The sequence below is a fragment of the Cyprinodon tularosa genome, unplaced genomic scaffold (assembly GCF_016077235.1).
Source record: "Cyprinodon tularosa strain WSP-4 unplaced genomic scaffold, ASM1607723v1 ctg747, whole genome shotgun sequence".
In the NCBI taxonomy this organism is placed as follows: domain Eukaryota; kingdom Metazoa; phylum Chordata; class Actinopteri; order Cyprinodontiformes; family Cyprinodontidae; genus Cyprinodon; species Cyprinodon tularosa.
This window is the reverse complement of record NW_024039504.1, coordinates 105,143-249,321: the sequence shown is the minus strand read 5'-3', so window position 1 is coordinate 249,321 and position 144,179 is coordinate 105,143. Positions and strand designations below refer to the sequence as shown.

Here is a 144,179-nt window from a genome sequence, read left to right as displayed (position 1 = left end):
CCCCTGGCCCCCCATCTAGCTCCGCCCCTGGTAATCCAAGCCGTGGTGAGAAGACAGGTCAAAGGTCAGCAGCAGGCAGAATCCAGGTACACTGAAAAAATGTAAGATGTAGCTGTTCATTCAAACTAATGACTGTCACTCTAAACTGGATAAAAGTATTGATTTGATTGTGGAACTCATTCTGTTTGGATTTTGATTTAACCTAAACTAAATACACATACAAAGGACCCAAAACAAAGTTTTTGATTTCTCTCCATATGTATGTAATTATTCATGACCTGCAGGTAATTTTTTTGTCTGAGTCACATGTGAATTTCTCTTTGCACGTAGTCAGATTAAGTCCAAGTCCCAGACCCTGAGAGAGCGCCATTTTCCTCGTCTCTACATCCTGGGTGGATTTCATCCATAATTAACCCAAGTAGTCAAGCAGTTGCATATAATCAATGTTATAGCTGCTTGTTAACTAATTATTATTAGCTAGCTGATGTCTAAGAGGGTTTATGCATTTACCAATCACGTTATGACAATGAATCACTAACATTAGCTAGCCAAAAGCCCTCGCTCGTTCAACCGGGCTATATCCAGAGCTGAACAAACATTGCAAGGTTTCACTTTTTCCAGTGTAGTCCAAAGTCTGTAGTGATGGTGCTAGTGCTAATATTTTAATTTTATTTGTAAAATGTATTTACACAAATGCCATTTTTTTTTCAAATACAAGCATTTATATCCCATTGGAAAAATAAAACATCTTTAGAATTTGTATGAACCAAAAGTGCTGGTAATTTTCTCACTTTTGTGAGTAAATTTAATCTGCTGGTTTAATGCCCTGTTCTTGATTCTACAGGTGCTGGTCATAAAATTAGAATATCATGAAAAAGTAGATTGATTTCAGTAATTCCATTTAAAAAGTGAAACTTGTATATTATATTCATACATTACATACAAACTCATATATTTCAGATGTTTATTTTGTTTAATTTTGATGATTACAAATGACAACAAATGAAAATCTCAAATTCATCATATCAGAAAATTAGAATATTACTGAAGACCAATAAAAACAAAGGATTTATAGAAATGTTGGCCAACTGAAAAGTATGAACATGAAAAGTGTGAGCATGTACAGCACTCAGTATTTAGTTGGGCCTCCTTTGGCCTGTATTACTGCAGCAATGCGGCGTGGCATGGAGTCGATCAGTCTGTGGCACTGCTCAGGTGTTATGATAGCCCAGGTTGCTCTAATAGTGGCTTTTAGCTCTTCTGAATTGTTGGGTCTGGTGTATTGCATCTTCTTCTTCACAATACCCCATAGATTTTCTATGGGGTTAAGGTCAGGAGAGTTTGCTGGCCAATTAAGAACAGGGATACCATGGAGGAAAAATTTTATGACCAGCACCTGTATGTATAAAATAATGTCACTTTAATATTATTTTTATAATTGTTCCCTCTCTTTTTATCTTTGGTTTTCTTCTATATTAAGATAAACACTTTCTGTGAATGCTGTTTATGCAGTTCTGTTCTGATACCGATTTTTTATACAGTTGTTAAATAAAGTTTTTTGTGGAGAAAATAAAAAGACAAACAAAAAACAGTGATAAAACAGAAACGATTTTAATGCATTTCTTTCCTCATAAAATATATTACTGACCGTTAAAACATTATAGTTTGGTGCGCTTACTGTTTTTAAGGAAGGAAAAACGTAATTTAGTAAATTTTTTTACAAAATAAAATCGAGGGTGACCCGGATGTAGATGATGGTGCGCATGCGCAATGAGCTGCTGGTAGGGATCGGGTAGCATTAGCAGCATTAGCTTAGCTTGTGTGTGGAGTCATTGTAGAGAGGCTGATAATACGGGAGTGTTTGCAGTGAGAATGTCTTCAGTCCAGCTTCAAGGAGAGTTTATCACCGAGCAGTTAACTCCTGCTGAAGAAACATTCACAGAGTTCAAAGGGAGTTTGGTCAATTCGGAGGAAAAGATGGACGAACTACATCTACTGCTGGATTTCACCAGGATCCCCCAGATCATCTCACACCGGATAGGTAGGAAACACCTGATAGAAACGCTTCCCTGATGATGCACACTGTGGATTTTAGCCTCATGATCTGATTGGAAAGCTGATTAGAGGAGATCGATATGCTAAGCTAAAGCTGACTTCCGCGGCGGCGATCTTACTGCGGTCAGTTCGCTCACTTACAGCATTGGGTTTTAATGACTGTGGTCAAGTTAAGTTTAAGTTGGATATTCGACAGTTATTTGCTCCGGTTAAACCTCTTCTTCGCTCAGAGTTTACTGCAATTGGAGAAAGCCGGCCCAACATTTTAAGTGCACCCGTATTACAGACTTTACAGTAACAAACAGCGAGAGAAAACTTTATTTTTTTTTTAAATTTATTTATGAATGTAAATATAAACATACAAGGCATACAATGAATTCACACCTGTGATTTTTTTTTTTTTATCATGGATTCAGCATGTTCAACATAAAAAAAAAAGTATGAAACTAATACAACAGGATTGTAAACTAAAATGAGATGAAAATAAAAACATACATTTCAGGGGCCATTTCAAATTAAATTAAATGCTTCGAGTAAAGAAAATGATTTAAGGGCTTTCTTTTCTTCAACAAGTCTAAGAGATTTACTGAAAAGATTCAGCTCATTTCTCCAATGAGTCATACCAGGTTTGGTCTTAAAATATCTGCACTTGTGAATGAAGAACTTTCCAAATAACAAAAGAGTGTTGAGTATGAAGTCTACATTCTTATTTTCAACAAAAACACCAAAAAAATAGACTTCACAGACAAAGGCAATATAATTTCTTTGGATAGTAGCCAACTTTGCATCTCTTTCCAAAAAAGCTGCACAGCATTACAATAAAAAAAGAGATGTTCTAAAGTTTCCACATTCTCTTCACAAAAAACGCAGTTATGCCGATCAATATTAAATCTTAATCTCAGATATTTGTTCACTGGGAAGATTTCATTCAAAATTTTGAAGTTGACCTTTCACTTTAGGTGGGAGAGGAAATGTAACATAGTTTTTTCTTATTTTCTTAATTTTTTCTATTTCAAACTCCTTCAGTATGTACATTCTTTTAACTGGGTTAGGATAATATTCTTTTATTAAAGCATTCCTAATAACCTTGTTGGTGCATTTGAAATCACAGAAGTTTGATCCATCAATGTAAAGCTGTCTCAGTTCAGGGGAGACTGCAGAGTATCGAGTATCTTCTCTAACCATTGATATCACAGAAATTGGTATCACTTTTAAAACTCTCTTATAATATTTAACATTACAGTGAAGTTGGAATTTTTCACAGAAATCCTCATGTTGTAACAAGTTTCCAGAGTCATCCATAAAATGTGCAACAGCCCATACACCTTTGGATCTCTATTCCTCTAAATAAACAGATTTTCTATTGAGCAATATGTACCTGTTATTCCAAACTGGTGTATTGTGTGGTGTGAAGTTATGACAAAAAAGTAACTTCCAATAGAGGAGGACTTGCTGATGGAAGGCAGACAGTTTGACAGGTAATGAGCTACATTCAAAGTCACATCGCAAAAGAAAGTCTACACCACCCATTTTTAAAAAAATCATATTGGGGACAATGAACCAAAAAGAATTTCTATCTGCAAGGTAAGATTTTAACCACTTCAGTTTCAAAACGCCGTTCATAATATCAAAATCAATCGCATTCAACCCACCATCTTCATAACTTTTTATCATATCTATCTTTCTTATATATTGACATCTGTTCCTCCATATGAACTTGTAATTAACAGTATTTATTTTTTTAATTGTCCTAGCTGAAATGGGTAGGGAAAAGGCAGGGTAAATTAGTCTAGACAGACTATCCATTTTTGATAACAGAACTCTTCCAAATATTGAGATATCTCTCTGGAGCCATCTATTTAAGATTGATATACACTTGTCCACATTGTTACAAACATTCCTATTTTCAATTGCATTTTTATCTTTAGAGATAATAATCCCCAAATATTTTACTTCTTTTTTTACCTTTGTTATATAGGGAATGTAGATAATAATCATGTAATGTCAAGATTTCACATTTATTCAAATTTATCTGCAGACCAGAAGCTTTTGAGAATTGATTAATATAATGTAATGCTAAGGGAATTTGATCTTCATTTTTTTAGGAATAAAGTTGTGTCATCTGCTAGCTGACTTATTATAATTTGTCTGTCCATAACTTTCAACTCTTCAATGTTGCTGGTTTTGATTAGGATAGATAAAATTTTAGCAACCATTATAGGATAGATAAAATTTTAGCAACCATTATAGGATAGATAAAATTTCAGCAACCATTATAAACAATAATGGTGATGTGCTGCAGCCCTGACGAATTCCCCTCCTAATCTCAAATCTAGAGCAGGTGCCATGACCTAAAGCTACTGAGCTATTAATCCCATTATATAACATTCCAATTATATCTATAAATTTTCTTCCAAAACCAAAATGATCTAAAGTTTTTAAAATGAAAGGGTGTTCAACAGAATCAAATGCTTTATAAAAATCAAGAAATAAAATAAACCCATATTCTTGAACCATGTCACTATAATCAAGCAGATCTAATACAAGTCTAATATTATTATGAATTGACCTTCCTTTCAGAAAGCCAGATTGTGTCTAACTAATTATAGAAGAGATGCCTTCTTTAATCTGTTGCTCTGGTGTCATCCCCCACAACATAACATCTGATGAACTCCCCATAAGTGACCATTTTCTCCTCTCATTTGCAGTTAATCTTACTCTCTCAGTCTCTAAAATATCCCGCTTCATATCCTTCCGGAACATAAAGAAAATTGATCCCTCCACCCTTATTTCAAGTATCCACTCATCCTGCCTCCTTGACTTCAATAATCTGCTAACCCCTGATGATCTGGTTTTTCACTACAACACTGGTCTCCATAATATTCTTGACTCACTTGCTCCTCTAAAAAATAGATTTGTTTCTTTCTCCGTCTCCTCCCCCTGGTACACCCCAAATCTCAGAAGCATGAAAACCAAAGGACGGCAACTTGAAAGACTTTACAGAAAAACTGGTCTTACTATACACAAAGAAATGTACAATAATCACATTATGCACTATAAGGACTCCATTGCCAGCACCAAATCACAGTACTACTCCAACTTAATCACTGCCAATCAACAGAGCTCTAAGTCACTTTTCTCTATACTTAACAATACTATCAAACCCCAGGACCCTTTCCCCCTGCACCTTTACACAACCTCCTTCTGCAATGACATCCTGTCATACTTCACAGAAAAAATCAAGAACATTCACCAGAACCTTGGATCAACGGCTCATCTCAACAACTCAGCAGATCTCCCCCCGCCTACACATTTATTCTCCTCCTTCCATCCTCCTACTGTCTCAGAAATCACAGAGCTCATCCGGAAATCCAAATCATCCACCTGTCAACTGGACCCCCTCCCAACACAACTTGTCAAAACCTGCCTTCCCTCTCTGGCTCCCCTCATCTCCGCTATCATCCACTCCTCCCTCACCACTGGAACTGTCCCTACACCTCTCAAAACTGCTGCCATCACCCCGATTGTAAAAAACCTGGTGCCGACCCCACCAACTTCAACAAGCTCCGTCCTATCTCCAATTTACCCTTCATCTCCAAAATTCTTGAAAAAACAGTTGCCTCCCAGCTCCATTCTCGCCTATCTGCCAACAGCCTGTATGAAGAATTTCAGTCTGGTTTCCGGCCACTCCATAGCACTGAAACAGCACTCATCAAAATCACCAATGACCTCCTCATGGCATCTGATTCTGGACTACTCACCATCTTCATCCTCCTCGACCTGAGTGCAGCCTTCGACACCATCTGTCACACCACCCTCCTCAGTAGGCTTTCTTCCATTGGCATCACGAGCACTCCGTTGGAGTGGTTTATTTCTTATTTTTCTGACCGCACTCAGTTCATTCAACTGAAGACCCTCAAATCCACCCCCTCCCCCGTCACCTCAGATGTGCCCCAGGGCTCTGTTCTGGGGCCCCTGCTCTTCATCATCTACCTCCTTCCACTTGGCAATATCTTCCGTAAATTCAACATCCACTTCCATTGCTATGCCGATGACACCCAGCTCTACCTCACCACGCAACCATCGTCCTCTCTTCCGCCCGCCTCCCTCACAAATTGCATCTGTGAATTAAAGGCCTGGTTCACCAACAACTTCCTTCAATTAAACAGTAGTAAACCCGAGGTTCTCCTCATTGGTACCAAATCAACTCTTTCCAAAACCGACAGTTTCCAAGTCACTATTGATAGCTCCCCCTCCCCCCAGGTTAAGAGTCTGGGTGTCATCCTCGATGGCACACTATCTTTCCAATCCCATATAAATAACATTACCCGGTCTGCCTACTTCCACTTAAGAAACATCAACCGCCTCCGTCCCTCCCTTACCCCACACACTACTGCCATACTTGTGCACAGCCTTGTCACCTCCCGACTAGATTACTGCAACTCCCTCCTCTTTGGACTTCCTCAGAAATCACTCCACAAACTACAACTGGTCCAGAACTCAGCTGCTCGAATCATAACAAGAACTCCCTCTATCCACCACATCACTCCGGTCCTCCGACAGCTCCACTGGCTCCCCATACAGTTCCGCATTCAATATAAAATTATCATGATGACCTTCAAGGCACTTCACCACCTTGCCCCCCCATATCTGTCAGACCTCCTGCATGTTCCCACCCCCTCCCGTGCTCTTAGATCCTCATCTGCTTTGCACCTGTCTGTCCCCTCCGCCCGTCTCACCACCATGGGGAGGAGGGCATTCAGCCGCTCTGCCCCCCGCCTCTGGAACTCTCTACCACCCCAACTTCGAAATACGGACTCAATTCTCCATTTTAAAATACAACTCAAAACCCATCTGTTCAAGATTGCTTATTCTCTTTAAAAATATCAATTTCACTGTCACAGCCTCTGTATTTTTTAAATGTTTTTAAATGTTTTTAAAATTATAATTTTTATTTTTTTCGGACACTTTTTATGTTTTTGTACGGTGACCGTGAGTGTCCAGAAAGGCGCCTTTTAAAATAAAATGTATTATTATTATTATTATTATTATTATTATTCTTTCAGTCTAGCAGCGATCGCTCCTGAAAGAATCTTATAATCTGTATTAAGTAGAGTGATTGGTCTAAGGTTATCCAGTATCCTTTTGTCTTTCTCAGGTTTAGGAATCAATGTAATTAATCCCTGTTTCATGGTTGACATTAATTCCTTTTCTTCTATACATTCCATTAAACTTTTAAATAGCAAACCTCTTATTCTTTCCAGAAAAATTGATAAAAATTTGTAGTAAGCCCATCTGGGCCTGGGGATTTGTTTAGGGCCATTTTAGAGATAACCAAGTCAAATTCTTCAATTGTAAAATCAGACTCGCATAAATGTTTAAAGGAGTCTTCAATACAAGGTATATAATTTTCAATCTTATCAATCAAGATGTCGGCATCAACAGCAGAATAATTAGAAGAATACAATTTAGAATAGAATGAAAAGACCTCTTTTTCTAAGCTTCTAACATATTTGTTTTCCATTCCATCAATTATTAAACTTGTGATTGAGTTTTTCTGTTGTCTGTTTTTTTCCAAAATGCTAAAATATGAGGAATTTTTTTCACCCGCTTCCATCCATTTAGCTCTTGATTTTACGAAGGCTCCCTGAGCCTTCCCAAGATAAAGATCGTCTAGTTTAGTCTGTAACTCCATTATTTCATTCTTCTCTTGAGAGTTTGGTTCTGCTTTACTACAGAACATATTAATTTCTCGAAGTAGGTTACTTTCATATTCCTTACTTTTTCTGCCAAGTTCTTTACTAAATTTAATTGTGAACTGTCTTATCTTGTATTTAGTAAATTTCCATCTGCTCATATTGTTCCTGGATGTTTCATTATTTTCATTTTCTTTAATCAAATCTCTAATCTTCTTACAAAAATCTTCATTTTGTAGCAGACTGGCATTAAATTTCCAATATCCTTTATTTCTAATTTCCCTGTTTGTGGGTCCTAAAACTAAATCTATGAAACAATGGTCCGATAGGGGTGCTTTAGAGATTCTAGTATGCAAGGTAATATTTAAGATGTCATCACTCACCACCCAATAATTAATTCTGGATTTGTTGCTCCCGTTGGGCTTAAACCATGAATAGTTTTCAGCATCTGGGTTGAGACATCTCCATACATCCATTAAATTATTATTTGTCAAAAAACTTTCAACAATGTAATTATATTGTGGTTTACTTAATCTTGGAGGCATTCTATCCACCCATTCATTCGGGGCCATGTTCCAATCTCCTCCAACTAAAACATGGTTTGTGGGGTACAACATTTTAAATTCTGATATCACATTTGCTATTTTTTCCAACAGTTTTTTATTTTGTCCCTCATTATTATACCCATAAATATTGGTTATAATAAGAAACAAACTTTCAAATTTCAGTACCACAGTCAGCCAGTGACCTTCACCATCAGCTCTATGAGTTATGATTTCACCAGGGCATTTGTTAAAACATATCGCTACGCCTCCCGATCAGTTAGAGCCATGACTAAATAAAATTTTATCTCCCCATTGATTAGACCAAAAAGCTTCATCCACCTCAACAGAATGAGTCTCTTGCAGAAATAGACACTGAGATCTTTGCCCTTTACAAAATAAAAAAAGTTCTTTCCTTTTCACAATATTTTTCAGGCCCCGAACATTCAATGAACCAAAAGAAATGTCAACATTTTCCATGAACACTTAACAAAAACACACAACAAATGCAATCCGAACGGTAAATGTTAACGTTAACTCTGCTCACTTAGAAAGTGATTGAAAGCTAAGCCTTAATAGGGTTATAATGTCCCTTTACAAAGGTTTCCACTGCATCACAGTCATGTTTAACTCCATCACCTTTCATTTCCAATCCGACGCCCTTCAATGTATCCATGTGGACCTCGAAAGAAAGCCAGTTTTCCAGCACGCCTCGCTTGTTCAATTTGTGGCCACATGCGTCTTCTCTCCTCCCAGTCCTCCCGTGGCAGCATCTCAGCAAACCGAATACCTTTATCCTTGCAGACTTGTGAGCTCTTGGTACGGCGCCAGATTTCTTCTTTCATCCATCTCTTAGCAAACAAAATAATGACATGCCTGGTCTTGTTATACATCTTTCTCCCCATCCTATGAACAATGTCGACTGCATCCTCCACCTTCGACTCCACATCAGGTGCGATTTCCAGTAGGATTGCAATGACTTGCTCTCTGATATTTTCATCTTTTTTTTCTTCTAAACCTTTAATCCGCAAACACCATCTCATCCTGTCTCTCTCATGATCCCTCACTCTGACTTTGAGCTCACTTATATCTTTACAGAGCTGTTCATTTTGTTTCTCTAAATCTTCAACTTTCTTTTTGCAGTCTTTTACCTCCTCCGCGTTGAACTGGACGGCTTTAGCTAGGCTGGCAATCATGATGCTACTTTGTTTGGTCTGCTCCTTCAACTCGGCTAGCTGACTATCCACACGTTTTTCAAGGCACAGTATTGCCTGTAATATAGCGTTGTTGGAGACTTCTTCACTCTCACCTCCATCCGCAGACTTGGGCTTTTTCCCAGCAGGGTTTTTAACTGGCGTGGTTGGTACGGAGTCGACCGCGCGGTCCCTCTTAGTTAGATTAGCGGTGTCCCCAGCATAGTCGTGCTCCATAACATGGACTTCGTATTTCTTTCCAACTTCCCGCGGAGTATCCTTCTGTTTAGGGCCCTTTATGAGTTTGGCTGGTTTAATTAGCTTTTGTGCATCCATAACGTCGTTTCACAGTGGACTTTCAGCAACTTCAAACTAAAATTTGGGACTAAATTAAATGAGCTCCGAAGCAAGCGACTGCTCAATCCACCATCTTGCCGAAAACCCCAGCGAGAGAAAACTGCTACATTGTGTAGCGACTTCCTGTTTTCAAGTTTAAAGCGCAGGCCTAGCTTGTGAATCCGAGAAGCTGTCAGGCTAGAATGTTATTATTTAACCTCTATAGCAGTGATGGTTAATGAGGCATCTTGAAGTCAAACTGGATTGATGCTGCATTGATACTGTCTCACAGAATACTGACACCTGCTGGACATTCAAAGACACTAAAGGCAGCTTATTGGACAGACTAAACTGACTTAATTTGATTAACTAGTACAATGATATCATTTAAGTTATTGTAGGTTATATTCTATTATTTCACATCTATGTTTAAAGTGAAAATATCTTTGATATTTTTAGATGCAGCCAATAAATAATGTAAACATATTAGCGTATATAAGGAAAAATGTGAATGAGGATACTTGTAGACTATCATAATTTTAAAACAATAAGTACAGTAAAAACAGTAAATAAACTACAATTCAATTTGAAATTAACTTTAATTCAGATAAGTTGAGTGATAACTGAGAGGAAAAGAATGACACCATGAGAAAATTAAAATAAAAACACAACAGCTGAAACATTCCTAATCCTTTTAGGCTCCAAAATTCTTGATCATTTTAATGATAAACCGCAAAATATGAGACATTTGTTTAGCAGATGCATCATGTTGACAGATCCGTTTTTAAACCCAGTTTAGTGAGTCAGTCAGTTAGAAGCAACTCCTGTATTGGTCTTATGACTTTCTGGAAACGACACGCGCACCGATAGTGTTTTGCTCTATGGGCTCCACGCATGCACCGACGCATCGCTGTTGCTGGACCCATCACTACTATATACTAACATTTAGAACAGATATTTAGAGGTTTAAAGTTAAGCAAAACTAAGGTGCATCTCATGAAACCAACTGAAATGAGATTTGAATCTAAACAAATCCATCCATCTCCTCTGGCTCATCAGTCGATTGCTCTGTTCGAAAACCTAGGACGCGTCCTTAGAAGGCCAGATTCGAAGGACGATTACGTCATATCGTGGCCTCGAGGTCTAGTCGGATTCCAAGAGTCCTTGTTATGCTGCCTTAAAATGCGTCCTTCTTTTTTCCTGATTTGAAGGATAGGTCCGATGTATCCTCGGTATCCTTGGTTTACCCAGGATTCATTGCGAGACGAAGCAAGCCAGCTGTTCCGTGATCAGAGGAAAGGTTACTTGGCGCCAAACAGTGGTGAAAATTGGAAGTTCAGTTTAAAGCTACAGTGTGTAATTTTCAACGACATCTAACGTCCAGACTGCAGACCGCAGCAACATGAACATCTCCCCCCCACCGCTTCTCCCCCCCAACAGTACGGCGAGCGTTGCGGGACAAAATTTCTTCCACGACGTCAGCATCACCTACCTTCTCAAGTGATGAGGTTTGTTTACATAGATAATTTTACAGATAGTATTTCATTAGTCTGTGTGTTCAGTACCATCTCAGTTCATCTCTCTCAACTTGCCATAGTTACTTTCGAGCGTAATGGGCGATCTCGGCTCTGCGCTGCCGTAGCGCAAAGATGTCTGCCTCCATGGCTGCGAGACCCGCTCCTATGTAATTATGAAAATAGCAGCAAATAGCAGACGTCGAGAATCAAGAATCCAAATTCATCAAGAATTCGTATTCCATTTTCAGAGTTTTTTAAAGTGTTTAACAGAGACGTTAGCACCTCGACGTCGGAGTACACAGAGTGAAGCGAAAAGACTACAACTGTGTAAACAGGCCCCATTTCCGTTTCCGGTGGCAGGGGAATATTGACTATTCCAACAGAACTCAATGGGATTTACAAAATGCTAAATAAAACACTACAGGAACGTTCTTTCTTTACGAAACTTTTTTGGGAACGTCATTGAACAGCGCTGACGACCCGGTGAGTAGCATATTTTAAAAAAAGAACGTTTAAGGTTGTTTTAAGGACATTATCGGACATGCACAATGGAAGCCATTCTGAAGCAGCCAGAGGGGGATTCTGCATGAGCCAAAAAGCAGAGACAGGACCAATTGTCAAAATTTTGGTGTTGATCATTCGATTTCATCCTGGACACTACAGAAAATGGGCTAAAAGTGTTAAAAACCGGAATTCTCCTTTAACTGACTAAGGTTTCTATCATTACATTTGATTTTATTTGTTCCTGCTCCCAGTGGTTGGACCCTATATTCCATGGATTCTTGTGAGTGTAGTCTTTGTTCACTTTACAATAAAAAATAAATAAATAAACAGTTTTGAAAACTTCGGTATGCATTTTTTTCCTGCTTTGTGCATCAAATTTCACGGTTGCTAAGCAACAGAGCTTACGGCGGTAAAACCCACCGAAGGGTAGACCTGGTCGAATTCACAGCCAGAACTCTTCTGGTCTCCTTATTTTCAAGGACTTCTAAGGATCCAGTCTAGGTAGACCGAGTCCTTGGAGGATGCAGCCCAGGTTTTCAAACAGAGCCAGTGTCTCTGTGGAGCTGGTGCCTACCTCCAGCTCTCTGTCTCTGCCTTCAGATATGGAAAGTCGCTCTCAAGCTTCCTTCTTTGGTTGCTGAAATTAGTTTTTCATTAATGACAATGGGGAAAAAAAATCCTGAACCAACTCTCCACAGAGAAATATTTAATGACATTGATTGATTGACTTTAATGATCTCAGAGTGGAGAAATGTAGTCGTTACATCAGCTCAAATAGTATAGTAAATACAGTGCGTCCACATATGACAGCTTTTTTTAATAGTAGGATCATTATACAGAGTTATTGCACAGGGTGTTTATAGGGGTATTTATATAGATGGATATTTATATTTACATATATAGTTTTTGCACTTGGTGTCAAATATAGAGAAACAGGTTACGTGCTCCGGTCTGGGTTCTGAAACAATCCCTTGGTTTCTCACTGGCCTCATCTGACCAAACTTCTTCTTCACTGTTGTCCTTCTGACCACTGGTCACCACTGCATGTTTGAAGAACAAGAAAGAGACATACATGACAATGAAGAAAACATCTCCCACTATCTTCCATTCTCTGTAAACCAGTCTACCGTCAGTCTGCAAAGATCCTGGTCTGTCAGCAGATCCCAGATCTCTGTCATTCACAGTATTATCATAGTGTTTTCTGCAGAAATTGAGCTTTAGTTATGAGACCATAACAGGCTGTTTCTGAACTGATTTTAGCTGCACTATGTGTACAAGGGAGTGAAATGTATTTATTTATGAGAGAATTTACCCAAATAAAATCTGGATCACGTACCTGTTGATGTTGAAATGCTACCTTTTTAAAAATTTGAATTTAATTCCAAGAGATAGTGGGTATCACACATCATGGTGCTTCTATATATCCAAGCAGAAAGGACAAGAAACATTTCTAACCTAAAACCAACAGTGTAAAGGTTGGAAATCAGCTTCTCCACTGGAACAGACTGTTTATGCAGCCTGTAGACAAAAGGCAGATATAGGGAAGCAATCAGGTTAAATTCTGACAAACGGGGTCTATAACACAGATAATAGGAGAGATTAGGTGGCTGCATGGTTGCCCGATTAAAATGAACAAACAAAACTAATAGGTCAGAATATCTTTCCTCATCTCTGGCCTCGGATCTATCAAAAACGTGTATGATGTAGGTGAATAATGTGAAATATAGTCTGAAACTGAAGTTTTGTGATCAAAGACATCATTGTGAGCAGGCAGCATCTAAAAGCATCTAAATCTGCAGAGTCCTGAAGGTTGTGATCCAGGTGGATCTGGAAGAATATGGACTGTAAAACACCTGTTTAAGTCTTCAGACATGCCTGTAATCTGTGTAATAGATTAGCTTCATCTGGATTTATAGACAGATATAGCTGGGTATCATCAGCATCACGGTGGAAATTAATCCCATGCTGTCTAATAACTCTACCGATTGGGAGCATGTACAGGTGCTGGTCATAAAATTAGAATATCATGAAAAAGTAGATAGATTTCAGTAATTCCATTTAAAAAGTGAAACTTGTATATTATATGCATACATTACATACAAACTCATATATTTCAGATGTTTATTTTGTTTAATTTTGATGATTACAAATGACAACAAATGAAAATCCCAAATTCATCATATCAGAAAATTAGAATATTACTGAAGACCAATAAAAACAAAGGATTTATAGAAATGTTGGCCAACTGAAAAGTATGAACATGAAAAGTATGAGCATGTACAGCACTCAGTATTTAGTTGGGCCTCCTTTGGCCTGTATTACTGCAGCAATGCGGCGTGGCATGGAGTCGATCAGTCTGTGGCACTGCTCAGGTGTTATGATAGCCCAGGTTGCTCTAATAGTGGCTTTTAGCTCTTCTGAATTGTTGGGTCTGGTGTATTGCATCTTCTTCTTCACAATACCCCATAGATTTTCTATGGGGTTAAGGTCAGGAGAGTTTGCTGGCCAATTAAGAACAGGGATACCATGGTCCTTCAACCAGGTACTGGTAGCTTTGGCACTGTGTGCAGGTGCCAAGTCCTGTTGGAAAATGAAATCTGCATCTCCAAAAAGTTGGTCAGCTGCAGGAAGCATGAAGTGCTCTAAAACTTCCTGGTATGTGGCTGCGTTGACCCTGGACCTCAGAAAACACAATGGACCAACACCAGCAGATGACATGGCACCCCAAACCATCACTGACTGTGGAAACTTTACACTGGACTTCAAGCAACGTGGATGAAGTGCCTCTCTTCTTTTCCTCCAGACTCTGGGACCTTGATTTCCAAAGGAAATGCAAAATTTACTTTCATCAGAGAACATGACTTTGGACCACTCACCAGCAGTCCAGTCCTGTTTCTCTTTAGCCCAGGCAAGACGCTTCTGACGCTGTCTGTGGTTCAAGAGTGGCTTGACAAGAGGAATGCGACAGCAGAAACCCATGTCTTTCATACGTCTGTGTGTGGTGGTTCTTGAAGCACTCACTCCAGCTGCAGTCCACTCTTTGTGAATCTCCCCCACATTTTTGAATGGGTTTTGTTTCACAATCCTCTCCAGGGTGCGGTTATCTCTCTTGCTTGTACACTTCTTTCGACCACATCTTTTCCTTCCCTTCGCCTCTCTATTAATGTGCTTGGACACTGAGCTCTGTGAACAGCCAGCCTCTTTAGCGATGACCTTTTGTGTCTTGCCCTCCTTGTGCAAGGTGTCGATGGTCGTCTTTTGGACAACTGTCAAGTCAGCAGTCTTCCCCATGATTGTGTAGCCTATAGAACTAGACTGAAAGACCATTTAAAGGCTTTTGCAGGTGGTTTGAGTTAATTAGCTGATTAGAGTGTGGCACCAGGGGCCATCAATTTTGAACCTTTTCACAATATTCTAATTTTCTGATATGATGAATTTGAGATTTTCATTTGTTGTCATTTGTAATCATCAAAATTAAACAAAATAAACATCTGAAATATATGAGTTTGTATGTAATGTATGAATATAATATACAAGTTTCACTTTTTAAATGGAATTACTGAAATCAATCTACTTTTTCATGATATTCTAATTTTATGACCAGCACCTGTATAGTAAGTAAAGAGAAGTGGTCCTAGCACTGATCCCTGTGGTACTCCACAGGTAACCTTTGAGCATGGTGAAGATTTATCATTAAGGTAAACAAACTGAAATCGATCAGATAGATAAGATTCAAACCATTCTAGCGCTGTTCCTTTAATTCCTTTAAAATATTCAAGTCTTTCTAAAATAATATTATGACCAACTATATCAAATGCAGCACTAAGATCTAACAGGACAAGTACAGATATAAGTCCATTATCGGAGGCCATGAGAATATCAGTTCTGGTAATTCACGGTAGATCTTACCCTCATCTTAATGGCTCTTGGAATACTGGTCCTCAGTATAAATATTAATATGGTTTAACAAACTTTATCTGATGCCTCCTTCATTGGAGTTTCTTCAATTGGTCTGGTCAAATTTCTTTTTCTTCGTGTCTTTAGAGCATTTTAATTTGGTTTGGTCAAATATCTTTTTCTTCATCAGTGAAAATAAGTATCCTCCTCTTGAGTGATATGGCTGAGTTTATGGATGCACGATATTGGGATTTTGGCCGATATCCGATGTGCCGATATTTTAAAACTCATGTAGCTGATAACCGATATCGATACCGATGTTAAAGCTGGACAAAAATAAGTAGTCATTGAAAATAGCAGTTTTGTTATCCATTTCTGATAATATACTCAAATATATTTTCATATGCTGATATCAAATCGATTTTTAAAAACGCGGTATCAATCTATTTTACTTTCATAATCTTGTGAAATTTCATCGTTCTGTTACAAACTCTCGTGATATTTTGCAAATTCTTGTGAGATTTTGTTAGTAAAATAGATCGTTGCCGCGTCAATATATCAACATATAAAAATATGGCAAAATTTCGTGAATTTTCGGGGGATTTCGTAGCATAGCGATGACATATAGCAATATTTCATTAGTAAGAGATTGATATGGTGTTTTTAAAATGGCAATTAATCGGCATATGAAGATATTGGGATATTTTAATGTATCAATATTTTTTCCGTCATCTTTAGAAGTTTTTAAGTCGTTAAAAAAGAAGTTTTTGAGGAAGAAGAAGAAGTAGTATATTTTTTTATTTTTTAGACTTTAAAAACTCAGAAGCTGATCAAATATCGGGTTAAATATCTATGGGGTGGCCGATGTCCGATATTCAGTTTTAAGGCCGATACAGGCCTATACCGATAGGGGGCCGATTATATCGTGCATCCCTAGCTGAGTTACTTTGCTAAAATCAGCTCAACCTCTGACACATTGAGCTGTGGTATGTCTCTTCCAGGCAGAGGTGTACAGGAAGCACTGCTGAGTTTAGGGTGTCTCATTACTTCCTCATTTGCCAGACAGTCACTGTGGTGCTGGATGTAAATGCTTTACTTTCCTTAATAATTGCTTGTGGTGAAATAAATTTAGGCCAGAATGAACTTCAGGTTGCTTGATAGGATCCACTCGCTCCTGAACCTCAAGGAGAGAGTTTGGTGCTTTTATGTGAGGTGTCCTTTATTTAACCACCAATAGAACGCCTTTTTGCTGTGTTTATCTTTCCAGACCGCCTGCAGGATTATGTTGGAAAAGAGGAGGATTTCTCTGACCAGCAGCTCTGTGGACAGGAGAGGAAATCCAGTTTGGACCAAGAGGAGTCGGAACATCCGCAGATAAAAGAAGAGCAGCAAGAACCAGAACATCCCTGGACAAAAGAGGAAACCATGGAGCTCCCCATAAGTGAGCAGGAAGAGCAGCTTGTTCTCAAGCAGGAGACTGAAGACAAACCTTTCCCATGTTTGACATGTGGAGAAAACTTTTTAAAAACAGAACTTTTAATGGATCACATGAGAACTTACACAGGTAAAAATATTTATGAATGTCAATCCTGTGGCAAAATGTTCACAAAGAAATCAGTATTGATGGGAACATCAGAATTCAAAGCCAACTAAAAACCTCTTAAAGGGGAACGCTATTTGTTTTATATTGGGCCCTTGATTTTATGTTATTACATCATGTTCTACTCACCCATAGGAGTTCTGTGTCATTTGGAGCTGTTCTGAAGATATTCCGTTAGGTTATATCCAAGTAACGTCTTCCTATGGGCAACGACGTGAAGGCACAAACTAAACTGTTCATGATTTATCATTTATGATACGGCGGCATAACATGTAGGCGAATCACTGTCCCCCAGACATCCGCGGTTAGATTTTTTATATTTATATAAACCACCGGTTTTGCCAGCATCATTTTCCATCTGTTTCCTTTTGATTAAAAAAAGATTGTCTACACGTCCTCCTTCACTAAAACAGTGGCCATTTTATGACACTTGATCATCAATGTGCAAGAGCTTAGAGAGCAGCAGGTGAGGCAATTCTCAGCAGGCATGCTGCTCTTCTTCTCGTAACACCGGTTCAGTGAAAAGCTAAAGGGCTATTCCACCTGTTTTATTACAGCCTTAAGTGTTGTTAATCTGCTCTTCAATTGAAATCTATAGCAATCAGACACTTTAAACCTGGTTTATATTATTCCAAGATAGAAAAAGAATTTTTAAAACTCTCTTTGGTTTTGACAAAGTTTTTCTGCCTTGTGAAACTTTAGAAAGAGCGCTGAAAGGGCTTTTTGTTTTGCTTCAGGGTCACATATTAACAAGGTATAATCCAGATTAAAACACGTAGTTCAATTTAGTTCTTGCACCGTATCAATCTGGGTATCTTTCTGTAGAACATGTTAACAAAAGGGAGGATCATTCAGTACAAGTCCTGGAGCTTATTGGGTATCCACCTCCCAAGTCAAGCTTTTAGCCAATCACAGGTGAGACGTATCAGGTTCTTGATTTGTTTTATGGTGTTAACTGATAAATCAAATTCTTACCAAATCTGGTTGAGAGGAAAACAAAAACATATTTTCCATGCACAAAGGCAAAAATCGTGTCCTTTCACGAATTTTTCTAAAAGAAATGGAAGGTATTCTAGCTAAAAAAGGAGCAGACATATTTGTTTTCTTTAGCCTTCTGCCTCTGGTGAACATGTCGTCATACAGGTCTCTGCATTTCAGATTGTTCAAAAGAAACAATTGGCTTTGTCATATTTCTATTGTCATCCTCTGATATCTAAATGCTTTAGACTTCAGGTGTATCACAGTGATACACAGTTGCTTCACGTTAGAATGAGTCATTAAATAGGAGGAGCTTGAGCAGCATGAATCTTTCTCACAAGAATAACAAATGGTTTAACAGGAATCTAGTGTGGATTAGTTTTTACTCTAGGTTTCAGAGTGAAGTAGAAATAAACTGGGGAGGGAAAAGATTGAACTTGTTTTGTGATTGAAGTTAACATTTCTTCTGTAGAATAATGTCCATAAAAATGTCATCTATGTCAATATCACCCTGCTTTTCTTAAAATGTTCTGCATTACCCACATTGTGTCTTAAGAGGTGCATTCTGTCCTTTTACAATCCTTTTAAATCGTTTTCTACTTATTTTGTCTAAAAAGTCAGAAAGTTTACACTCTAGCTCTGCACAGAGGTCAGCAAAGACAGAATGCTAGATAAAGAGCTGGATCAGACCAGAATGGGATGCAGCTCTGGCTTTCTGGAGAGCACCTCCCTTTTATTTTGGCCCTCTGTGATGCACAAATGTAGTTCCAGTCTGTTTGCATGTAGTTAGATCAACAAAAGGATGATTCAAGTCAGGTGTCCTTTCTTTAACCCATGATAGAAATTCTTTCTGCTGTGTTTGTCTTTCCAGACTGCTTTCAAGGTTATGTTGGGAAAGAGGAGGATTTATCTGACCAGCAGCTCTATGAACAGGAGAGGAATTTCAGTTTGGACCAAGAGGAACCAGAAGCTCTGCAGATAAAAGAAGAGCAGAAAGAACCAGAACATCCCTGGACAAAAGAGGAAACCATGGAGCTCCCCATAAGTGAGCATGAAGAGCAGCTTGTTCTGAAGCAAGAGACTGAAGATACAGTAGAGAAATGTTTACCATGTTTGACATGTGGAGAAAACCTTCTGAAAAAAGAACATTTATTGGATCACATGAAAAGTCACGCAGGTCAGATTTATCAATGTCAATCCTGTGGCAAAATGTTCATGAAGAATTCTAGACTTGAGGGATGCACACAAATTCAAACAGGTGAGAAACTCTTTTGCGGTACCATTTGTTACAAGAATTTTACTGTAAAAAGTCATTTGACTTCAGTGATGAGAATTCCCACTGGAGAGAAGCCTTTTGAATGTCCATCCTGTGGAAAAAGCTTCATCTCTAAGTTAGATCTTAATAATCATATCAGAATTCACACAGGTGAGAAACCTTTTTCCTGTGCCATTTGTAACAAGGATTTTACTAAAAAAGGTAGTTTGACTGCTCACATCAGAATTCACACTGGTGAGAAACCTTTTTGCTGTACCCTTTGTAACAAAAACTTTACCGTAAAAAGTCATTTGACTTCTCACATGAGAATTCACACTGGTGAGAAACCTTTTGAATGTCTGTTCTGTGGAAAAAGCTTTACTCAGAAGTCTAATTTTGATACACACATCAGATTACACTCAGGTGAGAAACCTTTTTCCTGCACCATTTGTAACAAGAATTTTAATGTAAAAAGTAGCTTGACTAATCACATGATAATTCACACAGGTGAGAAGCCTTTTGAATGTCTGTTCTGTGGAAAAGGCTTCACTCAGAAATCTAATCTTGATAGACACATCAGATTACACTCAGATGAGAAACCTTTTTCCTGCACCATTTGTAACAAGAATTTTAATGTAAAAAGTAATTTAACCAATCACATGAGAATTCATACTGGTGAGAAGCCTTTTGAATGTCTGTCCTGTGGAAAAAGCTTCACTCAGAAATCTAGTCTTGTTAAACACATGAGAGTTCACACAGGTGAGAAGCTTCTCCTGAATGATCTGTGACCAAGCTTTTAAAGGAAAAGTTCATTTGAGTATTGAGATGATATTTATTCATGCATGATCTGGAATGATTTCTATTTTAAAAAAACATTTTTTTCACGTTAGTCACAGCCATTAGACACCACAGGAATGAACAGTAGAGGCGTTTTCCATGTTTGACTGGTGATAAAATGTCCATCTATTAAATCCTTCACCTCATTACATGAGAAACTCACAAGTTTCTCTTCTAGCGGGTCAAACTTCACGAGTTGTTTTCCGCAATTTCGGTCATAAAAACAAAACAAACCGGCCTCCTGTCTGCTGCACTGTTTGCGGTCAGCTACAATCTGGGAGAGGAGCAGCGGAGCGTCTCTCAGGTGGGCGGTGACGTCGACACTCTGAAGCCTTCTTCTTCTTTTTTTTAATAGCGGTTGGCAAACAACTTATAGGTGCATTACCGCCACCTTCCAGAATGGAGTATGGACCAGACAAACTATTATATTCTCCCTAAAATACCCGTTCTTCTTAGAAAATTAAAAATACTACCAAAAACTTTTATTCCTGTCTAACTCTCTAAGCAACATCTCTCTTTCCTGAGTATATTTATTACATTCTAAAAAAATATGTTGGACAGTTTCTCTGGAGCCAAGGTATTGCATTGAACTCATTACACTGATATTGTGCAGTATTTTTGCAGTATTTTTTGATGCAGCTTTTCTACTTCTGTTATTTGCTGTTGTTTCTAAAGAAAATGCATAATGATATTACAGCTTTCATTGATTTATTTCAAACCTGAAACTTTGTTTAGCCTGTAAGGTGTTAAAAAATAATAATAATAAAAAAAAAATAACCGATTAATCGAATCGAATCGTGGTGTATTCTTGAGTATCGAAAATAATTGAATCGTTGGGTCAGGAAATCGATACTGAATCGAATCGCCATGATGGATGTGATTTACACCCCTAGTTTGCTGTCCATACAACATACAATTAAGAAGTTATAGATGTTTAAATAAAAAATAAAAAAATTCAGACGAACCCCTGCTGTGCCATTTTGGCATGGTGTGGCACACCTTTTTCTGAATGAATCTATTCAGAAAAGAAAACTCATGTTTTATTTTTGGGACTAAGAACCTTTTAGTTGAATGATAAGTTATCGGTTGGAAATATTCCAGAAACAGACTTTTATTCAGATGAAAATATCCTCAGATAAATATAAAGGCAAAGCTAGGACAGATTTAATGAGCTTTGCTCAGTGTTGCTGATGTTTTTGGAGGATTTTCTAAGAGATCAGCTGCAAATGATCAGAGTTTAGCTAATTCAGTGTCTTGTTGGCTTTCATTAGCAATGCATCAATCAGCCCTGCTACGTGTGTTGTTGAAACCAGGCCCACCAACACTCCAACTGCTTTTGGCCCAGTGTTAGAGCTATGGTCAATGGATATTAGAATGAAGTAGATCATCTATAGAGGAGTCTCACATGAAGATTTGGGACATATATAAGTGTGTGTCAGTCTCAGAGTTAGTCAGCTACAAGCTAATTAATGTTGCAAAGTAGCTCCAGCCACCTTGAAAGGGGGTGCTGGGATTATGGGGTTAAACTACGGGACATCAAAGAACTCAGTTTAGAGGCTGGAGTCTGTAGTTCAGGTAAATTGAAGTCCTAAAATGATGAAACATGTTTGTTTAAAAAGATAAACAGGATTGATGATGTTGATGTTATTTTTACTGATCAGTTTGAACCTGCTTTAACTTGGTAAAAAACTTTGTCCTTATAAGTATTAATATAATAATTGAAGGTATAATTTTCCTTTGAACTAATTCTAATAGTTTTGATCTTGATTCTGTAGATGTTTTACTTTTTATGATTGAAAGTAATTATAGCCTATTTTATACAGATTTTCTGTATTATATTCTGCTGTGGATGTTTTTGATTATTGTAATCATTTCTAGATTGATGAAAAAGCTGATATAAAAACCTCATGAATTGTAAAAATTTCTGTCTTTATTTGGTTTCATATATTCAAGTTTTTCCACATTTTCTCTGATATTTTTAAGACAAACTAAACTTCTAATATCAGTTGTTTATTGGAATTTACCTTCTGTCTGGATGACCGGGGAAGTTAGATCAGGAAATATTGTAGGAATGTAGTCTGGACTGAGAGGGTTTTTGCTATTTGCACCTGATTAACAAATGTTTCAGTTGATATAACTAGGTGTGTCCAGTGCCGCTACAACCAAGCAGCCAGTAGAGTGAATGGTCAATGTGCTAGTACTATACCTCCATTTGTTCATGCTTCATATCTCTTTGGTAACAGAGTTATTTATCCCTTTGACTGTCTGATAACAGCCTTTCACCCTGGAATCTGTTGCGTATCTCATGTTGTATCATAAATCATGATGATTTAGGACATAGGTAATCAATGTCCAGGCTTTATAGTGAATATATTCAATGGGTTAGGAAGATTGCTTCCTGATTAAGCAAATCATTTAATAAAACATCTTTTATTCATCTCTTGGATTAGCATTGTGAATTGATTTGAAAACTTTCCAATTGCTCTAAATCACTTAATGCTAATTTGATCGAATTCCAAATTTTCAGGACAAACCTTTGTTCTCAAACACAAAATCTATGCTAAGCTGTGAAAACATCGCATCAACTCATTGATTATGTTTTATACCCACGTGTTTCCTTTGTGTACATAGTAGCTTAAATTAGTTGAGTTTGACTAGCACTATCAACAGTTTTAATTGAAATATGTTGTATACTTGGAGCTGAATTATTTTTATTAATACACTCTTATATTTTGAATGGAAGTTGTGGTGAATTTATTCCATAAATGTGCAGATTTATCCATGATTTGAGCTCTATTCACACTTTCATTGGTTGTTCTAACACAAAGCCAGTAGGGTGTGTGTTCATAAACAATATATGGCAGCCTGATTATTCTCTGAGTATATAACTAGTTTACCCCCCGCACTCAGGTGGGCAATAAAGATATTAAAGTTGCATAACACTTGCCACATTCTGCTGTTGCTTGTAGCGGATGTGCAATACCCCCAAATGGTCCATAGATTCTTAAATGTTTGTGGCAGCCTGCATGGAGCTTGTGGAAAGGAGTGATCTGATCCCAGTCAGTTAAAGGCATTTCCCTCCAGCCAAGCAGCCAGGATGCATTATCAATCAGAGGCATAGTGAATTACCCAATACTCATAGGCGGATCTACTGGGGTGGCATAGGGTGGCAAATGCCACCCTATGCCACCCCAGTTGGCGGTAGGGGTGGCGAGGCTTATAAATTATGCATCATTTGAGAATTACGACTGCTAATTTCCAATGTCAGACTGCAGTGAATGCAGCACGAGATGACGCGAGAGCGACTGAGACTGATTGTTTTGAAAACCGAATGGGGCAAAGCGAGGGAGCCAGGGGTCATGGGGAGAGGAGACACGGGATGAAACAGGTAAAAACTGATTAACTATCGAAAAATGAAATCATAATGAAAGCACAATGTTGCTAGCATAGCTGCAATGCTGATTTTGAGATGATAAAAATCAGGTTGCAGAACGTTATTTCTCTAACTATGATGTTAGTTAGGCCTGACGTCTCAGGCTCATAACGACATATTTGCGGTCAAATATGACAGAAAAGAGACGATCAAGTTTGGTTTTACTCAAACCAAAATGCACAAAGGCATTGGATCTAAATAAAGTTGTGAAGCATTTTGCTGAGCAACATGGAAATCGCTGCATTCAGCTGTTATAGTCATGTTAACTTTATGTTATGCTCTCTGGTGAGCCTTTACAGAGCTGTTACATTTTGTTTTGGCACCTGAGAAAATCTGATATTTCCTTTAATAAAACCAAAAGTGTTAAAAGTTAAAAATGTGATACTGGTGTGAATCCTGCTTAATATGAAGCAGCGTTGTTTCTTTTTTTGTATATATAATATGAAACTATCCAGAAATGACCCGTATGAACCTACTCACAAGGAAAATGTATTTTTTATGTTGCTTCTTTTCAGATTTGTGGAGATTTTGATGTAACATACAGAACCCGCCTTTTTGTTTATACAACAGTATGGAGGACCAACTCTGCCATATTTAAAAATAAATACAGAAATAAATAAATGCTTAATAAATAAATAAGCATACAATTAATTGCCACCAAAAATACAAACAACAAATAAATGTAAGTAGAAATTAAATTATACAGCTAGTCATAAAGGTATATAACTCTTTTAATTGGCTTCTTTATTTCTTTGCCTTTTTAATATTTACCTTATTTATTTTTTTGTCATTTATTATCTTCAACTTCATTTTTTCATTACTTATATTTTTAATTATTTATTTATGTGCATGTTATCATATTTTTGTCTGTTTTATTCTTCCTTTGTATTTTTTTACCCTAGTTATTTCTTCGCCGTTATTTATTTCTGCCTGCCCTTATAATATAATTTCTAATTACATTTATTTATTGATTGTATTTTTGGTGGCAATTAATTGTATGCTTATTTATTTATTGAGCATTTATGTATTTCTGTATTTATTTTTAAATATGGCGGAGTTGGTCCTCCATATACAGCTCTATCTACAGCATATTTACATGCATGAAATGTCCCTTTCATGTTGCCTTAACTGCTGTATGTCAAGTTACTAAGGAACAAATGGGGTAAATGTGTGTTCAGAGTAAACATTACATAGATGTCCAGTACCTTGTTCGGGTGCCTTGACCCATTTATTTCTACTGTGTAGTTCTGCTCACTTTAGTCCAGCTCAGTCCATAGATCTCTGATGGGAAACTTTTTCTTTCTATAGTTTCTTCTTGTGCAAATGCTGCAAAGCTGCCTCTCTGACAGTCAATCTCACACATCTGTTACTAAGCACCTGTGTCTTACCTTAATACCTTTCCTGTCATAAGGCCCCTCTAGAAGTAGTGTTATCATTCTTCTATCTCCTATTAAGTGAGATCTCATTGTACGATGTATTATTAATATGAACTGTTTCACATGAAACACTAGTACTGTACATACTACTCTCACCAAACTGTGATAACTGTGATTAAATTCAGTGTAAACAAATGCCATATGTTGCCACCCCTAAAAAATTCCTGCCCCCCTCTTGCCACCCCATAAATATTTTTCTAGATCTGCCCCTGCCTATACTGTCACAAGTACAAATACCATAGCTGCTGTAAAATCATACTACAATTAGGGGGCAGATTAAATATCTTATGCTAGGATTAATTTGACGTACAATAATGGAAATTTCCTCAACTAAAACAATTCGGAAACAGAGATCTACAACATAATCTATCGAGTTACAGAAAGAACTTTCAAAATCTGTACACGACACAATTAAGTCAAAACAGCAGAAGGAATGAAATTGTGGAAATAAATCCTCAAGAGATACAAAAGAAACTGCTTTTTACAAACCAGAAGTATTATGATACAGCGGGAAAAGCTTCGAAACTTTTCTCATACAGGTTAGGAAAACGGCAAGCAGAAAGGACAATACACAAAATTAGAAATCCATTGGAAGAATAAAAATAAAAATTGTATTTTCAGCTACAGTTAAGTGATAATAACTAAAACTAGAAAAAGCTGTTTCGGAGAAACAGCAAAGTGGGAATGCTTTTTTTGCTGAATGAAAAAAGAAAAATTAGCTAAAGAAACTGCAAGAAGGAAAAGAAGCACAAATTAGCTGAGGAACATATGAAAATGTGATAGGAAGTATCCAGAAACTTCAAACAGAAAAAAGTAGAATCATCTGAAGATTTTGTAGGGTAGAATCATTTGGTAGAATAATGGCAGAAACACTCTCATCTTAAAAGCGAAACATTTAAAGTTTTTTAACCCGAAGAAAAAGTCTAAAAGTATCTGTTTACCTGGAAGTTGACTGAAGCAAAGCATCTGCTTACGAGGTTAGCAGATGCATTATTAAAGTAGAAATGTTAGAGCTTCATTAAGAAATGTGCACTCAGGTGTGATGTCAACAGACCTTGGTTTTGTAATCTGAAGAAATTGGTTTAGTTCGGGTTAAACCTATGACCCATATGGCACAAAGAAAGAGTGTGCATATAAAAGAGTTGGAAGTCTACCATGGATGTGTGTCAAGGGAAGGGTCATGCCCAGGAGTGATATAGAACGAAATCACTGGTTTACCATGTTATTGGGTGAATAGATGCTGTATTAGAGCGTAAATGGGAGACTTTTATTGTGAAATTCGCTCCGGGGTATGTTTTGAAAAGGTCGCTAGAGTCGAATAGAAACAAGCTGGTGGACTTTGGGTCATAATGTTGAGTCGTTTGGATCAATTAAAACACAAGTATAATATGGAGGCTTTTATTTTGTAGGGTTCCCAGAGTCTTATTTTGAAAGTCTGGTAGGGTTGTGTGTTGAGAAAAGGGTCACACCACGCAGTGATACTTGATGAATTTCCAATTGTAAATCACTCTTTTTACCTGTATTAGGTCAATATATGACGTGGCACTGGGGGGCTTTTATTTTGAAATTTGCCATTGGGTGCGTTATGAAAAGCCCCCTAGAGTCAATTTTTTATAAGTGGTTGAGTTTGGGTCATAATGTTGAGCCACATATTGCAAAAAATATATAAGTATAATGAAAAGGCTTTTATTTTGTAGGGTCCCCGGAGTCTTATTTTGAAAGTCTATCAGGGCTGCGTGTGAAGGGAAGGGTCATGGCTAGTAGTCATATTGTATCAATTTCCAAATGTTAAATCAGTGTTGTCTCCCTCCATTAGATTAAAATGTGCTGTTTAAAGTGTCGGAGGTAAAATCCCTTTGAAGCTCTGTTACCTTGACAACGCTTAACGAGCCTGTCAGTGACAGAGAGAAAAGCGCAACAGTATTGTTCCTTTCCTCTCAGGCTTTTTTGAATGGGAAAATCAGCTCAGAACAAACGAGTGCTGAAGACAAACCGTAAATGGTATCTAAAAAATTCTTTCAGTCTAAGCGACAGCTATTCTTTGTCTCCGATTTGGGTAACTTTCATGGCTGTAGCTGATTCACAACCTTAATGGAATGGAGAAATAAAAAGGTTTGTCACTCCTGCTGGTCTCGTTAAATAACATGCAGCTCCATGGTAGAGCAGAGCTCTCTAAAGCAAAACTTCCCCTCCGAACAAACGAGTGGTGAGCCAAAATCGTAAAAGGTATTCAAAAAATTCTTTCACTGTTGGCGTCAGCCATCCTTCGGCTTCGACTTTGCCAACTTTCATGTTTCTACTAAAAAGTATTTGGCCACGGTGATGATGTAAAAATGTGTTTTTTCTGAGTATGAGGATTTTTCTCAGAATCAACGTTTTCCTATGCCCGAACAAGTGAGCTAAACAGCTAAACCATAAATGATATCGGTCTTTGACAGTGTACGTCACTTCCGCAAAAGCGCAATGCATTTACGGTAGTTAGCGCCATTTCTGTGGCGAAGAGACAGCAGCAACAAACAAAAGAAAACTAACAGAGAGTAGAAGTGTTCTAGTTGCTTCCTTTGGAAATAATGGGACACTGGTGCTGCGTCAAAGTATGCAATAGTAATTCTAAACAGAAAACAGCAGATGGTGCCTCACGGTTTTTCGTATTCCCCACTTGGAAAAAAAAAATACGGACCGCAGACAGAGGACATAACAAAGAGGTGTCGGGCTGCATGGGTCGCTGCTGTAAGAAGGAAAGACATCACGTTTCATAAAATATCTCCTCAAGCTCGTGTTTGCTCTCGGCATTTTCACAAAGGTAAGCCCTTATAAATATACACTAATAGAAATCAACACGCTGCAATGGTTTGCTTATGAAGTTGCAGGAGTTCATGTAGACCTACTGAAACATGCTGTGGAACAGAAGCGGAAAGTGATGTTTGTTTTGTTTATTTCTTTTTTAGACCGCTAAAATTTAATAAATAATGCATTCTCTGTATATAATCATTTACAAAATCTGCAATACAAATATTTTTTTAAAAAATGAAACAATATATATAAACACACTGTACATATAAAAACACTGTACATACCCACTCGTCAGCCAACTCACTGTATTTGTTCATCCTGTGCAATCTACTGAAGTTTATTTATTATAATCCTTTGTTCGTCTGTAAGCTTTTCAGTTTATTTACCGTATTTTCACGACCATAAGGCGCACCGTACTAAAAGGTGCACTCTCAGTTATGTATCCCATTTCTGTATTTAACACACACATAAGGCGCACCGGACTATAGGAGACGTTTTTTATATACAGGTACATGTCCTCTACTACCTTTAAATACCTCTACTGCGTATTTAAAAATACAGCGGGGGCAAAACTGAGTATGATTGTGCTTTATTCATGTATTTATTACAAAGTATTAATCAAACCTGGGAGCTGGCCGTGAGTCAGACACATCGCAGATGACAGAGCGCTGTGATCACTCCTAAATTAACTTAAAATCCTAAAACCTGCCGACGGAATATGTTCGCTTTTATTACCGGTATCCTGGTGCCTGCAGTTTAAATTATTTAGATGAAAAACACCTGCCAGCCACCAAGGTGAACCCGGAGGCTACCCAGCCTAGAGGCTGCTGATGAAGGGATTTCTACTGTCGGTGCACCGCTGGTATATGGGGGTCTGAGTGGCTCCGACAGAAATAGATAATCTGGATGAACTGACTGCAATTATTAAGTTTTCAGGTGGCCTTTCTCACTTAAAAACATATTAAAACTACTTTATTCCCACTGATTACAGCAAATATAGCTGCAAGATTTAGATTATTTAGATGAAAAAACACCTGCCAGCCACCGCGGTGAAGAGGAGGAGACCCGGCCCAGAGGCTGCTGATGAAGGGATTTCTCCTGTCGGCGCACCGCTGGTATGTGGGGGTCTGAGCGCCTCCGACAGAAATAGATAATCTGGATGAACTGACTGCAATTATTAAGTTTTCAGGTGGCCTTTCTCACTTAAAAACATATTAAAACTACTTTATTCCCACTGATCACAGCAAATATAGCTGCAAGATTTAGATTATTTAGATGAAAAAACACCTGCCAGCCACCGCGGTATACGCGGAGGAGACCCGGCCCAGAGGCTGCTGTTGAATTAAGTTTTCAGGTAGAAAAATAGAGCGGGAGCAAAACTGAGTATGATTGTGCTTTATTCATGTATTTATTACAAAGTATTAATCAAACCCATCAAAGTCATCATCCTCTGTTTCTGAATTAAACAGCTGCGCTAATCAGACATGCCAGTTCTTCGCTATCAGAGTCACTTTCCATGCAGCGCGGCTCCTCAGAAATAATGCCGGCTTTTGCGAAAGCTTGAACAACAGAGCCAGCAGACACGTTAGTCCGAGCATCTACAATCCATCCGCAAACGGTGGCGTAACTTGCCCGGCGCTGCCTTCCAGTTATCCTGAAACTGTGGTCTCCGTCTGTCATCCATCGCTCCCACGCCGCTCGCAGCCTTACTTTGAACGGCCGCTTCACACCGATGTCGAGCGGTTGAAGTTCCTCTGTCAGACCCCCGGGATAACGGCGAGCACAGCGTTCATTTGATTCACCTTTTTTTTCACATCGGCTGTGAGATGGGCACGCAGCGATGGTGATGCGTGGAAAAAACCACCTGGTCTCCTCACATACACCTGCCTCAGCCACGCTTTCATCAACTCCTCATCCATCCAGCCTTTTTCATTTGCTTTAATATCATATGTCATCAGAGCGCTGTGCCTGTCTCGCTGTCAGCTCCCAGATCAGCTTCTCTGATTGGTTGATGCGGCGCATCCAGCAGCAAAACTTAAATTTTTCCGTAGCAGCAGCACGCGTTGGCGGTGCGTCAGATGCTTAAACGCTTCCTGACGCGCTGCGCCTGCTGCTCAAAACGCGCTGCGGGACCTTTTGCTGCACCTATACGCGCGTCAACCATTGACTTTGCATGTAAACTCGCTGCTTCTGCTGCACTTGCTGGGTCCGGTTCACACCGATGTCGAGCGGTTGAACAGCGAGCACAGCGTTAATTTGTTTCCCCATGTTTTTCACATCAGCTGTGAGATGGGCACGCATGGAGTTACATATTAACAGCGATGGTGATGAGTGGAAAAAAAACACCTGGTCTCCTTACATTCAGCCACTCTTTCATCATCTCCTCAATGAGGTGGTCTCAGAAGTCGCAGTTACAACACACATAGGGCGCACCGCACCATAGGGCGCACCGCACATTTTGAGGGAAAAAAAATATGTTTAAGTGCGCCTTATAGTCCTGAAAATACGGTATTTACCTCTGGCCTTACTAGTCCGATGTACTTGTGCTGTTTCGGTATAGCAAATTTCCCCACTGTGGGACACATAAGGTTATCTTATTCTATTACACATCTAATCTAATGGGCTCTGTTATTAAGGTGCTTTATATAGTGTTTTGAATAAAACACTCAACCTTTCATCTACTTTGCAGGTCAACCCACATATGAGATGATGGAGACTGACCCAGACTGGGCTCCATCCCTTCATCTGGGCCACACTGACATCAAACCAACAGACACAGACCGCTCTTTAAGATGTGGTTATCGGGAACAGCTAAAAAATAATGCCCTGCAAGCAACTGAAACGGGGCTCCATCAGGCTGATGAAATCCTTGAGCGCCAGGATGAAGTTACACATGAGGCGACAGAGAACCCCAACCAGCAACAGACTGACACGCAGAAGGCTGCTGAAAACGTTGGCCGGCCAAACACCAAGGATGACACAGAAGGTGGTCGTCAGGAAGGACAGACAGAATGTAACCTGTGTGTGCTCAGGTGTGCAGAGATGAACCGTCTTTTGGAAGAAAACAGAGAGCTGTGGCATGAACTTGATGAGCTGCAGATCTCTGATGGCTTCTTTGGAGACAGTAATGAAAAAGTCAAGTACTATACGGGTCTACCAAACTTGGCAACCTTTATGGCTTTGTTTAATTTTCTGCTGCCTCTCATGTCTGCTCAAAACAAAATTCTTAGTCCATTTCAAATGCCTCTGCTAACCTTCATGGTTCTGAGATTGGATCTGCCCTCAAAACACCTTGCTTAGCTCTTCCGTGTTTCACCAAAGACAGTGTACAGAACATTCAATGAAATGGTGACATTTTTATATGCAAATCTAAAGCGTGCAATTGTGTGGCCAGATAGACACCTTGCACAAAATTATGCCTCATCAGTTTGTGGAGGCCTTTGGACATAGAGTCACAGTGATTATTGACTGTTTTGAAATTTTCACAGAGAAACCAGCTAATTTGAAGGCACGTGCCCAGATGTTTTCCTCCTACAAGCACAATCATAGTAATGTAGTGTAAAAATGAATGTTAGATCAAGTACTGTTTCAACTTTATTATTTTTTTCACACAAATAGAATTTTGCTTTTTTTAAAGTTACTTTTGAAAAAATAACAGCAAAACAAATATAAGTTTCACCATCACTTCAAATATTAACAATGTTTCTGAAGTTGTAAAAATGTGTGTACAATAAAGAGTGGAGTTTGAAATTTGAAACAAGCGTTGTTATTATCTTCTCAATCAAGCAGAGAATTTATGAAAATGCAATACAAAATCTCAAATACATAAATAATGCAGAGCAGTGCAAAGCTTCAAATGTTTTACTTTGTCTTTCTCCCTTGTATATAGCAGATTGCTCTTTAGATTAAATTAGAAGATTTTCATTTTCCCTGGACTTGTTTTCACTGTGGTCTGTGGTCTTCCGTAGAGATATGACCTAACAGGTGATATCTGTGAAGAAGACTGCAGATCCCAGTGAAAACAGGCCTTGGTAAAGTGAACAGCAAATACAGTGTGCAACTTATCAATGTGCAAAAATTATGACAAGTGTTTTCGTTCAGTCTGATGAGCAGCACAAACTACTCTAATAACTGCAGCTATCTGTGCAACTGCCCACAACATCTGCCTTGTCACTGACTTATGACATTCTTAGACTTTTTTTCTACTGTTTGTTGTTGTATCTGTGGTTTGACATGTTTTCACCTGAGTTCCTCCAGGTGCAGCAATCTCTTGAAGAATCTCCTGTCTTCTAACCAGAGTGAAATAATTACTCACAAGTTCTGGAAGGCACACGCAGTTAAAAAATTGCTGCGCCTTTTTAAGGAGAGCACTCCAGAGCTGTGCATCTGGCAAAATACGCACCACAGCACATTCCTTTTGTGTCCACAAAACAAAGTCACAGTATTTTGAGTGTGTAACAAATATTTATTTATTTCCCTAGCAGCTTTTTAAAGTTTGTCTGGGTAGGGTATCCGTTCAGTTTTCTTGTTCTTTTCCATTTAACTGATAATCCTCGCTGCTGGCTTGCAGCGCTCTCCTCCCGTTTTCTGCTGTTTTGTTTTTCTTCCGCTCACCACAAAAATGGCGCTAGGGGGCGTGTCAGTCATATGACTGACAAAGACCGATAGAAAAAATTCCTTCAATGTGAGTGCTAGAAGGGTCTGAAGATGTTCTATAAAAAGTGTCATGTTTGTACATCAAACAGTTTAGAAATGGGAGCGATACGAAAATTTGTATCGTTTTGGATTTGGTCTATGATTTTTGGAAAGTCTCATTGGATGTCTATTGGGGAATCGTGGACTTCTTCGCGGTCTGGGCCAAACTGTCGGAAAACTGTAGATGCCACACAAATAAGGGTTACATTTCCTGAATCCTGACAAAAATACCTACATTTTGATGTGAAATTGCATAAGCATTCCCACTTGATAATGCTTCGCTGTCCTCATTAAAACTGCCAAGGGTTGCTGATATAAAAAATAAAGACTGATATCAAACATCACAACAAAGGGGTTTTATCAGCTGTTAAACGACTGAAAACAGGGAAATCTTTTGGAATAGATGGCTTCATTTCAGAGTGATGGACATTTATGCAGGAGGAACTGAGTAATGGAGAAACAGGTAATTCCTTCTTCATGGAATGAAGCCGTCATTTCTATAATTCCAAAGGATAACGGGGAGAAATTAGAATGTAGTAATTATCATCCAATCAGTGCATTGAATATTGATTATAAATTGTTCACTTCTAATTTGTCTTAAAGATTCTAAACTATTTAACCAGACCTCATAAAGGTCAGACAAGTTTTATTAGACAAGGACAAACTCAAGATAATATTCAAAATCCCCTGCACATTATGAACCATGTTAATCAGCGGAAATTGAAAACCAGGATTCTAAGTTTAGATCCTAAAAAGCATTTGCTTGGGTATGTTGGGTATTTCGATTTAAATGTATATGCATTTTATTTTCACCCAAAACGTGGCTGATGATGCTGCATTGTTCATAGGGTTGAGCTGTATACTCGTTTCAGATGAGTATCCGTTACAGATAAAGGATTTTTGATGAGAACGACCATGAAACGAGTAAAACTCATCAATGCTTCTGCTGCAAAATCCTTTATAAATAACTGAATGTTTAGAAACTCATGGTTTGTAATTGGCCAATCACACAGAAACTGTGTGACTGGCTGAAGCTGTCAGTTCAGACAGATGATCACTGCTTTTCGTTCACCTTTCATCAAGTGACTCTGGCTCCTCACATGGTGCCTGCGCCATTTTTGTTCTTTCTCACCCCCCAAAGCAAACCCCATGATGCTTTGCGAGGAGAGTTCTTGGGAAGCTTTTTGGGATGTATCTGCTCGTCTAGTGACCAACGATGCACTCCTATATAGTGCTCTATGTAGGGGTTAGGGCAGATGTTTAAACACAGCCACAGTGTTAGCAGGGTGAGGATCCTGAGGAGACACGGACTTCCAGTTGGTCACATGACCAGCTGACTAACAGCTGCTTCACCAGATTTCAAACCTCCTGTTGTCCTTATAAGGAGTTCTGTTTAGGATGTTGTTGTTGAAGAGTATAGAAAGAGCAAAGCAGAGAGAAGATGTGACTCATTCAGACCAGAAAACGTGGCTTCATCTGCTGTGAGATCAGCCCAGACCGTCATACTGACAGTCAAACACATTGGTTGTGGTGTGTTGGTCTAGGGCTGCTTTGATACTTCAACTGAAGGAACCATGAAGTCAGAGCTTTAGCAGAAAATCTGGAAGTACAAGATCTGGCCATCAGTTTCTGATCTTCAGCTCCAGATCACTGAGGACAGTTCTCCAAAGTCCATGACAAAGCCCTCCTCTCAGAACCAGAACAGACACACTGAAGCTGATGGAGTGTCCTAGTCAAAGTCTAGATTTAAAGCTGACCTTGTGCCGTTACCTTAAACTGGTCCTTCATGCTGGAAAACCCTCCAAGGTTTCTGACTTCAAATGATCCAATCAGAGTGGGCCAGCATCCCTCCACAGTGAAGCTAAAGACCCATTAGCAGTTTTCACAAACATTTCATGTCAGGAGCCACACAAGCAGTTAGCAGGTTCAGGATGGACTGACTATTCCACATAATGGCAGTGTAGGGAGCTGAGTTTCTGTCCCAGAGGGTGGAACTTTCAGAGTTCAGGTACTTCTGCATATTTCTGGATATTTGCATCATTCATTGTCTGGTTTTAATCCCTGTTTTATCCACCATATTATTCATGTGTGAATGGAGACAGCTGCGTTTACGGTGAGAGTCCAACCAGATGCTGTCATGTTTTTAGACCTCACCTTGTTGAACATGATTAATGGTTGGAAATCTGTAGATATCCTCAGATTTTTCTATGAATAATAGACTTTGCTGTATATCTGTGGCTGGAATGGGGCCCTGATGGATGGAGCTCAGCCTGTTTAATGAGTCCTTCCTGCCTCTGGTCCATCTTTACAGAGACTAACGGGACCAAAGCTCTACTCTCAGCTTGGCTTCAATCGCTTTTCTCTCTTCATCAATTCAACCATCATTTGAAAACTTAATTTTATATTTACTCTGGTTATCTTTAATTTTAACATTTGTCTGAACATCTGAAACATTTAATGAGGCAAAAAAAGCAGAAATCTGAAGGAGGAGGGTGCTGAGATGATGTGCAGCTGAGATCTCGCAAGAGCTGTGTGTGTGTGCGTAAGTAAAATGGCGACATACAGGTAATTCAAAAACAAACAATTCCAGTCCTGGTAAGTAAGCCAATAAATGTAAATAAAACAAAGTAGACATAAACTTCCACAATTGTACCGTATTTCCGAGGGAACAAACTGGAAGATGAGACCTTGACGAGCCTGGAGAGCTACATGGACGAGTGTTTTGACAACATCATAATGGGGAAGCCGAGGAATCCCACATCCACAAACACACCATCTACCAAACGAGGTCTAGTTCAACCAGTGCTGCTTCTACCTCTACTTTGTCTCCAGACAGGAGCTACGGCGACGTCGTGGAGTCCATCGACAAAAAGCTAACCAGCCTGGACACCCGCCTCGCCCTGGTAGAAGTCCTGCATTTTAAACACTTCCATCTACATCATTTTCACAACACACATCTATGTAGGGTATTTTCTGGGGGGTGGGGGTCAAGGTCACCGGGGGGGGGTTATTTTATGGGCCTCACCACGGTCGGCCTCCTCCTTCCCCTCTCGCATCTAGACCTCGAGGGCTCAGGGTTGTCGAAGGGGGGGGGTGCGCTGGCTCCGTCTATCTCCCAGAGGGGGGGTGGACTGTGCCGTACACCCCCTCTTGGTACTCCCAGTTTTAATTACATTTGAGAGCAACACGCAACAACACCACATTTGAGCAGGCGCAGGGAGGATCGGGTTCTTCTCACACCCCTGTTCTCCGGCTGCCGCCCAGAGTCTGGGGCCTGGAGGAAGAGTGAGCCACCTGGTCTGTGGTTTTGGCTGGGGCCGGCTGCGGGGCCTAGGTGGCCTGCCGGGGGCTGGGCTGTCGCCTCTGCTCTCCCCAAAGAAGGTTGGAAGGAGGGGCATGAAGTGCCTGGTTGAAGTAGTTTTTTTTTGGGGGGTGCGGTTCTTGTTAGGTGGCCTGCACGGGATGGGTGGGCCCCGTCCCGGGGGGGGCTCTTACTGGGGGTGTCCGGTCCGTGTGCAGGGTTGGGGGCCGGGCTCGAAGCAGGAATGAGATGGGTTGGTGTGGCGGTGTTGCCGCTCCCCTCCATCCGGATTTTAGGTTCACTTATTGGGTCATCCGATTGGGTCATCCTGCCGGGACCAACCACCGGTGCCGCCGGGTCTTTGGTCCTGGTATTATTTGATGTGTGTTATGTGTGAATGTATGTCCGTGTTTTTATTTTATTTTATTATTATTAATATTATTTTTTTTTTCTTTTTATTTATTTATATTTTCTTCTGTGGTGCGAGTGGGGGCACTAGGGAGGGAAGGCATGATTGAGACAGTGTTTTTTTTTCTCTTCCAGGTTGGGATCTCAACTGCACCCTTTCCCAAATACATCTCAGGTCTCCGCTAAGTGCGGAGCCCATTCCCCCCGTCCTGCTCTCCCTCCTCTGGCTGGCGTCGGGCTCGGCGGTGCACTGGTGGAGCTCGGGGTCTGGGGGTGGATGCCCGGAGGCTGCTGGCTCATTCCTGGCGGCCCCTCCGTGGCCCCCAGTTGGCAGGGACCTTGCTGGGGCTCCTGTCTGGGGGTCGGGCGCCCCTGGGGCCTCGGATCCCTGGGGCCCGGGACTGGATTCATTTCGGGGTGGGGCCCTGGTGTTGTTTCGGGGTTTTTCGGTGCCGGTGCCTTCGCTTCAATGCCGGTTCCTGGGCGATGCTTTTTCTGATGCCGGTTTTGTGGTATCGGTTCGGGGAGGAGGGGAGCTGCACGGTATAGTGAGGTACAGGTCTTGGGTTTCGTTTTGGGCTCTCGTTTTTCCATTTGCATTTCTCCTCTTGCATAGGGGAATTTTTATTTATTTTATTTTTATGTAAGTATTTATTTATTTATGTATTAATTTTTTCGGTGGGGAGGAGTGATTGCGGGCGGGTCGGTGTCTGGTGTCCCCTGTCGCATTGTGGGGACCTTTCTGCTTGGCTTTTTTTTGGGGGGGGGGTTGGCATGTCTGTTCTCTCGGGGGGTGGGCGGGCCCAATGGGTGGGGGTCCTGCTGGCGGTGTGTGGGGGTTTTGGCAGCTCCAGCGGGGGTGGTGTTGGGGGGCAGGTGTGGATGGGCTGGCTGCGCTGATTGAGTTTTCGGGTGGGTTTTCCCACTTGGAGGCATTGTGGAGCTGCTTTCACTGCATGAAAAGTGAGATTTTCATCCCCGTAAACCCCCGTAAACTCCCGCAGATCTGCCTGATTTTCGTCAGTTTCCGACAATTTGCAACCCGTGCTTGTCCGCGTTTGTCGTGCCACAAATTGTCGGAAACGTACCATGACGTATGTGGAGAGCGATCAGCTGTACTAATGGCCCTAATTAGCATATGAATGCAGCAAACCCGCGCGGCTGGCCAGGTCTGGCTTGAATAACCTACTCAGTATTGGCTGAAACCACTATTCTCAAACAAATGAAATCGCTCGTGATTGGCAGCAAAACCACACGTGGCCACGCCAGGCTTTAATTTTCTTACTGAGTATTGGACAGAACCACTTCTTTTTAAACAAGTAAAGTCGCTCGTGATTGGTTGGCATATATATATATTTACATATAAATTTACATATATATATTTATTCATATATATATATTTATTCATTCATATATTTATTCATTCATATGATGTGTATTTATGTTATCCTACACTACTACACAATTACATCCATGTTCCTCTGAAATCTAGATCAGTTTCCTTCACTCAATCAGCTCCCTGGTTCATTCCTGCTCTCCGTCACCTCAAATCTCGCGGTCGTCAGCTGGAACGCCTTGCCAATAAAACTGGACTCACCATTCACAAAAATATGTACAAGGATCATATTTCACTGTACAAGATTTCCCTCTCCTCTGCCAAATCTTCATATTACTCTAACTTAATCCACTCCAACCGTCACAACTCCAAAACTCTCTTTTCCCTTCAAACCTCCTGACTCCCTTCCCCATCATATGCAATCCTATGACTTCTGCAATAAACTCATGTCCTTTTTCGTCTTCAAAATCACAGATATCCATAAACACCTGACCTCATCTGGAGCTGCAGTTTCTGGAGGCGACCTTGCTACCCCCCTGCCCATCTTTTGCAACCACCCTCTCCAGTTTTGACCTTCCATCTGTTCAAGCCATCTGTTCCGACTTCATTCATAAATCCAAACCTTCCACATGTCAGCTCGATCCTCTCCCGTCCACTCTGGTTAAATCCTGCTGTTCTTCACTTGCTCCTCTTATCACCAAAATCATCCACTCTTCCTTAAGCTCTGGTTCAGTCCCCTCTGGACTCAAAACCGCTAGTCACCCCAATTCTGAAAAAACCTGGCCTAGACCCCACCGACTTCAATAACTTGCGTCCCATATCCAATCTACCCTTCATATCCCAAATTTTCCCAACTCCACAACCACCAACAATATTTACGAACAGTTTCAATCTGGCTTCCGTCCTCTGCACATTATTGAAACTACCCTCATCAAGATCTCTGACGACCTCCTTATGGCTTCTGACTCTGGACTACTTTCCATCCTCAATCTCCTGGACCTTACAGCAGCCTTCGACACCATCTCCCATGCCACTTTCCTTAGTCGACTATCATCCATCGGTATCAGCCGCACCCCTCTAACCTGGTTCACTTCATACCTCTCAGATAGGACACTGTTCATACAACTCAAATCTCATAAATCCATCACAGTCTCCGTCCCTCCCTTACTCCCCAAACTACCGCCATTCTTGTTCACATTCTCATCACTTCACGTATCGATTACTGTAATTCACTTTTTGGCCTTCCAAACAAGTCCCTCCAGAAACTACAGCTCCTCCAAAACTCTGCTGCACGCCTGATCACTCGGACCCCCATTTCTCATCATATCACTCCCATCCTGCAACAACTCCACTGGCTCCCCATCAAACAAAGAATCATCTTCAAACTCCTCCTAACTACATTCAAGGCCCTCCACAGCTTGGCTCCATCTTCAATCTCAGATCTCCTTCACATTAACACCCCCACCCACTCCCTACGATCCTCCCACACCTTCCTGCTCTCCGTTCCCTCGGCCAGTCTTCACAATGGGGAACCAGGCATTTAGTCGCTATGATCCCCACCTCCGGAACTCCCTCCCTCCTGATCTCCGTACTCTGGACTCCTTCCCTCTTTTCAAATCCAGACTCAAAACTCTCTTGTTCAGACAGTCTTATCCCATCTAGTCCATATGCATCACTCCAATGTTGTTTTCTTCCTTTGGCTTTATTTTACTTCCTGCTGTTTTGTTTTCTGTGGCACCTTTATGCTTGTACTTTATGCTTGTATTTTTTTTACTTTTTCAGCTTCCTGTTTTTAATGTTTTATCTGCCTGTACAGTGTCCATAGTCTCCCCTGCTTTTAACTTCATTTCCTCAATTCACACTGAAGACTTTACTGCTCCTGAACACATTAAACAATCCAAACAATCAAACAAATGAATTCATCTCGAACTGAAGAATCTAGATGATAAATGATGTCTAATGATTGTTTACAGGCTGTTAAGCCCGGTTGTTGTATTGAAAACAGTCTGCCTGTAGATCTTTTGAGGTCCTTTCTGACGGTGCAGTCGATCACTAAAACTTTAGATCATGAGAAAAGCTTTGTGTCTCACCTTAAAGCAACCAAACCTTCAAAGCAACTATCTCTTCCAGTGATCAGGCTCCAGTTAACCTGATGCTGTCATGATCTGGCCTGTTTGCTCTCCCTTAATTAGTAATTCCACTCACCTGCTGCTTTCCCTCCCTGCCTCAATCATAATTTATTCATCTCACCTGTTTCCTCTAGTTTATATTCAGTTCAGCCTGAGCATTCAGTGCCAGATCATTGCTTGGCTTTCTGTCAGTCTTTCTGTTCAGTTTTTATTTGGTTCATGTCCTGGATCCTAGCTGCCAGTGGAAAGAGGGTTTTAGTGTTTGTCTCGTCTCCTGATTGTCCACTGTTCCTCCCCCGCGGAGTCCTCTGGGTTTTTTTTGATCATTATGGGGGGAGGTTGAGTTTTTATCAAAGTAAGCCTGGCTCCAGGGAGGAGACCAGTTTAAAGTCCTGCTTCAAGTTCCGGTTCCTACGTCCTGTCTCGGCTACCCTCTTCCACTGAGCCTGCCTGTCTGCACCTGATCCTGTCTGCTCCTGTGCGTTACCACCTGGTCATGCTTCTGGTCCCAGTCAGACTCTGAACCCTCCTGGGAGCCTGTGGATGCCTGGAAGTCTGGATCCTGCCACCTGTTTCTGCTCCTGCCTGATCTGGATCCTGCCTGTTCTTGTCTGTTCTGGATCCCTCACCAGGATCAGCTTCCAGCATAACCTCTGGGATTGCAGCACTGGGGACACTCATGGTCTGGACTGTTAAACCAGGTAAGTGACCAACTCAGATAATCATATATCAGTTTATCATGGTCACTTACCCGTGTTTCCTCCCTAGAGTGTCTGAGATTGGGCGGGCCCCGCCCCCCCGCCTGCAGTGTCCGCGAGCCACAGCTCCGGTTTTGTTTTGTTTTTTATTTTAATAAACCTCTTGAACTTTCTTACTGACTGTCTCTCCTGAATACTGGGTCCATCTGTCCTCGTTTCATGACAGATGCTGCTGAAGGCTGTGAGAACATGGAGGAACTATGAACTATTCAACACCTCGGTTCACCTGAATGTGGTTTATGGACTTTTTTTTGCCTCTCTCAAGTAATTAGATTACTAGAATCTTTCTCAAAAGTCTCAGAATACCCTATAAATTGGTCTATATCTATAATACTACCAATTAATTGCTCTTTAAAGAATCCCTCAGGTCTACAATTGCAAGCAGGAAATATAAAATATTTGGGAATTACTGTGTCATCTAAATTAGCTGATTTATCAAAACTCAACCACATCCCTCTTTTAAATAAGATGGAAGAGGACATAGAAAGATGGAAATCGCTTCCGATCTCCCTTATAGGTAGGATAGCCTCAATTAAAATGATGGTCTTACCTAGAATTAACTACCTATTTTCAATAATCCCAAATAAACCATCACCCGACTGGGTTAAATCTCTAGATTCTTCCATCTCCAAATTTCTTTGGAAGGATAAACCCCCTTGTATCAGCTTAAAGACACTTCAGAAAACTAAAGACAGAGGGGGACTAGATTTACCTAACTTCCAAAACTACTACTTAGCAAAGAGACTACCATATATCTCTAAATGGATTAAACATAATCCATTACATGAACCCTGGATAGACACAGAACAGGAAATATGCAGTAATATCATAATTTCAGATTTGCCGTTTATTAGCTCTAATATCAAGTGGCACTCATTTTTGGGAATTTCTTAAAATGACTAAGTCATCACTTAACCCCGTGCATTCGTACACCCATCTGGAATAACCCTGACATTCTACAAAACAATAGTGTTATAAACATTTCGTACTGGAAGAATAAAGGTATTAACTATCTGGATAATTTATTTGAAGGTACGGAATTTATCACATTTGCTAGATTGAATTTGCAATATGGCATTAACAAAAATAAATTACTAGAATATGAGCTAAATTAAAGCTATAATTAGAAACAAATGTAGGCATATTAATGGAGCTTTACAAAATCCAACTAATATATCAGAGTTCCTAGAGTTAAACCCCCCCAAACTACTGTCTAAATTATACAGGACACTGACTAAACTGGATGATATACAATATCTATTCCTATTACTAAATGGGAGGAGGATTTATCAGTCAGCTTTGAACAACACATCTGGGCTCAGATATGTCTAAGAACTTTTAACATAGAACTAGAAACCCAAATTTACAATTAATACAATACAAAATCCTCCACAGAGTGCACTATACAGGTCAAAGATTATTCAAGATGGGTTTTGCACAATCAAATATCTGTCCACAGTGCATAGGCAATCATCTTGATAAATATATTCACGCGTTATAGTTATGCACGCCGGTTCAGAGGTTCTGGGTACAGGTATGTAAGGACTTATCACTGTGCCTGGGTTGTAAAATCTCACATTCCTCTTCAGTTTGCTTGCTGGGTGACTTTGAGGGAAGCTCTCTGGAAAAAAAATCAGTTTGCATGGCCTTCACTGCATTATGTATCGCAAAGAAAACTATCCTCATGAACTGGAAGAGTCAGGATAAACTCAACATCTGTTGCTGGATCATATTAATCTTGAGACAGCATCTGCATCCCCATCAGACCGATCTCTCTTGGCTCCCTTGATCGAATCCATCACTTAGTGTAGTGGCGGGCTGTGTGGCGACTCCTATGGGGCGCGGGGGCTGGTTCGGGGGTCCTTGGTTCCTGTGCGGCTCGGGGGGTGCTGGCCCCGGGGTCTGTTACCCCCATCGGGGCAGAGCTTGGGACTTCGAGTCTGGGCTTCAAGTCTGTCTCCCTGTCCCAGTCCTGGTCCGTGCCATCCTCTGGTGGGGGCCTCATCCAGGGTGGGGGTTCTTGGGGAGGGGGGTCGTTGCTGGAGGGCCCCACCTTCTGATGACTTCCCCCACCCTAATTTTAGTTTACATTTCAGACACTTCTCTCAACAACATTTTCACAACACACATCTATGTAGGGCATTATCTGAGGGGGTGGGGTCAAGGGCACCCGGGGGGTCTTATTTCATGGGCCTCACCACGGTTGGCTTCCCTCATCCCCTCTCGTATTTAGACATTGAGGGTTCTAGGTGGTTGATTTTGGTACTCCCAGTTTTAATTAAACCTGAGAGCAACACCCAACAACACCACATTCGAGCAGGCGCAGTGAGGATTGGGGTCTTCTCACCTGGTCCTGGTCTGTGGTGTTGGCGAGGGGGCTGTTTCGGGGCCTGGAGCTTTTGCATGGGTTGGTCTGACCCGGGTGCAGAGTGGGGGGCCGGGCTCGAAGCTCCCCTCCCCCCATCCGGATTTTAGGTTCATTTATTGGGTCATCTGATAATCCTGGGACTAACCACCGATTCCGACGGGTCTTTGGTCCTGGTATTATTGGATGTGAGTGTTATGTGTTAATGTGCGTACGCATTTTTTTGTGGTGTGAGTGAGGGCACTAGGGTGGGAAGGCGTGATTGAGAATGAGTTTTTTTTTTCTCTCCCAGGTTGGGGTCTGTACTGCTCCCTCTCCCAAGCACATTTCAACTCTCCCATTCCCCCTGTCCTGCTCTCCCTCTGACGGCTGGGGCCTGGGTTCGCCTGTGCACTGGTGGAGCTCAGGGTTTGGGGGTGGATGCCCGGTCGGCTCCTGGCTCATTCCTGGTGGCTTCTCGGCCTGGCTGGGGTTCCTGCTGGTTGGTGGGGCAACCCTGGGGCCTCAGATTCCTGGGGCCCAGAGTCGGATTAACTTCGGGGTGGCTGGCTGCCGGCGGGGCTGGCGGACTTGTCCCAGCGGCTCCCGCGAACTCTGGCATTGCGGTGGCTGGGGGACTTCCTCTGGGCTGCCTCCTCCCTAGGTGGGGGTAGGATTTCCTGGGCTGGCGCCTTTGCTCTTGGGGTCACTTTGGGCGTCTGGGGCTTTGGGTCTCCCGGCGCTAGACTCAGTGCTCTGGGGGGCGCCTGTTTGGCTCTCCACAACCACTATTGAGCATTTTTCCTTTGAATAAACTTTATATGCACAAGTGCACTCTCAGAAACAACTACAGGTGCTTGGTTCCAGGTACTCAGAGATTCACTTCCATACAGAAAGCCCATATTCTTATCTTCAGGTAACACAGAGTACATGTCCGATTAAATAATACTACTTCAGCTGTTCTTTTTACATTTTACATCTAGTCTCTTGAGTGGGCCAATTCAAAGGCACTTTAGTCAAATCCTCTGTGGGTCTTACCTGTCCACCCTCATGGATGAAGCCCAGGAATGAGATGGAGTGTCTGTGAAATTCACAGTCCTCTGCTTGCACGAATAACGTGTGTTGAAGAACTTGGTGAATATGGCTCTTTTGTTCAGGGAGGTCCCTCGAAAAAATGTAAATCTCATCAAAGCATAGGCGGTTTTAGACAGGGGCCAACAGGGGCCGGTGCCCCTGTAGAACCGGCCCTGGCCCCCGTTATGGCCCCTGCACCGAACCGAATGCGATGACACGGAAACTGGAACTAATATGCCGCAACGTTTCACGCGGAATCTTTAGTGCGGTGCGCGCTAATATTTCTCAACGAGAAAAAGAAAAAAGAAGAATAGCATTTACAGACGAGTCGGACGACTAACGGAAAATGGTGTAAAGAGACGGAGGTAAGCAAGAAATATGATTGTTTGTTGATGCGCTGTTTGGCTCATCTTTGAGTGCTGCTGTCGTTTTTACTGCAATGAAACCTGGCGTCATTGTTTTGCCTAATGCAGTCCATACGGGTTAGGAACTAATAATATTTTCTTTCTTACCAGTGAATTAAATATAAAGTTGCTAGTTTTAAACTTAAGGATTTTTAAGATTCTGTCACAGTTATGCCAATTAGATATTATCCATTACTTTCTTGCAGCACAGGAAACGTCAGTAATCATGAAAAGAAAAAGAGACATTGCCTCATTTTTCACCACTGTTGGCAAGGAAAAATGTAGAGAGAGGGAGGATGAAGATAACAGAGCCGAGGAGCAGGATGAAAGAGAGAAGGAGGAGATGGTTAGTGAGGAAGCTGACAAATCAGAAACAGAAGCATTCAATCCTGAGAGTGAGGAAGACGATGTAGGCTGTGAGGGAGAGAGTGAGGAGAAGAAAGGACAACCAGTGGATCCTCCATCACATTTATCAAGTTCACAGCCATCAGGTATGTGATGTTGAATAAACCTGTGTGACTATGTGTAAAGTGTCTGTAAATTGTATCTGAAACTTTAGAGAGAGAGAGAGATTATTTTTTACTATTCTAAGAGCAAAAATCTTTCTCATTGGCAGATAATATTATTTACCTGTTCAAATCAAGGACAAATACAATAATTTCAAACAATTACTTAATTTTAGTCATCTTTTTTCAGTATGATCTTAATGTATTATAATGAATAAATATATACAATTACAAGCGAATAAATCCACTAATGCTCTCGGTTACACCCTCATGTTTTCATTCATTTCTTTTCAGATATCAGTAAGTGCAAGGATGATCAACCAGTGCAGCCTAATTTAAAGATGTTTCCAACCACAGTTATGGCGGACAGAAGACGCAGCTTCCAGGCAAGCTGGTATGAAAGTCATCCTTGGGTGGAATATTCTGCAATTATGGATTCTGCATATTGCTATGCCTGCAGACATTTCAGCCCACCAAATATTTCTGGCAGTGTGTTTGACTCACCATCAGGCTTTAGGAATTGGAAAAAAGCAACTGCAAGAGAGGGAGGGTTTTCAGTACATGCAAAATCTGACAGACATAAGCAAGCAATGATAGCATGGAAGGACTACCAAAGGGCTGTGAAAGCTAATACAACATTGGAAAATATCCTTAACCAGGAACACAGTAAACAAGTAAAAGAAAACCGTGAGTATATTAAAACAATCGGGGAAGTAATATTGCTCACAGCTAGACAAAACATAGCACAGAGAGGACATGATGAGTCTGAGGAATCAACTAACAGAGGAAATTTCAGGGAAATTCTTGAAACAGTTGCAAATCACGATGCAGCTGTTAAACACAGACTAACATCCATTCACAACGCAAAGTACACAAGCAAGACGATTCAGAATGAGGTTCTGAATTGTTTAGCAGAAATGGTCCGTTCTGAAATAATTGAAGAAGTAAAAAGCAGTCAGTTCTTCAGCATCATGGCAGATGAGACTAAGGATGTCTCAAAACAGGAGCAGATTTCATTTGTACTCAGGTACTATTATAATGGAACAGTCAAGGAGAGTTTTCTTCATTTTGAATCTGCTGAAAGACTAGATGCAGTGGGGCTCACTGAAAAGATAGTCCGCTTATTGGAACACCATGGCCTAGACTACAAAAACAACCTTATAGGCCAGGCATATGATGGAGCTGCTGTGATGAGTGGTAAGCATTCAGGGGTCCAGGCGAGAATCAGAGAGCAAGCCAAATTTGCATTTTACATCCACTGCAGTGCTCACTGCCTTAATTTAGTGCTAGTTGATTCTGTCAAAGCAGTACCAGAAGCAGAGGAATTCTTTGCGTTGTTGCAGAGTATTTATGTTTTCACTTCTGGCTCATATGTGCATGCCAAATGGCTGGCTGTACAAACTGAAATGTATGGCAGCACAAGAGAGCTCCAAAAATTAAGTGACACACGATGGGCTTGTCGGTTCATCGCCCTACGTAACATAATGGACAGATTACCTGCCCTAAAACGTGTCCTACAAGAGATGGCACTAGAGCACAGGGGAGAAAAGTCTTCTGAGGCCCGTGGTCTTCTGGCCCAGATTGACCTAGAGTTTGTTGTGCATCTAGTTACGCTTCGTAAGTTGTTTGGGGAAACCAAGCTTCTTTCAGATATGCTGCAGTCATCAACTGTTGACCTCTCAAGAGCAGCAGATTTAGTGGAAGGTTTGGTTCAGACTTTGACAGATTTCAGGCAACAGTCCTTCTTTGACAACCTGTGGGGTGAAGTATTAACCATCTGTGAGCAGTGTGATGCTGCCACCCAGTCGTTGGCAAAACGACAAAGAACAAAAAGTTCCAAACTCCGTGAGTACTACGTACTAAGTTCTGTTGGTCAGAGGGAGCAAGTCTGTGATAAAGAAACTTATCGGTCCTCTTTCTTTTATCCTGTCATTGACTGCATGCTTAGTGAACTAAGCAGACGTTTTTCAAAGACCAACCGTGAGCTGATGAGTTGTATCCAATCTCTTAACCCCAAGAGTGATGCATTTTTAAAAGACACAACTCTGTTTGAATTTGGCCGTCTTTATGATGCCAATATTGAGGATCTGGGACCAGAACTCCATCAGTTCAGGAGACTTTTAGAGAGAAAACTAAAGAGTCATGAGATTGGAAACCCTTCTAATACAGTGGAGTTGATCCGTTTCATTGAGCCATACAAAGACGTATTCTGCTAGCTTTTTAGACTGTGCAAAATTGCTGTTGCACTCCCAGTGAGTTCTGCCACCTGTGAGAGAAGTTTTTCCAAACTAAAATTAGTGAAAACCTACCTCAGGTCCACTATTACTGATGAACGTCTCAGCAGTTTAGGGATGCTAAGCATTGAATCCAGAAGGGCAAAGGCTTTGGATCTTGATGCATTTGTGGACTATTTTGCACGAAACCACAAACGCAGAATACTATTATTGTAATGTTTCAGGATTTGGTATTGCCAGTGCACGTGCATGCAAGATTACTGAAATTAAAATTTGACTGTTAGTCTCCTAAATGTTAGTGTACAGGTTTGTGAAGGTTTATTGTTCTCATGTGTTGTATTTGAAATATTTTGAATAGAAATTTTTGTTTCATTGGTGCTCTAAATAAACAATAAAGTTGTTTAAAAAAAGATCGTCATTTTTTTTCCCCATTCTTCTTTCTGTGCCCCTGTGAAAAAACAATGGCCCCACCTTGGCCCCCCTGGAAATGTTTTCCTAGAACCGCCCCTGCATCAAAGTGAACAAAAACATTAAGGAATTCTCTTAAAGCGACTTTGACGAAAGCCTGGAAAACAGCTGAGGAGTTAGATAGGTCCAACGGCATCTCCAAACAATCAAAAAAATCTAAGCAAGGACCCAAAGGCTGTTTTCCACTCATCTCCCTCCCCTTTACAGAGATGGTGATAGGTGTCTCCTAACCTTAACTTGGTGAAAACAGTTGCTCCTTTGGACTCAAAGGCAGAAACATAGGGTCCATGGGGAGGCTTTGACAAAGCCTTAGTTCAGCTGAATACCTGAGCCAAATCTCGATAATCTTAGCGGGGACTGAGGAATGATCAGGAGGGTCAGCCTCATGAGTCTCTGCCGGTTGGCCACCTGGCGGCACAGCAGAGAAGTGGCAGTTATCAGACCATGAAGAGATGCGTTTACTGGACCAACAGATAACAGGACTGTGTAACTGTAACCACTCATACCCTAGGATTATAGCGGGGCCAGCAGTGGAACAGACGTAAAAAGAAACAAACTCAGAGTGATTGCCTGAAACGGTTAGCTGTATGGGTAGGGTCTGATGTTTGATCTGTGGCAGACTCCTGCCATCAAGGGCAGAAACACGCAGAGGGACATGAAGAGGAACGATCCCAAACCCCATCTGCTGCACAAAAGAATGATCCATAAGATTTTGCTCACAGCGGGAGTCCAGCAAGGCTAAAAGGGAAAGGGACTGACCATTCACTAGCATCGAAGCAGGCAACAAAAATCAAGGAGAATTAATGATAAACCCTGGGTCCGTCCGCACCCTCGTTTTTACTGGTGCGCCCCAACAGCACAGGACAGGCAGAAGCGAAATGCCCAGCCTCACCACAGTAGAGACAAAGCTTAGATTTCATTCTTTGCCTCTTCTGCTCGGGAGTACACCTAGTGTAGCCAACCAGCATGGGTTCTGGGCTGGAAAGGCTTGGAGAGGACTGTGGGACAAGAGAGTGGGTGTGATCTGGGTTGAGGATCTCTATCCTTCATTTCTTTTGCTCGATTTCGAATACGGTTATCTAGTCGGATAGTTTAATTAAATCCTCCAAGGTTTTGGGTTCATCTAAAGTGGCCAGCTTGTCCTTGACGGAATCATTTAAAGCATTAGAACATACAAACTTAAGAGCTACACTGTTCCATCCAGAAGCCGCAGCTAAAATGCGGAAGTCTATGGAGAAATCTGCTACGGATCTAGGTCCTTGTCTAAGGTTCAATAATTCTCTAGAGCAAAGAGTCTTATCAGTATCCTGGTTGAATACCTGCTTAAACTCAAATAAAAATTGTAGTCAGGGGATGAAGAGAACCTAGCCTCTGCCCAGTCCAAAGCATGATCTGACAAATGAGCTATAACGTAGGAGATCTTAGTGGAGTCCAAAACAAACTTAGGGGGCAGGTGATTAAACTGGATAGTGCATTGCAAAAGAACCCCCCCCCCCCCCCACCCCCCCCCCCCCCCCCCCCCGCCATATCCTAGGGTCCCCATCAAACCTGGGTGGATTGGGCAGCAGGAAATCATGGAATTAACAGGAAGCGCTGCAGCCTCGCCGACCAGACCGGAGCCTGTAGAGAGTGGAATTTGTCAGATAAGTTTGTTCTGGGTCTGTAAAGCTCCGCTTGTTTACTCAGTTCGAAGAGGTGGTTGTGATGTTTCTGGATGACAGATTGTTGGAGTTGGAGTGCTCTCTGACTGGCTTCTGCAGTGGATTCGGTTTGGCCAGAGTGTTCTGTCATGATGGGATCCTAAAAGGTTGTCCACATGCAGAACACCACTCAGAGGCAGGGTTTCAGTCAACCAGTTTATTGAGAGAATGCAAATCAGTGAGACAAAATATGAAAATTTAGAGAGGCTAAACTAAAGGGGATTCTCAGCAGGGATATGTCATGATTTTACAAAGTTCAGACCCAAATGCAGAAAACTGAAATGAGAGACCAGGGAAAAGGTTTAACAGGTTTTATTGAAGAGGTTAAACAGAGGGAGTAGTGTTGCTCTGAACACTGCTCAACCGGAACTGAAAAGTGAGGGAAAGACCCAGTGGTTAGTTCAGGCTCAGTGGGGAATTTGACTCGTGAACTTGGAGAAGAGGATTTGGTTGCTGACTCACATTTCCAGAGAAGTTGTTGAATCCTTGACTCCTGTCTGTGTGCCATGGTTCCAGTGTTTGTCTGATTCGGTGGAGGGCGGAACAGAGTTTACCCAGAATGCGGTTGTTAATTGGTGAACGGAGAAACTGACTGCCACTCAGATTTCCTGCGGTACTTGAACGGGTCGTAGTGGAGAATAATCCCTTTCTCAGTGCGAAGCTCAAACGATCTCTTGGGGAAAGTGGATCCAAATCTCCTGTTTGAACCCCAGCTCAGTTTGAAGCTCAGTTGATCCTTCCAGGGAGAGAAGGTCAGAGAAATCCAGTTTGCAGGATGACTTCCTGCCGAGAGGCAAAGACAAAAAACAAAGTTAAACTCAGGTTGACAAAAAAACTCAGTTTGACTCAGCAAAACTCAGCTTGGCTAGAGTACCCAAAACTGGCAAACACTCTGGCGTCGAGGTAGTAGCAGTCAGCAGCTTAAGAACACTTGAATTAATGAGGAAACCATCAGCAGGTGTGTGAGGAGGCGGACAAGAACCAGACGCCTCCTGGTGGATGACGGGAGACAAACACAGAAACACAAACACAAAGACAGGAGTCCTGACAGGATAAGACTTACAAATGAGGTCTTTAGAGCCACCTCACTGGGTGATCTCAACTAGAGGGGAAAGACAACTAAGGGGGTTCTCGAAGTGACTAAACATATGGGGATTCTCAGCAGGGGAAAGATCCAGTGGTCTGGTGAACTGGAACCAGAAAAAACTAGAGGGGAGATCACAATGATGATTTCATGGATTGTAGGGAAAATTATTCTTGGCTGATGAGTTGTTTTGAGTTGACTAACGTAAAGGGGTTCTTGGTTGATCCTGGGGTCCATTTTGTGGGGGTTGTTAGAGTTATTGAATGACAATTATAAAATTAATATGGGTGCATATGAAACATTAGAAGAAATTAAAACCGCGAGCGGTATTGACGGCCCTCGCAGCTCGCACCGCCTGGTATGTCGCGACCGCGGGAACCAAGCGACCGCTGGCTCCACGCTCCTTCCCAGCCTATTCTCCTGCTCTTCAGCCTATGCCTGCTGCTGCTTCCCCTCATCCTCTTCATCACCCTGTGCTGCTCCTCTTCATCCTCCTCTTTCTCCGCTCGGCCTATCGCGACCGCGGGAGGTGAGTGACCGCTGCCCCCTTGCTCCTTCCCAGCCAGCGGAAAAAGTGCCACGCTTCACTTCTGGACCAGCCGGAGACAACCACAGCTTTGGTCAGGAAGGGTTAAACTAGGGATAAAAGATAATATCTGGGGATGAATCTCATCTGTCAGATATTTGCTGTAGCAATCTCAGTTGGTGGGTCAAAAGTATATATTCAAAAGATGGAGAAACAGCACTGCCAAAACCCACGGTTAGCGGTATTACACCCTACTCAAAACAAAAAAAATCATTAAAAAATCCATAGTTTGCAATAAAATCCCCAAAAAAATCACAAATGTCAAGGAACACATCTTGCATGTCCTAGATTCTTTTTTAGGTGATTTATTAAATAATTCAAAGAAAGAAAAATCTTTAAACGTGAATGCCTTATACTGCGGCAGTTGAAAAATATATCCTGGCATTATCTGTCCACTTGACCAACTATTAGGCAAGAACGCAAACGTTTGAAAAATCAGAGTGACAGACTTTAAAGAAGCGCTTTGCTATTGTAACCAGCTTACAGCAGGCTTTGTAAAGAACGTATTTTTGAAAGTTTTAGCTCATTTGGATAAAAGGCTAACTTTATACACTTTTTTGAAAAGAGGTCCGTGATTTCACAACAGGGTGAAATGTAATTCAAAATGGCCGACTCTACTCAAAACAAAAAAATTCATTAAAAATCTATAGTTTGCAATAAAATCCCGAAAAAACTCACAAATGTCAAGGAACACATCTTGCATGTCCTAGATTTTTTTTAGATGATTTATTAAATAATTTAAAGAAAGAAAAATCTTTAAACTTGAATGCCATATACTGTGGCGGATGAAAACCCCATAAGATGCTCAAACATGCATAGATTCACGCCAAACTCGGCAGTCTTTTTTATAATCAAAGGATAAATAACTGTTCCAAATTTGGTTAGGATTGCTATAAAACTTTTTGAGATACAACAATTTCCTGTTAACACAAACTTTTGAAAAATCAGAGTGACGGACTTTTAAGAAGAGCTATGCTGTGTTTACCATCAAACAATTAGCGATTAGAGGAATATATTCCAAAAGTCGTAGCTCATTTGGGAAAACAACTGATTTTTTAGGAATATTTTAACATAGTGATTCTATTTTCATAAGGGTACTGTTTGATTCAAAATGGCCGACTTCATGAGAGGTTTAGACCATGGCTTCAATGAAACTTTTTGTAGGTGGAGAGCTCATACAGATGTGTGCCAAGTTTCATTATCCTAAGAATGAGCATGGCTAGGGGCTGAATTATTTCCTGGCATTATCTGTCCACTTGACCAACTATTAGGCGAGAACGCAAACTTTTGAAAAATCAGAGTGACGGACTTTAAAGAAGCGCTTTGCTATTGTAACCAGCTTACAGCAGGCCTTGTAAAGAACGTATTTTGAAAGTTTTAGCTCATTTGGATAAAAGGCTGATTTTATACAATTTTTTGAAAAAAGGTCAGTGCTTTCACAACAGAGTAAAATGAAATTCAAAATGGCCGACTTCCGGTGGGGTTTAGACCATGGGTCCAAGAGGCTTTTAGTTAGGGCCTGATGAGGTGCAAATGTGTTCAAAGTTTCAATATTCTAGGACTAAAAACGGCTTGGGGCTGGTGGTTTGAAGTTTGTTATTTCTAGGGGGCGCTGTAGGAAAATTAAGCCCCGCCCACAAAATATTGCTCTGGATTCCTGTTTGGAGTTGGACTAGGATCATCTCTTGTGATTTTGGTGCAGATCTGATTATAAATGAGGAAATGAGAGCCAATCGTATTTTCATGGCGAAACGCCTCACTTCGCCATGGCACCACGGCAACACCATTTGACTAAAGCTCTCTGTGCCTTAAACGAAGTTAGGACAACATGTTGTCTGTCTGCTGACACAGTTTTAGGTTGATGAGGTCAAGTAGGACAGAGAGGGACCATTCCAAGTAAAAAAGGTGACTTCTGGTTCTCAGGGGGCGTGGCTTCAATTATGTAACAGTTTTAACATACAGTTTTGTTGGGAACCGAGAGAGGATTAATACTACCAGGTTTCGTGTCATTTCAGTTTCATATGTAAAAGTTATTGCATTTTGAAAATGTTGGCGAGTACGCCAACTTCGAGGCCTGGCCACACCCCTTTAAAATGCTGGAAAACTCAAAAAGTTTGATAAGTTTGGATCTCACATGCCTTATCTGCATACATGCCAAGTGTGAAGCCGATGGCTCACCGTCCCTAGGAGGAGTTCGCGAAAGTTCGACGTCAACAAAATTGAAAAAGTGCCAAAAATCGGCCTTTGAGCCAAAATGGCTGACTTCCTGTAGGTTTTAGAGCATACCCATAATGTAACTTTTTTCATGATTTGGTGAGATCTATGCACCTGCCAAATCTCAAATCTCTGTGACTTACGGTTTTCCCCAACTCACGTTAGGCGGCGCTGTAGAGCCATTTGGCCACGCCCATTTTGGATTCCATTATCATACGTAAATTTCACTAGGGGGACAATTTACTGCCAAGTTTGGTGAGTTTTTGAACATGCTAAAGCCTCCAAAATGCTGTTTCTTTTACGCGGAGAAAAATAATAAATAATAATAATAATTAAAACCGCGAGCGGTATTGACGGCCCTCGCAGCTCGCACCGCCTGGTATGTCGCGACCGCGGGAACCAAGCGACCGCCGGCTCCACTCTCCTTCCCAGCCTATGCTCCCGCTCTTCAGCCTATGCCTGCTGCTGCTTCCCCTCATCCTCTTCATCACCCTGTGCTGCTCCTCTTCATCCTCCTCTTTCTCCACTCGGCCTATCGCGACCGCAGGAGCCAAGCAGCCACCGCCCCCTTGCACCTTCCCAGCCAGTGGAAAAAGCTCCACGCTTCACCTCTGGACCAGCAGAAGACAACCACAGCGTTGGTCAGGAAGGGTTAAACTAGGGATTAAATATAATATCTGGGATGAATCTCATCTGTGAGATAGATGCTGCGGCCATCTCAGGTGGTGGGTCAAAAGTATATGTTCAAAAGATGGAGAAACAGCACTGCCAAACTCCACGGTTAGCGGTAATACACCCTACTCAAAACAAAAAAAATCATTAAAAATCCATAGTTTGCAATAAAATCCCGAAAAAAATCACAAATGTCAAGGAACACATCTTGCATGTCCTAGATTTTTTTTAGATGATTTATTAAATAATTTAAAGAAAGAAAAATCTTTAAACTTGAATGCCATATACTGCGGCAGTTGAAAACCCCATAAGATGCTCAAACATGCATAGATTCACGCCAACCTTGGCAGTCTTTTGTATAATCAAAGGATAAATAACTGTTCCACATTTGGCTAGGATTGCTATAAAACTTTTTGAGATACAACAATTTTCTGTTAACACAAACTTTTGAAAAATCAGACTGACAGACTTTAAAAAAGCGCTTTACTATTATAACCAGCTTACAGCAGGCTTTGTAAAGAACGTATTTTGAAAGTGTTAGCTCATTTGGATAAAAGGCTGATTTTATACAATTTTTTGAAAAGAGGTCCGTGATTTCTCAACAGGTTAAAATGTAATTCAAAATGGCCGACTCTACTCAAAACAAAAAAAAAATCATTAAAAATCCATAGTTTGCAATAAAATCCAGAAAAAAATCACAAATGTTAAGGAACACATTTTGCATGTCCTAGATTTTTTTTAGATGATTTACTAAATAATTAAAAGAAAGAAAAATCTTTAAACGTGAATGCCTTATACTGCGGCAGTTGAAAACCCCATAAGATGCTCAAACATGCATAGATTCACGCCAAACTTGGTAGTATTTTCTATAATCAAAGGATAAATAAATGTTCCAGATTTGGCTACGATTGCTGTAAAACTTTTTGAGATATAACAATTTCTTGTTAACACAAACTTTTGAAAAATCAGAGTGACAGACTTTTAAGAAGAGCTATGCTGTGTTTACCATCAAACAAGTAGCGATTAGAGGAATATATTCCAAAAGTCCTAGCTCTTTTGGGAAAATGACTGATTTTTTAGAAATATTTTAACATAGTGATTCTATTTTCATAAGGGTGCCGTTTGATTCAAAATGGCCGACTTCATGAGAGGTTTAGACCATGGCTCCAATGAAACTTTTTGTAGGTGGAGAGCTCATACAGATGTGTGCCAAATTTCATTATCCTAGGAATGAGCATGGCTAGGGGCTGAATTATTTCCTGGCATTATCTGTCCACTTGGCCAACTACTAGGCGAGAACGCAAACTTTTGAAAAATCAGAGTGACGGACTTTAAAGAAGCGCTTTGCTATTGTAACCAACTTACAGCAGGCTTTGTAAAGAACGTATTTTGAAAGTTTTAGCTCATTTGGATAAAATACTGATTTTATACAATTTTTTGAAAAGAGGTCAGTGCTTTCGCAACAGAGTAAAATGTAATTCAAAATGGCCGACTTCCGGTGGGGTTTAGACCATGGGTCCAAGAGGCTTTTAGTTAGGGCCTGATGAGATGCAAATGTGTTCAAAGTTTCAATATTCTAGGACTAAAAACGGCTTGGGGCTGGTGGTTTGAAGTTTGTTATTTCTAGGGGGCGCTGTAGTGAAATTAAGCCCCGCCCACAAAATATTGCTCTGGATTTCTGTTTGGAGTTGGACTATGATCATCTCTTGTGATTTTGGTGCAGATCTGATTATTAATAAGGAAATGAGAGCCAATCGTATTTTCATGGCGAAACGCCTCACTTCGCCATGGCGCCAAGGCAACACCATTTGACTAAAGCTCTCTGTGCCTTAAACGAAGTTAGGACAACATGTTGTCTGTCTGCTGACACAGTTTTAGGTTGATGAGGTCAAGTAGGACAGAGAGGGACCATTCCAAGTAAAAAACGTGACTTCCGGTTCTCAGGGGGCGTGGCTTCAATTATGTAAAAGTTTTAATATACAGTTTTGTTGGGAACTCAGAGAGGAATGATACTACCAGGTTTCGTGTCATTTCAGTTTCATATGTAAAAGTTATTTCATTTTGAAAATGTTGGCGAGTACGCCAACTTCGAGGCCTGGCCACACCCCTTTAAAATGCTGGAAAACTCAAAAAGTTTGATAAGTTTAGATCTCACATGCCTTATCTGCATACATGCCAAGTTTGAAGCCGATGGCTCACCGTCCCTAGGAGGAGTTCGCGAAAGTTCGACGTCAACAAAATTGAAAAAGTGCCAAAAATCAGCCTTTGAGCCAAAATGGCTGACTTCCTGTAGGTTTTAGAGCAGACCCACAATGTAACTTTTTTCATGATTTAGTAAGATCTATGCACCTGCCAAATCTCAAATCTCTGCGACTTACGGTTTTCCCCAACTCACGTTAGGGGGCGCTGTAGAGGCATTTGGCCACGCCCATTTTGGATTCCATTATCATACGTAAATTTCACTAGGGGGACAATTTACTGCCAAGTTTGGTGAGTTTTTGAACATGCTAAAGCCCCCAAAAAGCCGTTTCATTTAAGCGGAGAAAAATAAGAAAAAGAAAAAGAATAAACAGTACAGGAACAATAGGCTCTCGCAGCGGTGAGCTGCTCGGGCCTAATAACAAACGATACAGGAACAATAGGCTCTCGCAGCGGTGAGCTGCTCGGGCCTAATAAGATGCAACATTCTGTCCTGTGATTCAATTAGGAGGGTCATTCTAGACTTGCCTTCAGCCAGAAGGCATTTACAGGGTCATAAACTTTTATGACCTGCCTCTTAGCCAGTTGGTCATTCTAATGTCATAAAACCCACCCATCTGTTTCTGCTCTGTGAATAAAAGACTCTGCTATTCTGTTGGGGGTCAGAAAGGTGCTTGGATGTGAGCAGCAGCCTTTCTCATTCTTGCAGGAAAAGCTCTGTTTGAAAATCCGTTTGTGCTTCAGATTCATTTTTGTCCTATATGAAATCTGAAAAATGAACTCACAATATTTTGATTCTAACATTTTTTGTGCTGAAAACCTTGGAGTCAAGATCCAATTGTCCAGGACCGTGCGGGACCAAGGCCAAGAAACTGTCGACAGCCGTCCGCCCTTCGCCGGACGGGGCCAATAGGTTGGTCCAGCCCTGCCTGGGCATCCTGGTGATGACTCTTGCTGAGGACTGAATCTGCGCAGCCAAAGGGTAGGCCTAAAGCTTTTGATCAAAAGTTGGTCTGGGACCATGTGAAAGCTATAACTGGTTGTAGTCGCAAGAATATTTGACAAACAGGGTTTTGTTGTGATAGATCTGGGATCGGTATTCTGTGTGTATGGGTCTGGGACCCTCTGTGTTCTTTTAAGATAAGAACACAGCTAAGTAAGGTTTGCAGCTGCCGCAGCAGGGATAGCATATATGGCATCTGGGTATCCGGTGCGTGCGAGGGCCTGGAGTTGGAGACTCCAAAGTGTACACGTAACGATAGGTGCTTTTTGTCTATGTTGGTTAAAATAAAAAATATATATATTAGGCCTTTGAATAGGTGTGTGTGACTGTGTGAGAGTGTGTGAGGAAACAATTGAACCGTTGGGTTCTGTTGTTTCATACTAAAACAGCAGGAGTTAATACAGTACAACTCTTGTGGATGCAGAGGCAAGAATTTCTCACCTGAAAAGGTAGAAGCAGAAATTACCACAACAGTGTTTGGGTGCTGTCCTGCTGAATAAACATCCAGTGCGTAGAATACCCTAGGTGTTTGTACTTGACTAAACTCTTTAAAATGGGAAAAGATCAAAATAAATTAGAGATATTTTAGAATCTACAATTAGAAGTTTGTAGAAGTGCAGGATCCATCCAAAAATAAACACTTAAATATATGGTTTAAAAAAATATGTATATATATATGGGTTTGAGGGACGCCTCTATTCCAAAATAATAAATAATAGACCTTAAGAATAAAAAAAACTAAAGAGTGCAAGGGAGATTAAATAATTAAAAGGGATGAAAAGTTTGTGTCAGATTGATCCAAGAAATTTAAAATACTTGTAGGAGTGGAAGTAAAAGTATGAAATAGATGGTGTGTGGAAGTAGCAAAAAAAGATAAATAAATAAATAAATAAATAGATAGCTAGATAAATAAATAGATAAGCTCCAACTGGCGAGGTGTAGGTATGATACATGCACAAAGTAGATACGATGAATAAATATATAAATAAATAGATGTAATGTTGTGTTTGTCCGTCTTTAAATGTTATGTGTTTCCGTCTTTAAAGTTATGTTTGTGGGTTTTTTTAAGTTTTTTGTGCGTCCAAAAGCTAATGAAACACAGTTTAGAGGGAGACCGCTTGAATTTGCAGCAGCGTGGAGGCATGTCTGTACATCAATGACTGCAGCATTGATCTACAGACACCCTTTCTAATGCGCCTGCATGGTCTCCAAAACTATTAGATTCGTAACCGGAAAATTAAAAAGAAAAAAATAATAATAATAACCCACCGGAAAATTATTTTAGTTATGCAAGCTACCTACAGGGAATAAAAAAATAGAAGGATTAAATAGGTGGATTGTGCAAGCTAAAACATAGAAACAGCTATGAAGCATAGTTTGGACCATAATTGGGCTCAAGGGAGGGGCCGGTGGTCACAGGGGGAAAACAAGGGGTCACGTAAAAAGCACAATAGGTGCTACAATTTTGATGAGGAGGGCCACTTTGCTCGAGAATGTCCATACCCCCGCAGAGTGACCCTCCCCGTCACCAATGTTATGACCAGCACTGATGCCAGGAGTCATGTGCACCAGCAAAAATTGCAGTTAATTGTGGACCCAGTGGAGGTCCTGGACCTAGAGCAAATTTTCCTTTCTTTTTTAAACACATCAGAAAAAAAACATACTGGCATTTAAACATTCAAGGGGTAGTAGTAAAAAGATGTAGATGCTGCAGTGGGATGTTACTCCAGAGATGCAGCTGACACACATGTGATACATTCAGGCTCATCCCCGAAAATATTTTACTACCTGGATCTAACCACCCAGGGGAAAAGATGAACCATAGGAGGGGTTATAAAATTTGTATTTGGATGTGTCAGTTTCAAGAAAGAAATAAGTTATTTTTACAATTGTAGATGAGTTAAAAAAAAAAAAAAAACCTTTACAGTGCTGCCTTAAAATCATCATATTCTGTATAAACTGCAGAGATTGTTGCACTAACAAAACGTGAAATTTCAAAAGGCATCAAGGATGCAGGGGCGGTTCTAGAACTTCAAAAGGGGCTTTCAGCCCAGACCAGTAAAAGCAGACCAGGAAGGAAGAGTCCACAGGGGAAGTTCTTCATTTGAGTGTGAATAGGTGTTTGAGCAAATGGGGGAGCCATTAAAATAGTAGATGTGTATGAAGCATGGGGGATATTAAATGCATTAAAGGAAAAAACATGAATAGTTCTAACAATTATTAGACAAGCAGTTAGACTTATATGCAATTCAGGAGCCTGTAAAATTTGCATTAAAGATAATGTAGGACTTAAACCGTCTAAAATGCAAATTTTTGTAAAATCAGCAAATGGTCAAACATCCTAGGAGTGGATGTCAAAGGAAAAAGATTGCAAGGTTGCATGTTTTTGTAGTAATATCACCAACTCACCACATTAATTTGTTAGGATGGGAATTGGTTGGAAAATTTAAGCAATTTTTCCCAAACAGGGGGGCATGAAGGCCGAATGTGTGGAACATATAAATAGCGTTTCAACAAAATCTTTTTGTGTCTATGCACAATGCTAGAAGCACATTGTCAGATCCACAGGATGAAACTCTGTTAGTTGAACAGTAGAACACTATGAATTTGTGCTTAACCCCAGATGAAAAGTGTGCCAAACAGTTTCTCAAACAAGACATTACTATAATGGCTACACAAATTATGTACACAGATGGGGGTTCGTTAGCGGGAGTTACTGTTATGCTTTCTACACAGATGTAAGGAATGTACCGCTTATCATGGGTAAATCATTTGTCATTGGTTAAGACCAGTGAAGCACAGTGGAGAAACACAGGCCTGCATTTAGAAGCTGCAGAAGGTGCATCTGATTTCTATGTCCGCACCACACAAACCAGGCTGGCTTTATAACCCAAACACAGAACTATGGAAACAGCCTTATAAAATTCTGTTCAATGCAGAAGCTTGGGTCCAAGATTTAGCATGAGATAAATAACTCAGCATTCTTTGCTATCACAAGCTGATGAAAATGATTTAAAAGATATTTTAAATGCTTTGTGATCTACAGGAAAAGTTGATGTAGGACTGTTGACAACTGTAGATCCAGTTAAAATAATTCCTAAGTTGCAATAAAGACTGCGGATAAAGCAATATCTGCTAAACCGTGATGCAAACAAAAGTATAAAACCAGGTGCAGAAAGAAGTCTGTTATGTAGGCCATGCTATTTCAAAAGAAGGTAGCTACATTAACAGTGGAAAATTGTAATACCTAGAAAGTGTAGGCCAATAACTAAAGAACAAATGTCTTTAGAATTGTGCAATTGCTATAGAGCTAAGATTCCACATTATGAAAAAAAAACTCAGCTTTTCTTAATTTTTTTTTTTTTTTTTAATAGCTATGTCAGAGAAGCAGACAGCAATTCGCAGAGCTGAATTTATAATTGGCATTCAATAACTCTAACAGGGGTATATTCTAGAGATCATTGTACTCGTTGGAGGGCGGACGGGCAGACTAGTGATGGGTCCAGAGGAGCAACGGAGCGGATTGTCACCGGGTTTTCCTGAAGTAGGCTTGAACGGATCTGGTGAAGGTTTCCCCTTGCTCAGTGTGAAACAAATAACTCCTTCTAAGGGGGGGGGAGAAGAACCAGGCTTATCCAGCGGATCAGGAGGGCACCCCAATACTGGCAAACACTCTGGCGTCGAGGTGGTGACAGTGCGCTGCCCAAATACTCCTCAGGTGATGACCCAACGAGCCACAGGTGTAAGAGGAGGCCCAAACGGGTAAGGGGCACCATCTAGTGGTGGAAGGGAAACAAAAAGAAAAACACAAAACAACTCCCACAAACAGGAACCCTAACATCCATATTCCTGGGATGAGAATTAGGCATTATACTTATTTAAATTATCCAGTGACAATAACTCTCCATCACTTCTCACTGCTGTCCACAGTCGTTATCCATGATGATGCTTGTCCACCATTTTAGATCATCTATGTGGCGTTGACTTGTTTACTTTAGTAAACAGATTACTTTACTTTTCTAAAAACACCTCTTCATGAAATAAAACACCGCCCCACACGTCCCCATAAAGAGTAAACAAGGCATTTTTTAGTCATTTAGTTTCACGCTGTCTTGACATCACTAAGGTGAAAAATCCTGGATCGGCCCCTGTTGTCCCCCTGATTATTCTTTCCATCTGACTTGTTTAGAATGAATTGCTGATTTTCCTCCTTTTATTCAGTCAGACTGAAAGTGTCCCTTTGAGAAGATGCAGAGATTTGATGCTCCTCAGCAAACAGACAGACCATCATCTCCAGACCTAAACAGAGGAACATTTCCAGTTTCCATCCACCTGAGGCTGTTTCTATCATTTCTAGGTGTGTTACTGTGTGAATGAGGATCAATGGGATTCAGTTCCATCGTTCAGGTTTAAACAATTAAAGCTGAAACTCTGAAGCAAACGCCAACAGCAGCTGTGGTTCAGGGTAGAATCTGCACGGTTCCAGGAGGTTCTTCATCAAACAGGAAGCTCCAGGTTTTAGAACTAGAACCACCAGAACATCCTGACCCAACCTGTGGCCTGCCTCCTCTGAGCCCAGACTGCCCCCTGCTGGTGTTCTGATGGATGAGGAAGATGAAGAAGATGTTCTGATGAAAAATTATTTGATAAACAGCAAACCTTTAGATGTGATCTATCCTGGTTCTGATCGTTACTGATGGGAGGAGATGCCGTCTCAGTCAGCATTTCATGATCCTCAGGATGTTGTCCAAACTGTTCCTCACCTGTCCAGGTATCTTTGCTCCGCCCACTCACTGCTGTCTGCACGTTGTTCTGGTTCTTTCTGATGAGATCCATTGGACCCTCTTCTAGATAGCTCTGCTGATTCAATTTGGCTTTTTTATTACTTTCAGCATTAAAGTACTTTAAACTACAAAAACTGTACTATTTATCAGTAACCTTTGAAATGGTAAATGAGATTTTTGATTATAATAGATTTCAGAAGAACAAAGAAAAGGGGACATGGCAGTTAAACCCAAGTTTCACTTAAACAAGATTTAATTATTTTTAAATCTAATCATTTTATGTAAATATGGTTGTGTTTTATGGCAGAGGAGGTCCAACATAGAATGTACTTGATTATTTGTATGTAGATAAAGAGTCTTTATCTCCAAATCGTAGTGTCTTGTGCCTAAAAACACATCAGGAGGCTCAGTGAATCTCCTTAATATAGTTCAAAAACATGAAGTAATATGATCCATAAAACTGCTGCTGTAGTCTAGTTCATAACAGCTCCTGCAAACATCAGGTTTTTTTGTTTTGTTTTTTAAATGGGAACTATAGAACAAATTCTTTTAGAATAGGTATATATATTAGGGTGAGCATATTTTGATTTCCATAAAGAGGCTTCTCAAAGGTTAATGAACAGCTTTATTATGCCTAAATGGCACCAAAATAACCTTTGTAGTAAAACGAAATCTGTAACAACCAGTAACAAAATTATAGCTCTCTTTTAAAAATAAATAAAATCAGGTTCTAGATATGACCTCTTCTGTATTAGAAAACACAGTTTCAACAAATATTCACAGGTCTAACAAAGTACTCAGTCAGCTTTGCAGAATAACTCTCACCTCTCAGAGCCTTTTCAGGTTTTTCAGTGTCCATGTGAGCTTTGAGATCTCCAGCACCTTTATTAGACACTGAAACTAATGATTCAGCTTTGCACACGGTGCACTCAGCCTCCCACTGGACTCCAAATGTTTACTGGAGTTCGTCTGTGAAGCTGCACTTGTTTCAGCATTTTGTAATGATTTTTAATCATTAAAAACATTGCATTTGGGTCCCTTCAGGCTGCATTGTGAACACAGCCATAGTTAGATCCTTCATTCCTCTAGTTGCTTGGTTGTAGCGGCTCTGGACACACAGTTATAGCAACTGAAACACTTGTTTTATCAGGTGCCAAACCAACTGGGCCAGAATACGTACCTACATTATTTCCTAATCTAAGTTCTCCAACAAGCAAAGGAGGATTTATCCAATGGCCAGATTTGAACACACTCAGGATCTAAAAAGCAAACAAGATTAATGCTGACTGAGGAGCAACAGGAAAGACTGGAGAAGACAGAAGGTGAATGCCATTAAACTATTTATTTTAGAGCTTTAGTTCGCATGAAAATATCAGAGACAACATGGAAAAAGATTGTAATTTATATGAAACCATATAAAGAAGTAAATTGGTAAAATCCATGAGGTTTTTATTGCTGCTCGTTCATCAATTTAGAAGTTATTACAATAATTTAACACATCCACAGCAGAAGATAATACAAAAAATCAGTTGTATAAGGCAATAGTTATTTTCTATCATAGCAGGTAAATAAAACATCTACAGAATCAAGAACAAAACTATTAGAATTAGTTCAAAGGAAAATTATACTTTGAAAAATCTTTAAAAGCAGAAACAGAAATATTAATTCCAACTCTGAGACTGACACACACTTATATATGTCCTAAATCTTCATCTGAGACTCCTCTATAGATGATCTACTTCACTCTAATATCCAGTGACCATAGCTCTAACACTGTTCCCGAAGAAAACTTGAGTTTTGGTTGGCCTGGTTTCAACAACACACATGGGCGTAGGTTTACATTGGGACCATAGGGACATGTCCCTACCAAAATTTTGGACCGACCTACTTGTTCCTACCAACAATTGGATGTGAACAACATGTTTATAATTTAAAATCCAGGGTGGTTGCAGCAGTGGCTTCTTTTCCTCTTGCAGCTCCTCTGCCTGGTAGCTGCAGCTGCCTGCTCTTTCCTGTATATTTCATGTAGCAGCGCATGGAACTGTGCTGCGCTGTTTAACTCCACTCTGATTTTTCTGCCTTAAATTCCTCCTCCTCTATTTCTAATTGCCTGTTTTCTAGTCCGTATGTGTACGTGCACGTGCTTGGAGCGCGAAAAATATAAATAAATAAAACATGACGCTAGAATACTGTATGCCGTTTACCAATATTAATATTAGGCTACAAAACTAGTCCCAATGAAAAACTAAATATTATCTACGCTAAAACAGGCGAAAGCTTCTGATTGCAGTTCTGTAAAGAAAAAGGAGAGAGTTTTGATTTGTGGAACTTGAGAAATGTAAGTAACCAACATTAGGATTTCTTTTCTAAAACTAAGTATTCTGAGTCAGACAGGAGTTCAGGAAACTGCTGTTAAAATGAAGAAAGAGTGTAAACTATCAACATTTCTGATTCCCTTTCACCAATAGTTTTTTGCTATTACTGTTTTCATTTATGACGCCAGTTCAGGTATAAATAACAGCTGTTATTTCTTTTGTAGAACATAACACGAGAAGGATGCTAAAGATCTGCTATTTTCTGTTTTCCAGATAAAAATAGTTCTATTTAATTGACTTCTACCTCTAGAAATAGGATAAAGACAAACAGAGGAACTCTATTTACAATGATTATATTTTTCTTCACGGTCCATAAGTAAATTAGTACAAACATTAATGTCTGATAAATAATGCTTGAATCTGGCTGTTTATTTTGGATATGATTACATTACAGATAAGATAGTGTTATATTGACTTTTATAATTGTTAAAAGTGATTTTATATTTGATTAAACTTAGGCTCATTCTTAGTGTTGTGTTTGTAGATGATGCCACTAAAAAAGAAAATAGACATAAGGAGCTATTTAAACAGTCAGACAGTAAGCAATATAGGATGATGATAAAAGGTTGTGCTACATTTAATCCTTTACAATTAAAAACAGACGTGTATAATAGAAACAGCCTCAGGGTGAAGCAGCTGCCCTTCAGTGCTGTATTATGGAAGAAATGTGTTTGGGAAAGTTACCATAAAATAAGGGCTGCAACTAATGATTATTTTTCAAATTGATTAATCTGCCGATTATTTTTTCGATGAATTGATTAATGATCGGAAAGCCAAAGGCTCCTTAAAGAAGATCTTTTACAAAATGAAACCAGGTGAAACAGAAACGTTTCCTCTTGAGGACTTCTTGATGGAGAATATTGACAGAAAAAACTTTTTTTTTAATTCTAAATGCAAAATGTTTACATATTTTTTACAATCTTGGTATCATTCTTGCTCTAAGTGGGTTGCTCTGTCAGCTAAAGGCACATTTTAGTGGCCCTATACTCCAGTTAAAGATTAATCAATTACTAAATTAGTTGACGGTTATTTAAATAATCGATTAATATGATTAAATGTTTTAAGTTCTAAATAAAATGCATGAAATGCACTACACAGAGTAACTACAGCCCAGATGTATAACTTGTATAGTGAAGTTAATATTTTAAAAGCTCAGTGTCAGTTCCTCTTATAGTTCCAGTGCTCATGTAAATACTATACATTTATTTACCATCACTTTAATGTATTATTTCATATGATACAGGGAGAGCATATTAGATCAAAAAAGTGGGATTTACCTCTGCACAATTCTATATCTTCAATCTTCATCTGTTCTAAGAGCCCTAATGCAAGCCTGACTAAAAGCCCCAAAATGAAACCAAAGGTTTTTCATCATTTTATGGTATGATCATCAATATTTAGATGAGCTGTGCGCTGATTGGTTGGTTTACAACGAGCGAGGCTACTGAGCAAAGACGTATCATAGCAACAAGCACTCACTCACTGAAACATCAAATTGTTGATATGCAGCAATTTTCATGTCCTACTTTTCATACCTAGAAAAAAAAATGTCCAGAGGGAATTTCAAAAACGTCCAGGATTTTGGTAGACTGCAGTGCAGAAGAACCGAGCTGTGAGCTACGGGGCTGGTCTGGTGCAAGAAGCCAGTGGTGGATGAAGCGAGCAAAACCCGACCTGGTGACGGTAACCTGTACAACGGTGGTCCCATCAGGCAGGGGGGAAGCATACCATCACCAGATTGGGTTCGGACTAGCCCCGGAGCTGATGGCTCAGTTTGAATGCCCAGTCGGGTCCAGCTGAATGAACACTGAATTTTCTAACATAGAATTCCCTACACTGAATTTTTTTTCCTGGTAAAAATTATCCTGCAAATAAATTCAGCTGCAAAAAATTCAGTTGTGAAAAAATTAGCCTGTAAAAAATGAAACTGCAAATGTGTTGACCTTTTGGTGAACTCAGGCCAAAGCAATCTACACTCGATGCAGTCGAGGAGCTTTTAGCTAATGAAATTAGGTAATTTGGTCAGAAAAAAAAAAACTTTGCTGCCTGCCGTTTCTTCCGGATCAAACCAAGAGCAGACAGGGGTGCTGCACTAGCTGTGATCGGCTCAGTTATCTCACCCAGTCCGATTAGATGAAAAACTGTAATGCTGTCTCATTAGTAGCTACCTGACGTTTTGTAATTATATCTATTTACCAAGAAAATCTCCTCATTCAGCTTCATTCAGCCAGGAACAAAGCTATGCCCAACTGTTGGGTCACGTGACCAAATGAGCTAATTTCAATGGCTAGAAGCAGCTCGACTGCATCGAGTGTTGATTGCTTTGATTTGAGTTCACCAAAAGGTCAACACATTTCCAGTCCAATTTTTAGCAGCTGAATTTTTTGCAGACAAATTTTTTGCAGGCAAATTTTTTCTAGATAAAAATTAATTGTAAGGAATTTAATGTGTAAAAAAAATTTAGTGTTTAAAATTCAGTGTTTAAAATTCGATGTTATAAAAAAATAAAAATTCAGCATCTATAACTTCTCAATTGCTTTATCTGTAACCAAGATGTTGTCTTTGCACTTTGTTTGTTCCCTTCATTGAAGAAAATAATAAGAAATTTTGAATATAAAATATATTTTTTAGGGCAATGTTTTTTGCCATCTAAATGAAATTTACTCAGGCCCTAAATAATAAATTTACAAATGTTCACATCCACATATTCACCCAGGAGCTGAATATTTACCAGGTTTACAATATAACACGTTATCTTTTCTAGTTTCTATGTGACAGAGCTATTAATTAATGGCTTTCTCAAAACTTTGCTCACAAAAACCATTAACCCTTGAGTTTCTGATGTGATGAGGTGAAGGAGTTTTATCACCAGTCAAACATGGAAAACGCCTCTACTGTTCATTCCCGTGGCTTCTAATTGCTGCAACCTCTGTGAAACAAATGGTTTTAATTCAAATTGCCTTCTCTTTTAAAACCTTTGTCAAAAATCATTCAGGAGAACAGCTTCTCACCTGTGTGAATTCTGATGTGTCTAGTCAAAAGACATTTTAGAGTAAAGGTTTTGCCACAAACCGTGCAGGAAAAAGGCTTCTCACCAGTGTGAATTCTTATGTGAGAAGTCAAAGTACCCTTCTGAGTAAAATTCCTGTTACAAATGGCGCAGGAAAAAGGCTTCTCACCCGTGTGAATTCTCATGTGTTTAGTCAAATTAGTCTTTCGATTAAAATTCTTGTTACACATTGAACAGGAAAAAGGTTTCTCACCTGTGTGAATTCTGACATGTGTATTCAGCTCAGACTTGTATGTGAAGCTTTTTCCACAGGATACACATTCAAAAGGCTTTTCACCTGCGTGAATTCTCATGTGAGAAGTCAATGTACTATTTTGAGTAAAATTCTTGTTGCAAATGTTACAGGAAAAAGGCTTCTCACCAGTGTGAATTCTAATGTGTTTAGTCAAACTACTTTTTAAGGTAAAATTCTTGTGACAAATTTTACACGGAAAAGGCTTCTCACCTGTGTGAATTCGTATGTGAGAAGCCAAACTACTCTTTTTGGTAAAACTTATGAAACAAATGGTGCAGTAAAAAGGCTTCTCACCAGTGTGAATTCTCATGTGAGAAGTCAAACAACTCTTTTGAGTAAAATTCTTGTTACAATTGGTACAGGAAAAAAGGCTTCTCACCAGTGTGAATTCTCATGTGAGAAGTCAGACTACTCTTTCGAGTAAAATTCTTGCAACAAATGGTGCAGGAAAGAGACTTCTCACTGGTGTGAATTCTGATGTGATTATTAAGATTATATTTAGAGGTGAATCTTTTTCCACAGTATAGACATTCAAAAGGCTTCTCACCTGTGTCACTTCTAATTTGAGTAGTCAAACTAGTTTTTTCAGTGAAATTCTTGTCACAAATTGCACAGGAAAAAGGTTTCTCACCTGTGTGAATTCTAATGTTCCCATCAATTCTAGATTTCTTTGGGGATTTTTTTCCACAGGAGAGACATTCATATATCTTCTGACCTGTGTGAGTTCTTATGTGAACCATGAACTGTTCTGCAGATGTCAAACATGGTAAAAGTTTATCTTCTGTAACTTCAGTCTCTTGCTTCAGAACAAGCTGCCCTTCATGCTCACTAATGGGGAGCTGCATGGTTTCCTCTTTTGTCCAGGGATGTTTTGGTTCTTTCTGCTCTTCTTTTATCTGCAGAGCTTCTGGTTCCTCTTGGTCCAAACTGGATTTCCTCTCCTGTCCACAGAGCTGCTGGTCAGAGAAAACCTCCTCTTTACCAACATAATCCTGCAGGCGATCTGGAAAGACAAACACAGCAGAAAGACTTTCTATTGTAGGTTAAATAAAGGACACTTCACTTTAATCATCCTTTTGTTAATCTAACTACATACAAACACACTGGAACTACATCTCCCAGTATACACTGCAGCTCTGACGTTACAGTCACAGGTTACGACAGACTGGTTTATGCTCCACCATCTGGTAAGGTTAGGACCTCTACTTTTATCATCAAAGCTTTACAATCTGATTACCTGCAGATTCTTAACTGTAGAGGCAAGGATGCATTTTTGTCATGTCTCTAAGGGTAGGGTGCATGTGTTAAAGGTATGTATGGGCATGTGTGTTGGGAGCTATAAGTGGGTGTTAGCATGTGTCTGGAGCTGAGTGATTGTCTAAGTAATATCACGTGGATCTGCTCTGGGGCTGTTTGTTTGTTTGATTCAGAGAGAGGCTAAGGCAGGGTGCCAATATTTCTGTTGACTGCAAGTGTAAAGCTAAATAAGTCTGCAAATCTATCTGTAATACAATGCTTCACAGAAAAATGGTACAATAAACATCCCTAACTGCCTTAAAGCTTTATGTTTCCTCCTTGGATTCAGCGCATTGAACAGATCCCCGCTCTCCTCTCAGTGACTAATTTTTGGATAATAGTTGCCTACATTGTCAACAGAAAGGCAAAAGATCCAACACTTTGATTGAACTGTGCACGTAAGACAATGGACCACTCGGCCATTTTGGACGCAAACTGTGAGTAAATGTGAATGGGAAGACGGAGCACAGCACAACCTGTGGTATGTTGGATTCAGTTTATTCATACTCTGAAGATCATATCTGTTTTAGACACAGTTGATGCTGCTTACCATTGCACATTTGGATGCATAGATGCTGTGGCTCTTGGTTATATCATTCAGCCATATTACTCAAGACTGAATTAACTTGTCGAAACTGTGGATCACTCATTTGTGCATATCAAAGAGAAGTTGGATTTGGATGTTTGATGCTGTTACTGCTGATGCTTAAGCCTGAATCAAAGTGTGGACATGCAATATTGGATTGTTCATGTATGGATGAAGATTTATGCCAAAAAAACGCAACCCTGTTTGACTTGTGGACTGTGAAACCTGCTTTCTGAAATTCTGTGTTGCATTATTTGTTGGGCATCAATATGAGTGGATCAAAGGCTGGTTCACAAGTAAATGACACTCATTGCAATGAAGTTGTTAAAAGGAAAACCTTTCCTACTGAAAAGGCCTTGATATGGCAAATTGAAACACTGCAGAAAGAACACCAAGCAAAAGGGAATAAAACAAAAGGCCTCATCACTGCTTTAAAGGAGCTCATAGAGAGGAATGATGATGTTTCTCAGGTGGAAACTCAGTTGGACAAGTTGGTGCACTTGCATGAGGAGACAATTCCTCTGCATGAGTCACTGATGGAAATAATTCTTTAGGAGGAAAAGGACAAGCACAAGGTGTGGTTTGAAAGTATCAATAAATATAACAAGGGATTTATTGAGGATGTAAAACAATGGATCTCTGAAACAAATGCACCATCCTTAAGCCATTCAACAAATGATTCTGTGGTTGGTAAAAAAACAAAGAATGTGAAGATCCACCATGTTTTTCACTACACTAGCTCAGCTTGATGCTAAAATGTCCCGAGACACAGGACAGGAAGGTTTTCCTGAAAGAATGGACATCATGCAACAGGATGAAAGTCAACCAAATGACAGCATCTCAAATGTTGAAAGCAGAAAACAATGATCAAAAAGTGGAACCTCAAGAACTTCAACCTCTTCTGTTTCATCTTCTCACATCAAAGCAGAAGCTGAAATAGCTGTTCTTCTTACTAGACAGAAATTACTCAAACAAAAGCAAGAGCTGGATCACCAAGAAGAGGAAATCAAGAAAAAGAAAGAAAGATTTGCGCTTGAGATGAAAAAAGCTGCTGCTCAAGCTAAGATGGAGGTTCTAAGAGTCTCAGGACGCAGTGTGAAAGGCGGCAAAAGTATAACATTAAGTGGCATAGAATCCTATGTGGGCAAAGGGGCTTGTGCTGCTCCTAATGTTGAAGCTAATTCATTTGTGTCTTGTGGCCAAGGAGGGTATGACGTTCATACCACACTCAAGCCTCATCTGACAAAGTCAAGTAGAAGAAAACTTAATCCTGATGTCGGACCTCAAATACCCCAGCAGAGTGAATCTGGGCACCTGATGGGACCTAATGTGTCAAATAACATTTTAAATTCTCAGTTAAGTGTCACTTCACACACCCAGCTGCTAGTCAATGTTGATGGTAACAATTTGCTATCTATAACGGCAAGGCAAAATTAAATCTCTGCTTTACTCACACAACAACATAATATTTCTCACTTGCCAAAACGAGATATCCAGGTGTTTGATGGAGATCCAATTCACTATCAAGCTTTTATGAGAGCCTTTGAGCACAATATAGAAAGGCGAACAGAAGACAGTGAAGACTGTTTGCACTTTCTGGCTCAGTACACAAGGGGAGAACCACGAGAGCTTGTGCGAAGCTGTCAACAAATGCCTTCAGAAAGAGGATATCAGAAGGCAAAGGCATTGTTGGAACAACATTTTGGGAATGAACAAAAGATTGCATCTGCATATTTGGACAAAGCGTTCTCTTGGCCTATGATTAAAGCAGAGGATGTTAAATCTCTTCAAGCATATGGTCTCATTTTAAGAGGATGTTGTAATGCAATGGATGGCATAGAGTACATGTCTGAGCTTAACATGCCTTCATCCTGATGGTGATCAAGAAGTTGCCATACAAGCTAAGAGACAAATGGAGGTCAGTAGTTTATGATATTCAAGAAACCAGTCAGCGGAGAGCTAATTTTTCTGACATTGTGAACTTCATTGAATGTCAGGTAAAGATTGTTACAGACCCTGTATTTGGCAACATACAGGACACTGTAAAGATCATGCAAAGACATGGTAGCAAAGATAACTACCAATGTCAAACACGAAAACAAAAAAGTAGTTTTACCACTACAGTAGCAGCGATTGATGGAAAGAGTCAAATAAAAAAAGAGAGAGTCCAAACTGACAAAAAGACCTGCCTTTACTGCAAGAGTGAACATGCATTGGAGTTGTGATCTCTATTGGAAAAAAGAACACATAAAGAGAAAATCACTTTTCTCAGAGAGCATGGAGTCTGCTTTGGTTGTCTGTGCATAGGGCACATACGTAAAGACTGCAAGAGCAGACTGAAATGTAAAACATGTGGAGCTAAACACTCTAGCATGCTTCATATTCATCCAAAGAATAAGGATCAAGTTGAAGGTCATGAAGGTGTGCCAAACCAAGACGCAGCAGTGGGTGGTTCTCTGGTGGCAGTGCAAAGTAGAGGTCTTACTGGGGCCGGTGACCACGACTGCAAACTCTCCATTGTGCCAGTCAAGGTCAAATCTAAAAAGGGCCAAAAAATTGTAGAAACACATGCCTTTTTGGACCAAGGCAGTTCTGGTTCATTTTGCACATGAAGTCTGATGAACAAGTTAAATGTTTCTGGAAGAGGAACTAAAATTCTTCTATGCACTATGGGCCAGGAAAAGCTTGTAGGAAGCTGCATTGTATCTGGTCTGGAAGTTGCTGGCTTGGAAAGTGACCTCTATTGTGACTTGCCAGATGTTTTTACACAGAAGAAAATGCCTGTGTGCAGGAGTAATACAGGTGCTGGTCATAAAATTAGAATATCATGAAAAAGTAGATTGATTTCAGTAATTCCATTTAAAAAGTGAAACTTGTATATTATATTCATACATTACATACAAACTCATATATTTCAGATGTTTATTTTGTTTAATTTTGATGATTACAAATGACAACAAAAGAAAATCTCAAATTCATCATATCAGAAAATTAGAATATTACTGAAGACCAATAAAAACAAAGGATTTATAGAAATGTTGGCCAACTGAAAAGTATGAACATGAAAAGTATGAGCATGTACAGCACTCAGTATTTAGTTGGGCCTCCTTTGGCCTGTATTACTGCAGCAATGCGGCGTGGCATGGAGTCGATCAGTCTGTGGCACTGCTCAGGTGTTATGATAGCCCAGGTTGCTCTAATAGTGGCTTTTAGCTCTTCTGAATTGTTGGGTCTGGTGTATTGCATCTTCTTCTTCACAATACCCCATAGATTTTCTATGGGGTTAAGGTCAGGAGAGTTTGCTGGCCAATTAAGAACAGGGATACCATGGTCCTTCAACCAGGTACTGGTAGCTTTGGCACTGTGTGCAGGTGCCAAGTCCTGTTGGAAAATGAAATCTGCATCTCCAAAAAGTTGGTCAGCTGCAGGAAGCATGAAGTGCTCTAAAACTTCCTGGTATGTGGCTGGTTGACCCTGGACCTCAGAAAACACAATGGACCAACACCAGCAGATGACATGGCACCCCAAACCATCACTGACTGTGGAAACTTTACACTGGACTTCAAGCAACGTGGATGAAGTGCCTCTCTTCTTTTCCTCCAGACTCTGGGACCTTGATTTCCAAAGGAAATGCAAAATTTACTTTCATCAGAGAACATGACTTTGGACCACTCACCAGCAGTCCAGTCCTGTTTCTCTTTAGCCCAGGCAAGACGCTTCTGACGCTGTCTGTGGTTCAAGAGTGGCTTGACACAAGGAATGCGACAGCAGAAACCCATGTCTTTCATACGTCTGTGTGTGGTGGTTCTTGAAGCACTCACTCCAGCTGCAGTCCACTCTTTGTGAATCTCCCCCACATTTTTGAATGGGTTTTGTTTCACAATCCTCTCCAGGGTGCGGTTATCTCTCTTGCTTGTACACTTTTTTCGACCACATCTTTTCCTTCCCTTCGCCTCTCTATTAATGTGCTTGGACACTGAGCTCTGTGAACAGCCAGCCTCTTTAGCGATGACCTTTTGTGTCTTGCCCTCCTTGTGCAAGGTGTCGATGGTCGTCTTTTGGACAACTGTCAAGTCAGCAGTCTTCCCCATGATTGTGTAGCCTATAGAACTAGACTGAAAGACCATTTAAAGGCTTTTGCAGGTGGTTTGAGTTAATTAGCTGATTAGAGTGTGGCACCAGGGGCCATCAATTTTGAACCTTTTCACAATATTCTAATTTTCTGATATGATGAATTTGAGATTTTCATTTGTTGTCATTTGTAATCATCAAAATTAAACAAAATAAACATCTGAAATATATGAGTTTGTATGTAATGTATGAATATAATATACAAGTTTCACTTTTTAAATGGAATTACTGAAATCAATCTACTTTTTCATGATATTCTAATTTTATGACCAGCACCTGTATTAGCCTCATGAGACCATCCTGATCTCGCGAGCTTTCAAGATTTCACTCGCTAATCAGTCTGGAGACTCTCCGTTGAAGAAAATTTGGAGCCGTTCACCAAACGAACGTCCAATCAGCATTGGCTTTGAGGCAGGTTGAGGTGTGACGCAACGAGAAGCGCGACAGTTCAGTCTAAAGAACATAGCGGCTTCAGCCGCTGAAACTAGCGTTAGCGTGGCTATCGAGCAAGTTTTATCGGAATTACACTGTATTTCTTCACTGAAAGAAGAGCAAAACACTACTCTGGAGGCTTTTCTCAGAGGAAAAGATGTTTTTGCTCTTCTCCCGACTTGTTTTGGCAAGAGTTTGATCTATCAATTGGCTCCTCTTCGTCGTCGCTCTGTTACGTCATATGCTTCGTTGATCTGATTGGTTTATTTGGCCCGTCTATCACCAACATAGGCCAATCAGCTAACCAGTATTTTCGCCCCTTCCCAAAATTACTTCTACGGAAGGTTTCCAGATGGATATGCGAAGCAAATCCATCTGGCGGAGTCAGGTTAGAGTAATATACCACTGGAGCAGGATCTGGTCAGGTGGCCATATCTGAAAGGGGTACAGCTACCTGAAATTGAAGCTGATGTTGAGCTTTTGAATGGCTTAAATGCACCTAGAGCACTGGAATCAATAAAGGTGATTCCAAGTGAGAATGGAGGGCCATATGCTGTTCAGACATTTTTAGGATGGACTGTTAATGGACCAGTATTTGGGGAAGCTGACTGCAATCAACCCAGCATCACTGCTAACCGTATCTCTGTTGTGAAATTAGATGAATTGTGGAAACAACAGTTCCAGCTAGACTTCCCTGAGTGCAGCCATGAAGAACAACTGGGTCCATCAAGAGAAGATTGCCCTTTTATGGAAATGGTGAAAGGCACTGTTGAGCTGGTGGATGGTCACTACACAATTGGTTTGCCATTGAAGAACAGGGATGTATACATGCCTAATAACCGAAAGCTAGCAGAACAACGTGCTTTGAATCTGAAAAGAAGGTTCCAACAAGATGCCATATTTCACAAGGATTATACAACCTATATGCATAACATAATTTCCTGTGGTTATGCTGAAAAGGTGCCTGCAAAAAATCTGATGTGCAGCAGTGGCAAAGTTTTGTACATTCAATTCAATTCAATTCAGTTTATTTATATAGCGCCAAATTCACAACAAATGTCATCTCAAGGCATTTTACAGTTCAACCAGATCATACAGTCAAATTGATACATAGTTTTCTATCTAAGGAAAACCAGTTGATTGCATTGACTCATTGACTCAAATACAATCCCCCACACTAAGCATGCTTGTAGCGACAGTGGAGAGGAAAAACTCCCTTTTAACAGGAAGAAACCTCCAGCAGAACCAGGCTCAGTGTGAGCGGCCATCTGCCGAGGCCGACTGGGGTTCAAGGAGACAGAAGCAGAGATACAAAAAGCAGCTGTAAAAGGCGGCCCCGTCCAGGAAACACACAGCCAGGCAGACGAGCTCCAAGGCAGCTCCCATGCCAGAGGATGAAGAGAGCACATCCACTCAGTCACGGTCAGAGAAACAGGACCACACTGGAAAACAGGCCGATCTCCAACATCTATAAACAAGGGTGTTGATAGAAGCAGCACAGCTGATGTTTCTTTCCAGGATGACGTCACAGCCAAACAGGAACAGACGAGGCAAAGCTACTCTGAGGAAAAGCAGAGAGAGCAGAAGGTTAGAGATTGAACTAACAGATTCTGCAGAATAGGAGAACAGAGAGAGAATGAAGCAGAATGATGAAATGGGGGTCCCTATGTCCTCCAAAAGTCTAAGCCTATAGCAGCATAACTATAGAGATAGCTCAGGATAACCTGACACACCCTAACTATAAGCTTTATCAAAAAGGAAAGTTTTAAGCCTAGCCTTAAAAGTAGACAGGGTGTCAGCCTCACGGACTAAAACTGGTAGTTGGTTCCACAGGAGAGGAGCCTGATAACTAAAAGATCTGCCTCCCATTCTACTTTTAGAAATTCTAGGAACCACTAGTAAACCTGCAGATTGAGAGCGAAGTGCTCTGTTAGGAACATAAGGAACAATCAGATCTCTGATATAAGATGGAGCTTGGCCATTTAAGGCTTTATATGTGAGAAGGAGGATTTTAAATTCTATTCTTGATTTAACAGGAAGCCAATGAAGAGAAGCCAGGATAGGCGAGATATGATCTCTCTTTTTAATTTTCATTAGAACTCTGGCTGCAGCATTTTGGATCAGCTGAAGGCTTTTAACTAAAGTTTGTGGACTTCCTGATAGTAAAGAATTACAATAGTCCAGCCTTGAAGTAACAAATGCATGGACTAGTTTCTCAGCATCACTCCTGGACAGGAGATTTCTAATTTTTGCAATGTTCCTCAGATGAAAGAAGGAAATTCTAGAAACCTCTTTGATATGGGATTTAAATGACAGGTCCTGATCAAAAATAACACCAAGATTTTTTACTTTATTATCTGAAATCAGTTTAATCCCATCCAAATGAAGTGACTGGCTAATCAGTTTCTTTTTCAGAGACTCTGGTCCAAAGACTATAACTTCTGTTTTGTCTGCATTCAGAAGCAGAAAGTTAAGAGTCATCCAGGTTCTTATCTCTTCAAGACATGCCTGTAATCTATGATATGGGTTAGCTTCATCTGGATTTATAGACAGATATAGCTGGGTATCATCAGCATAACAGTGGAAATTAATCCCATGCTGTCTAATAATTCTACCAATTGGGAGCATGTATAAAGTAAAGAGAATTGGTCCTAGCACTGATCCCTGTGGTACTCCACAGGTAACCTTTGAGCGTGTTGAAGATCTATCATTAACATGAACAAACTGAATTCGATCAGATAGATAAGATTTAAACCAGTCTAGTGCTGTTCCTTTAATTCCAACAAAATATTCAAGTCTTTCTAAAAGAATATTATGGTCAACTGTATCAAATGCAGCACTAAGATCCAACAGGACGAGCACAGATACAAGTCCATTATCTGAGGCCATGAGAATATCATTAGTGACTTTCACCAGAGCTGTTTCAGTGCTATGATGAGCTCTAAAGCCAGACTGAAACTCTTCAAAAAGTTCATTATGGTGGAAGTGATCGCAAACTTGTTTGGCAACTACTTTTTACTAATTTACTAATTTTGGATAAGAAAGGAAGATTGGATATAGGTCTATAATTGACCAAGTCATCTGGGTCAAGAGACGGTTTCTTAAGCAGAGGTTTAATTACAGCAACCTTAAAAGCTTTAGGTACATATGCCTGTAACAGAGATAGATTAATCACATCTAAAATGGAGGAGGAGATCAAAGGGAATACCTCCTTAAATAACCTGGTTGGAACTGGATCTAACATACAAGTTGAAGGCTTAGATGAAGACAATAATTTTGATAATTCAGACAGTTCAACTGGATCAAAGCAGTCTAAACCCAGTTCAGATTCCATGACTACCTCAGGTACAATCGCGGATAGAGGAGTGCTTATGATCTTATTTTTAATAAGATCAATCTTATTTATAAAGAATCCCATAAAATCATTGCTGCTAAGAGCAGGTGGAATGGACGGTTCAACAGAGCTATGGCTCTGGGTGAGTTTGGCAACTGTATTAAAAAGAAATCTAGGATTATTCTTATTCTCCTCTATTAATGAGGAGAAGTATGCTGCTCTTGCTTTACAAAGGGTCCTCTTATACAGCAGTAAACCATTTTTCCAGACTAGGAAGGACTCTCGCAGGCCTGTGGAGCGATATTTTCTCTCCAGTTTCCTAGCATTTTGCTTCAAAGTACGCAGCTCTGCATTAAACCAAGGAGCAAGCTTTCTATTTTTAACGGTTTTCATTTTCAAAGGAGCTGCGTTGTCTAAGGCAATATGCAGAGAACTAGCAACCCCATCAACAAAATCATCAACCTGTGAAGGGGAATAAGCTATGCTTTTGCACTCTGCAGCACTGCTCAGCGACACAGAGGAGAGAGAAAGTGAAGCAGATTCTTTAAAATTTATAACTGCACTATCTGATAAAGATCTACTAAAATTGAACCTTCTTTTGCGGGAGGAGAACTCTGTTAAAGTAATCCTGAAGGTTATTAGAAAGTGGTCAGAGAGGACAGGGTTGTGAGGAAATACTGTTATTTCTTCACATTCTATGCCGTATGCCAGCACAAGATCCAAAGTATGAAGATGAGAATGCGTGGGACTATTCACATTTTGAACAAAGCCAATAGTGTCTAAGATAGCATTAAAGGCTGCTCTTAAGCTATCGCCTTCAATGTCAGCATGGATGTTAAAATCTCCCACTATGATGACCCTGTCAGTATTTAATACCAAATCAGAAAGGAACTCTGAAAACTCATCTAAAAATTCAGAGTAAGGACCTGGTGGACGATACAAAGTTACAAAAAGAAGAGGTTTTCTTGCCTTGAAATTTGGATCAGGGAAATTAAGGGTTAAATGTTCAAAAGAGTTGTAGGTATTAATTGTTTTGGGAGTAATCAGTAAGTCAGACTGGAAGATTGTTGCTACTCCTCCTCCTCGCCCAGAACTTCTGGGGATGTGAAAATTTAAATAGCTTGAAGGGGTTGCCTCATTTATGCTCACATAATCCTCTTGCTGCAGCCAGGTTTCTGTAAGGCAAAACAAGTCAATGTGATTATCACAAATCAAGTCATTAACTAGTAGACTTTTAGAGGAAAGCGATCTTATGTTAAACAGACCGCATTTAATTGTTTTAACTTTTTCCCCAATTGGAGTTATTTTGATTTTAATTAGATTATCATGATTTACTCCTTTGGGAATCTTTGCTAATTTATTAGATTTTGGTCGTGGGCAAGACACAGTCTGGATGGAGTAAAGAGTGGGTAACAGTAGAGAAGCTGCAGAGATGTGTGTTAAACTACAACTCTGCTTCCTGGTCTGCACCCTGGGTGGTCAGGGTTTTGGAGGACTAATAAATGTGGCCAGATTCCTAGAAAGAAGGGCTGCACCATCCAAAGTGGGATGGATGCCGTCTCTCCGAATCAGACCAGGCTTTCCCCAAAAGGATTGCCAATTATTAATGTAGCCCACATTGTTTTCAGGGCACCACCTAGACAACCAGCGGTTGAATGACGACATGCGGCTAAACATGTCATCACTGGTCAGATCAGGGAGGGGACCAGAGAAAATTACGGAGTCCGACATTTTTTTGGCAAACTTACACACCGAAGCAACACTAATTTTAGTGACCTCCGATCGGCGTAACCGGGTGTCATTACCACCAGCGTGAATAACAATCTTACTGTATTTAACCTTATCCTTAGCCAGTAGTTTCAGGTAGGATTTGATGTCGCCCGTTCTGGCCCCCGGCAAACATTTGACTATGGTCCCTGGTGTCTCTAATGCCACGTTTCTGACTATGGAGCTGCCAATCACCACAGTGGGCTTCTCAGTGGGTGTGTCACTGAGTGGGGAAAACCGGTTAGAAACGTGAACGGGTTGGTGGTGACCAGTGGGCAGAGATCCACGACTACGCTTTCTGCGTACAGTTACCCAATCACCTGGCTGCTCAGGCACTTTTGGAGGACAGCTACGTGGGGGGCCTACTTTAACTCCTGGATGTTCAACAGCCTGAAGCCTGGATTCTAACTCTGACACCCTCGCCTCCAAAGCTACAAAAATACTACACTTTTTACACATCCCATTATCACTAAAGGAGGCAGAGGAATAACTGAACATCTGACACAGAGAGCAGGAGAGAGGAGAGGAAGAAGGAAGAGTTGGAAAAGAGTCAAGGGAGGGAGAGAGAGAAGCCATAGCAATGCTAAGCTAGAGCTAGCCTAGGCTAGCTACTCCTTGCTATCAGAAATAAAACCGTGTGAAACTGACAAGTGCTCAGTAGAAAAGTGCAGCAGAAGGTGCTATGTTTTAAAGTAGTCAGAGTTACTTAGATACAGAGATATCACAGAGAAAATAACTTAAGTTCAGATGGAGATCCTCTGAACAGCTGCACACTCAGTTAATCCAAACAGGAAGTGAACAGGTCCCACATCCCACATCATGGGGTATATCACCCACAGAAGAAGAAGATTAGAGTGGTGTTTGATTGTGCTGCATCATTCCAAGGTACATCATTCAATGCACAGCTGCTACAAGGACCTGATCTTACCAACTCATTGATTGGCATCATAACCAGATTCAGGAAATAACCCATTGTGTTGATAGCAGATATTGAGGCTATGTACCACCAGGTGCATCTACCGGCTGAGGAATGTGACATGCTAAGGTTTCTCTGGTGGTCAAATGGGGATGTCTCTCAACCCATGGAGGAGTACAGGATGTGTGTCCATCTTTTTGGTGCAACCTCGTCACCAAGCTGTGCGAATTTTGCTCTGTGAAAGTGTGCAGAGGATAACAAAAACTCCTTCAGTGAGCATGTAGTTGATACCATAATGCACAGCTTCTATGTAGACGACTGCCTTATTTCAGTTCCCTCTGAATGTGAGGCTATTGCACTCTATCACAACCTTCAGGCGATTTGTGCCAGAGGAGGATTCAACCTTAAAAAGTGGATGAGTAACAGTCGAACTGTATTGGGTGCAACCCCTGAAGAGAACAGGGCAGAGGACATAAAGGACATTGATTTGGACCATGGCCTACTTCCTGTTGAAAGAGTACTGGGTGTACAATGGTACGTGCAATCAGATGCATTCAGATTCAAAATTTCAACCCAAGATCGGCCTTTAACCCGTAGAGGACTTTTGTCTGTGGTCAGTTCCTACGATCCACTTGGTTCTAAAAGCCAAACTAATCTTGCAGGGTCTCTTTAAGAAAGGTCTTGGTTGGGATGAAGTTATACTCACACCAATTGCGAAGGAGTGGACCAATTGGATAGATGAGCTTCATCTACTTGAGGACCTCTAAGTCAGCAGATGTTTTAAGCCAGTGGATTTTGGTTCTGTGACTTCTGCCCAACTGCATCATTTTGCAAATGCAAGTGAGGTGGGTTATGGAACAGCTACTTACCTCCTGTTGTGCAGCACTGGTGGAAAACAATGCAGCAAGCTCATCATGGAAAAGGCCAGAGTGGCTCCATTAAAGCCAATTACCATTCTTAGACTGGAGCTGACAGCAGCGGTGGTAGCAGCACGTATGGATAGATTCTGGAGAAAGCAGCCATGGATGCCACTACTCGACTCTGTCTTTTGGATAGACAGCACTTCTGTGCTGAAGTACGTCACAAATGAAAAATCCAGATTCAGAACATTTGTGGCCAACAGGGTTGGAGAGATACTTAAAGCATCTCAGGCAACTCAATGGAGATATGCAAGCATTCTGTCCAATCCTGCAGATATTTCTTCAAGAGGACTTGGAGTGAAGTATTTTCTCAAGAATAAACAATGGATGTGTGGCCCACAATTTCTGCTAGCAAAGGATCAGTGGCCTACAATTCCATTCAGCTTAAAGGAACAAGAACAAGATGATCCTTAAGTCAAAATTAGCGTGTTGACAAATGTTGTTGCATCCCAAGAAGAAGATGACCCACCGTCTCAACTGATTGACCATACCTCCTCATGGAACCGGTTGTAGAGAGTGATAGCTTGGGTCTTAAGATTCAAAAGATGACTTTTAAGTCTCTGGAAGAAGAGGAAGGAAGTAAAAGGGTTGTTGTCACACTTAAAGATGGATGAGAATGAACAGAACACTGTTAAAAAAAAGGAGCTGCAGAGTGTCAAGGATTTGTTCCCCGTTTTTCTCTCTGTGGAGGAGCTGAAAGAGGCGGAGCTAGAGATCATTGGACTGTGCCAACGGAAAAGATTTCCTGATGAGTTTTCCAGTCTCTTAAGGAATCAGAATGTGAAACAAACAAGCCACATATACAAATTAAATCAATTTCTTGATAATGGTATTTTGAGAGTTGGCAGAAGGCTCAGTAAGTCAGCAACGCCTGAAGAGTCAAAGCATCCAGTGATTTTGGCCAACGATATTCATGTTTCTGACCTCATTCTTAGACGAATGCACAAAGAAGTCGGCCATGGGGGCAGGACCCACATGTTGGCAAGGCTACGCCAGGATTACTGGATTACTGGAGCCAGTGGGGCCATAAGAAGAATCTTGGCCAAATGTGTTATATGCCGACGGGTTTTGGCAGTGCCAGCAAGCCAACAGATGGCAGACTTGCCACTCTACAGGATTTCTCCTCAGTGGGAGCGGATTGTTTTGGTCCATTTGAAGTGAGACGTGGAAGATCCACACTGAAAAGATATGGAGTTATATTCACCTGCTTAGCTCTGAGAGCTGTGCATACTGAAGTAGCTGCATCACTGGAGACAGTTTCATTTATGAATGTACTACGTCGCTTTATAGCTAGAAGAGGCCAAGTCAAAGAGCTTTGCTCAGACAATGGAACCAACTTTGTTGGCACCGATCGAGAATTGAGAAGATCTCTGGAGCATTGGAATCAAGCTCAGATGCATGATGAACTATCACAGAAAGGAATAAAGTGGAAGTTTAATCCTCCTAGTGGTTCCCATCATGTGGGAGTCTGGGAGAGGTTAATACGTTCAATCCGAAAGGTCCTCAACTCTACTTTAAGAGTTCAAACTCTGGATGATGACAGCCTCCACACTGTGCTTTGTGAAGTTGAAGCTATTCTCAATAGCAGACCAATAACAAAAGCATCCACAGATCCAAATGACTTGGAGGCTCTGACTCCTAATCATCTCCTCCTCCTTAAAGGTCAACCATCTTTCCCACCTGGTGTTTTCCGGAATGAGGATTCTTATGCTGTACGTAGATGGAAACAAGTACAGTACATCTCTGATTTGTTTTGGAAAAGATGGACAAGAGAATACTTACCACTGCTTCAGGAGCATCAGAAATGGAACAAAATCAAGCGCAACTTTGCTCCTGGAGACATCGTGCTCATCGTAGATGACTCTGCACCCCGCAATTCTTGGATTATGGGGAGAGTTGTTGAAGACTATAAAGACAGAAAAGGACTCGTTCGACAAGTCAAGATCAGGACCAAGACAAGCTGTTTAGACAGACCTGTCACAAAGATTTGCCTGCTTCAGGAAGCCGAGGATACCTGATGGATTATTTGTTATGATTTGCTGTTCTTGTTTTGTTTTTGATACTACTTCACTTTGAACATAGAACCTGTGGCACACACACTATTTTCTACCAGATTCTCTGTTCAAACTGCTAATCTGAAAACACTTGGAACACATGTAAAATCCTGTTCATTAAAGCATATTGTCGATGTAAAAAGAGGAGCTAAATTGTTCACCTTCTATACATGTTTTTTGTATGAGATTATACTATGTTTCTCTTATTTAGTAATTATTATATCATAATAATTAGGGGCCGGAATGTAGAGGCAAGGATGCATTTTTGTCATGTCTCTAAGGGTAGGGTGCATGTGTTAAAGGTATGTATGGGCATGTGTGGTGGGAGCTATAAGTGGGTGTTGGCATGTGTCTGGAGCTGAGTAATTGTCTAATTAATATCATCTGGATCTGCTTTGGGGCTGTTTGTTTGTGTGATTCAGAGAGAGGCTTAGGCAGGGTGCCAATATTTCTGTTGACCGCAAGTGTAAAGCAAATTAAGTCTGCAAATCTACCTGTAATACAATGCTTCAAAGAAAAAGGGTACAATAAACATCCCTAACTGCAGTAAAGCTTTATGTTGCCTCCTTGGATTCAGCGCGTCGAACAGATCCCTGCTCTCCTGTCAGTGACAAATTTTTGGATGATAGTCGCCTACATTAACCATTGAATAAATGTTTAAACTTTATTTTCCTTTTTTTGCCGAACTGTCCAGGGTTTACTGCACCTTTTGCCCAGAGACTGCTGGAGAAAGGCACCAGCTCCACAGTGACCACATGGATAAACCCCAAACATGGGTATGCACACACATTTATCCCAGATGGGCAAAATTAAAGGGAGGTGCTCTCCAGAAAGCCAGAGCTCCATCCAAGTCTGGTCTGATCCAGTGTTGGATTAATTGTACAAGTTATTCTACTTTAATCATATTATACTTATACATTCATATTTACAAATTTGCATATTCCTGTATACTTGTATTACACAAAGTGTTGAAATGTTTCACTTGCTGTCTTTCTAATGCTTGTTATTAGTGTGTGCAGGAAGCAAGGTCAAGGAGAATGGAGGATTGCAAACAATTGGTGCTTTCTATTTTAATGTCTATAGCTGTATTTGCCGCCATCTTGACCTTATGTGGATGTTGTTGTATTCCATGTATTAGAGCGCTGCTAAATAGACTAATTACCACAGCAATACAACCCATGAAAGCAGAAATGTATGCCCTCATGCCCATTGAAAAATACCCATCTGATGATGAAGACAGCGAAGAGGATGAAATCTCTTTGCATTTTCCTGACTTTTATCCTAATTCCAATGACATTAACAGTAACCCACCAGTTTAAAGTACCTCTGAGTGTACCCTTTACAGCTAAAACATGATTTCTTAGTTGAAAATCTGAAAAGAAGTAACTACTGAATGATAAAATAAATAGCTTAAAGTGAATAAACAGGAGGGAAATGTTGGATTAATTGTACAAGTTATTCTACTTAATCATATTATACTTATACATTCATATTTACACATTTGCATATTCCTGTATACTTGTATTACACAAAGTGTTGAAATGTTTCACTTGCTGTCTTTCTAATGCTTGTTATTAGTGTGTGCAGGAAGCAAGGTCAAGGAGAATGGAGGATTGCACGTACTGGCACCGGATGAGGAGTGAAAGCTCTCCTTATCTTATGATATTGTATGATGTTATGCAAAACTTCTGGTTCCGACTGGTTTTCACCCCCTCCTCCCTCTTAGCTGTCGGAACCAACATTGTAGCCAGGGCGTTCCTTAATAAAATGCTTGGAGGGCAGAGCTGTTTCAGAGTGGTTTGGAGAATTGTAACTGAACAGTCTCTGATCACTCTCCTTGCAAGTAAATCATACTAAATTCTCTGTGTCTTTCTTTGTACAGGTTACTGAATAAAATGTTTGGTGTTTAAACCTAACATTAATTGGTCCTTCGAGCCGGATTGCAAGATACCCGACGACCCCCAGCAGGTGAGTGAGATCCAGATAAGTCTGCGGCCGCAGCAAATAGACCCTTTACGGGACTGGTCTCTCCCTTATAGGCTGGGGTCCGACGGTTGAAGCATTTCGAGGACGCAGAGAATTGTGAGTAGTTTTTTTTTTAAAAAGGAGTGAGTGAATTATTAGAAAATAAAAAATTTATAAAAATATAAAAAGAAAAAAAAAGAAAAGAAGAAATAGAAGTGAAGGACAGCGAAGTCCTCTCCGCGTGGGGTAACGGAATCCCCTTGTTGTACTAAAACCCTGACAATTCTAGACTCTATCAGGTAAAATAGAAATTTTAAAACAGTTAAAGTCCGTGGGAGGGCAGGCTCCCCTAGTTTGTAAGGGCAGGCTCCCCTAGTTGTAAACTAGTTAAATTCTGCATAGGATGGCGGCGTCCTCTGTGTTTAAAATAAAGTAAAAGTTAACTGCGCAGTGTGAGTGTGAGTGTGTGTGTGAAAGGAAATATAGATATCACTAGATATCTGTATTTCATACCAAAAAGACAAGGGTTAAATGGTGAGCTTTTGTGGATGTTTGTAGACAAGAAAACTCCACCTGTAAAGGTTGAAGTGAGTTTTACCACAAAAAGTAGTTGATCACCATCTTGTCTGAAGCCCCAGTGTTTAGAACACGTCAGGTATTAAAAACCCACTAGGCCCAAATTTAGTTCAAAATGGGAAAAGGGCAAAGTAAAGAAAAACAGAAGTTATTAGAGAAACTCCAGTGCAAAGATTGGAAAGCAGTCGAAAATGATGACCCATCGGCGGTAGAGCCGTTGTGTTACTGGATAAAAAACTACGGTTTTAATGGCAAATTGAGCACCACAAACATAAAAGAATTGCAACAAAAAATAAAAACAAAAAGCAAAAATAAAGACACTTTGATGGCAAAAGAAGGTTACATGCAAACCATGGTCTGGATGAAATTGGCAGGACAGAGAGAAGAGGGAGAGCGCAGAGCTAAGAGAGAGAGGGGGGAGAGACAAAGAAAAGAGAAAGAAGAGGAAGAAAGGGAAAGTGAAGAAAGAAAAAAGGAAAAGGAAAGATCAGTTATGTTTCATAGAAAGGAGGATGATGAGTACGCAGGGCCCTATTCTAACCTGATACATCAAATACATAATCTCCCACCAATGGGAGGTGCTGCCGCTGCAGTCGATCCCTCAGCTCTCTCACCCACGGGGGATCCTCCACGATATACTCCCCCACAACATGTAGAAGCACCATTGAAAATAGCCCCTCCTCAAGTAGCTTCTCCACAAGCTGATACCTCCCAGGGATATATTACTAGGTCCAAAGGTTCTGTAGGGGATTGGTCAAAAACTTTAGCGACAACATTTAATGACATTCTGTCTCCACGGGCACCCCGAGTGATGCCTGTGAACCTGGAAGGTGAAGGAGCAGTCCTCACGCTTCCTTTAATAGAATTACCAAACCCCTTAGCAGGCCAGGTTGAGGGGAATGTCCAACAACCAGCCACAGTAATGGTATACAGAACCTGGACACAGGAAGATGTTAGAAAAGCAGTAGAAGGAATTCCCCCTCCAAAGGAGGATGTGGAAGAATGCATAATTCAAATGGAGAATCTGAGAAGATCTTACCATTTGAATGGTGCGGAGGTTCAGCAAGTCTGGATGTGCCAACTGGGATCAGAATGGCACCATGTTAAAGGGGATTTTGTGCCAATTACAAACCAAGATCCTCCTATCCCTTTGCAACCAGACTCCCTAGAATTAAAAACAGCTGTAGAGCATTTGATTAATCGTGTCAGGGCCAGATATCAGAAGAAAGCAAATTACACGGAAATAGGGAGATGCACACAGAAGCGGGACGAGCCTTTTGATGAATACAGGGTAAGGATGGAAAAGATATTTAGAGCACATAGTGGACTGCTCTTTGATGACAATGATGAGGGGCCATTTAAACAGCAGCTGAAGAATGCACTACAAGCAGGGTCATTACCAGAAATCAAAGGATGGGTTGAGCGCCACTACATAAACATGAGTGGTGGAACGCTCCAAACCTATATAAATCACGCCCTGCATGCAGAGAAAGTCATAAAAGGTAAAAAAGAATCACAATAAAGAATCCACTGTGTTTTATCAGGAGGAAGAGGACACTGTGTTTTATCAGCAGTCCGGAGGTAGGGGCCGATGCAGAGGCCGAGGCCGTGGAAGGGGAAGAGGTTTTGGATCACGCTCAACTGATAATTCTGATAATATGGGAATAACTGATAATGTGGGAAAGAAGGCCACATGGCTAGAGATTGTCGAATCAACCCACAAAATGCAGGAAGCTCAGAATGACTATATAAGCAGCCATTCTCTATTAAAGAAATGGAGGATGAAAATATGGATGTCTTAAATTTAGAAGATTTGTTTTTTGAAGAAAAATATAGACCTGAAATAGTTCTCATGGTCCAGGGCACTCCTGTTAAATTTTTGTGTGATACAGGAGCCTGCAGAACTACAATGAAAGAACCCATACCCCACTCACATCTAAGTTCAAAATATGCAATAGTGCGCGCAGCCCAAGGAGTCACAAAAAGAGTACCAGAAACCTCACCCTTATGGCTTAGAGATCCTGAGGGAAAATCTTGCCAACTGCCACTTCTGTTGTTGCCTGAATGTCCGGTGAATTTACTGGGAAGGGATGGTTTAGTAGCACTTTCCCTGGCAATAATGCCAACTCCAAATGGATTGAAAATAATAAGACAAAAACCGGAAGAGGTATTTGTCCTCCAAGGAACAGGAAACCCAAAATATTATTACACGCTGGACATTCCAAATAAACCTCCGACCTCCACAGGAGCTTACCTTGTGGATGAAGGAAAACAGGCAGTAAGAAATGTGCAAGATCAAATGCCACCCGATGACCTGCATGTCACCATGTTGTACACCAATCACTCTGACACTACATTTAAACAACAATTGGATAAAGTGACTCCTGGGAAAATAACAGTATCTTATGTGTATTTAGACGTGGAATCCAGCTCAGCAGCAGCTGTCATTCTCCCAGAATCCTTGCTCCCTCTGTTCCACCAGCACTGGAAGCCTCACATCTCCTTATGCAAAAGTAAGATAGAAAAATGGCAGGATCTGGGGAGATTGGTGGAAAGGGGAGAAAGAGCACGTGACTGGGTAGCAACTTCAGTAAATACATGGTACAGTGCATCAACAGAACTAACAAAGAAAGCTTTGTTCTGGACAGTAACCGTCCAGGCGGGAACCCACTTAGATGAAGAACAACAGTGACAGATATATTTCACAGAAGCAGAGGAAACACTGCTGAAGCAGGTTCCAGCTAAATTGTGGTCTCTAGGACCTACAGATGTAGGCTTAGTTAAGAAAGCATTACCAGTAAAAATAAGACCTAAAACAGAACACCGTCCTAGAGTAAGACAGTATCCATTAAAACCAGATGCTGTCGCTGGCATAGAGCCAGTCATTGAAGATTTAAAGAAAGCAGGAGTGTTGGTGGAATGTGCAGATTCTCCCTGTAACACACCAATATTTCCTGTTAAAAAGGCACCCCCATCAACAGGATGGAGAATGGTTCAGGACTTACAAGCAGTAAATAATGCAGTAATACAGAGATCACCATGTGTGGCAGATCCTCACACATTATTGAATTCTTTAAATCCTCAAGCTAAATACTTCACAGTAGTGGACATTAGCAATGCTTTTTTCTCTGTTCCAGTACATGAAGACAGTCAGTACTGGTTTGCTTTCACCTTTAAAGGGAAATGATATACATATACGCGTTTACCACAGGGGTATTGTGAAAGTCCTACAATATATTCCCAAGTGATCTTTTCCAGCTTGTCCTCCTTTGAACCACCTAGACAAAGCCAACTTTTAACATATGTTGATGACATTTTGATAGCATCTGAGACTAAAGAGGATTGTGAAATTGATACGATCGCATTACTTAAACATTTGGCAGAAGAAGGCCACAAAGTTAGCAAAAACAAGCTGCAATTTTGCCAAGAACGTGTAAAATACTTAGGACATCAATTAAGTGCTGGGGGCAGAACCATTATGGAAGACAGAAAAGTAGCAATACTGCATGCGCCTAAGCCACTTACAAAGAAACAAATGATGTCCTTAGGACTCACTAATTATTGCAGAAGCTGGGTACCAAATTATGCAGAAATAACTGCACCGTTAAACTTTCTGATGTATAAAGAGGAACTGAAAATGTCAGATAACCTAAATTGGACACCTGAAGCAGAAGCGGCCTTCTGCAACATTAAGCAGGCTATGGTGAGCAGTTGCACATTAGCTCTCCCAGACTATGAAAAAGAATTTGTACAAATGGTGGACTGCAAAGGTCATTTTATGACCTCAGTCTTAACTCAAATGCATGGGAACAAATTAAGACCAGTAGCATACTATTCCACTAAATTAGATGCTGTAGCATGTGCACTTCCACACTGTGTGCGAGCAGTGATAGCTGCTTCATTAGCAGTAACATCCAGTGCTGACATAGTATTATTCCATCCACTGACATTAAAGGTTCCTCACTCGGTGTCTGCTCTGCTTTTACAAACAAAAATGACTTTTCTATCCCCAGCCAGACATCTCTCATGCATGTCTATACTCCTGTCACAGCTGCATCTAAAAATAGAATGCTGCACAGTGCTGAACCCAGCAACACTTATCCCCACTCCAGATGATGGGGAATTTCATGACTGTGAGACTCTGGCTGAACAAACTGCTAAAAGCAGGCCAGATCTAAAAGACACTCCTTTGTCAGGAGGAGAAACATTATTTGTTGATGGATCCTCTAAAAAAGATGAAAAAGGGAAAACGAGGACCGGTTATGCTGTGGTAACGCATACCTCTGTGCTAAAAGCGGAGGCTTTACCACAGCATTACTCAGCACAAGCAGCAGAACTGATTGCTCTTACTGAAGCATGCAAACTTATGAAAGACAAAATAGTAACTATCTGGACAGATAGTCAATATGCTTATGCTACAACACATACGTTTGCACAACACTGGAAAAACAGAGGCATGATAACATCAACTGGGAAACCAGTGACTCATGCCAATTTACTTAAAGAACTTTTACAAGCAGTACAGCTGCCAAAGCAGCTGGCAATATGCAAATGTGCGGCCCACACATCGGGAACAGATGCTGTTTCAAAAGGAAATTCCTTTGCAGATAAAATAGCAAAAGAAGCTGCCTTAAAAGAAATAACAGTATTAACACTAACAGATAGTTCACTACAACACGACATATTACAAGACATGCAGCAGCAAGCTCCTAAACAAGAACAAGAACAATGGAAAAGAAAAGGAGCACAATTAAAAGAAGGGATTTACACCTGACCAGAAAATAAACCAATCCTTCCAGAAAACTTATACAAATGGGCAGCTATATTGTCCCATGGTAAAACCCATGTGTCAACCGGGGGAATGGTAGGATTGGTAAACCAAACATATACAACTTATGGGTTTAATGCTTATTCAAAAAATTTCTGTAGAGCATGCTTGATATGTGCAAAGCACAATGCTCAGGGAAACCTAAGGCCTAAAAGAGGACAATTCCCAAAACCAAACTACCCCTTTCAACATATACATATGGATTTTATAGAACTAAGCCCTAGTGAAGGTAAAAAGTTCTGTTTGGTAATAGTAGACTCGTTTTCTAAATGGGTAGAACTGTTTCCCACAAAACATCCAGATGCACTAACAGTAGCTAAAGCATTATGTAAAGACATAATCCCTCGTTATGGGATTCAAGAGAAAATCTATAGTGATAATGGCACCCATTTTGTAAATCAGATAATAACCAAAATAGGACAAGCCTTTCACATAGATTTAAAAAACCACTGTGCTTACCATCCACAAAGCGCAGGCCTTGTGGAAAGAACGAATGGATCCGTTAAAAATCGACTTAGGAAATGTATGGAAGAAACAGGAAGATCATGGACTCAATGTTTGGACTTGGTTAAACTACACATAAATATTACAAGTACGACCGGGTTGACCCCTTATGAAACAATATTTGGCAAACCATATAGACTTCCCTATTTTAATAATAGCTGGGAAACAGATGATGAAAGTACTCTAGCAGACTACATGAGAAAGATGCTGGAGCAACAAAAGCAACAACTGAACCAAACTGACAGTGTCCCACTCTCTGTGTCTCCACAGGAAAACCAATTAGTTGAACCAGGTGATTGGGTCCTCATAAAGAGCATAAAGAAGAAACATTGGTATTCACCTAAGTGGGAAGGACCTTATCAGGTTTTGTTGACCACTCCAACTGCATTAAAAATAGCTGAAAAAAGCACATGGATCCACTTATCACACTGCAAGAAAGTGATAGTTAGATCAGATGAGTAATGAGTAAAATCACTTTCTTAATTATTCTCTGGACCCTTACCATACTGCTTAGCACTCTAGTAATTCTACTGTGGTACCTGTTATAGAATACACATTTGGTCTCCTTCACCGACCTTCAGAGGAAGTCCATCGTACAAAGGGGGTTGTATTTTTAGTATACAACCATCTCAAACTGGTGAAGGTTCAACAACTCTGCCGAGAGGTCATAGGAAGTAGACCATTGTGTAAAAAGATTATCCATAGAACACTTTTTGAAGTTTGAACCTAGATGATGTTGCGATTATTCATATTAGTTTTGTCTTTAGCTCTCACTCAGGGCAAGGATTCTTGTTGCCCTCATGATCCAGCTATTTGTAAAAGGGACGTCTATCTCTGCTATAACTCTACTAGAGTAATCAGTTTGGTGACTATTCCTTTTCAAACATTCTCGCAAAGATTTAAACATGACCCGGGAAATTGGCGCGGTTATGATTTCTACCTATTTCCTCGCGTAGTTCAAAGAACTCATAATGGTTGGGGAGACGTATTTAGAACCACTGGACAGTGGAAAAAGGGATCATATGGATGGACACCTTTAGCTAAGAAATGGATGAGTAGAATATCAGGGTTCACTGTTAACCATGCCTCCAAAGTTTTCACTATGACAATAAACTCCACAGCAGAACCCCTTGAGAAGGAAGGCTGTTCTTCCTCATTTCTATGTGCACGGTCTAGTGGAACCGATCCATGTTGGCCTTTGTATTTGTGCCCCGCAAATATTACACAAGAAGGAGATGAGATACAAGGGATTCTTACTTCTGCCCAAGGTGAACAGATAAAAATTCAAAATATTAATGGTCCGCTTAAAACAGATGAATTGTTTCAAGTCATCACTGGAATCTCTGGGCAAACAAACAACTGGCTTTTAATGGCAGAACAAGCAGCTAAAACAGTGTCTAATGATTGTCTTGTGTGTATGGGAGCTAGACCGCTGTTACGTGTGGTTCCTGCCACCATAACTCCTCAATGTCTTCTAAATATAATGAATTATACGGTCCCAACTGATAATTGCACCTATTGGGATAAGATCTATCCCCTGACCACAGCTGAGAAGAAGAAACCAATCTTTTTGAAAAAAGTAGCTGTGGCAAATTTCACCTGTGTAAACAGGACCGGAGCGGGCCCGAAACTAGGCACACTAAATGAAACACAATGTGCAAGTATTTTACTGGTATCCATTTTTTTTAAACCTCAATCCTGCAGCGACATCTGGTGGTGGTGTGGAGATGACAAATTGTTTGACAGACTTCCATGTAACACCACTGGATTATGTGCTGCTGTCACCTTGATTTTACCTGTTTCTGTTACATCACTCACAACGGATGAATTGTTAACGACTGCAAACAGCATTTTACCTCACACAGAGCATACTAGAAGGAGGAGGGCATCTGAAAATGCATGGAGTGGAGATGACCCTACTTATATTGATAGCATTGGTGTAGCCAGAGGTGTTCCTGATGAGTATAAACTAGCCAATCAAGTTTCTGCAGAATTTGAATCTTTCTTATGCTGGTGGTGTACTCTAAATAAAAATGTAGACAGAATCAACTATATCCATTATAACGTCCAGAGGCTGGGAAATAAAACAGAACAAGGCTTCTCCGCCGTCCATGAACAATTGTCAGCTACCTCTCTGATGGCTTTCCAGAACCGTATTGCTGTTGACATGTTGTTAGCTGAAAAAGGTGGTGTGTGCTCTATTTTTGGAGATCAGTGTTGCACCTTTATTCCCAACAACACCGCTGCTGATGGCAGCCTCACAAAGGCCCTTGAAGGCCTTCGCTCTCTTAACAGCAAAATGAAAGACCATTCTGGAGTTGACACAAAAATGTGGGATGGATTTGGAGACATTTTTGGTAAATACAAACAATTGGTGCTTTCTATTTTAATGTCTATAGCTGTATTTGCCGCCATCTTGACCTTATGTGGATGTTGTTGTATTCCATGTATTAGAGCGCTGCTAAATAGACTAATTACCACAGCAATACAACCCATGAAAGCAGAAATGTATGCCCTCATGCCCACTGAAAAATACCCATCTGATGATGAAGACAGCGAAGAGGATGAAATCTCTTTGCATTTTCCTGACTTTTATCCTAATTCCAATGACATTAACAGTAACCCACCAGTTTAAAGTACCTCTGAGTGTACCCTTTACAGCTAAAACATGATTTCTTAGTTGAAAATCTGAAAAGAAGTAACTACTGAATGATAAAATAAATAGCTTAAAGTGAATAAACAGGAGGGAAATGTTGGATTAATTGTACAAGTTATTCTACTTAATCATATTATACTTATACATTCATATTTACACATTTGCATATTCCTGTATACTTGTATTACACATAGTGTTGAAATGTTTCACTTGCTGTCTTTCTAATGCTTGTTATTAGTGTGTGCAGGAAGCAAGGTCAAGGAGAATGGAGGATTGCACGTACTGGCACCGGATGAGGAGTGAAAGCTCTCCTTATCTTATGATATTGTATGATGTTATGCAAAACTTCTGGTTCCGACTGGTTTTCACCCCCTCCTCCCTCTTAGCTGTCGGAACCAACATTGTAGCTAGGGCGTTCCTTATTAAAATGCTTGGAGGGCAGAGCTGTTTCAGAGTGGTTTGGAGAATTGTAACTGAACAGTCTCTGATCACTCTCCTTGCAAGTAAATCATACTAAATTCTCTGTGTCTTTCTTTGTACAGGTTACTGAATAAAATGTTTGGTGTTTAAACCTAACATCCAGCTCTTTTTCAAGCATTCTGTCTTCGCTGACCTCAGTGCAAAGCTAGATTGTAAACCTTCTCTGACTCCAACCCCTTTGACACAATAATTAGAGAAAGACTTAAAAGGATGGTAAAAAAGACAGAATGCAGCTGTTCTTAAGACACAATATGGGGAATGCAAAACATGTTAAGAAAAAATTTTCCATCACAATGTTCTGCAGACGAAATATTACTTTAATCACAAAACACAAGTTCAATGTTTTCCCTCCCCAGTTTATCTCTACTTCACTCTGAAACCTAGAGTAAAAACTAATCCACACTACATTCCTGAGACAAACTTTTTGTTATTGTCATGACAAAGATTCATGCAGCTCAAGCTCCTCCTATTTAATGACCCAGTCCATGGTGAAGCAACTGTGTATCACTGTGATACACCTTAAATCTAAAGCATTTAGCTATCATAGAGGATGACAATAGAATAATGATGAAGCCAACTGTTCCTTTTGAACAAATTGAAATGCAGAGACGTGTATGACAACAACATTTAAACCAAAGGCAGAAGACTGAAGCAAAACAAATGTGTCTGCTTATGTCTTGGCTGAAATACCCTCAATTTCTTTGAGAAAAATTTACAAAAGGACATGATTTTTGCCCTTCTGGATTGAAAAGATGTTTGTCTTTTCCTCTCAACCGCATATGGTAAGAACATGATATCAGTTAAAACTAGGGCTGGGTATTGTTCAAAAATTTTCTCAAACCTATTTATTCTATTATTCTATGTGAACTAGCTTTAAACAGCCAGCACTTGTGTTAAGTTCATAAAACACTTTATTTTATTTATTTGTTTCCTTTGTCAGGTGTATTTTATTTGTTTTAATGCAAGCATTTGTGTTTGTGTCTTTAAACCTTAATGTTCAAAATAAATATGCAAATATTGTCAGAACATCTTACATGTCTGCATGTGTTCCTTAAAATAGTGTTTTTTTTTTATCAAAAAGATGAGAGAAAATGTTGAAATGCGAAATCATTTTAGGAAATGTTAAATATTATCTGCTGACAAAAAAGTAAAAGGTTAAAATTATGTCCCGACTAAAACTAGACTAAAATGTTGACGGTTTTTGTTGACTAAAACTAAACTAATAAAATTATGTTTTCTTGGACTAAAATAAAGACTAAAATGCTCGACTTATAGTCGACTAAAACTAGACTAAATAAAAATGGGATGTCGACTAAATGTGATAAAAACTAACAAGCGATGCTAAAACTGGACTAAGACTAAAACTAAATTTAAAAATGGCTGCTAAAATTAACACTACCTGGGGGGCATTTTAAAGCGGTTCCACGGCACTCACAACATGTTCACAACAGATACACATGAACCCTGGCTGTAGGCGTGACCACCTGTGTATTTTTCCTGGATGACGCAATCACGTTAAGTGTTACAGCCAATCACCCAAACTTGGCACCGAAAGACGAGGCATGTTTCGATACTCTGTAGAACCGAAACATTTCGGTCGGTACCATAAAAGAACTGAAGTTCGGTACCCAGCCCTAGTTAAAACCGTACAACAAATCAAGAATCTGATATGTCTCAGCGGCTACTATGGTTTGATTGGCTAAAACCTTGACATGGGCGGTCAGTAAACGATCAGCTCCAAGAATTGTACTGAATGTCCCTCCCTTTTGCTAACATGCTCTACAAGACAATACCCAGATTGATACGGTGTAGGAACTGAATTGAACTACGTGTGTGAATCTGGTTTATCCCTTGTTAAAATGTGGCCCAGATGCAAAAAAAAAAAAAAAGCTTTTGCTGTAGTTTTTAAAGAACAGCAGATTTCTTACAGCCTTAAGTTAAGGCTGCAATAAAACAGGTGGAATAGCCCTTTAGCCTTTTGCTGAACCAGTGTTACGAGAAGAAGAGCAGCATGCCTGCTGAGAATTGCCTCACCTGCTGCGCTCTAAGCTCCTGCACATTCATGATTAAGTGTCATAAAATTACCACTTTGTAGTAGTCATGGAAATAAAAAAAAGAAACAATATGAAAGATAGAGAAAATGAAGCTGACAAAGGATAATGCAGGAATGCTTTTAAGAGGTTTGTAGGTGGCTTTGATGTACCTATCAAGTCTAGATTGCTTTGTTGACATTTTTCCACAGACATTCATAAATCTTACCTGTGTGAGTTCTCATGTGATCCATTAAATGTTCTTTTTTAAGAAAGTTTTCTCCACATGTCAAACATGGGAAATGTTTCTCTTCAATCTCTTGCTTCGGAACAAGCTGGTCTTCCTGCTCACTTATGGGGTGCTCCATGGTTTCCTCTTTTGTCCAGTGATGTTCTGGCTTTTGATGCTCTTCTTTTATTTGCGGATGTTCCGAATCCTCTTGGTCCAAAGTGGAATTCCTCTCCTGTCCACAGAGCTGCTGGTCAGAGAAATCCTCCTCTTTTCCAACATAATCCTGCAGGCGGCCTGGAAAAACCAACACAGCACACAAACCAAACCTTAGTTTTCCAAACATTTCAATTATTGATGTTTTACTGCCATCTGAAGTGTTAGAACATCCTGTGGGATGACCATCTATCCTTGATTTCGATTTAGACAACCAGTTTAAAATAACTAAACCAACTTATTCAAACCAAATATCTCTCTTAACCTTCTTGGAATAAATTCCATCTTGTTTTACATTCATTGGCAAAAAAAGCTTCTGTACGTCTGTTTCTATCATAACATCAAAACAAATGTCTGTACACGATCATTTGATGAGATATTATTAGGGGCGACCATCAAAAAAGGACAATTTTGGGACTTTTGATTTAAAATCATGACAGGGACAGGATACTGCATCATCCAGAGACTTTTGATAAATGCAGTTTGACTGTTGTCAACTACTGGACACCTTTAGCTATCATGTGAGGTGACCACCTCAGAACTCTGAAAACTAATCTTTAAATGTAGATCTACGTTCTGATGATCAACTTGATAGTGTAACGTCATGAGAAGTACCTAGCTTGGTTTCTGCAGCTAAATATTAGGTTGGAAGTGAACATAGAATTTATCTGGGGTGACCGAGGATCAAAACTACTGAGTGTTTTACATGACAAATATGATTTCCTCAGTTTCTATTTATTTACACATAAAAGTTACTTAAACTGCCTGTTTATTTAAACACATTCTTCAAATTCAGTCATTTATCATTACTACTCAGGACTAAACATTTGTCTTTGGTTATAGTAAAATCATATGAAAAAAGACTAAACTACGAGGCACCAGAGGCGGATCTAGGGTGTGGCTACTTGGGCTACAGCCTCGAATGTTTCCCCAAGAGCCCCGGATCTTGCTTCTGAGCCGATCTTAGTAAAATGTGCAGTACTGGAATTCACCAGAGAGTGGCAGCATGAGCAGGAAAGCAGCCTGTATCATTCCTGTACAGAAGAAGAAGTGTTTCCCTTAGTCGCTGCCAGCTTATAGGACTCATGCACCCCCGCGGCAAATTTTAACAGGATAGGCCAGTGGCGGATATCAATGGATATCAGAAGCTTTTTCAAAAAGCAGACAGCTGCACCAGCACCATACCCAGCAGCACCAACAGCTGTTGGCAAACAGACTGATGTCCCAGGTATGTGACGCTTTGGCTGATTTTGAGACGTTGTGTGGATTCCCGTGGGATGGGAGACAGTATTAGTCACGATAACGTGATTGGGACGGTACAGGATTAAACATTAACGGGAGCAGACGGGAGCGGGAGCAAACCGATAATAACTAAAAAAAAACTAGGATCGATGCCAAAAAATAAAAAAAATAGAAAGAAATAAAATCCAGTACTGGCACAGCGCCGCCATGTTGTAGTTTTTTTCCTTTAAGCCTACACTAGAATGCGAGACAAAAAAACTACACGACCCAAAAACCAACAGTGATTCCGCTCTGAGTTTTTCACCCGCGCTCAAAAATAACAAGAATGGGGCTCTGTTCGAAATCCTGGACTGCATCCTCCAAGGGCGCGGTCTACTTAGACTGGATCCTTTGAAGTCCGTGAAAATAAGGAGACCGGAACAGTTTTGGCTGTGAATTCGACCAGGTCTACCCTTCAGCGTAAGGTCTGTTGCTTAGCAACCGCGAAAGTTGACACACAAAGCAGGAAAAGAATGAAAACCGAAGTTTCCAAAACTGTTTGTTTATTTATTTCTTTTTTATTGTAAAGTGAACAAAGACTGATGAGAATCCAGAGTGGAATAAAGGTTCCAACCACCGGGAGCAGGAACAAATCAAATCAAATGTAATGATAGAAACCTTAGCCAGTTAAATAACCTGCTGCTGTCATTCTGCAAATCTCTGATGTTGCTGCTATTTTCAAATATCCATTACTGTAAAATAGTCCATAGCTGCATATTGGTTATTTATTCTCCAGTTTTATATTGTTAAAACACTTTACAGAATTGTGTCATGGTCTTGGTTCTGCTGTTCTTTTCTTTGCTCCTTGTTTTCTAGATTTATTGGCCTAATTCCAGTTTTGTTGTATTTCTAGATTTATATTAGTTCTCATGTTTTTCTGTTGTCCTCTTTTGCCCTCTTGTGTGTGTGTGTGCATGTTCCTTTCCCCTTGGCTCCCTCGTTGTCTCCTCTCACACCTGTTCCTTGTCTGCTCGTTAGCCCTCCCTTTGTCTCTCTCTGCTATATATGCTCTCCCTCTGCTCTCACCCTTTGTTGATTCCTTGTCTTTGCTGTCCTCCCATGCTGTTGTCCACGTTCCTCGTCTCTCCCTGGCTCCTCGTGTTTGGTTTTCCCCAGATGTCCCCATAGTTCTGGTTTGCTTTTGATTATTAGTTGGATTTTTGCATTCCTGCCTTTGTTACTGTTTTTGCCCCATTAAACTCCCAAGAAATCTCCTCAGCCTCTCTGCCTCTGCATTTGGGTCCTCTACCAAAACTAACCCTGACAAATTGTGTTGTTGTTTTTTTGTTTTGTTTTTTAACTCTTCCCTATTATGTTATTCTTATACATTTTTCTAAGGTCCACATTTGTGTGACAATTTTCAATAATCTTTCTGCTGCTGTAAATGTGCCCATTGTGGGACAATAAAGATATTTTCTATTCTATTCTATAAAGGGGGTAGAAATATATAAGTAAATCTAAACAATGTATGTATAAAAAAAATATCTGCAAATCTAATATTAAACAAGAAAAAAATCTTAGTTAAGCCTATTGTGCAAAACAGCAATAAAAAGATAAAAATCCTATCAGATTTATAGTCCCCCCCCACCCTGCAGATATATTAGAGTCTGTCCTTAAATTACAGCCAAACCCATTTACACAGTAACAGATAAAAACCTTTAGATAAAACTAAACATTACCGCCACATATCTGACTCTATAACCATTAAAACAACTATTTTCATTCATCTCAGACGGAACTATTCACAGACTGAATTATATTAAACAGAACTTCCAATTTTCACCACTGTTCGGCGCCAAGTAACCTTTCCTCTGATCACGGCTTGCTTGGTCTCGCAATGAATCCTGGGTAAACCAAGGATACATCGACACCCGTCCTTCAAATCGGGCTAAAAGAAGGACGCATTTAAAGGCCGCATAACGAGGAGTCTTGGAATCCTACCAGACCTTGGCGCTGCACTATGATGTAATCGTACTTCGAATCTGGCCTTCTAAGGACGCATCCTAGGTTTTCGAACAGAGCATGGGAGTGGTGCAGGAGCGGGAGTCATTCTGAATGGGAGCGGGATGGGAGTGGGAGTAATTTCACCAGGAGTGAGACGGGACAGGATTTAGATTTCTATTCTAGCCCGGGATTGGGACGGGACACAAATTTTTTCTGTGGGAGTGGGACGGGACAGGAGTGAAAATCCACTCCCGTGTCAGTCTCTAGTCCCGGCCGGTCAATTATTGGCAGTCATTGCAAAGTCTCTTGTCCATTCAAATTACTCGGTTGGAACTAACTTGTATAATTTCAAATATAGGTCACTTTCTCCAAAAATATAAGCCTCCCTCTAATGCAGTCTACCTCTCCCATTCGACCCAAAATGAAATGATCACCTGCATTTCACAAGAAATAACAGAAAATATCACAACACAAATTAAATCATCCAAAATGTACTCTGTGATGGCAGATGAAGCCAGAGACCACCACAAAGAGCAGCTGGCTGTCTGTGTCCGTTATGTCACACAACTTGGTACGCCAAAAGAGGCATTTCTTGGGCTACAGAAGCTAGACAGTTTTGACGCAAAGTCAATTGTAGATGGAATAGAGGCAGTGCTACAGTCTCACAATCTAAGTGACCTCATGTGTGTTGCACAAACGTATGATGGAGCAGCTGTGATGAGTGGACCAGTGGGGGGTGTTCAGGCCAGCTTCAGAGAGCGACACCCTGAAGCTGTGTATGTGCTAGGGTTGTCAAAAGTATCGAAACTCAAAAAAGTATTGATACTGAAAAGTTGTATCCGGATACAATACTCGTTTTTAAAAGTATCGATACAGTGCCACCACCAGTGGCACCTAAGCAGTCATTCATCTAGAGTGCAGAATAGAGGACAATGCACTTTCAGAACACTGTGTGATTGAATAGTTCTACGCAGTTTTCAGTTTCAGACTTTTTTTTTTGTAAGAACTGCAGCTGCTGAGAATTATTTTTGTTTCTTAACCGGTTTGGCTAGTTTCATTGTTATGTGTGCAAAGCATAGCCAAAGAAGGAACACTTAATTTTAATTTTATAAGTTTTTTATCAACCTTGCTTAATATAGTGCACAGCATACAACCTTTACTGTATTTTATTTATTAATGAAAATATTTCTGTAGAATTTTGGATTCTTTGTTTTTATCCTTGTGGTATCGAAAATGGTATCGAGTATCGAATATTTTCCTTAGTATCGGTATCGAGTTGAAAAGTTTAGTATCGTGACAACCCTAGTATGTGCACTGTTATGCACATGAGCTCAACCTTGTTTTGTGCTACACTGGCAAGGCTATACCTGAAGCCACCACATTCTTCGATCTCCTTCAAAACATCTACACATTTTTCAGCAACTCTCTTGTCAACCACAACAAGTTTATAGAAATCCAAAATCAACTGAGATTAAAACCACTTGTGGAGCTCTCCACAACAAGATGGGCTTGCAAGGTCTGTCAATGCTGTCTTGAATAACCTTCCTGCAATTCTGGCATGTCTTTGCAACATGAAGACAGCCATGGCCAAAGGGATCCTGGCAAAGCTCTCCAAGCTAAAGACCATCTACCTGCTTGTGATGTTTGCCAAACTCCTTAGCATAACTGAAGGGCTTCATCGGTACCTGCAAGGGGAGAGTTTGGACCTGGGTAGAGCGGCTCAGTATAAAATGGCAACTGTTCAAACCCTGACAGATCTCCGCACAAGTGCAGGGGCTGAGGATGTGTTTATGAAGGCCAGAACCATATGTGAAGAAAACCACATCCAGCTCCCTGTTGGTCCCAGGCAGAAACAAAAAAGATTGGAACAGTTTGTGGTGGAGTCAGCCTGTGGGTCAACCTCCAATCCTACCACCTCTGATGATTTCAGACATCAGCTTTTTTATCCTTGTCTGGACCGGATGATACGGGAGCTCACCCATCGGTTTTCAGATGTAGGAGAGGCACTTATGTCAGGCATTCAAGCCTCTAACCTGAACTCATCGACATTTCTTTCTGAAGATGCTCTGAAATGCCTTGCCTTGCATTATAAAATTCAGCTGAAACCAGAAGAACTCTTTGTGGCAAAAAATTTCATTATGAGAAGGATGGAGAAAGAGCAAGTCCCTGATACAGCCACTGTGTTCAAGCTACTTGATGGAGACATGTTTCCTAGTCTGAAGGCGGTCCTCCAAGTGGCCCTGACAATTCCAGTAAGTAGCTGCAGCTGTGAACGCTCCTTCAGTGCCTTGCGACGTCTTCACACATGGTTGAGGAGGACCATGGGCCAAGACAGGCTCAATGATCTAGCCATCATATCCATTGAAAAGGACAACCTGCAAGCTATAACTCCTGATAACATCATTGACAGATTTGCTCAATTGAAGCCATGCCGGCATAGCCTTATGCTGCCACCACAGCAAAATAAGTAAAGACAAAGGAGAGGAAGGAATGAAAGGAAGACAGGAGAGGAAGGAGTGAAGAGAAAGTTAGGGGAAAAATCAACAGAAATGGAAGTCACAAAAATTTGGGGAGAAAGCAAAAGAGGAGAGACAGGAGATGAAAAAGGGTTGAGAATAAAGGAGCAGCTGAGGTGCCAGCCAGGGTCACAGGTAGCCTTCAGTAAGGAAATAGGATGCCTTTTATTGTACTTTATTTCACATTAGTTTATGATGTCTGAATAACTTTTTTGTTTTATTTTTTCTTTCAGTGGACGGTGAGACATATGTCCCTAAGACTAGACTTAAAACCAGGGGGGACAGGGCGTTTTCTGTTGTTGGTCCCAGACTCTGGATGGCTCTGCCCCTCCATGTGTTTTAAGTCTCGTCTAAAGGCCCACTTTTATTCTCTGGAGTTGTGTGGTCCTCTGTGTCTTTTACTGTTTTAGCTGATTGTCACATTTTATTTTATTGAATTTATTGTACTATTTTATTGTTCTCTTGTATAATTTTAGTCTATTTTATGACTTTATTTTATTATGTATTTTATATGTGCAGCACTTTGGTGAACATGTTTACGTTTTAAATGTGCTATATAAATAAAGTCGATTGGATTGAATAAGATGTTTCTCCGTGCCTCTCTGATGTGGTAAGTTGAAGTACAAACAAATAGTATTGTGTGCGAGGCAGCAAAAAAAAAAAAAGAAATCAGCATCTGAACCCTCAGGGCTAAGCCCCTGATATCCTAGAATCCTAGATCCGCCCCTGCGAGGCACAAAAGTATATTTAAGCAATCGTAGATTTATTAGTCATATTAAACCCTTTTGACCAATTTTTCAGATGGCGCCATTAACAAGCAGACAGAAGAGCGGGATCAGCAGACAGCAAAGATAGAAACTCTGGGTAGAATTTCCTCTTATTAGGCCTGAGCAGCGACAGCACTGTGAAGGCCTAACTGTGGCAGCTACAAAAAGGTAAATTGGAGACATGGTCTAACCCCCACAGGAAGTCGGCCATTTTGAATCAGACAAGAAAATAATTTGCTAAAAATACTTCTAAACAAAAATCAGCCACTTGCCCAAAAGAGCTCGGATTAAATAATACATTCCTTTAATTGCTGCTTGTTTGGTGGTAAACATAACACTAGGGCTGCAACTAACGATTATTTTAAAAATCGATGAATCGGCCGATTATTTTTTCGATTAATCAATGAATCGGACAAAAAATATTTTTTATATTAACCTCTTTATTCCAAAATAAATATTTTAGACAGAACGAACAAGCACACAAGTACAGGTTGCTCATTAACTGTACTGGTGCAATATGAAAAATAAAGGTTTGTGTTAAAACTACGCAAACTTACATGAGAAATGTAGCTGTACATCCACAAAATATAGGGTACTTTGTTTCATAAAGCGCAAAATAAGACAGGCATTTTTGTTTTTAAAAGCCCCTAAGGGGTTCAAACAATAGGTCCCCCCATTTCAACAAATGAGGTTTTTTTAGACTAGAAGAGTTCTGCCTTTTAAGACAGGAAAGTAAAGCAGTTAAAGTTGCTACTTGAGAAAATACTGAACCATAGAGATAAAAATAGCCCTGTGATTCAAATTATAAATTGTATTTGGAATAAAAATGAGAGAACTAGGGGTGGTAAAAAAACACATCCTCCAAAGACAGATATTTACATGGGAATGTGGCATATAATTAATTGACATATTACTGATCTTGCTGGATTTTATTCTGCTTTACTTCCATAAATTGCAGGATCTTCTTTACTTTATCTTTGCCAGAAGATTTTTTTTTTTAATTAAAGTTTTTATTTTGTTTTATGAACATATAACAAAAACAACAAACAAAAACAAAAAAACAAAACCAGTCAGGTAAACATTGTTGATTGTAAGGCCGCATTCACATCCATCACACATTGTCCTGGTTTCCACCCAATTAAATACAGACTGGACACCTAATTAAGTCCCGTTTAGCTTGACCGATCCTGGTCTTGTCCAGGTTCAGATCAGAATTTGGTACTCCTTAATTTAATATGTTTATGTGTAAATGCGAATGCAACCTAGATGTTGTTCCAAGTTATCACTGTTGCAATGTAGTAGAAACATAGGCATTAAAACTGTCCCATTCTTCTGTTACAGCCTCAGAGTAGTTGTTCAGTCTTCCAAGCATTTTCTCACAGGCTGTATTTTCAGTCATTCTCTCTCTCCATGTTTTGAAAGCTGGAGTCTGTGGTATCCTCCATAGAGTCAAAATGAGACGGGCACAGATAACAAATCCAGTGTTCAGTACTCTGAAAGCTACTCTATGGACACCTGGGACCAAACCTCTGTCCCCCAACAGGCACAGTCTTGGTGAAATAGGCAGTTTACTCTCTAACCATCCCTCCATGTATTTTATAACACTATTCCATATTGGAGAAATCAGCGGACATTCCCACAAAGCACGCAGCAATGTGCCTCTTGCTCTTTGGCATTTCCAGCATAAGTCATCTTTGCTAATACCCATCTTATGCAGTCTTACTGGTGTAAGATAATACCTGTTCAAAATTTTATATTGAATAAATTTCCCTTTGGCCTCTCTTATATAACGCCCGCTTTCAGAAACAATAGAGTCCCATATTCCAACTTCAAAAGTGCAACCCAGATCTCTTTCTCATACTATTTTAAGACTTTTACTTGTATTGTTTTTAACCCATGGACATATGTTATACCATTTTGTTGCTTTACTAAGTAAAGGTGGAAGTTGTAAAAAACTCTCTATCGAATTTTTCTCCAAGTGAAATTTTGTTTTGTCCTTCAAACAGTCTCTAATTTGTAAGTATTTCCAAAAGTTGCTTTGTCCCTCTAACTTAAACTTTTCTTTCAGTTCATTATATGACATAAATGTGTCTTCCACAAATAAATCACCAATTATCCGTACACCTTTCTTTAACCAATGTGACCAATAAATTGACTGTTTACCGATTTTGATCTTAGAATTATGCCACAGGGACGCATGTCTTTGGGTATATGGAGAGAGCGCAAGTTTTTTGTGGACCAGTTGCCACACCATTTTTGAGAATTTTAATATAGGGTTTTCTATTTTATTCTGTTTATTATCTATCTTTTGAGTCAATACCTCGATAGGGGTGAACGGAGAGGAAAGTTCCTGCTCTATTGAAACCCAGTCTAAATCTGATTTAGTTTCTGGCCAATGTTTGCACATCTTGGACATTTCAAATAAAATGTTATACTGTTTTATGTTAGGTAAGGCCAGCCCCCCTTCTTTTTTGGATTGTTATAGTTTGCCAATATTGATTCTAGGTTTACCACCGTCCCACAGAAAATGTTTAATCATATTATTATATTTCAGAAGAATTTGAGCTGGGATACCGATTGGTATCATTCCAGTGTAATAATTTATCAAAGGAGCTATAACCATCTTTATTGTGTTTATCTTACTCCATAATGTTAAATGTAACTTGCTCCAGTTGTCCAGGTTTGATTTAATTCTAGTAAGCAGTTTTTCTATATTTTCAACCATGATTTCATTAATATCTGGGTTAAGTGTTATTCCCAGATACTTCATGCCTTTTTGTAACCACTTGAAATTGAATGTAGATAATAAGTTTGCAGTGCAGGCTTTTGATACAGGCATTGCCTCTGATTTATACCAATTGATTTTATAACCTGATAATTTAGAAAAGTCATCTATCACCTCTAACAATGTTTTAATGGAATTAGCAGGTTCCTGACATAATACCAGAATATCATCGGCATACATAAATAATTAATGTCCCCGCGTGGATCTGGAGATGCGGAAATAATTGGACAACATTCCATTGGTAAAAACTGTGGCCTTTGGGCCCGAGTACAAAGTACTAACCCACCTACAAAAATTTTCACCCAATCCAAACTTAGACAGAGCAGCGAACAAAAAACCCCACTCCACCCTGTCGAAGGCTTTTTGGGCATCAAGTGATATTGCCACTACAGGGTTTTTGTTGTCCTTATTTCCCCATAAAAGATGCAGAAGTCTTCGCATATTATCAGCTGAAGAACGATGTTTAATAAAGCCCACCTGGTCTTTGTGAATAATCTGTGGTAACACAGTCTCTAATCTTGTGGCTAGAATTTTTGACAGTATTTTGCAATCAACATTTATCAAACTTATGGGACGGTAATTAACTGGGTCTGTAAGATCTTTATCCCCCTTTGGTATGAGAGTAATTATAGCCTGATTGAAGCTTTCAGGAAGTGAACCACATTCAAACGCTTGTCGATAAACATCAGTTAAAATTGGTGCACGTATATCTACAAATTTATGATAGTATTCGACTGTAAAGCCATCTACGCCAGGTGATTTCATTTTCTTCATTACGGAAATTGCTTTTATTACTTCTGCTTCACTTATGGGTGCTTCCAATCTATCTTTCCCATCCTGGGTAATTTTGGGTATCTTTATTTTGTCAAAAAAGGATTCTACTTCTTCTGCAGTTGCTACATTTTCAGATGTATAAAGATCTTCGTAAAATCTATGGAAAATGTTATTAATATGAGAGGATGATGTTATGAATTCGTCATTTTCTTTAATTGCTGTGATTACGTTCTGATTCTCTAACCGCTTCAGTTGTCTGGCCAATAGCCATCCTGTTTTTTCACCGTTTTCATAGAAATTGGTTTTGAGCCTGAACAATACATATTCTGCTTTCTTATTGTAAATTTCATGAAGGTTAAATTTCATTTTGCATATTCTAATAATTTTGTTTTCATCGTGATTTTCTGCCAGTTGTTTTTCCAATTCACTTATCTGTTTTTGCAGTGTTTTGACTTTTTCTTTCCCCTCTTTTACTTTCTTAGAGCTGTATCCCAAGCATTTACCCCTAACAAAGGCTTTATGAGCATCCCAAACTGTTGCCAATTTATCTGTTGACCCAATATTCAAGTCAAAGAAGTAGTTTAAGTCGTCTTTTAATGTTGTTACAAATTGTTCATCCTGCAATATACTGGAGTTTAATCTCCATCTGCCCGATCTGTTATTTTCACCCTGCAAATGTATGTGTAACTTCACTGGGGCGTGGTCTGTTAGGGCAATTACACCTATTTCACACTCCGCTACTAAGTCAACACTGGTACTAGGAATCAGAAAGTAATCGATGCGGGAGTAACTTTTGTGGGCATGTGAATAAAACGTATATTCCCGCTCCACAGGGAGTATTAGTCTCCAGATGTCCACCAGCCCAATCTCTTCTTTAAAAAGGGCTGTCGCGGATTTACCTCCACTACTAGAACTGGCACTAATTACACTTCTATCAATAAAGATATCTGGGACTTCGTTCATATCTCCTCTCAGTATAATGTGGCCTTCAAGATTGCTTATTGTGTTTAGGATGGAGTGGAAAAAAAAGTGGCTCTTCCCTGTTTGGGGCATATATATTGCAGAGGACAACCTTCACATCATTCAAAAGTGCTTGTATGCATAGTGTACGTCCCTCTGCATCTTTAAACTCCTGCAGTAACACAAAATTAAGATTTTTGTTTATAAGAATCATAACCCCTCTGCTTTTCCTGGACACAGAATTGTGAAACACTTTTCCAACCCAACCTTTTTTGAATTTTAAAGCTTCTATTTCACTTTCAAAGTGTGTTTCTTATATGAACGCTATATCCGTATCATGAGATTTCAAATAGCTAAGAACCTTTTTTCTTTTGATTGGTGTACCACAACCATTAATGTTCCACGTTACAATATTTATACTTAATTTACCCATTATTCTCCAGCAGAAACAGTATCAGACCTGAGTCCTGGATTCCACTACTTAGCATATATGAACAAGTTGGTGCAAGCATAACATAACTTCTTACCTGACTTTTTTTTAAAACAATGGAACAGCAAATAAAAGTAGAAAATGGACAAATAAAACACTGCTCTAAAAAAGAACATGGCAGTGAAACCTTCCTGATGAAAAAGTCAAGTCTTATCTGGTCCTTGTGGGTTCTGGAGACGACCTCTCTGCTGATCCCTTCGTCTTAATCCTGACCGCGCCGCAGTGACCATCCATGCCCCGTCAGATGTCGTGTTTCCTCCGCTTTCCTACTCGTTGATATCAACAGATGCTCCCTCGCCATCTCCCGCGGTCTGTCTTCCCGTTGTGGTTCCGCCATTTTCTGCGCTCTCAATGTGCTCTTGTACGAAACTTTCTGCCTCCTTTGCATCTGTAAAGCTGAGCCGCTTTCCTCTCCATGAGTATGGCCGCGTGTGCCAGCGTATGCTTCACCTGCTGCTGCCATAGCCGTTTCATCACCGTGAAAAAAATTTTGCGCTGCGCTGAGTGCTCCTTGGTCATATCTAGGGCTGCAACAACGAATCGATAAAATCGATAAAAATCGACTTTTAAAAGCGTTGGCAACGAATTTAATCATCGATTAGTTGTGTCGCGCGATTAATGCGTCATCCGCCGCCGCCGTCATCCCGGGGAAGAAAAAAAAATATGGCGGAGCGAGTCAGCGCCGCAGTTGCAGTGTTGCCAACTCAGCGACTTTTCAGACCCCTCCAGCGACTATTTTTTTAAAAAGCGACTAGCGACAAATCTGGCGACTTTTTACGGTGTCACTGGCGGCTTTTGGAGACTCTTACGTGAAAGCATGTATCGTTCCTACTCTTGTCCTCCAGCGGCAGCTGCTGCCGTGGGGCGCCTCCCCCATCCCAACGCCTTTCTCCCTCTCCCACAAGAATTCCTCTCAGCGCTGCAGTCAGAGCCGTAGGATTTTAGTGAGGAGTTTACCCTCAGCGTCCAGACTGCAAATGAAGCGCGCATGCCCCGGGATTGACGGCGCAAATTGATCACAATAATTAAAATAGCCTTTGTAAAGTGAAAAAAGTCGTAACATGCAACTTTTGTAAAGACAAATAAACATGGCACGGAAGCACCACTGTTATGACGCAGCACCTGAAAAGAAAACATGTTGGAGCCTTCGATGGCAGTGAAGAGAGCTGATCAGCAGGATGAGTAACCATGTTTGTTTCATTTTAAAGTGGGGAAACGTAACGTTAGTTTCTCAGGTAGCTCATCTGATGCTTTCCTTAGCTTGTTAGTAGGTTACAGACAGTGATAAGGTTGGCTACTTATTTTACTTTTAATTTCATTTGAATTAGCTTAAGCAGCGTTTATATTTTCTTTATAAATAAATTAACTTGCAAATTATGAGGGCAAGGCTTTTAAAGTTTAAATCTTCTGGCAAAGATAAAGTAAAGAAGATCCTGCAATTTATGGAAGTAAAGCAGAATAAAATCCAGCAAGATCAGTAATATGTCAATTAATTATCTGCCACATTCCCATGTAAATATCTGTCTTTGGAGGATGTGTTTTTTAGCACCCCTACTTCTCTCATTTTTATTCCAAATACAATTTATAATTTGAATCACAGGGCTATTTTTATCTCTATGGTTCAGTATTTTCTCAAGTAGCAACTTTAACTGCTATACTTTCCTGTCTTAAAAGGCAGAACTCTTCTAGTCTAAAAAAACCTCATTTGTTGAAATGGGGGGACCTATTGTTTGAACCCCTTAGGGGCTTTTAAAAACAAAAATGTCTTTTTTTGCGCTTTATGAAACAAAGTAGCCTATATTTTGTGGATGTACAGCTACATTTCTCATGTAAGTTTGCGTAGTTTTAAAACAAACATTTAATTTTTCATATAGCACCAGTACAGTTAATGAGCAACCTGTACTTGTGTGCTTGTTTGTTCTGTCTAAAATGTTTATTTTGGAATAAAGAGGTTAATATAAAAAAAATATTTTGTGTCCGATTCATCGATTAATCGAAAAAATAATCGGCCGATTCATCGATTTTCAAAATAATCGTTAGTTGCAGCCCTAGTCATATCCTCAAACAGTGACAGATGACAGCCATCCCATAGTATCCCCTTCTTCTTCTTAGCAGCAGCCAGGACTTTCTCTCGGGCAGTATATTTGAGGAATCTCATAAGTACGATGCGCGGAGGCTGGTTGGGATCCGGGCGAGGACCTGAGCTTCTGTGGCAGTGTTCAATCTCAGTCACTTCCATTCAACTCTAGACCATCATGAATTATTTTCTGCACGTAGTTATCCAGTGGCATTCCAGCCTCTTTCCCCTCTTTCAATCCAACCAGTCTGATATTTTTACGACGGGCTCTGTTTTCCTGGTCATCAACTCTCTCATAAAGTTGTTCAACTGTTTTGGTTAGCTTGACGTTGTTTCTTGCTAGGTTAGCTACAGTATCCTCCATATCAGAAATGCGTTTCTCAGCTTCAGTTAACCTTGTTTTAATTGCACTCAAGGTGATCTTGAGTTCTGTTGTGTCCGATTTAATAAGGGTCACATCACTTGTGACTCCATTTAATGTCGCTCCCACCTTGGCAATCTCCGCAAACAGACCATTTATGTCCGTTACTTGGCTATCTTCTTGGCTAGCAGTGTTAGCTAAATTAGCTCCTCTGGTAGCAACAGCGGGCAGGCGGGTCTGCACACATTGTTTTCTTTCACTTGCCGTCGTCGTATTTCGGTCAAATTGCTCAAATGTAGTGAGCGTGCACACAAGCTTCAAGTAGGATGTTGGTAGGAGAGGTTTCAAAGTTATTTGTTTAAAATAATATTGACGGGGCTAGGAGCTCTTCTACAGCGCAGCCATTCCCTTGCACCTCATCACGTGACTCCCCTTTGCCAGAAGATTTAAACTTTAAAAGCCTTGCCCTCATAATTTGCAAGTTAATTTATTTATAAAGAAAATATAAACGCTGTTTAAGCTAATTCAAATGAAATTAAAGTAAAATAAGTAGCCAACCTCATCACTGTCTGTAACCTACTAACACGGTAAGGAAAGCATCAGATGAGCTACCTGAGAAAATAATGTTACGTTTCCCCACTTTAAAACGAAACAAACATGGTTACTCATCCTGCTGATCAGCTTTCTTCACTGCCATCGAAGGCTCCTAGTGTTTTCTTTTCAGGTGCTGCATCATAACAGTGGTGCTTCTGTGTTATGTTAATTTGTTTTTACAAAAGTTGCCTGTTACGACTTTTTTCGCTTTAAAAAGCGCAGGCTGTTTTAACTATTGTGATCAATTTGCGCCGTCAATCCTGGCGCATTTGCATTTGCTCATTTTCAGTCTGGACGCTGAGGGTAAACATCCTGCGGCCCTGACTGCAGCGCTGAGAGGGACTCCTGCGGGAGCGGGAGAACGGGGTAGGGATGGGGGAGGCGCCCCACGGCAGCAGCTGCCGACGGCGGCGGATGACGCATTAATCGCGCAACACAACTAATCGATGATGAAATTTGTTGCCAACGCTTTTAAAAGTCTATTTTTATCGATTTTATCGATTCGTTGCTGTAGCCCTACATAACACAGCTCCTCTTTAAAGTCCGTCACTCTGATTTTTTCAAAAGTTTGTGCTCACAGGAAATTCTTGTTTTTCAAAAAGTTTTCAAACAATCGAAGCCAAAGTTATACCAGTTATTTATCCTTTGATATCATTCAATAGTGCTGGGCGATATAGAAAAAAAGCTTATCAATTAAAAAAATGCATATTGATCGATATCGATAATTATTGAAAAGATTTGAAACCATATTTTATGTGCAGCACTGCCTGGACATTTTATGATATTGCTAAATGGTTAAATTTTAATAAAGAACACAAACACAGACTTCCAATTGAATATTTATTTAACCAACTTTTTTAACCATAACAGAATTGTTTAAAGAAAAATAACTTAAGAGACCTGAGTTATGTTATTAAATACTGACAAAGAATAAACTAAAGTGAGTAGAAAAGTGACCAAAATAAATATAACAAATATAACACCCCCCCCCCCCCCCCCCCCCCCCCCACACACACACACACACACACACACCCCCCCACCTCCCGAAATTTTCCCGAAATTCCTGAAGATTCCTCGGAGGAGAGCCGCCCCGGGGCCTACACAGCTCCTACTCGTGCGGGTGTGAGTGGCTGAGATGATTAAAAAAAAAGTTGGTTGTGTTATCAGACTTGGTTTTCACTGGTTCCCTACACATTTTACAGATGACTGTGGTTTGTTTTTTGTCCGACTTGCCATGACCTAAATACTGCCAAACTAGCAAACTACAAAAACCCTTCTTTGGAACCATTTCCTCCTTGCTGCGACATCTTCATGTGCTCTGTGTTGTGGTTTCAGAGGGCGGCGCTTTGTGACGGCGTGCCTGGGTCCGCGATTGTGATTGGTTGGGAGGAAGTAGTGACTAGCATAAACCTACATGATAGGCTACAACGAGAAGGAAGGAAAACAGCGTTTCTTTATCGAAGTTTTATCGACACTATTTTTTTCTATTGCGCCACACGTCTATCGATGGATATATATCGTTATTGAATTATCGCCCAGCCCTATCACTCAATATTCCCAAGTTTGGTACGAATCTCTTGATATTTGAGCATCTTATGGGGAGTTCCAACTGCAGCAGTAGATGGTTTTCCGGTTGACAGATTTTTCTTTCTTTGAACTATTTAGTAAAGAAACCAAAAAAAGTTCTAGTATATATATATATATATATATATATACACACACACACACACACACACACATATACATATATATATATATATACACGCTTGCACACACTGTAAAAATGTCCACAGCTGCATATTAATTATACATTATACATATGTATATAATTAGGCATATATTAATTATACATTATTCAGATGCATCTATTTATAATAAAAAGAACACTACAGGACAGTATTTTTTTATATTTGTTCATAGCATTTCATGTTTTACTTTTTTTTCTTCTTTACAGCCCTTTGTTCAGCTGTGCCTGTTTTTAATTGATTAACAAATAAAATTAGATTGGATATTTATTTTAACTCGAGTTTCTATTCTATGTAGTGTATATCTGCTGTTTATTTAGTAATGTCTTCCAAAGCTCTGATGCCTTCATGAAGTTCTCCCTCCAGCCCTGATGTCAACAGTCTGTTGATTTAAACTAAACTCCGCTGCAGTGCTGAGGCATCCTTCTACTGTTCTGCTTAAAGCAGCAGGATGACCTCCCCAAGATGGCGCCCGTAATGTCTGCGCTGCGGCAGTCAATGCGGGGTCTCTCCTTATATATATGTCTATGGTAGAGACGGTTTTCTCCGATTGCATTGAACTAGGAGCGAAGAAGAGGTTTAACCGGAGCAAATTACTAACTTAACCGCAGTCATTAAAACCAAATGCTGGAAGTGAGCGAGCTGACCGTAGTAAGATGGCCGCCGACCATAAGTTAGCTTTAGCTTAGCATGTTGATCTCCTCTAAGCAGTTTTCCAATCAGATGAGGCTAAAACCCACAGTGTGCATCGTCAGGGAATCGTTTCTATCAGGTGTTTCCTACCTATCCGGTGTAAGATGATCTGGGGGATCCTGGTGAAATCCAGCAGTAGATGTTGATCGTCCATCTTTTCCTCCGAATTGACCAAACTCCCTTTAAACTCCGTGAATGTTTCTTCAGCAGGAGTTAACTGCTCGGTGATAAACTCTCCTTGAAGCTGGACTGAAGACATTCTCACTGCAAACACTCCCAGATTATCAGCCTCTCTACAATGACTCCACACACAAGCTAAGCTAATGCTGCTAATGCTACCCGATCCCTACCAGCAGCTCATTGCGCATGCGCAGCTACATCTACATCCGGGTCAACCTCGATTTTATTTTGAAAATTAAGAGGGTCTGCTTATAGATGTGGATCTAACTTTGCTGTTTATACGGAAAAACAAGGAGGGTATTTCTGATTCAGTTATGCTGCAGCAATATTCAGATAATAAATATTATGGATATTTATTTATGTTTATATTATTATATTATGTATATGTTTATATTATTGATATTTATATAATTGATATTTGATGCTTCAAAAGATTCAATAAAAGGAAAAGTGTTTAGTTTGTAGTTCCAGAATTTAATTTTAAATCAGGTCAAAGAATCAGTGATAGAGTTTTAATGAACAGAGGAGAAATGTACGGTGGCGGGGAAGTGCAAACCATCAATACAAAATCTGAAACACTTTTTACAAATCTTGAAAGAACTTTACATTTCAGAATACAAATTTACAACAAACAAAACACTTTTACAAATCATAAAACAAATTTACATTTCAGAAAACACTTTTACACCTGACAAAATCCGACGGAAAGGGAGGGACTGTCTTCGAAGCTTACCCGGAAGGATGGAAGCTAATCGAGTTGCGTTTTGCCCGTTCTGCGGCACTCATATGAGCAGTTTAACGCGGTTTTGTTTTTCCTGTGGTCGGTCCTTGGAGTTTCTAAATGGTACAGAACAGACGGAAGAATCAGGTATGCTGCAGCAGTGCATACATTATTTTAATGAGGGTCACTCGTTCACTGTAATCGTTGACATGATGTCATGTTTACATGTTGTACACATCAGCTTGAGGTCTCTGAAAAGCAAACTGAATGATGCCGGTCTTCTGCAATATTCTGCTTCCCTGTGAAAATCTGTTCCCCTGTGTCGGGAGCGCGCATTGCAGCCAGAGAGGCGGATCTCACCATTTTCAAGGCGCTCCAGATCATTTTTCAGTTAAAACAGCTCATATAATCATGACAACTTTGTAACATACAGTTTAATCGGTTGCTCTTTCTACAAATTTGTAAAATAAATACATTAACGAGGTCTTCTTAAGCTGTTTTGTGTTGTTTTTTTAAACGCCAAGAGAATCAATATTTCTCCAACTTTTGTCCCTTCAGCCTGACAGAAATAAACGTCAGTCACCAAACAGATTTCCAACACGTAGTGCATTTATTATTTTTCATTGCTGATAAAAGAGCATGGAAACTGGCTGATAGCAGGGAACACACATTAGAATTTCTGGTTAGTCCCCTTCTAATGTAAAAGATGAAATATTAATGGATTAAGGACATTTCTAGTATAATATATCACACATATCAATTTTAGAGAAATTGGAAACAGTTGCTCTTTATTTCCCAAAGATCGGGGAGGGGGAGAGGCGAGAACAGATTATTTCAGTCAACTGAATCATCCATTCTCTCCTCTCCTCCTCCCATATCTTTGGGAAATAAAGAGCAACTGTTTGTGAAATGTTTGTGATTATATTGACGTTAGAATAGATTGTAGAAATCCATCCAGTCAGAAGTTTGGTTTGTCCTGATTCTAGTTCATCGTTATATTCATTTAAATACAATCATCTAGACAGCAGACCTGATATCTAATTAGGAATTAATCAGTTTTCCAGAATTAATGGGATTAATAGTTTATTTTATATGGATTCCTTCTTGGAATCAAAGGGAATGGGATGGCTGATAAATGTGACTTGGGCAGATGTTATTTTGAACACACAAATGTATAGAAAAATTTTTTTGTTAAGTACAGCTCTCTAGACTTTCTAATTTTTTTAAATGCAGCCTTGATAAGGTCAGCAGCAGTGATAAAAACACTGGGATGAAAAAAAGTGATGTAAACATATAACTGTACAGTTACAGTTCCAACATTCAGGTTTTTTAATATTTTTTATAACCCATTTTACCCAACATTCAGCAGTCTAATGGCAGTGGGGAATAAACTCTTCTGGAATCTGCTGGACCTGCATCGGATGGTTTGAAGTCTCTTCCCAGAGGGCAGCAGGGAGAACAGTCCATGGTGGGGGGGTGAGGGGTCATTGATAATGTTACAGGACACGCAGCGCTGGGATGAAATGTCTTTAATGGAGGGAAGAGGAGCCCCCATGATCCTCTCTGCTGTTCTCACCTTCGTCCAGTCTGAGGCGCTGCAGCCTCCACACCACACAGTGAGACAGCTGCTCAGAACGCTCTCTATGGTGCTTCTGTAGAAGGTGGGGAGGATGGGTGGGGGCAGGTGGGCTCTCCTCATCCTCTGCAGGAAGAACATGCGCTTCTGTGCCCTTTTGACCAGTGAGGTGGTGTTTACGACGAAGGTACTTTTTATCAGCTTGATTAAACGGTATAATTCAACATGGAAAAAACAGAAAAACGGCAGTTTTTCTCCTCAGAAAACGATTCGTTTTCCCGTTTTGTGGTTTCTGCACATAAAACCAAAATCTATTAAACGGCTTGTTTTGGTTTTTTCGTGTTCGCCCCCAAAACGGAAACACCAGTCAATTTTCGGTTTCAGAAGTGGGCGTGGCTTTCAAGCCCGCCGGTCCGGTGCCCTTCAAAATAAAGGCATGGCATGGAGAAACTTTCGTTGTATTTCCTGCCCTCATGGTAGCTTTTGCTTGTGTTCGAAATTAAAGCAGGTCTTATACATATATAAATATATACAGATATTTAGATGTAATATATATTTATATTTTTTATAGCTACAGGGTTTACTCGGAATAAAGTCATCAGAGAGATTTAACTGCGACAGAACAGAAAAAAAGTAAATTTGACACTCACAACAGGTATTTTAAATGACCAGCAGATGTCGCTGTGCATCAATGGGACAATTAATCGCAATTTCATAAATGGAACATTTATGAAACGGAGTGCTGTGTGAGGAACTTCATTTTTGTGGCGGTAAAAAATCTGGAATTTTTTAGAGATATATCTGGGAAAACAGCCAATACAAACAGGAGTGAGGTGAAAAAAATTATCCCTGCATTTCCATGCCTGAGATGTTTGTACCTCTACGGCAAGATACTATTCTTATGTAAATACATACTGATAGGATACTATGCAAACTCAATTTTAACAGTCTTGCCGGGGCTGGGTGATTTGATTCTGCGCTGGCACATCGTCATGCGCTTGAATTCAGATGTACATAAAGGTACATGTTGATTTGCACTTTTTTGTCGCATATGAGGGGACATGTAACATCAGGGGCTTTGGCTCAGACCCGTCATTTGTCCTTGTCCCTTTACAGTCTTTACGAATTAATTCCGTCCGCTCCAACAAAATCTGAGAACGTGAAACTGAGTCTTTGGAAAAATTGGGAAAACTCCGGGCGAGGACAGCACAGTGATGTCAGTAACTCTGTTTTCAAAATCTGACAGCTATGAGATTGTCCCAGGATGCAAGAGTACAGCGAAAGCTTGTCCACTGCTTATGGGACTGATTTATGCCCTGAACTGTGCATACCCTCCTGAGCCTGGCCCACCTGGAGGAGAAGAACACCCACGTGCGGATGCTGTTCCTGGACTTCAGTTCAGCTTTCAACACCATCATCCCACAGCACCTGGTGGAAAAGCTGGAACATCTGGGCTTCAACACACCCCTTCGAAACTGGCTGCTAGACTTCCTCACCAACAGACCTCAGTCGGTCCGGGTCGGTCAGAACACCTCTGACGTCATCACCCTCAGCACGGGCTCCCCTCAGGGCTGCGTCCTGAGCCCCCTGCTGTTCACCCTGATGACATACGACTGCGTCCCCAGGTTCAACACCACTCACATCGTGAAGTTTGCGGACGACACAACGGTGGTGGGCCTCATCAGGGACGACAATGACCAGGACTACAGAGAGGAGGTGGAGCAGCTGGTGGACTGGTGCAAAGATAACAGCCTCATCCTGAATGTGGAGAAGACCAAGGAGATCATCTTTGACTACAGGAAGAACCGTCCTAACCACGCTCCACTGCTCATCAACAGCTCAGCTGTAGAGGTGGTCAGCAGCACAAAGTTCCTGGGGGTGCACATCACAGACACCTCACCTGGACTGTAAACACTTCATCTCTAGTGAAGAGGGCACAGAAGCGCTTTTACTTCCTGCAGAGGATGAGGAGAGCCCGCCTGCCCCCGCCCATCCTCACAACCTTCTACAGAAGCACCATAGAGAGCGTTCTGACAAGCTGTCTCTCTTTGTGGTGTGGAGGCTGCAGCGCCTCCGACTGGAAGAACGTGAGGAGGGTGGTGAGGACAGCAGAAGGAATCATTGGGGCTCCTCTTCCCTCCATTAAGGACATTTCATCACAGCGCTGTGTGTCCCGAGCCTGTAATATCATCAAAGACCCCTCACACCCCCACCATGGACTGTTCTCCCTGCTGCCCTCTGGAAAGAGGTTCCGCAGCATCCGCTGCAGATCCACCAGGTTCTGCAACAGCTTCTTCCCCACTGCCATCAGACTGTTGAACCTTTGATCCACAAACCGAACTCTGCACCTATTTCACATTATCGGGCATCAATGCTGCTGAACGTTTAACTTTTAGCCCTTTAAGTTCATGTCATTTCTATTCTCAATAACGCATTTTTTGCACAAATGCCTATCTGCACTGAACCATTGCAATTTGCACACTGTCTTTATCCTCTGCACTGTTTTACACTTTGACCACTGCTGCACTTTTTGTATAACTCTGTAATGTTCCTGGCACTGGAGCTGCTAATTGCAATCAGTGCACCTGTTCTCACTCCTCCCCTCCTGCTTAAAAGCTCTGTCTCTCCTACCTCCAGTGCCAGAACGTCTCTAGCCTCTTGGTGACAACTTCCAGCCTAATCCTTATGTGCATCTGCCTGTCTGAACCTCGACCTGTTTTTGTCCCTGTTTTTTGAGCCTGCCTTACCCCTTTCTGGATTTTGTCTGCCCGCCTGAGCCCTGCTCGTCAGCCTCAGAGATCTGGACTGTCAACCCGTGTTTCTGACCCAGCCTGCCTGTGAGTAACTGAGATTGCCTGCCCCTTTGAACTGTGTTTGCTTCTGTGGATATTGAACTGGATCTGGACTCGGAACTTCCCCTGGATTCCCCCTTGGATACCTCTGCTGGATTTACGGACTCCCCCCTCGTCAAGACCCGGACTGAACCTTGGATTTTCCCAGCACGGACTCCCTCCTCTCCTGAAACCGGACTGAGCCCAACCGAGCCTTCTTGTAGCCAGGTTAGTGACCAAGTTCCTTACTCTAACATCTGCCTGCCTCCACTGGTCACTAACCACCACTCTGTCTATAGGAGCTAGCTGTCGCTGAGCCTGACCGCTCTTCCCGGGAGTCCATGCCGCCCTCCCTCTTAAATAAAGACTGTAAAAGCTTCACTGACCTGTTTGCGGGTTGTCTTTGGGTCCATCCATCTCCACTACAGTAATCCATTACAAACTCGTGCCATTTGAAATATCAATGCAATGTTCATAAGCTGTATGTAACGCTATTTCGTTCTGTATGCACTCTGTGCATACAAAAGGACAAATAAAGAAGTCTTAAGTCTAAGTCTAACTCATTTTGTGCTACACTTTAAAAGTCCTCTAAGAACTCTTGCTGGAGATGGATCAATTTAAACTCTACACAAAAGAAAACACCCTGAAGTGAAAGTTACTGTCATGATTCTGTCATCCTAGAGGAGGAAAATATTTCTGTAATGAATGTTTTAACTCTGACAGTGTTGTAAACTTTTCACTACATGTTTAAAAAACGCTGTTCCAGTTTGAATGTAAAATTTATCACTGCCCCATAAAGAAATTTAGAAATTGAATTCACACTACTAGTGGAGTTACTTTTTTGTGAAGCCGTTTCTTTAATGCATAGAGTATTGCTTCATTTTATTTGTAAACGTTTATCCAGAGATAACAGGCATCAAATATATTGTTTTAGTGCGTAGTTTAACATAATGCAAAAAGTCAAAAATGTTTACTTTAATTTCATGTCATAGTTACATGAATTGCCTTTAACCCTTAATGGCACATTACTTAATTATGTACAAAAAATGGAAATATGTTATGTTCTATTGTAAACTTTAAGCTATTGCCTTATGTAACTAGTTTTTACATTTTATTCCACTTTAATAAAACTTTGTCTTAAATAATGCTGTGAAGTTATTGAAATTTCCGCCTATGGTTCAGCTTGAATAAGTTTGAGATATTTAAAAAACATTTTTGGCTTTCTAAATAACTTTAACCTGGGCATTTTTTTACCTGTATGGGAGGTCTTTGAACTCCAGAAATAATATGACTTCTCTGCAACTGTCAGGAGAGAGAACTATACTGTCATTTAGTAAAATAAAAAAATAAAAAATGTGCCATTAAATTTGGTAATTGTTAGTGCACCATCTCAACGACTGTTTGATCATGAGCTATTCTAGTGTTACAACACACTGGTGGTGAACACTTAATTGTCTCTTCAGTGGTGTAGAGAGGGTGTGAATAGTTCTTTACTTACAGCAGCTTGTGCAACATCCTATCTAGACTCGGCTCTAACATCCAGAGCTATTCACAGCACAGAGCCAGTTTCTTCAAGTCTATGTTTCTGCTGCACCAGCAGAACTGTCAAACATTTTTCTACGTAAATAGTTCTACAAGGCATTGCTCATCCTTTTTTGCATTGTGTTCTGTTTTCTTTAAAAGGGATAAACACTAGAGTTATGTTTGAATGACTTCAAAACAAAACAGGAAGCACAATTCAGACAAAAATACAAGAAGAAATATAAACCAATTTAATAGCTGTACTGATCCAACAAAAAACAAAAACAAGTAGTTAGTCAAAAACTTTTAACATATTGAACATGAACCAATCGAATAATAAAAAACATAATACATTAACATGAAATTTTAAGTATTTACTCAACTAACTTCAGGCAATTAAGTGCTTCTGAGTGTCCTGCTACTTCTGTGTAGCTTGGCAGGTCATCTCTACACTTGAGGCACTGATCAGAGTTGTTCCTCCACTCCTGAACACACTCCACACATCCCACCAGGCTCCGACAGCAGGAAGTAAACATGGGGCGAGTCATAACAGCTGAAAAAGGACAGATCAGTTTAATACATTCTGCACAGTTCTTCCAGGCTATGCATCTTAACAAAAAAACAAAAACTATATTCCACTATCATAAATGTACAACAGAAAGCACCTTGAGTGCCCCAGTGTGGTGAGTGGGCCGAACTTATGAAACACAGTGGATTTCTTGCCTTAGAAATGGGACCCTCAGTTGTGTTGTGCAGAAGTCAGGTGGATACACAGCTGATAGTTCTACTGAATAGACTGTTAGCTGCTTTTTTTCTTGCCATAATACAAATTCTAAGTAAAGAAAAAAAATTGGCCATCATTACTTTAAGAAATTAAGGCCAGTCAGTCTGAAAAATTGGGAAAACCTTGAAAGTGTCCACAAGTACAGTGGCAAAAACCATGAAGAACTACAAAGAAACTGGCTGACATGAGGACCGCCCCAGGAAAGGAAGACCTAGAGTCACCTCTGCTGCAGAGGATAAGTTCATCAGAGTCACCAGCTTCAGAAATCACACGTTAACAGCACGTCAGATTAGAGAGCAGGTCAACGCCACACAGAGTTCTAGCAGCACACACATCTCTAGAATAACTGTTAAGAGGAGACTGTGTGAATCAGGCCTTCATGGTAAAATAGCTGCTAGGAAACCACTGCTAAGGACAGCCAACAAGCAGAAGAGACTTGATTAGGCTAAAGAACACAATGAATGGACATTAAACCAGAGGAAATCTATGCTTTGGTCCGATGAGTCCAAATTTGAAATCTTTGGTTCCAACCATCGTGTCTTTTTACGATGGAGAAAAGGTGAACGGATGGAATCTACATGCCTGGTTCCCACCGTGAAGCAAGGAGGAGGAGGTGTGATGGTGTGGGGGTGCTTTGCTGGGTTAGGGGATTTATTCAAACTTCAAGGCATACTGAACCAGCATGGCTACCACAGCATCTTGCAGCTACATGCTATTCAATCCGGATTGGTTTAGTTGGACCATCATTTATTTTTCAACAGGACAATGAACCCAAACACATCTCCAGGCTGTGTAAGGGCTATTTGACCAAAAAGGAGAGTGATAGGGGGCTGCACCAGATGATCACCGGAAGTGAACCCAATCAGGATGGTTTGGGGTGAGCTGGACCGCAGAGTGAAAGCAAAAGGGCAAACTAGTACCTCTTGAAGCTCATCAAGAGAATGCAGAGTGTGTGCAAAGCAGTAATCAGAGCAAAAGGTGGCTACTTTGAAGAACCTAGAATATAAGATATATTTGCAGTTTCACACTTTTTTGATAATTATATAATTCCACATGTGTTAAAGCACAGTGAATTCAACATTCAAAGTGAAAAAAAAAAAAAAAAATAATATATATATATATATATATATATATATATATATATATAGAGAGAGAGAGAGAGAGAGAGAGAGAGAGAGAGAGAGAGATCTCTATAATTTCTTCTACCTCACTCCTGTTTGTATTAGCTGTTTTCCCAGATATATCTCTAAAAAAATTCCAGTTTTTTTACCGCCACAAAAATGAAGTTCCTCACACAGCACTCCGTTTCATAAATGTTCCATTTATTGACTATGAGGTGGTAAAATACGCTTGATATTGCGATTAATTATCCCATTGATGCACAGCGACATCTGCTGGTCATTTAAAATACCTGTCGTGAGTGTCAAATTTACCATGTCTGTTCTGTCGCAGTTAAATCTCTCTGATGACTTTATTCCGAGTAAACCCTGTAGCTATAAAAAATATAAATATATATTACATCTAAATATATGTATATATTTATACATGTATAAGACCTGCTTTAATTTCGAACACAAGCAAAAGCTACGATGAGGGCAGGAAATACAACGAAAGTTTCTCCATGCCATTGTTGGGATCCTCAGGCTTGCCCACCAGAGGGCGCCGAGGATCCTCTTCTGTTCTGTGTATTTTTCCCCTGGGGCTGGAATCTTCCTGCACACCTGTTGCTAATCCTCTCATCAGAAGACCTCTCCTTTATAAGCTCCTGCCAGACCTTGCTTCCACGCCGCAGTGTTGATCTTAGTTGGTTAGCTTCCAGAGTCTCTGTTTTAGATTGAATCTTGGTTGTCTCTAGTGTGAGATTCAGATTCTAATCTCTCCTTCGTCTGTCCCTCACAGGAAACCTGTCTCTGGTCTGAAGCTCAGGAAGAGCTGCCTCACTGGAAACCTGTCTCTGGTCTGAAGCTCAGGAAGAGCTGCATCACAGGAAACCTGTCTCTGGTTTGAAGCTCTGGAAGAGCTGCATCACAGGAAACCAGTCTCAAGCCTGAAGCTCTAGGAGAGCTTAACCTGCTAATCTGCCCTGGTGAGCCAACCCGAAGATTCCTACGTGGATGTAACCTGATGACTTCTATGTGGAGTTTCCCTGGAGGTTCCTATGTGGAATCAGCTTCAAGAATCCTATGAGGATTTCCCCCCGTTGTTCCCTGCTAAGAGCTGGAAGCTCAGCCTGAAGAATCCTTCATGTTTTTCCCCTGTCGTTCTCTGCAGTGAGCTGGAAGCTCAGCCAGAAGAATCCTTTGTGTTTATCCCCTGTTGTTCTCTGCAGTGAGCTGGAAGCTCAGCCAGAAGAATCCTTTGTTTTTATCCCCTGTTGTTCTCTGCAGTGAGCTGGAAGCTCAGATCAAGGCCAGCCATGCTAAGCATGAAGCTAGATGCTTAGCCTATTCATGAACTCTGCTAACCTACAACCTCCCGTCCCAGTCTTATCTCCAGTGAACCTGCTCCCCTGTCTGAACCAGTTCCCGTATCACTTTCATGTTTGTGCTTTAATAAACTCGTTTGGACTTTTACCCAGTTTCCCGTGTGTGTGTTCTGCATTTTGGGCTTAACTCCAGAACCCATCATGACAGAACACTGCGGCCAGACACAAAGCCAAGCAGATCACCTTTGTCGTTGGATTGAGAAACGGGACGCTCAGATCCATGATCATACACAAACCCTCAGTGAGTTACTGCTAAATCAAACATTCGCTAGCCACTTCTATAATGCTAACGCCACGTCAGCGGCACATCCTGCCCCGAATCCACTTCCGTTTCCTAGGTCACCGGCAGTGACGTCACCTCCAAGTCAAGATAATAATCCTCCTTTCTGGTCAGAACACAACCCGTCGTTTTCGTCACCCGGTCCTTCTCTGCCTGAGAGATTTTCCGGCAATCCAAGTAAGCTCAAGGGATTTCTTTTTCAGTGCCGATTATTTTTTAGTTTTCATGCTTCTAATTTTCTTTATGATAAGGATAGGATAGCTTTTGTTATTTCTTTTCTGTCTGGTGACAACCCAGTCTCATGGGAAAATGTACCCCCACTACGATGGTCCACACTGCAAAACGTAGTGTAGGTACATTAATGGCCATTTTTTTGTGGCACTGTTACATTTCTTCTGCCTATACGCTTTCTATTGTTTTATGTCCTAGTCACGTGACTTTCAAGATTCCAGCTGGGAGAAGAAAAAAATATATATAGATGGCCAACATTCGCTCATTTTTTTGTGGAAAGATTAATAACTTGAGTTTGTTTTTGCATTAAAATGAGTTTTGATTACATTTCTAGTTAGAAATGTATAGTTTGTTGTCAGAATATTTACTCAGGGAATGTACATATTCACTTGCTTGTTCGTTTCTTGCAAAGATTTTTCAAGATAATGTGAAACTGTAACATTTTGGTATAAACATGGCTGAGATTTCTCTAACTTTTAGTGGGAAAATCAATAATTTCAATCAGTTTCTGCATTTAAATGGGTTTTGATTACATTTATAGCGAGAAGTGTAGGGTTTATTTACATAATATTTACTTAGTGAACATACATAATCACCCGCTTGCTAGTTTTTGCTACGGTTTTTCAGATCTCGTCAGGATTATGTGAAATTGCAACATTTTGGCTGCTACCCATTGCCTAGCATTTAGCTGCCGCCCCAATTCAACATGGAATTCTTTGTGATTTAACTCCATCTGACGGATCAAACCCTTCTCACTGTGTGCGTTACGTCTGAGGTTGATTTTCAGATCAATGCATTACGTCGTGGCATACGGCAGAAAATAATGTTGAAAAAATGATAATGGGTTAAGATCGGATATGTTTTATTTGGAAATCTACCGGATCCTTTGTGTTCCCCCAGGAATTTGGTGCTGCTGACCACCTCTACAGCTGAGCTGTTGATGACCAGTGGAGTGTGGTTATCAGGCATATTACTTCCTGAAGTAATGTGCAAAACCAGCTACTAAAAGCAGTCAGATTGATATCATAGAAACATTTAGTAAAGGTGAAATTATATCAATGATCAGAGCAAGATGGCAGAACTAGTGGGAGGAAGAAGGAACTGGAATATGGTGGAATAGTAATTAAAGAAAAGTTGGCATTATGAGGAAAACAGGAATAGAAAGGAGGAAATGGTGATATCAATGTTATGCTTTGGCCATGCAGGTTTAAATAGAACATCATTGAAAATAGTGAAACACGCTACAGGGAAATGTGTTTTTGATTTTCAAGAACAAACAGTGGATTGCTAAATAGATTACAAACCAATAAATTAAAGTTAAACATAAAATACCTTTTAGACATGGACTCTAAATCAGAGGGTTATTCTTTATTATTGAGATATCTTAAAACGACTAATTTGATTAAGAGGATTTACATTTTAGTTTTCTTTTGTAGTAATAATAGTAAGACATTGTATTAGTTCAATCCTGATCCACACTGCATTTCAGTTGGTGGCGGCGATGAACTGAAAGTTGTTTGCCAACCGCCACAAAACACAAGAAGAAGCAGGAGAGTAAAATAGACCCAACTAAGCCCCAACCCCAAAAAGACATTAGTTTCATTTTTTTATTAATCATTCTGTGGTTTAATATATAATATTTCATTAGAATACTAACAGCTGTTCCTTCTTTCGATGTGTTTTTGTAGAACAGTCTTAAAGGAGGCAGTGCTGCCAGGTTGGTCAGCCCAGCATGGGCAGCTAAACAGTGGGAAGATTTCAAAAAGACCTTCAAGGTTTGTGACCATCTTTAGTTTAGTCATTTATTGAATATTTAAAGCAGCTCAGGATGCTCCCCACTGACAGTGGAACTGTTCCCCTGCCTGTGGGGAGCATCAGGAGCTGCTTCAAATATTCTAATATTAATCTAACTTCAGGACTCAGAGGAGGAGCTGTGGTCTGCAGCATGAAACGTTTCCAGACTTTGGAGATGGCCAGGAAAGAGGAGGAGAATGAAAATGATTGTAGAGAAGATGGAGAGATTCATTAAACATTCATCAAAACCAGTTAAACTGTTAAGAAATATTTTAGAGACATTAAACATTCAATATACAACTATATACATGTGACAACAACTTCAAACACATTTAATAATTGAACAAAAACGGGAAATAATTACATAATTTCAATATTTTCAATCATTTAAAAAATATTTACATGAACAAAATGCAATGTATTTATTGAGATTGAAATGTTTTAAAGCTTTCTAAATGTAATCCTGCTCCTGCAGAGCCTGGGCTCTGATCCTTGGAGCTGACACTGCAGCCTCCAGTCCTGCTCTCAGGGGCTCTCCACTCTGCTGCTCCTGGTCGTCTCCTTGGAAGGTTTCCTCGGCTGCCTCTGGTTCCTCCTCCAGCACCTCCATAATGTCCCCCTGACTGAGGCAGAAGTCACAGCAAAATAAAAAAATTATTCTTCTTGTTCTTAAAATAACATTCATGCCATCAATGCTGCCAACCACATTTTTGCAGGCAGTGGATCCAGAAAGTTGCTGGAAGCCAGCTGCTACCTCAGCCAGCTGGTTTCCATGGGGGAAGAGGATCACACTGTTTTTCAGGCCTAGAATTCCCTCTGCCACCCTGTGGACAATGTAGCAGATGGTGGATGGTGGAATATCAAAGGATCTGGAAACAACACGATAGGAGAAAGAAGATGTGGTTCATCCTAAAAAAAAAAAAGTGTCAAGTCTTTGTAAGTGCTTATTTTGTTAATATTTACTGGGTTTTTTGTATGTTCAATACATTTTTGTTAAATTGTTTTATTGTATTCTCTCAGTCTTTAAGCCAGTGATTCAAAAAGGTTTATGGAAAAGATTCTTTAAAGCTTTACCAACATGAAATAAAAGAGGTAATAAATTATTGGTAAAGGAAGCTCGAAAAACTTGGATGGAGTTGTGTGATATTTTTGATTTAGGTCAAATAATTTAGGTAATATCAAATAAGTTTAAAAAAGTTTTAACTTTGCCCAGCAGATGGTTAACACACTTACTGCCCGATGTCTGGCCAAGAAAAGAAGAGCCAATCTCCTAAAACGTCTCCTCCTTCTCAGTTCCTCTCTCCTTCTTCTTATTTTAAGATTTACAAGAATTAATTCCCAAACATTAAAAACATAAAAAAATATATCTTTCATCAGATTTGATCAGAATCTAAGGTATCCAAAATGCTACATGTTGTGTTTGGTGAAGGAGTCACAGCATTTGGAAAGCATCCCTCACATGCAAGCATTTCCGTGACATTGCATCTCACCAATCATTCCAGAACAAAGCAGAGCTCTGTTGGTTGGACACTATGTTTGCTTAAATGTTTTAACCTCTCGTTTTTAAAATAATTATTTGTTGCTATAATACACAACATTTAGGAAAATCTTAAAATGTAATTAAATATTGCTATGTGTTCACATATTTTTTTTAACTTTAAAGGCACATCTACACAAACACACCATTTAAAATGCTCCAAGAAGTAACAGTGGCTTTCAAATGACTTCATACTCCCTGATTGATCCTAATCACATTTTGCTGACGTTACAATTGCTAAAAAAAATATGTTGTATTGGAGGTTTCTGAGAAATTGTGTGGCTCCAGACTCCATTCATCTCATCAAGTCATCATGTTAGGACTGGACTCACTTGATGAGATGACAGTAGTGATGTTAGGCTCGTTCCGGTCAGCTAGAAAAGGCTTTAATCTTTTTGAGGCAGAGGTTTTTCTGGAAATGTTCCAATCTTACCCCCTTCACGTGACAAGGGTTCATTACGTCATACCTTGTTTTGAGCTGCTGGGAAAACTCGAATAAACTGGGTGTTTCCACAATGCTTGTCAAGTGTTTAAATAGCATCAGAATCAAGTGTCATGATGGGTTCACTGATGAGACCCAGTTATGCAGAACACCACGGAGACGGAAACAATAGTAAAAGTTTAACAGTGTTTATTGTTCACAAGCACATGGAATAATGACTGGAACTGGTTCAGGCCTGGGGACTGGTTCACTGGAGTCTGTGTAGATAACAGAGCAGTTAGCTTTGAGAGCAATTGGGCTTGGGTTTGTGATGTTCAGGTTAATACCTTGAGGGTTCCGGTTTGAACTCTGAGGGAGGAGCTGTCGGGTCCAGAGAAGGTTTGTTTCAGCAGAGTCCAATTACTGCTTCAGCGTCTTACTTCTGATGAGGGCAAAGACCTTGGCTTTTGGTTTCCAGCTCTTAATCCAGAGCTGCAAGGGAAATCCAGAGAAGAGTCTTCGGGTTTGGCTCAGAGGGCAGGCTCAGCAGTCTTAGCTCATCCAGAGCTTACAGAGAAAAACTGGTTTCCTGGAAACAGAGACACAAAAGATTAGAATCCTAGCAGGACTCAAAGAGCAATAACAGATTTCTCAGAAGGTTCTTTGGCTCAGGTGCTAACCAACTAGATTCAACACTGCGGCGTCGAGGCAAGGTCTGAAGACAGCTTTTATACTGTGGATCCTCTGATGATGAAACGAGCCACAGGTGCGTCGAAGGCTTGGCTCAGGAGGATCCACGGCGGACTCTGCTGGAGAAAGGTGGTACTTCTCCAGCTCCCAACATCAAGGCTCAAACCGTGGGTTTGGAGAGAATTCCTCAGAGTGAGGACCAGTTGTTGCAAAGTGAGGACATTTTGCTGGTCCTCACATGCTATTTTGCCAATGGTTAGGCTTAGGGCTAAGGTGTCAGTTGGTTAGGGTTAGGGTGAGGTATGAATTAGTAATGGTTACATTTAGTTTTAGGGTTAGGGCATAGAAAGGGTTGAAAATGGAAAATCAATGGAAGTCAACACATGATCCTCACATACAGGAGGACGCATCTGTGTGTGTGTGTGTGTGTGTGTGTGTACCGGTCTAGCCCTAAGAGTGAGGACGATTTTCACAATTTCACCATCAAATTGAGGCCCAATTGTTGCAAAATGAGGACATTTTGCCGGTCCTCACATGCTTTTTTGCTAATGGTTAGGTTTAGGGCTAAGGTGTCAGTTGGTTAGGGTTAACGTGATGTATGCATTGGTAATGGTTAGTTTTAGGGTTATGGCATAGAAAGGGTTGAAAATTACTAAAAATCAATGAAAGTCAATTGGAGTCAACATATGGTCACTATCACTATGATGGCAGAATGAATATGTGTGTGTATGTGTGTGTGTGCAACTTGATGTAATACCTTACGGCCACAGTAGGTGGCAGTCTGCATCTGCAAATGGAATCAGAGGCAATGACTTGGCCAGCATGCCGATTGAGTGTGGCAGGGCTCCAGTCTGTGTGCTTGTTTTTTTATGTTTGTCTCCCTTCCTCCAACAGGAGGCGCCTGGTTCTGGTCCGCCTCCTCACAGTTTTGGGTACTCTAGCCAAGCTGAGTTTTTGCTGAGTAAGACTGAGTTCTTGTCAACCTGAGTTTAAACTTTGTTTTTTGTCTTTGCTTCTCAGCACAGAGATTGGAGTCAAGATTCTACAACTTCTCTGGAAATGTGAGTCAACAACCAGATCCTCTTCTCCAAATCCACAAATGAAATTTCCCACTGAGCCTGAACTAATCGCTGTGTCTTCCTCTCACCTTCCAGTTCCGGCTGAGCTGAGTTCAGAGCAACACTGCACCATGCTTTATCTCTTCAATAAAAGCTGTTAAACCTTTTCCCCTGGTCTCTCTGAATTGGTTTCTCTGCCTGTGGGTCCGAGCTTTATATAAAACCATGACAGCTGGCATGTTGAACCGTCCATTCCACCTGCTCTTAGCAGCAATGATTTTATGGGATTCTTTATAAATAAGATTGATCTTATTAAAAATAAGATCATAAGCACTCCTCTATCCTCGATTGTACCTGAGGTAGTCATGGAATCTAAACCGGGTTTAGACTGCTTTGATCCAATTGAACTTTCTGAATTAGCAAAATTATTGTCTTCATCTAAGCCTTCAGCTTGTATGTTAGATCCAGTTCCCACCAGGTTATTTAAGGAGGTATTTCCTTTGATCTCCTCCTCTATTTTAGATGTGATTAATCTATCTCTGTTACCGGGCTATGTACCTAAAGCTTTTAAGGTTGCTGTAATTAAACCTCTGCTTAAGAAACCATCTCTTGACCTAGATGACTTGTTCAATTATAGACCTACCGTATTTTCACGACCATAAGGCGCACCGTACTAAAAGGCGCACTCTCAGTTATGTGTCCCATTTCTGTATTTAACACACACATAAGGCGCACCGGACTATAGGGCGCGTTTTTTATATACCGGTACATGTCCTCTACTACCTTTAAATACCTCTACTGCATATTTAAAAATACAGCGGGGGCAAAACTGAGTATGACTGTGCTTTATTGATGTATTTATTACAAAGTATTAATCAAACCTGGCAGCTGGCCGTGAGACAGACACATCGCAGATGACACAGCGCTGTGGTCACTCCTAAATTAACTTAAAGTCCTGAAACCTGCCGACAGAATATGTTCGCTTTTATTACCGGTATCCTGGTGCCCGCAGTTTCAATTATTTAGATGAAAAACACCTGCCAGCAGCCGCGGTGAACGAAAGGATTTCTGCTGTCGGTGCACCGCTGGTATGTGGGGGTCTGAACGCCTCCGACAGAAATAGATAATCTGGATGAACTGACTGCAATTATGAAGTTTTCAGGTGGCCTTTCTCACTTAAAAACATATTAAAACTACTTTATTCCCACTGATCACAGCAAATATAGCTGCAAGATTAAGATTATTTAGATGAAAAAACACCTGCCAGCCACCGCGGTGAAGAGGAGGAGACGCGCCCAGAGGCTGCTGTTGAATTAAGTTTTCTTTTTTTTTTTTTTTTCAAAGTTTTCAATACAACATTAATAACACAGAACAGTTCGACATAGAGAGCAGTTGGCAAAAATAACAGCTTGTTGAAAGTAGCGATGGATCATGGACCATCTTGAAGCACAGCACATTTTAACCTGTAGGAGTCCCATTTTGACCAAAGTTTGTGAAAAATGTCCAGTTTCAAGTGAATTTTAAAAGTAATTTGTTCCATGTTTCTTATTTCAGTCATAATTTCAATCCAGTTTGAAATCGTGGGGGCTGACTGAGTTATCCATTTCTTAGTTATGGCTTTTTTTCCAGCAGCAAGCATTATATTCCAAAGGTATTTGTGTACTGTGTCCATTGCCGGTGTTTTCAGTCCAAGGTACATGGTCATGAAGTTGAAAGGGATGGTGACATTATAAACAGTTTGCATTACATTGTTCATGTCTTTCCAATATTTCTGGATAACTGGGCATTCCCAAAACAAATGATAATGATGCGCCTTTAGGCACCCACATCCTCTCCAGCATCCAGTGTTCCCTTGTGAATAATGAGCGCTTTGACATGGTGTTATAAAGAAACGTGCGATAGTTTTCCAGCTAAATTCTTTCCAGATATGTGACTTTGTTGTCTTCCATTGAGATAAACATACACTTTCCCATTCATCCTCAGTTAAAGTAAATCTACCTTCATTTTCCCACTTATTTTTAATATAGGTAGTAGAATGGTTGTCTGGGTTATTAATACAAATGTATAATTTTGATATTAACCCTCTAGGAAGATTTGATTTATATGCTTTAATGAAGAGATCTATCAATGGGTTGTCATCATTCTGTTTGATTTCTACATTGTAGTAATTTCTTATCTGTAGGTACCTATAGAAATCTTGATTCTCCAAGCCAAATGTTTCTTTTATCATTTCAAAACTTTCCATGTGATTTTGTTTTACAATTTGGTAGAACATTTTCAGGTCTTTCTGAATCCATAATTTAAATCTTGCATCTGTATTATTAGGCATGAAGTTTGTATCGTAAGCAAACCAATTTAAAATTTTTATGTTTCTCTTAAGTTTGTGTGTTTTAAGCATATCTTTCCAGGTGCTCAAAACAGAATTTACCCAGGGATTCTTCACCTGTTTGATTTGATCCAGTCGTTTTTCATCTGCTAATAAAGCTTGCATTGGGATATTTGGTAATAGGTTACATTCAATGTTTTTCCACTGGGCATCATATTTGGGATCACACCAGTACAACAAAGTTCTGATTTGAGCTGAAATAAAGTAATTTTTTAAACAGGGTAAGCCTCAGCCCCCCTTTCCTTTTGTTAATTGGAGAGTTTTGAGTCGAATGCGGGGTTTTTTACCTTGCCATATAAATCTTGTCATGGTTTTGTCCCATTCCTCAAATAGTTTGTTAGGAATGGAGATTGGAAGAGTTTGGAACAAGTAAAGAAATCTGGGAAGGATGTTCATCTTTATAGTCTCGATCCTTTGGCTTAGAGTTAAATGGGGGATAAGATTCCATTTTTCTAGATCTTTCTTAATGGTGTTAAAAAGAGGGGTGTAGTTCTTTGCCAAGATTGTAGACAACTCCCTATGTAGCACCACCCCCAGGTATTTAAGAGATGTGGTTTGCCATTTAAATGGATATGTTTTTCTGAAAGTTAGGGGTGGTTGCCAATAGGAGAGAATTTCAGTTTTTTGTATGTTTAGTTTGTATCCGGACAGTGGACTAATTTTTTGGAGGAAAGCCATCACATTGGGTATTTAAGTTACTGGGTTGGACAAATACAACAAAACATTGTCTGCATAGCAGGCTATTTTATGTTCTACTTTTTTGATGACTACACCATTGATTGATTTTGATTGTCTAATGTATTGGGCTAATGGTTCCAGGTATAAAGCAAACAACAAAGGCGACCAAGCGCAACCCTGTCTCACTCCTCTTTCCAAAATTAAAGCTTTTGTTAGGTTGCCATTAATTTTAATTCTTGAAATAGGGTTATCATATAGGGCTCTAATATTTTGGATTATTAGGTTATCGATTTTGAATTTTTCCAAAACTTGGAATAGATAAGGCCAACTGACCGAGTCAAATGCCTTCTCTGCGTCCAAACTGATTATTACTGCTTCTTTTTGTTGTGTTTGTATGTAATTCATTATGTGTAAGGTTTGTCTTATGTTGTCTTGAGTCTGTCGTCTGTAAATAAACCCTGTTTGGTCATTATGAATTAATTTAGGAAGTATTTGTTCCATTCTTTTAGACATAATTGAGGTGTAAATGCGATAATCTACGTTTAGAATCGAAATTAGTCTGTATGAGCCACAGTCCAACCGATCTTTCCCTTCTTTAGGTATGAGTGTTATAATGGCTTCTTTCCAGCTAGGAGGGGTCTGAGCATTTTTGAGGATCCAATTGAATGTGGTTAAAAGTATAGGTATGAGTGTTTCTTTTAAGGCCTAATACCACTCTGAGGTGAACCCGTCACTACCTGGACTTGAGTTGTTGCGTAATCTTGTAATGGCGTTTTGTATTTCCAATACGGTTATTTCTGCTCTTAGTTTTTTGTTTTGTTCTTCAGTCATGGAAGGTAGGTTAAGACCGTCCAGAAAGGCTTTTATTTCATCTTCTTTCCCTTCAGAAATTTTAGAGAACAGATTTTTGTAATAAGTTTCAAATGTAGATTGTATCTGTTCTTGTTTTGTCAAAATTGTACCTTTCAATTTGTCTCTGATCTTAAAAATAGCTCTTTCAGCTTGTTGTTTTCGGAGTTTCCAGGCTAATAGTTTTGTAAACTTAGGTCCGTTTTCGTAATACTTCTGTTTGGTAAAGAGAATTTTCTTAATTATTTCTTGTGAGGATAGGTCGTTAATTTCTGTTCTAATTTTTTTAATTTCTTGCAGAGTTTGAGGGTCTTTATTTTGGGCATGTTCAATTTCTAATTGTTTTAGTTTTTTTTGAAGTTCATCTAAAGTTTTTAGTCTTTGTTTCTTTTTTGCCGCAGTTATGGCTATGATTTTGCCTCTTAACACAGCTTTGGCTGCGTCCCACAATATGGATGGTGTTATTTCACCAGTATCATTTTCTTCCTGATAGATACTAATATCGTTTATAATTTTTGTTTTGAATGAAGGATCATTTAATAGGCTGGTATTGAACCTCCAGAGTGTGTTTTTTCGTTTTTTATCCAGTTCTATGTTAATGTAGATTGGGGCATGGTCACTTAGATCTATTGTTCCTATGTCAGCATCTATTATTTTTGACCTATCTTGATTAAATATAAAAAAGTAGTCTATTCTAGTATAGACATTGTGTGGGGTAGAAAAATGGGTGTATTGACGAGTATTTGGGTTAATTTCCCTCCAGATGTCAATTAATCCTATATTTTGTAAAAATTTACGGAATTTATGGTTTATTGTTTTTATGGTTGTACTTGTATTTGAAACGTCCATGGAGGGTTGAAGATGTAGATTATAATCTCCTCCGTTTATAAGATTTCCCTCAGAATGGTTGGCTATTAAGTCCATAATGTTAGTATAGAAGGCGATATCGGCCCCTGGTGGAGCATATACGTTTAGTAGAGTGAACATCTGTCCATTAATGTTTCCTTTTACCAGAATATATCTACCATCTTTATCTTTATGCGTGAAACTCTGCTCAAAACTGATTCGATTTGAAATTAGTATTGCAACACCTCTTTTATGTTTACCACCGTATGAGGAATAGTATACTTTAGTGTAACCAAATTTATTCAGTTTTTGGTGTTCCAAATCGCTTAAATGGGTTTCTTGTAGGTATACAATATCAATCTTTTCTTTTCTCATTTTAGTTAATATTTTTGACCTTTTGATTGGGTTTAGTATGCCGTTAACATTAAAGGATGCCACTCTTATTTTTTCAGATGCCATTAGTAAAGCTGTACAATGTTACTGTAACTAAGTCATTGTGATTGTGGTACTCTCCAGTCGAATAAAACACACAAACATAAGAACAATTGGAACATACAATGTAAAAAAAAAGAAAAATTGGATCCATGTCCAAGTGGGACAAGGAGTCCAGGACCTGATCAAAAAGAGGTCAAAAAGTGGAGGGAAAACCGTTCCTTGGGAGGGGCCCTCCGATGTGATTCCTTTAATAGGTAGAACCCTGATTAGAAACATAAGAACACTGTACTCTCTTACCTTTGTTTAGGTTAACCCTATTTTCTAACTTTAAATTTTTTTATTTACTTTTTTTTAAATTGTATTTTTATTTTATTTATGTTTTAGACCATTGGAATCAAGTCAATTGAGTGAGCTTATAAGTTTGAGTTTAATAATTTGAGATTGCAGTTAGTCTATTTTAAGAATTAAGTATTAACCAAGATTTTAGATATTCAACAAATAATTCCTGTCCGTCTAAACATGTTAGTTAGGAAATAGAACACTCTGGTAATCATTACAACATCATATTTTGACTGTCTATTCATTCTTTACCCCTTTTTACTTCTCCATGCTCCTTATTTTCTTGATTAGTTCGTCTGCTTCCTTGGGGGTTTTGAAAGTGTATTTTTTACTTTCAAATGTCACCAGTAATATTGCTGGAAATGCAAAGCCAAACCGGAGATTCTTTTTCGTCAGCTCTTCACAGATGTGGCGAAACTCAGCGCGTTGTTGGCGGACCCCTTCCGCCAGGTCTGGAGTGAAGTAAACCCTCTTCTCTCCGTAGAAAAGTTCTCTTTTTTTCCGCGCAGCCTGCAGCACTCGCTCCTTGTCCCGATGATTCAGGAACCGCATGATCAGAGGTCTGGGGGGGTCCGCTTCTCCTCTTCTCTGCCCAAGCCTGTGTGCCCTCTCGATCGTGAAGTTAGGGAGCGGGGTTCTTGATCCAGTCAGAATCTTGGGAATTATGCGTTCCAGGAAGTCCTCCGTGTCCTCACCTTTCTCTTCAGATTCTGGGATCCCATGCAGTTTAAGATTCGCTCTGCGTCCTCTTGATTCCAGATCTAGAAGTTTGCTTTTCATCATGTTGTTTTCAGCTCGTAGTGACTTAACCTCGGCTTTCAGTTCAGTCAGCTTGTCTGCGTTGTCCGAGATCCGCTGCTCTGTTTCGGACACGCGCTGCTCGCTATCACCCAGCTCTCCTCTCATTTCTTTCATCTCCGCGTAAATCTGGTCAAATCTTGTGTTGTATTCTGACTTTATCTCAGTCTTTATGGATGCCATCTCTGCCTTGAGCTCGATTAGCATGGTCATAATTTGATCCAGAGTGGTACCTTTCGTTATTTCTCCCCCGGAAATGTGCTCAGGTCTGGGAGGATCCACACCTGTTGCTGCGGGCTCCCCGTGTGCGGAGTCTGGCTGCTCCGTCATGCTAGTGTTAGCATCGGGAGCTAGCTTTCCCCGTAGAGCACACTCTGTCAGTTTTGGCTGCTTGGATGTCGTTGGGGTCTTCGCTTTTAGCTGCTTTTTCACGTTAGCCATATCTCGCAGTGTTTTTTGGTCTGTTAATCTTATTCTCGAAGGGTATTTTGTAGGTTTTTAGTCCATGTTGGCAGAGAGCTACAGCCGAGCGACCACTTACGCCCGCGCCATCTTGGAAACTTCCTGAATTAAGTTTTCAGGTAGAAAAATAGAGCGGGAGCAAAACTGAGTATGATTGTGCTTTATTCATGTATTTATTACAAAGTATTAATCAAACCCATCAAAGTCATCATCCTCTGTTTCTGAATTAAACAGCTGCGCTAAATCAGACATGCCAATTTCCCCTTCTGCGCTGTCAGTCACTTTCCGTGCAGCGCAGCTCCTCAGAAATAATGCCGGCTTTTGCAAAAGCTTGAACAACAGAGCCAGCAGACACGTTATTCCAAGCATCTACAATCCATCCGCAAACTGTGGCGTAACTTGCCCGGCGCTGCCTTCCACTTATCCTGAAACTGTGGTCTCCGTCTGTCATCCATCGCTCCCACGCCGCTCGCAGCCTTACTTTGAACGGGTGCTTCACACCGATGTTGGGCGGTTGAAGTTCCTTTGTCAGACCCCCCGGGATAACGGCGAGCACAGCGTTCATTGATTCACCTTTTTTTTCACATCGGCTGTGAGATGGGCACGCAGCGATGGTGATGCGTGGAAAAAAACACCTGGTCTCCTCACATAGGCTACACCTCCCTCAGCCACGCTTTCATCATCTTCTCTTTCATCAGAGCGCTGTGTCTGTCTCGCTGTCAGCTCCCAGATCAGCTTCTCTGATTGGTTGATGCGGCGCGTCCAGCAGGCAAAACTTAAAATTTTCCATCTCGAGCAGCAGCAGCGCGTTGGCGGTGCGTCAGATGCTTAAACGCTCCCGACGTGCTGCACCTGCGGCTCAAAACGCGCTGCAGGACCTTTTGCTGCACCTATACGCGCGTCAACCATTGACTTTGCATGTAAACTCGCTGCTTCTGCTGCACCTGCTATGTCCGGTTTACACCGATGTTGAGCGGTTGAACAGCGAGCACAGGGTTAATTTGTTTCCCCATGTTTTTCACATCAGCTGTGAGATGGGCACGCATGGAGTTACATATTAATGGTGATGAGTGGAAAAAAAACACCTGGTCTCCTTACATTCAGCCACTCTTTCATCATCTCCTCAATGAGGTGGTCTCAAAAGTCGCAGTTACAACACACATAGGGCGCACCGCACCATAGGGCGCACCGCACATTTTGAGGGAAAAAAAGACGTTTAAGTGCGCCTTATAGTCGTGAAAATATGGTATATCCAATCTTCCTTCTTTATCTAAAATTCTTGAGAAAGTAGTTGCCAAACAAGTTTGTGATCACTTATAACATAATAAACTTTTTGAAAAGTTTCAGTCTGGCTTTAGAGCTTATCATAGCACTGAAACAGCTCTGGTGAAAGTCACTAATGATATTCTCATGGCCTCAGATAATGGACTTGTATCTGTGCTCGTCCTGTTGGATCTCAGTGCTGCATTTGATACAGTTGACCATAATTTTCTTTTAGAAAGACTTGAATATTTTGTTGGAATTAAAGGAACAGCACTAGACTGGTTTAAATCTTATCTATCTGATCAAATTCAACATGCTCAAAGGTTACCTGCGGAGTACCACAGGGATCGGTGCTAGGACCAATTCTCTTTACTTTATACATGCTCCCAATTGGTAGAGTTATTAGACAGCATGGGATTAATTTTCACTGTTATGCTGATGATACCCAGTTATATCAGTCTATAAATCCGGATGAAGCTAACCCATTACATAGATTACAGGCATGTCTTGAAGACATAAAAACCTGGATGACTCTTAACTTTCTGCTTCTGAATGCAGACAAAACAGAAGTTATAGTCTTTGGACCAGAGTCTCTGAAAAAGAAGCTGATTAGTCAGTCACTTCATTTGGATGGGATTAAACTGATTTCAGATAATAAAGTAAAAAAATCTTGGTGTTATTTTTGATCAGGACCTGTCATTTAAATCCCATATCAAAGAGGTTTCTAGAATTTCCTTCTTTCATCTGAGGAACATTGCAAAAATTAGAAATCTCCTGTCCAGGGGTGATGCTGAGAAACTAGTCCATGCATTTGTTACTTCAAGGCTGGACTATTGTAATTCTTTACTATCAGGAAGTCCACAAACTGTAGTTAAAAGCCTTCAGCTGATCCAAAATGCTGCAGCTTGAGTTCTGATGAAAATTAAAAAGAGAGATCATATTTCTCCTATCCTGGCTTCTCTTCATTGGCTTCCTGTTAAATCAAGAATTGAATTTAAAATCCTCCTTCTCACATATAAAGCCTTAAATGGCCAAGCTCCATCTTATGCTGCGTTCACACCGGGGGCAGCTGGCGCAACAGAAGCAGCGAGTTTACATGCAAAGTCAATGGTTGACGTGCGTCAAGGCGCAGCAAAAGGTCCCGCGGCGCGTTTCGAGCAGCAAGCGCAGCGCGTCTGAGCAGCTGAAGCAGCGCGTCGGGCTCGTTTTGGCATCTGACGCGCAGGACGCGCCGCAAACGCGCTGCTGCTCGAGATGGAAAATTTTAATTTTTGCTGCTCGACGCGCTGCGTCAACCAATCAGAGAGAAGCTCCGCCAAATGACGTAGCTGTGTTTTCAGACTGGAGGGAAAGACGGAGAAAACCCGGGAATTTGCGAAAATGGAAGAAAAATTGATCATTGCTGTTTGCTCTCATCCAGTGATTTATGATCAATCAAGTTACGAATATAGAGACAAGAGCAGAAAGGACAAGGCATGGAAAAGGATAAGTGAGGAAATCGGACTCTCTGGTAAGTTATCCAGGCTTTTACAATGTTAAACATACACTTTCAATATATTGCTAATTTCATGCTGCTCAATAAATGTTTATTCAGAGGATGTATGCAGGAAGAGGTGGAAAACCTTGAGGGACACATATGTGAGGGAGGTTAAAAAGGAAAAAGAAAGAAAGAGAAGTGGTGCAGCAGCAGGGACAGCACAGAGGTGGAAATACCTAGCGGTCCTGTCCTTCCTTGAACCCTTCGTCACTCCGCGAGAGACCACCAGCAACATGCAGGGAAGGGTCGAGGAGGAGCAGGCCGCTGAGTACAGCCACCCAGAGGAGCCAGAGGATTATTCAGGGCTATCTGATGCCAGAGGTTTGTTTAGTGAGACAGTTAAAAATGATCCGGTTTCATCTCCTCTGCTTAATTTATAGTGGTTCATATTATTAAATTGTTTTAATAAATATATTGACAGAAACAGAAACAACAGTGTCTCAGAACCAGCTTGCTGAGCTGTGTGCCTCTTCCTCTGAGCTGGCTGGACCATCCTCTGCTCCTGGACCATCCTCTGCTCCTGGACCATCCTCTGCTCCTGGACCATCCTCTGCTCCTGGACCATCCTCTGCTCCATCATCATCAGGTGTGTATGGAATCAGTAAGGTACTGTCTCCTCTTCTGTTTGTTGTTGTGCAATGAAACACCAGATAAAATGAGACCTTATTTTGTGATCCCCAAAATCCTATATTCTGCTCTAATTATACTGTCTGCTTTTAAGGTCCATCGAAGAAGAGGGTCCGGAAAAGGCAGCATGTTGAGCCCACAGAATTTGAGAGGGAGATGTTGGAGGTCCTAAAATCTAAATGTTGGGAGCTGGAGAAAATCCCATCTTTCTCCAGCAGAGTCCGCCGTGGATCCTCTGAGGGAGCCTCCTGCACAGCTGCAGCTCATCAAGATCATCAGAGGATCCACTATATAAGCTGTCTTCAGACCTTGCCTCAACGCCGCAGTGTTGTTCCAGTTGGTCAGCGCTAAAGCCTTGATCTCAGTGATTTTTCCATGACTCTAATTCCTGGTTGGATTCTAACCTCTGTCTCTGTGCCTCTAGGAAACCCGTGCTTCCTCCGTGAAAGCTCTGGAAGAGCTAACCTGCCGAGCCGACCCTCAGAGCCAAACCCTGAAGACTCTCAGAGAACCTCCAAGCAGCTCTGGGCTAGAGCTGGGAAACCAAGGCCAGGGTCTGTTCAAGCTAGACGTGAGACGCTGAAGCAGCCAACGGACTCTGCTACGAAATCCTTCTCCAGACCCAACAGTGACTCTCCCAAGAGAACCTCAAGAACCCTCAAGGTACTATCTGTGCACCATTGGAAACCAAACCCCGTCAACAGTCCTTAACAGTGCTGTCTCTCACGCAGACTCCGGTGAAACCAGAATCCAGGCCCGAACCAGCCTTCTGCATAAACTGTGTGATTGTGCAAATAAACTTGTTAAACTTTTCATCCTGTGTCCGTCAGTGGTGTTCTGCATCTTTGGGTCTCCATTTGAGAACCGATCATGACACTAAATCCACATCTGACCCCTGCTGTGAGGACAATTATTTTCTGCGTTCTCTGCTTCCTCTCCTGAAAAAGGTTCCACCAGAGTCAAATTCATAAGCTATTGTATGAAAGCAGCACTGTCACGCTTAATCTGGAACCATCAGAGACCACAGAGTAATTTTTTTTAACATAAAATAGGTGGCACTTTTTGCAGGAGAGGAAACAGACATTTTCATGTTTTTTTTTTCCTTTTTGTTCACGTTGTATGTCTGTGTTGAATTAATGTTTGTTCAAAATCTGTTTTAATAAATATTTTATGAATTTACATTTGGTTTAATTATTTAAACTATCACTTTGATCTTTCATTTGTCAGTTCTTTTAAATAGCTGAAGTGAATTAAAATATTTATATTTTACAGTATTATTCATTTAAAGATGAAACATTTTGATAAAATGATAGATTCAGGAGCCACAAATCACTAACATCGTCTTTAATTAATTTTCCCAAAAACTTTTAAGTGAACTGTAACAACGGTCTTGGTTTTGCTTGTGGTTATGCTGTGATTAACCAGGAGCAGGAGTCAGAAACAGTTCCAGGAAGCTACTTTCTGCAAAGAGGAGGGAGACAAACAGCATAACATATAAATGTTTTCAACACAATCATGTTAACAAGTAAGGAAAATGATTAAGTTATATAGAAACTAGGCTCTTGAAGTTTTGGTGGGTGGCTCTTAAAAGAGCCGTTGTGCGTCAGTCCTGTGGAGGACATGAGTACTCAGTTGGCTGCCATGGAACTGCTCCCTCCTCACAGAAGTAGGCCATGAATGCCTCTCTGGCATCAGTTGCCTCTCTTGCTGCATGGTTTGCTCCCATGCGCCCCACATCTGGAAGGGGATCTTCCTTTGTTCCAGCTCCACTCAGTGCAGGTACATGCCCATTTGCCCTTATGAAATTGTGAAGAACACAAGTGGCCTTCACACATTTCTCCACAACCTCTGGGTAGATCTCCAGCTGACGGCGAAACATCCTCCACTGGCCAGACCAAATCCCGAACGCATCTTCCACCACCAGACGAGCCCGTGACAGACGATAATTGAAGATGCGCTGCTCTTTGGTGAGGCCGCCGCGTCCTGGAAAGGGCCGCATCAAATTTCGCCGTAGTGGGAACGCCTCATCTGCCACAATCACATGGGGCTGGGGTCCTCTGTGGTCAGCTCTGGGGAGGTGCTGGTCAGGTGGAAAATTCAGCGTGCCCTCACGCAGAGCCTGGCCAAACGTGGAATTGGCCAAGATCCCACCATCGCTTGTTCTCCCATAACCCCCAACATCTATCACCCGGAACCTGTAATGGGCATCAACAAGGGCTAAAAGGACCAATGAGTATTCTCCCTTGTAATTAAAAAAGAGAGAACCTGAGTTGGGAGGTGCTTTTAGCTTTACATGTTTGCCATCCAGAGCACCACAGCAGAGAGGGAAGTTCCACCGCCTCCAATAATCCTCAGCAAGGGACCTCCACTCATCTTCTCCAGGCACAGCCATAAACTCTCCCACAAGGCAGTCCCAGATGGCTGTAACAACATCTGGGACAATGATGGAGACAGTGGAAATACCCACCCGGAAGCTGCTGGCAATTGACCTGTATGAGTCACCAGTTGCAAGAAACCTGAATTAAATAAAGAGGAAAAAAACACATTATCTATCTCATTTATTTTAAGAAAATGCAGATAATTACACACACACATACAGTATATATATATAGACATATATATAGATATAGATACACACACATATACATATATATATATATATATATAGAAATCTCTCTCTCTCTCTCTCTCTCTATATATATATATATATATATATATATATATATATATATATATATATATATATATATATATATATATATATGAGCTACAAATTCATCAAAGTGTTTGAAAAGTACCTTCAGCATGTTATACTTTAACTAAAATAAGCCCTCCTTAATTGTTATAGCAATGAAATAATTATTTTTTTTCAGCACCGATACGAGCCTTCTTTCTCACTAACCTGAGACAGCTCTTCAGCTGAAATTGACCGTCTGTAGTTTGTGTCCTGGTAGGTGATGCGGGCACCAATGCGGGACAGCAGGTCATCAAACTGGGCTGGGGTGAGACGATGGTAGCGCTGGAAGCGACCCTCGTCGGCTCGGAGTTCCTGGAGTAGATGGTGAAACTCTCCACAAACTGAACGCCTCTGAATTGTTTCGTGAATCCAGATGTGACGACGACGCGCCTGAAAACGGCGTTCTCTAGCTTCATTTATTAAAATAAGCCAGGCGACTCTCTCAATTTCATCCGCCATTGTTCCAGGCAAAGAAAGGATAGTGAAGCTCCGCCCAACGCGCGTCAGACCCACTTTTGGACCGCGCAGCGAGAGCAGCAAAGCTGCTTCAGACGCGCGTCAGAATTCACTGGTACAAGCAGCAAAAATGAAGCAGCAGACGCGATTTTGCTGCTTTTGCTGGGTGGATTTTGCTGTGACTGGGTGGATGTTCTCTCTTCGTCCTCTGGCATGGGAGCTGGCTCGGAGCTCGTCTGCCTGGCTGTGTGTTTCCTGGATGGGGCCGCCTTTTACAGCTGCTTTTTGTGTCTCTGCTTCTGTCTCCTTGAACCCCAGTCGGCCTCAGCAGATGGCCGCTCACACTGAGCCTGGTTCTGCTGGAGGTTTCTTCCTGTTAAAAGGGAGTTTTTCCTCTCCACTGTCGCTACAAGCATGCTTAGTGTGAGGGATTGTATTTGAGTCAATGAGTCGATGCAATCAACTGGTTAGAATCAGGGCAAACTAAATTTCTGACTGGATGGATTTCTACAGTCTATTCTACCGTCAATATAATCACAAACATTTCTCCTCTGTTCACTAAAACGCCATCACTGATTATTTGACCTGATTTAAAATAAAATTCTGGAACTACGAACTAAACACTTTTCCTGTTATTGAATTTTTTGAGGCATCAAATATCAATAATATAAACATATACATAATATAATGATATAAACATATATATAAATAAATATCCATAATATTTATTATCTGAATATTGCTGCAGCATAACTGAATCAGAAATATCCTCCTTGTTTTTCCGTTTAAAACAGCAAAGTTAGATCCACATCTATAATCAGATCCTCTGATTTTTCAAAATAAAATCGAGGGTGACCCGGATGTAGATGTAGCTGCGCATGCGCAATGAGCTGCTGGTAGGGATCGGGCAGCATTAGCAGCATTAGCTTAGCTTGTGTGTGGAGTCATTGTAGAGAGGCTGATAATCTGGGAGTGTTTGCAGTGAGAATGTCTTCAGTCCAGCTTCAAGGAGAGTTTATCACCGAGCAGTTAACTCCTGCTGAAGAAACATTCACGGAGTTTAAAGGGAGTTTGGTCAATTCGGAGGAAAAGATGGACG

At 40.5% G+C, this 144,179-nt stretch overlaps 6 protein-coding genes across 6 annotated transcripts; 4 read left to right on the top strand and 2 right to left on the bottom strand.

Moving 5' to 3' along the window:
• The first annotated feature begins 1,999 nt into the window (after nt 1–1,999).
• On the top strand, nt 2,000–20,572 carry LOC119773150 (gastrula zinc finger protein XlCGF8.2DB-like). The gene is made up of 3 exons (XM_038269989.1): nt 2,000–2,041; nt 17,008–17,024; nt 19,207–20,572. Exon 3 carries the CDS (start codon nt 19,348–19,350, stop codon nt 20,359–20,361), a length of 1,014 nt encoding a protein of 337 aa, XP_038125917.1. The 5' UTR covers nt 2,000–2,041; nt 17,008–17,024; nt 19,207–19,347; the 3' UTR covers nt 20,362–20,572.
• A 7,291-nt stretch (nt 20,573–27,863) lies between these two features.
• On the top strand, nt 27,864–31,372 carry LOC119773144. Its single transcript, XM_038269983.1, has 2 exons — nt 27,864–28,082; nt 30,762–31,372. Exons 1-2 carry the CDS (start codon nt 27,908–27,910, stop codon nt 31,370–31,372), a joined length of 786 nt encoding a protein of 261 aa, XP_038125911.1. The 5' UTR covers nt 27,864–27,907.
• Nucleotides 31,373–44,240: 12,868 nt separating this feature from the next.
• LOC119773143 lies at nt 44,241–48,206 on the top strand. The gene is made up of 4 exons (XM_038269982.1): nt 44,241–44,482; nt 44,728–45,012; nt 45,322–45,584; nt 48,081–48,206. Exons 2-4 carry the CDS (start codon nt 44,748–44,750, stop codon nt 48,204–48,206), a joined length of 654 nt encoding a protein of 217 aa, XP_038125910.1. The 5' UTR covers nt 44,241–44,482; nt 44,728–44,747.
• An 18,601-nt stretch (nt 48,207–66,807) lies between these two features.
• Nucleotides 66,808–67,989, bottom strand: LOC119773149 (gastrula zinc finger protein XlCGF8.2DB-like). Its single transcript, XM_038269988.1, has one exon. It carries the CDS (start codon nt 67,959–67,961, stop codon nt 67,338–67,340), a length of 624 nt encoding a protein of 207 aa, XP_038125916.1. The 5' UTR covers nt 67,962–67,989; the 3' UTR covers nt 66,808–67,337.
• Nucleotides 67,966–113,702, bottom strand: LOC119773148 (gastrula zinc finger protein XlCGF57.1-like). The gene is made up of 3 exons (XM_038269987.1): nt 113,649–113,702; nt 96,356–96,652; nt 67,966–68,654 (listed from the first exon to the last, which is right to left on the bottom strand). The coding sequence occupies exons 2-3, from the start codon at nt 96,492–96,494 to the stop codon at nt 67,999–68,001; spliced, it is 795 nt and encodes a 264-aa protein (XP_038125915.1). The 5' UTR covers nt 96,495–96,652; nt 113,649–113,702; the 3' UTR covers nt 67,966–67,998.
• Nucleotides 113,703–139,052: 25,350 nt separating this feature from the next.
• Nucleotides 139,053–140,266, top strand: LOC119773142 (inactive protein tyrosine kinase pTKL-like). Its single transcript, XM_038269981.1, has 4 exons — nt 139,053–139,233; nt 139,682–139,846; nt 139,982–140,068; nt 140,253–140,266. The coding sequence occupies exons 1-4, from the start codon at nt 139,104–139,106 to the stop codon at nt 140,264–140,266; spliced, it is 396 nt and encodes a 131-aa protein (XP_038125909.1). The 5' UTR covers nt 139,053–139,103.
• Nucleotides 140,267–144,179: the final 3,913 nt, after the last annotated feature.

Coding starts and splice junctions, on each gene's coding strand:
- LOC119773144 (XM_038269983.1), top strand. CDS start 27,908: ATGGTGCCTCACGGTTTTTCGTATTCCCCACTTGGAAAAAAAAAATAC. Junction 28,083..30,761: donor CTCTCGGCATTTTCACAAAG/GTAAGCCCTTAT, acceptor TCTACTTTGCAG/GTCAACCCACATATGAGATG.
- LOC119773143 (XM_038269982.1), top strand. CDS start 44,748: ATGAAAAGAAAAAGAGACATTGCCTCATTTTTCACCACTGTTGGCAAG. Junction 45,013..45,321: donor ATCAAGTTCACAGCCATCAG/GTATGTGATGTT, acceptor ATTTCTTTTCAG/ATATCAGTAAGTGCAAGGAT. Junction 45,585..48,080: donor CAAGAGAGGGAGGGTTTTCA/GTACATGCAAAA, acceptor CGATAATCTTAG/CGGGGACTGAGGAATGATCA.
- LOC119773142 (XM_038269981.1), top strand. CDS start 139,104: ATGGAAGAAAAATTGATCATTGCTGTTTGCTCTCATCCAGTGATTTAT. Junction 139,234..139,681: donor TGAGGAAATCGGACTCTCTG/GTAAGTTATCCA, acceptor ATATATTGACAG/AAACAGAAACAACAGTGTCT. Junction 139,847..139,981: donor CTCTGCTCCATCATCATCAG/GTGTGTATGGAA, acceptor TCTGCTTTTAAG/GTCCATCGAAGAAGAGGGTC.
- LOC119773149 (XM_038269988.1), bottom strand. CDS start 67,961: ATGAGAATTCACACTGGTGAGAAGCCTTTTTACTGCACCATTTGTTTC.
- LOC119773150 (XM_038269989.1), top strand. CDS start 19,348: ATGGAGCTCCCCATAAGTGAGCATGAAGAGCAGCTTGTTCTGAAGCAA.
- LOC119773148 (XM_038269987.1), bottom strand. CDS start 96,494: ATGGAGCACCCCATAAGTGAGCAGGAAGACCAGCTTGTTCCGAAGCAA. Junction 68,655..96,355: donor TCACATGAGAACTCACACAG/GTAAGATTTATG, acceptor TTGTCTTTCCAG/ATCGCCTGCAGGATTATGTT.